Consider the following 144,179-nt stretch of genomic DNA (forward strand, 5'->3'; position numbering starts at 1 on the left):
AGATGCAATGGATACCTCAGAATGTATTTGGAAGGGAAGAATGATAAAGGAAGTTACGAAGATAACAGGGAATTAAATAAAAGGCTGTATTGGTTAACCAAGGGGAAATGGGAAATGAGGCCATGTCACTTGATAGAGTAACTGGTTTTCTGGGCAGAAAAATAAAATTCATTGAATCTACCTGGACATCCTCAAAATATTTTTTATTTGAGAAATGATTAATACCAGGGAATAAGAGAGAAGTTTGAGGTGAAAGGAGTTGGCTAAAGAGGAAGGGAAATGCCTGTTTCATTTGGGGGAGCACATTGGTGTGTGTATCAATAGATTAACCTATCAGGTATATGGAGTTTACTCAAGAAGTTTCTTAAAGTCTTGTGGACTAATCTTATTTCATTAATAACTGTGTTACAGTATTAAATTTGCTGATGACACAGTTATTAATACAGAGGGGAATTATGGTGTCAGGCACATTGAAAGGACCTCAAGGACCAGAATAATTGGATGAATTTACCCATACAAAGTGCAGCACCATTCAGCTAAGGCTAATACTGAGAATTTATACTATTAAGACGGGAGTTAATTAGTTTTAGATCACTGTGGATGAGAATGACCTCATGTATTAATTGATCACAAGATAACTGTGAGCTGCCAATGTAGTATATTTGGTAAACTAATTCCTGTACAGACATTCATTCTTCACAGGAGGCATTGCCTCCCTGAAATTTTTATTTGCAATACTATATTGTGATCACCTTAATTCAAGAGAGATGAAGTCAAACTGCAGCAGATGCCGAGAGAACTCTTAGGGTGATCATGGGAACAAAGAGCCTGTTTTAGGAGTGAAGACTAAATGCTGAGCTTAGCTTGTTTAACCCAGGATTAGAGCAGATATGGCTGCAGTCTTTAAATACCAGGAAAGGAAGAATAATTTAAAGGACAACACTGGCACAAGAAGAAACTCGGTGAACTGGCCAATGGTAATTTTAGGTAGAAAATCTGAAGTTTCTATGGCAACCAATGAGTGAAGAATACTTGAAGGCAAAAAGTTGTTAGTTTTAATACAAAGTTTGACATGCGTATGACAGATAGCGTTCATGGTTGTCATAGCAAGGAACTGGACTCATCAGCTACCTCTATGTTATGAACATTACTGTGCCGGTCTTTGGCTCTGAGGCAGACTGGTGGGGTTTGACCGTGAACATACTGGTACACTCTCTTAACCTTCGAGTTTGGGCGCTTGCATCCTCACTGCCTACGGGCAGGTGTCTGGGCGGGCACTAACGCCTGGCCTGAACCAGGGAACCATGTGGCAGCGTGCAGGGACCCCGCTGGCGATCCCACTGCGTGAAAGATTGAGCTCCAGCCCCTGTACCTTGCCCGGTACCTTTTAATCTGTTACTGGTTCCAGAGCTGTTTTCCCTTCCCTGCTTATTGTAAAGGGTTGAGAAAATCGCTGGTAGAATATGGTAGAGACCTGCCTAATGAAATACTGATGGCACTGAGATTTTTGCCGTTATTGTTCCTATTTCTAAAATGTAAATAAATTCTGCCTTACGTGGATATTTGAAAAAAACAGTAAACCTGGGCAAAAAAAAGTGTTCTTTTTTTAAAACAGAAAAGAATGCACTTAAACTTCGTAAAGTAGTTTGCTATTAGACCCTACTCTCAGGTCAAAAATCCTATAAATAGTTGGAAAATATGACAAAAAATGGCATTTTCTATTTGCTCTGTTGTTATTCTGTCTTTGGGCATGCGCTATTAACTACTTTTGGAGAGACGGTAGCAGATTAGGCACTGTAGGAGGAGAACATTACTAGTTCTTACAGAAAGACATGAAGAATGCAGTGATTGCAATCTTACAAATTTTATATATTACATAAAAAACAAATTTAAGGATCTTTTCTGTGCTCTTGTAAAATAATCTTTTTGGTTTTTTAGATCTTATTGGAGGGTACTAAGTTACAGGAGACAATATGGCAGAGCAGTTTACAGATGATGAAAGCGTGAGTATGTTCCAGTGTTTTTTCCGTTGTACCCCTTTTAATTATATGGCTGTTACATCGAGGTGACTGAAGTGGCAAAAGAACAATCAGAAATTTTCTGCAAATGACAATAGGAAAATGAAGCAACAGTTTCTTAGCAACAAACTGGAAAGTATGCTAAATAATATTTTTTCCTACTGAGGTTTGTGTATGCTATGTTCCAAGCGTTGTTCTGAAGTAGACTTAGATTTCTGTGCATGTTTCTTTTAGATTAATATTCTTACAGGGCTGCCTCGACATGGAGTTCTTCTGAAGAACCAGTGTTCGTAGAGACATTCTTACTTGGAGTATGAATGCAATCAAAAATCCTGTTTTGTAAGGCTAAGGCATTAGATGGCACATTGAAGCTGCATTTTTTTAAGGGTTTGGTGAACTGTAAAAAAAAAAAAAAAAAAGGCAAACCATTCCAGTCAGAGGTTGCTCATTTGGAAATGGTGAGTGACAATTGATACAGCTCTGGCTGTCTCTCAGTGGTGGTGAACAGACTGAACTGAACTTCTGGACAGCTTAGGTGCCAAGTCCTGAGAAGAATTGTGATTACACAGTGCATAATCTACATAGTGTACATTATGAAAGGCTATTTATTTTTTGTGGACCATTAAATTAACAGAAAAAAGGGGAAATGAAGAATGAAATGTTTGATTTAATTTTGGCCTTTATGGAAACTCTTCAGTAGTCTAAATTAAAAAAAAAAAAGCCAAAAAACTCACCCTGGAAAGAAATCATTACTTTCAAGTTGACCCAAAATGTATTGCTCCCCCCCCCCCCCCCAAATAATCCCAAAATATCCTGCTGAATTTTTCCTCCTTTTCTGATTTAGCCACTGGTCAAGAAATTCTGGTTTTTTATCTGGAGTGCACACATTTTGCCTGAAAGCATTTCTTGGCATGTCCTCCTATGTCCCCCAAACCAGTTCCTTCATATTCCAGCTGATGCAGGCATTGAAATAAATGCTGAGAATTCCTAAATTTTCAACTTCTCTGTGAATAATTTGTTGTACAGGTTAATTCTTTGGGAACGTGTAACAGGTAAAATAAGAATCGCAAACTTTTCAGAGCAATTTCCAGAAGGCAGACACCTAACTGCTGGGTAGCAAAGGAGAACTGTGCAGCTATGCAACATGACAAATCCCTTCACCCAAGAGTCCTTAAGTTGAGTCAGCGTACCTGAAGAATCCTTCAGGTACAAAGTCTTCCCATCTATTTTTGTCTTTTTTTTATCTTCGTCTGCATTGCCTTTAGAGTTTATTGCTTTAGAAGGTATGGATAAACACTATTTCTCTTCTTCCACTAGGTATGAGTGCCATTTTCCCAGATGCTCTGCAGTTGTCTCCATCAATGAAGGATTATTTAAAATCAGCCCTGTTTTGGCTTCGCAAGCTCACACAGCTCCTGTGTTAAAATGGAGGTTCTAATTCACTCTGGATTTCACAAAAGCAGTATGAAATAGCTCTTCATGCTATTAGAATAGCTATGACAAGGTTAGAATGAAGCTGAAAGTAGAGCTTTGTTTGGGAGAAGAGAGTCGTGGAAAAGGGAGGAGCTGAAAAGAGCAGCAGTGGAAGGGAAGTCATGCATGGCTTTCATCACAGATAAGAATGACAGACCACTTGGGGTGAATATGCCTGCGGATTTACTATCAGAGGGAATTAATTTTTATATATGTGGTTTTGGAACAAAATAGGCAAGCTTTTGTTTCTTTTTTTTTCTATCTGGCAAATGTGTGGGTCAAAAGGAGATATGTTTATATTGAATCTGGGCAAGCTAATTCCTTCTGTGATCTTTATTCTGGTCCAGTATTCAATTTAAAGGAAAAAAAAAAAAATCTTATTTTTATTCTGCTTTTCACATTTCCAGGATATTTGTAGATCTCTTTGACATATCTACTGATTTTAAAATTAATGGGAGTCATGTCTGCACAGTGTTTTCTGGACTGAGTTATAAGGACAGATTTTTAAAGGCATTAAGGGAGCTGTTTACATGTTCATAAAACCCCCTCTTCTTTAGTGGCTTATGAAATTTATGTAAAACATAATATGATAAATCAGCCTAATTGTATATCTAAACTCCACATTCTTCAGTCTTTAAAACTGAGTTATGAAATACCTGATTGGAAAACTGCAATGAGTTCCTAATTCAAGGCACACAAAAGAAAATGTCTTTGGTCTAATAAGATCTTTAAGATTCATGAGAACTATTTGCAAGGTGAAATAACCACAAATTCGCTGTGAAAGAACTTGCAAAAGGATTTTTTGTAACTAATTGAGATTGTGATTTCTGTGTTTTCCTCATACTTCTCATTGGCAGAAGCCTGCATGTCAGGGTTCTGAATCTGAGAAGAGAACAAACTTTTTTTTTTTTTTCCTTTGTGAAGCTAGGTAACTATTCTGAGAGGACTTGGGTTCAGTTATAACTATTATATTTGCTGTCTGATGATGTTCCCTTGTTAAAAGGATAATGCAAAGGAGATGTTCAAAATAGCATTTCTCATTTTAATTTGTCATCATGACTTGAAAACTCCAAATGGTTTTGGTTTTCTGTTACATAACAGTTTAATTATTTATATGTACTTTGGATTAGATTTTTCTGCTAGTAATTCTGTTGTACATTTGAAATTAATGGAGATGCTTTAATTTTTTTACTGTTCTACTGAGCACAGGATTTGGTCTAACTAGTACACAGAGAAGTTAACACACAAAGGACCACAGGGTGTTTTTGCTAAATAAAAGCTGAGGTACTTCCCAATCATAAAATAAAAGTCAGTCAAATTCTGGGCAATATACTACATAGTATTATCTAATCCTTACAATTTTGAGAATTATTTTTATACTCTACCAACAAAACTTACTGGGTCATGCAGGCACGTCACAGTAATAGCGAAATGTTGCAGCCACTCAAATAAGCTGATATAAAATATTTACAGGGTTTTTTTAACTTCTGGTGTGATTGTTTAGTTGTGTTCCATATAATCGTTGCAAAGGCCACTGTCTTGAGGCCTGGAGAATTACTTAGCTCAGCAAATGCTAAGCGCAACCGTGTGTGCCGATTCTTGTCCTGCATGCGTTTTGCATTACTAACCCACCCCAAAAGAAGCTGTCTTACTACATTTTTAAAAAGATAGCCTTTTCCCTGCTTATTTGTCCATCAGTCAGGGCTAAAAATGGCATACTTTTGTTCTGAAATAAATACTCTGCCTTGCACCCCCCATGTACTCATCTGTGAGGCAGAATGAGAAATCCTACAGCATCCAAGGCATAGCAGGAAGAATATTCATATTGAAGTCCGCCCTGCTCTGAGTGGTGTGTAACCTGAGTCAAGGAAAAGGACAGTAAAGGTGAAGAATAACATGTTATGAAGAGTGGAAGCGATGCCTTTGGTGCAGATGCACAACTAATTCACTGCCAAGGACGTCAAAGGTTTTTCTTTGTTGGGTTTTTTTTTTAATATAAAAGCATTCACTGGGGTACGAGTCGCACTTTTCATTAAAATCAGCGTGTTTAGAGGTTTCTTCCGTGTAATTCCCCTATGAAATAGCTGTGACAGCAGGGCAGGACACCGGTGAGGAGTCCTAGCGCAGCGGGAAAGGGACGCTACCCGAGCTGAGGGGACGGCAGCGGGGGACGAGGACCCCGCGGGGGAGGCCGCAGCAGCGGAAGAGGAGCTTCAGGGAGGCTGTAGCTGTGGGAGGGAAAGCCCATGGAAGCCACAGCTGTAGAAGAAGAGCCCCGCCGGCGGCCACAGCACTCCGGGCCGTCCCGCCGGGGCAGGCTGGGCTGTGGGAGGCGGCGGGCGGGCCACGGCCGCGGAGGGGGCGGCGCGCCCCGCGCGTTCGGCTATTGCCGCGCTCGGGAGCTGTTTTGCCCCGCGGAGGCCGCTGTAGCGCCGCGTTGCCCCGGCGACCGGCTCGGCGGTGCTGCGGCGGCCCCGCCGCGGGGCCCGGCGCCCTGCGGGGCTGCCCCGGCCCGGCCCGGGTGCCGTGGCGCTCGCCCCCGCGCTGCCGGGGAGGGCGCCTGAGGGGCTGCGCCGCGGGAGCGGGACGGGGGCGGGGAGCGTCACTGCACCACAGCGACCGTCCCTCCTCCCGGGGTGGGAGGGCAGAGGCGGCTCCCGGGCACGGCGGCGGGGTGCCGCTCCGCTCCGCGCCCTGCCCCGCCGGTGAGGAGCAGGCTCCGCAGCCCGGGCGCTGCGCGAAGACGTTCTGCCGTTATCCCTCCCCGCGCCCCCCCCCCCCCGCGGACGGGGGCGGCCCGCGAAGAGGGGAAACTTGGCTCGAAGCTGCCCCCCGCCGAGGTACCAGCGGCTGCGCCGGGCTGCCGGCGCCGGGATCTGCCGGCGCCGGGGTCTGCCGGCGCCGGCCCCGCTCCCCGCCCGCCCGGGCCAGGCGGAGAAAGTTTCCCGGCAGGAGGCCCGGCGGGGGCGAGCGGCGGCGGGCGGCCGCTGCCGCAGTGTGTGCGCTGAGGCGAGGCTGCTGGCGGCGGCGGCGGCCTCCCGGCGGCAGGAGGCAGGCGGCTGGCGCGCCGGGAGCGGGTGTTGCGCGGTGCCGGTCCTGCCTCCTTCAGTGCGATGTGAGACGCGGGGAGAGCATCGGTTGCCAAAGGCTTGAGTTGTTACATGCATCCAATAATCTTCTTCTCCAAAATGGATTTTAGTCAGAGCAACTTATTTGGATACATAGAAGACCTGCAGGAACTAACTATTATAGAGAGGCCAGTGCGCAGGAGCCTGAAGGTATATACTGGAAAATAGAACGATGCTCGAACATCCATTTGAAACCGTGTCTGTTTTATTTATGCACAGCTAACTGAATAGGCAGTTCATTTTTTACAGCACCAGGATGCTAAAAATTGTTTTCAGTCATTTTGGAATAAACAGTTTCGAATTCTGTATAGCAGGGTCTTGATATTTTCAGGATAAGAATATTAAGCTGGAAAAAACCAGACTAACTTAGGTCTTTAGATTAATTTGTATGTGACTTGTTTATACTTTTAAGTGATAAATAGTGATAGTGTCTGACATGGAACTGTACTTCTGTTACACTCATCTTTTCCTGGTGAAAGATTTATTTGATTGAATTTGAAATGTTGGCTAGAGATTTCAAGGATTAAATTCAAATTACTCGTGGAACTATCCCTGGATATGTGGGGAGGAAGGGGTTGTTTTAAGAAGATTAAAATGATGAAATAGTAAGGCATTGTAAACTCATAATCTCTATTTCACGCTTGACAGACACCAGAAGAAATAGAAAGATTGACAGTTGATGAAGAACTCAGTGATATTGAAAGGGCTGTTTATCTACTCAGGTATTTCCTAAAATATTACTGTGAAACATTGCTGACCATCATGCTTACGTACAGATTTTTTAGTGCTTCACTCTTCACTCCTTTTATTTTCTGTCTTTCAGTAGTAGTTTTTTTACTTTCTGCTACATTAAACATATAGGCAAGATAAAAATAGGTACTGTAATTTTTTAATAGGATGCCTGCGTACATGTATAAACATTTCTTTTCTGAGTTCCTAATATGGCCCTCACCAACACTGGGTTGTACTTAAATCTTCTTTTCCCCTGCAGTTGATTTTGCAAGATTCCCCAACTGTTAACATTAATAACACCAATCATTCAGTAACCTCATATTCGCTCCAAGGCATGAGCAGTTACCACAGACTGATAACAGAGCTGTTTGAGCATACTGTGCATGTCTGGGTTTTCAGAAGAGAAAACTTGAGAGATTAGTTTTATAGTCCTTAGGAAATACTGTAGAAGATACTATATTAATACTTCCCTGTGATCTGGTTTTTCATTTTACTTTCTTGTTCTTTAAAGTACTTGCAACTACTTGAATAACTTAAATTTTGATAGTTCAAAATACAGATCTTTCAAACGTTGTGTAAGTCATCTTTGAGAGTATAAATGTTCTGAAGGATTTTGATTTCAATATGCATTTTTAAACAATACCTAGTAATTGGAGAACCAGCTGCAGCTCCCTCTCAGTTTGCTTATTCTGCTAATTTAAGTGCTGTTCTAGTCTATGCCTGTCCTCAATGTTTAGCGTACATATTCTCAGTGCCTTAATTTTCTCTTTTTGGGGTGCATGGCATTATTTTTGGGTAAGCATTTTTGTCCACTGATACTACTTTTGATACTGAATTTTGTTTATGTTTCTTTTAATGTCGAACTTTGTTAAATAGTGGATTTTAAAACTTGCTTTGCTAATAGTGCCTGTGATCAAAAGCAGTCTGTTGACTCTAGGGAAATTCACAAGAAACAGTTTGCATGTGGTGCATATCATTCCAAAGGATGCATATCAATTTTGGTTTTTACCTCATAGCAATCAGCACAGTTGCCTCTTTTTTTTCTTTCCCTGTGTGGCAGCAAATTTCTTTGCTCTTTTCCCAATTAAAGATCATGCTTCCAGCAGTATGTCTTTACTGGATCATTGCCTCGTTAAAGGGTAAAAGGTTCCACTTCATATCTTTAATCTTACTAATTGCTTTTCAACGTGGCCTTGAACTTCTCCTGACATCTTCATCTGCTTTCTCTCTACTTGACAGCTGTTCTGGGGACATATTATTGTTTTCCTTGTGATGAAGTTTTCATTTTTGCCTCTGCATTGTCCTCATTGCTGAAAGGTAGCTTCATCTCTGCTTGATAAGCTTTTTGTAAGGCAATCACTTGCTGTGATTGTCCAGGTATGTTAATACAATAATCCACTGGAAGCTTTTGCTATTGAATAGTATATTGCCTTCGCTGTACTGAGTGGAGTATAAGCAAACAAAGGTGAAAAACTGCCTGTAACACAGGTAGTATCGTTTATATAATGTACAAAGGTATGAATTTTTGGCTTGTCTACCATTTTTAAATCTATTGCGATACAATACCCCTGCCTGTTCCTGTTTGACAATAACGACAGTCTGGTTTTCTCATGCCTCAGTTTCTCACACAGATGCATTATTTGCTGTCCTTCAGGTTGTCCCTTATGTGGGACTCCCCTTGATATTATCCGAAAAGACACTGCCTTTTCTGAAAACCCCACTATAAAAATTGCTTTGGTGAGATTGAAATGAATTGTTAATAATGTCTGTGTTGTGCTCCATTTGAAAAGGATGATGCTATCTCCATATACATTAAAAAATATGCAAGAACAATAATAGAGAGCATATTTCTTACCTTTAATATCTACAAATATTATCAAAATACTTAGTGTTGTGTCACATTGTCTTTTATATTGTCACTTATATATGTAACCCTAATCTTCAAGTTGGACGTTTTTAATTTAGTAAGGAGGGTATCTTTAGTGTTGCTTGTGTAGTACAATGGAGCTGACTAATACTGAGTGAAACCTTTGTATAATACAGCAAAGCTAATGTTTAGTAATTATTTTCTGTGAAAGTCCAAAAAGAGTCCTTGCATTTTAATGGCTTTCATTCAGAACAAAAAAGCCCAACCACTTTCTTTTCGCATTCTCCTTTCCCTCCAAAACCTGCCCCGACTTCTCCTCCCCACCCTTGAACTTGGATACTCTGGTCTGCTTATATGCAGAGTTGTTGTATGTTTAGCAGATTCTTGCTTTTTCTAGATTTCTGCTTCTGAAGTGTTTTACTATTGTAGTCTGAAAGCAGGTACATTGACATCCCAGTTGGAGAGAGTAGTACAGCCTTTTACTGTCTGAGGTTTTTGGTGCCTGAATAATGTATTTTGTTTGCTTTGGTGGTGGTTTTTTTTTTTCCCTCCTGTGACTGCTTCTTGCTATACTGTGTATATGAGGAGGTATTAATTTCCCAACTCTCATCAGTTTCATCAGTTCATTCCCCTTTTTTCATCTCTTGTATCATTTGCCAGTAATACTATGGAGTTTCTGGCATGCTGTTGTACTTCTTGATGTTGTAAAGTTATTTGTTTTGCTCATCTAGCATGTATTCATATCCATCTAATGATTATTTTGTATTTCTGCAATGTCGTCTGTCTATATTTAGCCATGATGTATTGTCATAGATTTTGTAAATTTCTATTCATTGTCTTCTCATATGTCATAAATATATGTCCACAAATGCTCTTAGCACATGGTGAGTACATTGACACGTTAATCCTGTTTGAAACCTCATTTTCACAGGCATGTGGCTTAATTTTAATTGGTTTCTATTGTTACCTATCATAGTTTGGTTTTACATTCTAAAGTGCTAATTGTAATTTTGATAATCCTAACGAGTGTTTATATATATTTAATTATTATTTTTAGGGGATGACTTTGCTTGCAGTCTCCCCTTTTCTGCCTGTACTGTTCTTCAGATAACTATATAATGATGTAGATTGACAAGATGATCTAGCTAAAGCTGATCATTTTTAGTCAGATTAGTTTTTGGCTAAATCAGCTTCTTGACTTGGCTCATCATGTGGATACAGAAACAGTTGTGCAAGCAAAAAGAAAGAACTTGGTAGATTTCCTGGTGGCCAGTGTCACTTTAATATGACACAAGCATGGTTGAACTTCAGCTTTAGATCATTGTTGCCCGAAGTACTCAGTTTTAATTAGGTAACACTCTGCAGTTAGACTGAGCAAGTTCTAATTTAATAAGAATGTTGTAGCAAATTGGACTGTCATTTTTTGTAATCTCAATTAACCTTGATTCTGGTTGAGGGACTGGGCTTCCTTAGACCATATTGTCAGGGATGTTTATGAACTTGCCATGGAAATCAAATGGGTTTAGGTGCCTAAAGAGGGAGAGGCATCCGAGTGTCTAGTATCTATGTTTTAGAACTTCAGCCTGAGTGCTTGGGGGTTTCCGGAGGGTCTAACTGGAATCACTGAAGGGTTGTATTCTGACTGTATTTTGGATGTTGCTGGCCCAACAGAAGAACAAGGAGAGCCAAATAGCTATGTGCATCTCAACCATGTTGGTGTCAAGATTGATAGCTTATCATAAAACCATCAGCAGATTAAGACAACTTGCCAGGCTTTACACCAAAGTGACTGAATAGTTTGCATTCCACTTCAGGGCGTTGTGACCTCTAGCAGGACAGTGGCAATAAGCAGCTCAGGGACAGTAATTTTTATTCCTGCTATGAACTTTTGCCTGTAGTCTTAGTTTCCATGTTTGCTGATGTTCAATTGAGGTTATTACTTATTTTTATTTGTCTTACTGTAGCTTACCCTTTTATGGCATGCAGCCAGTAGCAAAATACTTATTCTTTGCCCAATGTGAATCTGGTTTGGATACAAGGATGCTTACTGGCATGCACGCTGTAGCACGGTTTGTTTTCTGAGGACTCTTCTGATAGATTTCCCATGGGATTTTACATAGTTGTGTGTACTGTATTATTTTGTATTCAGCTACTTTTTGTTTATTAGTGTTAAAGCTTCCAGGCCTTGACATTTCTGTCATACTCAAAATAACAGGATAATAATGAGTTATCAAGGTGGAGGATTGGATTATTCACCCTTTTGGGAACATACCGTACTTTGGTTTTGGAGTGATCCTATCTCTCATTTTAGAAAACAACACAATCCCCCTCCATAACATTTAGTACACTTTTTGAAGACACAATAGAAACTTTATCTAGATTGGAAAGAATTCAATGCCAATAAACTTAGCAAGTCTCAAAAAAAACCCCCCGAAACCAAAAAGGCGTACTTTATTGTAGCCATCTTTGATTAGCTAGAGTATTCTCAAATTCTAAACAACTTTTTATACAGTATATGTTTAAAAGATTTTTTCTATTTGGCTTCTAGTTTTTAGTCTTCATCATGCTAGTTTTGGAGATCTTCTTTTCTCTGTAGGTGCAGGCAACTCACCCTTGAATTTAAATGAAAGCTTTCATTTAAATGTAACTTTAGGAGCTGATTTTCTAATATAAAGATTTTGTCAATTTTTTTGTGTTACATAATCATGAGAACTGTCTTCTCTATTCCAGTTACACAGCTTCTGAATTTATGGTCCTGATACATACGTAGTATACTGAAAGATCCAGCTGTCACGCTAAGCACATTGGAAAGTAATTCTTCCAACTACACTGGCAAGCTGTAAATACTAATGTAAAAAGTATTTCTTCAGTCTTTTTTTTTTTTTCTCCTTTTATTTTGTAAACTACAACTTAAATTTATAAAAGTTTCATTCCTGATTCACTTAGCTGGATGGATGAATTAGTTGCTTGACCTTGACAATGTTATGCAAATAAATTAATGTATATGAAATTGATTCTTTCACCTTAAAGTGAAAGGTGTACCTGTAGTCTTCTGAAATGATGCTAAGTCACATAGTTTTTATTAAAATTTAGATTTGTGCAAATATTTCTGTTGATCATATTTGCTCAGTTAAAACTACAGCTGAGGAACCAGCTGTAAATATACAGAGCAGAGATAATACAGTGCTCTGAGAAACCTCAAAAAAGAAAAAAAAAAAAAGAGGAGGAGGAGGGAGAAAAATCTTCATTTCAGTTTTCTTACTCAGGCCACAGTCAGTTCAGGAAGATGACGGCAGTGCCAGTCCTCTCCCCATGCTAGCGTTTGCACTATGTTTGCCCTTGTGCCTGCACAGCACATTGGGGAATTTTTCTGAGACAAACCATGAAAATAATGGTTAATTTTAAAACAGATCAACTGTGTGATCCAGGACTCTGTGCACCTGAAAAAAAACCCTGTGCCAACACAAAAGAATTGGGTAGCAGCATGGGAACAGTGCTTGGGAGTGGGTGAAATAGCTTTGAGACTTAGTGCTACATTTGGCTGGCTTATGGTTTTCATGGAGCTAAGGTTTCCTGGTGTATAGTTTCACAGTCAAGTTAAGCTGAATGAAGCTCTTCCTATATCAGAAAGAGTAGCTCTTCTCTCCTTTCCTTACATGACTGCATGTTAATGATAAATTTTGTGTGACAGCACTGATGCTATTGCAGCCATGCAGTCTCGGTCAGATAACAGAACTGATGCCAATTCTAACAAATTTTTCACGTACTTGCTTCCACAAAATGTGCAACTGCATGAGTGCTCACGCTACTGTAAGCAGGAGCATGAACAGAGAAGAAGTTACAGCTGGTGTATCACTCTCCCATCAAGAGCAGAACAGGTTTAGTTCAGGTTACACTAATCTTGAATCTACACTTTGAATCTGTGAAGTCAAGTACTGGTTGAAACGATTAGAGTATAAAGTATCAGCTCTACTGTATTTAATGAGCCTTTTGACATTAAATGGACTTCTATAAGTCTACATGAGAACTGCGATGTCTGAGATCAGTGGTAGCTCTTCCTTACGCATTGTCAGATTCTCCTCTGGAGATGTCAATTTATGTTTCAGAGCATCTTTGTGCATGACACAATAAGGAGAAACTAGGTAGCTGTATGGATGCCTTTTCTAATAGTAAACACAATTGAAAGAACTGCAGGTTTTCTTAACTTCTAAAAATTGTTCTGTTGCCCTGGGAAAACCTTATCATGCTCTCCTAGAAAAGATCTACATAGGAATATCCAGCTAAATATTTACAATGTTTCTTTCTACATGACAGATCCCATACAGGAATAGCATGTTGCCCAGCAGGAGACTGAGTTTGTTTTGTTTTTGTTTAGATGAGCACTGGCATTTAATAAATAACTTTAAGAGCTGCACGGTTCATTTTGAGATGGCACATAATTAATGTGTAAGTATAATAGTTCTTTATATCACCTTCCTTAGAAAGCTCCAAGTGTTTATAACAACATTTTGTACTTCTAAGGAGCTTTTATCCTCATGATTGTTCAATACTACTAACTTATGTTTGTATCCTTTGCCTGATTTGGCAAGAGATAATAGTATTGTACTAGTTTATGTCAGGACCTGGAGATGCATCCAGTGGAAACTGCATGAGGATGTAGATGGGAAAATACAGTGTTTTGTGTTAGAATATATCAAAGGTACAAACTCTTCAAAGAGTAGGTCAAGCTGTCCGTTTATGGCAAGTCTGAGAACACTTTCACATGATGGGTGCCCTGTAATATAATGACTGTTATATGCTAGTGACTGAAACAAGCACCTAGCAGATTTTCTTGCAAACTCCTTCTGGTGTTTTGAGGACTACTTTGTTGTAGGCATAGGGAGCCCTTCATATGTCATGGCGTGATGCTTCCATGGCCCTGCACTCTGCTCTACTTCATTTGTCGCTGACAGAGAGAAGCAGCAGTAGTTAGTACTGGCCCAGCTACTCTTCCCCTAAAAGCAGTAGCAGAAATTTCAGTTTTGTGAGTATCAGGATAGTAGCATGCACCATTACCTGTCCCAAAAATCTGAGTACTTTGAGGCTTTTCAGAACCGTGATTCTTATTGCTGATACCCCACATATTTTTTACATTCAGAGCTCTTTTAGAATCTCCACAAAGCGAGGCAGATAACACTCCATTATGTATTGGTTCACATTGCTGCACTTTGTAAACTTTGTGTGAAGGTAAGTTGTTCTACTGAGGTGAAATTCTGATTATAATTTAAGGACTTCAGGAACTAGGACTTCAGGAACTAGGACTGCAGGCTTGGGCCTGTGTCTGTGCCTCAGCTGATATGCTATGACAGGAATAATTTGGAATGAGTCAAGAAATAGCTTCATTGAGATTTAAAATGAATCCTGTTCTCTAGGGTATACTTGCAGAAGTGTTTTATTTAGCTATTTTTAGAGTTAACTTTAGTAATATTAATGTTTTTGTCTTTGTTCCACCAGCTGGTAGTCTAAATGCCAATACTGTGGTAATGTTACACTGGATCTTTGTCAAGCCTTAGAGCCCAAAGCTTTATGTCGCAGGAAAGAAACCAGGGTTGTTTCATCACTTAAACAGAAATTTTTACACTGGGAAAACAGAATGGGAATGTAGACAGTTCTTGAGACTAAATAGTTCAAGGAGGTCTCCATTATTCATTGAGAAGTTCTCCTACTTTGGTAGGGGTATCTTATTTAATCTTTCAGGGGCAGATTTTTGTGTAAGAAAAGTTCTCTTTAGGTCTTGAAGACAAACTGAAAAAGAAATTGGAAGTGAATTCAATAGCGGGGGTTTCTACAGACATAGTCTGGCAAAACCTGCTAAAGAACCAACTGTTTAAATTATACACAGTTATAGGACTCTGTGCCTGAAAAAGAAGGTTGCTTCAGATTCCAAAACTGATGCCACAAGTGGCATCTCTAGCCACGGACAGAGTTATGCCCTCAGGGAAAGATTTTTAAAGATAGGCTAGTGATGCAAAAGTAGCAAGAATGTTTTCATTTGAACATGATAGTGATGTAACTGAGTTGTTCTCGAAAGTCACGCTTTGAGAATTAACATCACTGGCATTCTTACATCTCGATTCCTCCCTCCTCCCCCCCTGCCCCCCGATGTATAATTACCTTCCTAGATCAGGTTGTGTATGGGTCTTTCTAGTCTGAACAATAACAGTATTCTTTGTAGGCTTTGAAAATAAGGGTTCTCTAACTTTTACGCCTCAGTCTGTTAAAACTAGTTTTACATGGCTATCACATTCACTGCAGTTCTTAAAATCACTCCTCTCTCCACGAATAACCTTGCTGGTCTCATGGAGACACATTTTGACAAGATGGAGTCTTTCCCATTGAATGTTAATTCCCTGTAGCCTATCAGATGAATGCCCCTGTCTACAGAAGAAAAATGTCTTTCTGCTTTATGAGTCATAATAAAACAGAATGAGAAAAGAGACAAAGAACCACTTGGAAACTTCTGCTAGATCTCTTAGATACATTTGTCTGAGGCATGCTTTATTGCCTCTGGCTGATACTTTTATACAAGCAGGAAAATGTAACAGATATTTCATATCCTTTTTATTATTTGAATGGACTCCTGATGATGCAGTTATTCTTATTTGAATTCTTCCTTTTAGCTTCTTTTGCATTCAGATAAATGTTTCTGCATGTTTCTTTTTGCGAAGCATTACCCTATGAGGGGTTAATGTTAAGGAATAAAAGTATCAGGCTCTGGATATATTCCTCTGTATCTTGGTAGTGGTTGTTTCAGGATCAGTTTTCTTTATTCCATGTTGTGTGGCTGTGGGTTCTGAGAATGTGCGCAGCTCTCGTGCAGATTAGCTGAGTCACTCCTTGTCAGTACTATCAATTCACAGCAGGACTGAGGGGAATTGCTATGCTTTCTTGAACTTGTTTCCAACAATAGTTAACATCTTGCCCATCTACCCCTTACATATTAATGGATTTTAGATACCTACACCTTTCCTAACAGACTCTATGGATAGACAATACTTCTTAGTCATTGTATAATTCCAAAATTACACTCTTTGTTTACAGAAACATGCTACAGTGTGATTTTAGTCCCAGTGTTTCTCTAATTCCTACTTTCCTGTTGTTCCACTGTTCCTAAATTTACTATAGCATAAGTAAGTCAGATTCAGACTGTGTGTAAGCAGAGATAGATGAACTGACATGAATGGAATTGCATCATTGTAAGTGTGTATGAATCCAAGCTGAGTATAATAACTAGGGGTCTTGTTTTATTGACTTTATCTACTTAGAGTAGCCAGGAAGGTATTTGTAGGTCTTCTGACATTTTTTTTAAATTTATGTTTTCTGTAAGATTATATAAATAAAGTTGACCAGCATCACTAAGTCAAAATAATGTATAATGATGAAGAAAGACTGAAGCCTCAAAGAGCATAGTCTTACATTCTTTCTAATGGAGGGGGAAAAAAGTAATTTATTCATTCTTGTCCTTATCTATTTTTCAATAATCATCCAGTTTAAGAGAATTCTGACTTTGCAAGTAGATCAGTACAGACATTTTTTTCCTAAAGCATTTTCCTCATAGGTTTTTAAACTTAAATCTTCCACTTGATTGTGAAAAAAAAGTAAGAATTTTTTTTCTTTCCCCAGTGTATCTTAAATCGGAATGATATAATTAATTTTTATTTTTTTTAAATGACAATGCACTGTAACTTTGAATAAAATTGCAAAAGTTGCCACAGTTTTCTGTGGCAGTCCAGGAGCATGAGGAAGGGTATAAGCAGAAAGTCCTGTAGCCTCTGTTTTTTTGCTAATGAGAATAGCTTTATGTACAAATTGTCAATTATGTGACTGGTTTTTTTGCTTATGAGAATAGCTTTGTGTACAAATTGTCAGTTATTCCCCTAGTAAAAGCTTTGAGTCCACATTTCTTGAAGTAAAATCAGTGAATTAGGGTAGGTATCAGTTAGCTTTTCCCCGCCGATGACTATTGTTGAACAACAAAGAACAACACTAAACACTGGAGCCATCAGTTTATGCTAAGATAGATAGAAGTTGTTCAAGGCTGCCTGTGTAACTCCAACACATTTGTCTTTACCAGTTGGAGAAGAACAGGAAAGTTGGATTCAAGCTGGGTGGAAGTATTGATAACTGATATAAACAGAGCTGTACAGTAGGAGAAGCGTTGTTGCACTCAGTAATACCAATACATTTTGCTTGCAAGGGGTTATGTCTGCAAAATGTGATGATTTACTGTTTGCCTGTGCTGCCTGAGAAGCGCAGCTGGCCAGCTTGTGGTCTGACTTTCCAAAGTAGTATAGACTTTCTTTTTTGTTGGTTTTTTTTTTTTTCCCCCTCCTTTCTTTTTTTCTTCCCCCACCCCTCCCAGTGAAATTGCTTGGTAACTTCTGTTACCAAGAGTATATTGAGAAGGCTAGACTAGGGACAGTAAGGAAATGCTTTAAAAATGCTAACTATGTTTTTGTTGCAAATATGAATTGATTGTATTGTCTCTGACAGAATAAACGTATGTAAAATAGAAATGTGAAGGGCATCTGCTTTAATATACATATTTACATGGTAATAGTACTTACATTGTTGTGCAGGCCTGGAGATAAAAATGCTGGCTTTAAAGGGAGAAACAGAAAAGATGCCATTTTCACTGCTGAAATTGTAACTGAGCTTTTTGAGGAGGAGGATTTATGTCCATATTAAATAGCAAAACATGAGTCACTGCTTCATTGCTGCTTGCACCAAAATTCTTCTATTATAAACAGTTAATCTCCTTTATGTAATTTCATTTAAAAGCTCAGGATTAGTATACCTATTTCTCTGCCACTTTGGGAGCTAGAAGTTATTTAGGGTATAGTCTTCAGGGCAAGATTTATTTTTATTTTTGCTTTTTACAACTGCATCAAGTGCTAACCACTAAATCAATGCAGAAAAGAATGATGACTACTTAAAATTAACCTGCTTCTTTAGTACAGGTTTTAGCCCAAGAGTATGTCTATTTCCTCTTATCACCATGTAAGGCCAACTGTAGGTGCATTTTGACAGTTACTTGTAACTTCTTTTGAACATTGCATGCCTGTTGTATTACACACAAAGAAAATACTTGCACCATGAGTTTGTAATAAATGATTAGGTGCATACTGGTATGGAAAAATCAACTCTTAAGGGCAGATAAATACACTTATGCTTTGATCACTTAAACTGTCCCACCTGTTTGAAAGTGATGTGTTAGAGAGTAGATAGATCAATAAAATTAATATCCAGATCTTTGTATCTTACTTATTTATTGCCAATTCTGAAGGCTTTGAGTACTTTCTTTTCCAGTGCCTCATCTTACTTCCTGATTAAGTGAAGACGATTTTTTTTTTTTTTAAATGAATAATTGCAAAGTGGCAGCTTTTGGATTTATTGTGTATAATGCCCCACATCTGTAAGACCCATGAACTGAAGAAGAATCTAAGTAGATTTTAGTACTTGTTAGGTCATTTGAGGTGTTCATGACTCACTTTACCTGCTTTTTGGTGAAGGATGCAAGAACTAGGTATTTTTTTTATTCTATTGCTCTCCCTTTTTGAGTCTTAACATGCAGAAGTCTGTTTTTATTTTTTCCCAAATGCTATTCCTTCCCTTGTAAGTGCATACATCTTATTTTCCCTTTCTTTGCCATCATCCCTATGACTGAGGGTTTGCCTTAAGCTCGTTGTCTTCAGGAGACTACACACTGAATACCAGTGGAGACGGTTTATGTGACACCTGTAAAGACTATGTTGGCCCTGTGGTACTTGTAAAAAAAAGTCTGGAGTTCTTGATGCACTGAAATAACATTGATATTCTAAGCACTGTATGCTGTTTTTAAGGTAAATTCTACCTGTAGATATCCATTTGCATGGATGCCATATCGGATACCTAATAAAAGTATTATTCATGCAAATTGTGTTAATATTGTGCAATGAGTTTAGACTAAAAATTTACTGTCTCACACTTTTTAGTGGTCTGTTAATTTTGTTCATTTTCAGTAACAAAGAAACCGGGGGGGGGAAGCCGTGTGCAAATGGTATTGTATCAATAGTTGCCTTTCACTGTAATTTTTCTTTTTCCATGTTACTTTTGCTTGATACTAACATAGTAAATAGATAAGCCAGATATTCTGGTGGTTAACGCTGGTATGCTGTGAAGGATCTATGCAGTTGAGCATATTTGACACGCATTTGAAGGAAAGAGATACTCTCTTCTTCCAGAGATGATTCTGAACTAATTTTAGTAAATGTGGGTGGAATTACTGGTAAATGCTTTATTTATTCTTTCCATTGCAGAATGTCAAACTCTTTTTGGGATAATTGTACCGTTAGAAATAATTCAAAATATGAGTATGTGAGGAAAAAATAGTCTTAACAAAAGGCTGTTTAAGATCATTGTAGTGATTTTGAAGGTAGGGAACGTTATTGGGATTATAATTACCTAAACCTAGTTGGGTAGGCAGGAGGATTCTGATGGTGTGCTCATAATGATTTTAACGGGAATGTAAATACAGATGAATTATCTGTATGTATAATACTCATTTTTATCTACTGTTTGAAATGATTCTGCCAGAGAACTGGAAATTTGCAAGACTTGTGTCATCACTTCTATTTGTTTGTTATGTTAATTGTATTATCCGGTTTGATTATCTGTCCACTCCAAGCTGTATGTCATCAATGGAACAAATCTCATATATTTCTGAGACATAGCTCTGACTCTTTCTTCATTTTAATTAAGTAGCCGAATTTCATCCTACTTTCCAAAGTGAACATGAATCAAGTAAAGCACTTTTTGTTTGACAGAATGTGAATCAGCAACAGCTTGGAATTGAAGTAATTTTTAGTTATTTGCATGTTTACCTCAGAAAGCTGCCTTTGATCTATGGTTGCTTCTGATGGGTGAGAATGCAACACTAGAGTTAGCTGTTTGACATTGTATTGCTGATGCATGTAACTGCTTCAGTCTGAAGTAGATGTCCGATACTACTTGAAAATATTTGAATAATGAACAGAAGGCGAACAAGCAAGGCTCTCCACTTCTGAGCTGTCTAAAAGCTAGCTTATATGAGGAGTAAGTTCACAGTTTTGTGTTTGTTTTCTAATTATTTTTTTCTTTTGAGTCACCAGGCCCTTTGCGTATGACAACAATAATTTGGTAGAAATTTAGTGTTAACTGTTTGAAGTCCTCCTGAGGTCACAGTCAGATTTCCTTGGTTGGGAAAAAAGAACTGCTTCTACAGCTAAAGCTTCAAAAGAGTTTCTAAAATTTCAGATGTATTTTTCAGTGCTCAATTTTACTCCCATATTTTTCAAATTGAAACAAGAGCTCAGCTTATGTTATTATATATCATAGAATCATAGAATGGTTTGGGTCAGAAGGGACCTTCAAGATCATCTAGTTCCAGCCCCCCTGCCATGGGCAGGGACACCTTCCACTAGACCAGGTTGCTCAAAGCCCCATCCAGCCTGGCCTTGAACACTTCCAGGGATGGGGCATCCACAGCTTCTCTGGGCAACCTGTTCCAGTGCCTCACCACCCTCACAGTGAAGAACTTCCTCCTTACATCTAATCTAAATCTACCCTCTTTCAGTTTAAAGCCATTACCCCTTGTCCTATCACTACGTGCCCTTATAAAAAGTCCGTCTCTGGCTTTCTTGTAGGCTCAACATGTATCCATCTACTTACAATATCTCTATAGATATATTTCTCTTGCGTATGAGGGAAAATGCTCTGAGCAATGGCTTCAAACCCTTGGATTCAATCTCTTTACTCTTTTTTATTTTTCTTTTCCTTGTGGCTTTTCATTCATTGTACTCATACACTGTACTTTCGTTCATTCCGTACTCAGTGTTCTTTACAACATCTCTACTGGTCTTTTACATTTGCATTTTCTTTTGATCCAGTCTGTGTGATTTTGAAAATGGGTGGTCAACTCATGTACAAAGTATGTTTTATATACCATTTGTCTATGTTATAGTGGTTGATGCAGCAACTTAGATTTTGTTGTTCTGGATCTTATAAGCCTATTCTAAAAAGTGTGAATTTTTTGGAAGATGGCTCAGAAGTCCTACTTGTACTTTTAAATCTTTAGAAGGTTATTGTTATTTCAGGCTTTTGCCATGGTCTTCAATATAAAACAAACTCTTGCTTATACAGAAAAGGCTTTTTTATGAAGCAATGCAGATAGAGACATATAGACCAGTAACAGTTGTGTTCCTAACCTTTAATGTGCTTTTCCTAATGGTATACAGTGGACTTCCTAATGGAATTAGTATAGCATAGTTCAGTTTTGAATAAATGATTCAAGAGTCTCATAACACAGGATGATGTGAAGGTAAGTGATATCTTCCATTGGACTAGTCAATGTGTCTTGAAAAAATAGGCAATTTTTTTAGACCTGCAAGTCCATCTTCTAAAGGAGAGGTTGAAGTGTTGAAGTGTACAGATACTGCTTTCTGGATCAAGAACCTTTAAATATTTCTGAGAAGATTCTCATCAACTTCGACAAGTATTAGTTGGTGTTGCTGTGAAAAAAACAAAAAACCCCATGAATTGATACAAGATGGAATATGTTGTGGTCAGGAAGGATGAGAATGCATGATAGAAAGAAACACAGGTAAGTAATGAAGTGTTTTGGATCTATTGTGTACAATGCCCCACACTTATAAGACCCATGAGTTGAAGAAGACTGTAAGTAGATTTTAGTAGTTCTTAGATCATTTGAAGTGTTCATCTCTGATGCCACAAATAGCTGACTCTGTGGATGAAATATACTGATGCAACAAATAAGACTGGAGAATGAAAAGAGATCCTGTGTCTAAATTAGACTATAAGATAAATTTAGGTCAGCAGAAGTAATTTACCCTTCTAGAATTTGGTTAGCATCTGTGATTTTTCTTTTTCTCACTTTCTGTGTAGAAAAATTACAGGCCTTGTACTTTTTCAGAAGACTTCTTATATCACATAATGCATGCTGTGAAATTACAAATCTTGTTGAAAATGAAAATTATAAATTGAGTCAGTGAATGAGGACTGGGTAGAGGGAAAAATAATATCAGCTACTAGCTTGTTTTTGTTATATCACCTAGGAATTGGAAATGGCATTATCTTGATCTTGGAGTGAAAAGACTGGTTTTACTTTTCAAATTTAGACTCAAAATAAAAAACACCAAGATTAATTCTACCCAGAGACCATACAAAATGCAATATGTGTTATAAGTCACCTAAGGAAGAGGAAACACTTATCTTCTCGGAGATAGTAATGTTGATACTAGGGTGATATTTGAGAGGAAAAATGTGTTCCTTTGAGGCACTTTTTATATTCTTGAAACTTTTCTTTAAATTCAAGTGAGAAAAGCTTAATGTTTCCTCATAGCAATTAGTGTCTAAACTCACAGAAACTGATGATATTAGGAAGAATGAAGTTATTGTGTCATTATAGTACATTTGTTTTGGCTCAGGCACAGAAGGGCGTATTTGTATAAATTATAAATCCATTCTCTCTTTGACAGTTGTTCAGCAAGCAAACAGAAATAAGAAACTTCAGTTGACCAAACTGATCCTGGTAAACAGTTACTATGAATACAAAACTACTGTGCAGCTGAATCTGGGTTTTCCATTCTTACTTTAATTGCACTAGGAGTTTCTTGTGTAGTGGTGCATGCTCAGATATGTACTAAGATCAGATTAATTTCTTCTTTTTTTAGTATATAGATCATGTAGATTCTATTCAGATGTGCTGTAAAATGACCATGATCGAACATACCTGAAGTAGAAGATCAGGATGAAAAAGTAGTTTTGCAAATGAGATTTTAATAGAAAAGGGTTACAGTGTCAGTTGCAAGGAGATGTTCATACTGTGATATTATCAGGACTTCTGACTTCTTGAAAATAGATGTTAACCAGGTGTTACTTTTTCAGATTCATTTTATTCTATCTTATTTTCAGCAAAATTTTAGAAGCCTGAAAATAAAGTTTCTTCTCTTTATTTGCTCTGGCTAGATGGGTAACAGAGGGAGGGAGGGAGGGAAGGGTTAAAGGACAAAGCTGGTTAATGCTTCTTTGGCCCCATCACAGTCTTGGACTTAGTGCAGTCTGGTTTATATCCCTATTCCAGAATCTTAGATATTATCATGAATTTTGTATATATGAAGGCTTACATACATAAATGTTATAGTGTATTAATACATACAGAAAAAGGCCACTGGCATCCAGGACAATTTAAATTAGTTTTGAGGTTGTTACATATGGTGCCTAGCTAACTGTGGTCTTCAAAAGGTGTTCTGACAGTGAAGAAAGTGCATCATACAGCTTAGGAGACCCAATATTGTATTTTAATACATAAGATTGATTATAATATATAAAATAGTTAATATGATGCATAGATCTGTAATTATGTATATGTGTGTGTCTAAATGAGTAATGTTTTTTAAATTCTTGTACTAGCTTTTTTTGAGAAGGAAGCCTCTTCTTTTAGCAGTTACTGTATAATGCCAGAAATGTAAGCAGTTTGATACATTAGATATCTGGTTTTAAAAATATATCCCAAATATCCTGTGTCTCTTTGCAGTTTCAAATCCTAGGGCAAATTAGCAGATAAAACATCACTTTGATTCCAGATACTTTTATTTGTCATTTGCAACATAGTAGAGGATAATGTACAAACAATTTTGTACAGCACTTATGGTCTATAAAATCTCCCTTGTAATATTTAGTTTCAAGACTGTGTTAATATTTGTGCAGCTCATGCTTCTCAGTCTTCGTTCAGCTGAGGCTCTTAAAGGAAGTTATTTTAATGAAATGACAGATCCTTCCATGGGACTGGGTCTGTTTATAATATACTTATTACAATATATGTCAAATAGATGTTCAGACACTCCTGTTATATAATTTATGTTTACAGAAGTATACTTAAAATGTAAGCATACATAACATAAATAAAAGGAAAATTACTGCTTTACACTGGTGTTAAGAAAGGACTGTACTTTTACAGAAGATACCAGATTGTATTTTATCAAAGGAGTATTCACCTTGAAATTAATTGAAAATTAGTGTTAAAATCTCTCAGCAATATTTGTGATTTCAAGACATTTTTCTACATTCTAGAATTTTTTCCCCTTTTTGTTACCAAAACCCTGAAATTCTACAAGCAAAGACAAAATTAAAAAATAACACTTGTAAAAGGGTTAGTCTTTACTTAGCAAGACTAGTACGTAGAAAGCAGTTTAATAAATTTTAAGTCAGTGTCTACCCATCTGCATAGGAAAGATTGCTATATAAAAATCTTCACAATAAAAGTAGAGAAGATTCTCTAAGGAAGTTGTATGCGCCAAGCCCTTTTATGTTATTGACAGAAATACTTATCTGGATTTCTAGTTTGTCTTGGGAACCAGTATATTGTACAGGAGAACAGAAATCCTGGAAGGACAATTGGTATTGAATCACTCTGAATAGGCTAAATCCGGTCAGATACTGAGCTTTTATACAAATAGGAAATTAAGTTTAGGATTTACAAATTGCAGTCACAGAATAGTTTAGGTGGTTGGGGTCCTCTGGAGGTCATTTGGTCCAATGCCCTTTTCAAAGCAGGGCCAACTTCCAAGTCTAGTGTAATTTGGTGTTAGATCAGGTTGCTCAAGACATAGTCCAGATAAGTTTTGAATGTCTCCAGGGATCCCCCAACCTGCAGGCACCCTTTTAAAATGTTTGACAATGTTCTCTGTGAATTTCTTTTTCCTAATACCTAATTAGTTATTGAATACTTTATTCATTTTTTATCATGTTATTCTAATCCCTCACTTATTGAGTTGGTAAATTTTTACTTCTGTGTTCAACAAATGAAGATTTAGACCAACACAGAACATTTTGGAATCTCGCACTGAAAATAATGTCACTTATCGGGTGTTGAGTTAACACTGTAATCCCCTGCAGCCATCCATCAAAACTTCTAGGTTTGTAAAATAAAGTTACACAAAGCATGGACTTCAGTGGTTGATTCAGCAGTGGCTATTTAGCAAATAATTTTTGCTGAACTGATACAGTTAGCCACAGTGGTAAAGTTGGTTCATAAACACAGTGCTTTAGTTAGAGCTTGGGTAAACATTGTACCTCAGTCTTCTTTACAATGCTGTATTCTGCTCCTGTCATCGTGCTTTGCAGGCTAGTGCAAATGAAGGAGAGAGAGAGATAAGTAAATCTATCTTCTCTTTTTCAAACTCTTTTGTGGTAATATTCTCTTGGGGAACACTCAGTGACTAATCTTCTTTCTTCATGCTGTAGAAGGAGCTGTAGTCCTTCATTCCCTTTCCCGATACAAGTGTTCCTAATTGAGTACCCAGGGACTTTTTAAACTTTTTTGTTCTTATTTTGCAGAATCTGTTTTTAAAAATGTTTTAAAAATTAAACTCGAATTTTTAAGCATCGATTTTTAAGTGGTTGGTTATTTTAAATACAAGAAATCATATTGTCTGCCCTGAGTTTGCTGAAAGTTTGCAAACCTGGAAACACCTACCCTGCATATAATCGTAGAATCATAGTATAGTTGTGGTGGGAGGGGACCTCTGGAAATCATCTAGTCCACCTCCCTGCTCAAACCAGTGTCAATTAGAGCAGTATATTCAGGGTCTTGTCCTGAACTCAGGATTTTGAATCCTAAGGATGGAGGCTCTACCACCTGTCTGGGCAACTCATTCCAATATTTGAGCACTCTGGAATAGAAGAACTTTTTTTTAAGGTTTAAGTGGAATTGCCTGTGTATTGAATTTGTCCCCATTGCCTCTTGTCCTGTCACTGGGCACCACTGGGAAGAATCTGCCTCTGTCTTCCCTACTGCCTCACATCAGATTTTATACATACTGAATAAGGTTCCCAAGCCTTCTCTTCTCAAGACTAAAAATCCCTGTTGTCTAAGCTTCTGCTCAAATATTAGATGCTCTAATCCCTTAATAATTTTAGTGACCCTTTGATGGACTCGCTGCTGTCTGTCTAGGAGTTTCTTGTGCTGAATAGAGAAGAATAATTGCCTCCCTTGAGCTGCTGGTGGTGCTTTTCCTAGTGCAGCCCAGGATGCTGTCAGCCGCCTTTGCCACAAGGACACATTGCTGGCTCCTGGTCAGCTTGGTGTCCACTGGGACCTCCAGGTCCTTCTCCTGCCAAGCTACTTTGCAGTTGGCTGGCCCCCAGCCTGTACTGGTGCACAGGGTTATTCCTCCACAGCTGCAGGACTTGCATTTCCCACAGTTGAACTTCGTAAGATCCCTGTTGGTTTGTTTCTCTAGCTTGTCGAGGCAGCACAGCCATCTGGTCTGTCAACCCCTCCTCTTGGTTTTGTGTCATCTGCATACTAGCTGAGGTTGCGCTCTGTCCCATCATCCAGGTCATTAATGAAAATGTTAAACAGTATTGCCCCCAGTGTAGACTCTTGAGGTAAACCACTCATGGCTGGTTTCCAGCTGGCTGCCTTGCCACTGATCACAACCCTTTAAGCTTGATAGTTCAGCCAGTTTTCAGTCCGCATCACTTTCTATTTATCGAGCTTGTACTTCATCAGTTTATCTATGAGGATATTATGGGAGATGATGTCAAAAGCCTTGCTAAAATAAGTTTAAACAACTTCCACCATCCAAGCCAGTCATCTCATTGTAGGAGGCTGTCAAGCTGGTTGGTCAGGCATGATTTCCCTTTCACAAATCCAGGCTGACTACTCCCAGTCACTTTTTTGTCCTTTGTATGTTTGTAAATAGTTTCTGGGAGGATTTGCTCCAGTCTCAAGGCAGTCCCAAATATAACGTAGACTTCATTTAATGAGGGTAATAAAAACAAGGAAAACCAAATGCAGGGGCTAGAGGGAGAGGCTTAGTGCTATGCTTGTGCTTGAGAAGTACCAGCTCTGGTACCGCCGGCTGGCAGCAAGCAGCTGGTGTTGCAGAGGCAGTAAGTATTAGGACAGAAGTGTTCAGGCATGAGAGCTTCCCTCCTGGTTGAGGACTCCCAGCATTGTAAAGTCATTGGGATCTCCTGTAGCATGAACTCAAAAGATGAGTCCTGAAGTTTTATATTTAAATTATATTATCTATGTGGATTTTGCTAGCACAAAAGAGGTTGAGCTAAATTGCTTCTAAGTATAGGGCTCTGTTGAGTTCTTCTATAGTTAGCACTATTAATAAAGCAATAGCACCTTGATTGCATTGAGCTTACTGTGACTCTGAAGGGAAGATTCAGCATTTATTTTAATATATTTATTAGTACAAAAATTTCTAAATTTGAGCATTTAGCAATAATTCACTATAATCCTGAAGTCTTTAAGATTTAAAGAAAATCTATGGTGCAGTGCCTTTGGTAGAAATAGAAGAAAAATATTCCACAGTTGGAAAATTACAGGCTGTGTAGGTGTTGAAATGCCTCCTGCTTCACATTCTTAATTGGCAGCAAGCCAGATACTAAGGATTTCTGGTTTAAAGGGAAACGCTCCCGTTTTCTTAAAATTTCTGATGGATAAAGGTTGCATTTTGGTTGCGTTTTTTAGCAGTTAGGATTTCTTCCATCTTGATACAAAATGAATAAAATTTTCAATTAAATAGCTTCTCCAAGTTACCCTGACCTTTTGCATTATTGCTGGATAATACAAAGCTATGCATCTTTTCCTTGCAAGTTGTATTGTAAGAAGTTGTGGGCCTTATCCATCCTGTGACCCTTTTCCACTTTGGGAGCTCTAGATTTCTCAGTTCCGCTTTAAAGCTTTGTTGGAATTAGTATGTCATACTTGGAGAAATCTGGCATAAACATGAAAGGTTTTAATATTCATGGCTTCAAATTAGATAATAAAATGGTTTTGAATAATGCAAAAATATTGCAAGCTGTCAATAAATTAAGGATTAATAACTGATCTAAGTCAATTTTCAGTAGCTGAGAGAATACTGTCCTTTCACTGAGTTTAGATGTTACTGGGAGATGTTTTTATTGAGAGAGCTCATGCATGTTTACCAAATAAGATTGCAGGGATGCTAATATTAAAATCAGTCTGAAAATCTGTACTCTCATCCATTCTTGCTGGTTTTGAATGGCATTAAAAAGGGCTTTGGTGTAGCTTTGCCCTGTTAAAACTTGTCAGCATTCTTGTGTTTACAGAGGGGTGTATATGGTAACTAGCCAGAGAATTGCCTCCTAATACTTTTTAAGAAAATCACATCAGCTTAATTTTACATCAGTAGTAGTCTTAACAGAGTATTAAAAAACTACAAAAATACTGATACATTTTCTCAGTTGGAATACACACTGTGTTTAAAAAAAATTAATATTGGTTTAGTAATTTTCTGTATTCCTGAAGTAAGGTATATACCAAGAGAAAAAGATAACCCATATTCAAAAAATACAGGAAATGGTGATTGTTTTTGTCCTCTGCCAAGTCTCTTCCTCTTGACCTTGAAATTATGTATCTTACATTTGTCTTGTTTTTAGCCTGTTGAGTTTTTTTTAATTAATATTTTTGTTATTACACTCTGATATTGTGAATTTCAGTGTATTTTTTTTACTTCTGTGTTGAGCTCCCTCCCCAGCTGTATTTCTGTTTGCTCTTTGTTGTTGTAAATGTATAGACACAATAAAGGTAAAGTCTCCACTCTGAGAATGATTCCCAGTTTTTGCTCAGCAGGTCAGAATGTTGCAGCCCTGATGACAGCAATGTGTGATAACCTCAGTACAGTGTTCACAGCTTTCTGCTCACCTGTTACTCATTGTAGAATTTATGATACTCTTCTATTTGGGTTCTTATCTTTCTAATATTTAAGGTGTATGTGGTTGTCCTGGTTTCAGCTGGGATAGAGTTAATTTTCTTTCTAGTAGCTGGTACAGTGTTATGTCTTGGATTCAGTATGAGAAGAATGTTGATAACACACTGATGTTTTCAGTTGTTGCTAAGTAGTCTTTAGACTAAGTCAAGGATTTTTCAGCTTCTCATGCCCAGCCAGCGAGAAGGCTGGAGGGGCACAAGGAGTTGGGAGGGGACACAGCCAGGACAGCTGACCCGAACTGGCCAAAGGGGTATTCCATACCGTGTGACGTCATACCCAGTATATAAACTGGGGGGAGTTGGCCTGGGGGGATCACTGCTCAGGAACTAACTGGGCATTGGTTGGTGAGTGGCGAGCAATTGCATTGTGCATCACTTGTATATTCCAATCCTTTTATTATTATCGTCATTTTATTATTGTTATTATTATAATTATTATTTTATTTCTTTCTGTTCTATTAAACTGTTCTTATCTCAACCTGTGAGTTTTACCTTTTTCCTTCCGATTCTCTCCCCCATCCCACTGGGGAAGTGAGTGAGTGGCTGTGTGGTGCTTAGTTGCTGGCTGGGGTTAAACCATGATCGTTAAAAAAAAAGACAAAAATACTGGTTCTTGGCATTCATGGTGTGTAGCACCTTTTTAGAACAGTTACTGCCATGACTGAATTTGTGATGGATCCTTCCTGATTGCTCTGGAACTCAGGGAAGTAGGAATGTTTTATTTTGCCCTGAATTAGTTATATTAGGTGCTATAATCACACAAGCATTTCTAAAGATGTTAATTCAAGTTCAGATTGGACAGTAGGAGAAGATTCTTCACTGAGAGGGTGGTTGGTCACTGGAAAAGGCTCCCCAGGGAAGTGGTCACGGCACCAAGCCTGTCAGTGTTCAAGGAGCATCTGGATGACACTCTTAGTCATACGGTTTAGTTTTAGGTAGTCCTGCAAGGAGTAGGGAGTTGGACTTGATGAACTTTTTGGGTCCCTTCCAACTTGAGATATTCTATGATTCTATAATTCTAATACATTACTATGTGAGAAATCAATGGGTCGACTTGCAATGGTGAAGTTAAGCATAAACATGAATGCCTGTAGGACTAAGGCTTGTAATGTGTTTCTGTGGGCAGGAGCCATCGTTTATTTACAATGCAGGTACATGCAGGAGAGCTGGTCTTTGTGTCTGCCTTCATAGGCGGTAGAGGGAAACAGGCACTTCAGGGGCAATGTCCATCTCATCTATTTAGGCTGAGATAAATTGCTCTTATTGAGTCCTATTTATCTCCATTGTTTTTAAAGGAAAACTATCTTAGAGGCAGACGCACACAATCTAAGATTAGGTTAATTCCATCATATATGCTTTAGACACATACTTTCAAATTACAGGCACTTTGTGTTATTCTGTACAAAAAAAATGAGACATATCTGCCATAGCAAGATTTACTCTTTCTGGAAGGGGAAGGTTTTGCTGGGGCAGAGGTTTTCCCATGCGTAAGACCCTTATACAGAGTGATAGTTTGTAGTTGGCGAGTTAGGTAATTACACCTGTCTGCAGAATGGAAACCTAACACAGAAGTGAACTGGAGTGCGTGTGACTCTTCACCTTGCAAAGAGGATTTGAATTCCTGAATTCCTGCCTTACAGCCTGTACTTAAATCTTCCAGAACGTACTGCCTTCTAACATGGAAAATTATCTTTGTGAGGATAGTGAAGAATACTTTCAAAAATACACTGAAATTGCAGTTTGCTAAACTTGATTAAGTTAATGTTGGTGATACCTAATTGTTTATTGGATATTTTCAGTGGGAGATTATTGAGTGCAAAGAAAAAAAAAAAATCTTTCCAGTAGGATATTACAATATTTCTGTTGGGATGTTTTAGTCTCTGTTGATTTTAAACAAAGCTTTTACTTTTGCCTCTTGCTTATTATACAAACATATCCTCATTTTTAAAAGCACATTGTATGCATTTAACAAAATAGATCTAAATTAGCCTGGTTGACTCTACCTATGGTTTCATTTGATTTTCTGAAAGACACGAATGTTGAGGATGATGTAGAGTGTTAATGGAATGTGTAAAGATATTTTCAGCAATAAATGGTGCAGAAAGGCTTTGCATCTTAACTGTGAATTCCCCAATATACTTCAGAGGCAGAACAAAACTGGAAGGTGGTTGTGCAAATCTACTGTCCTGTGAGCAATTTATGTACCTAGTCCCCTTCCTGAGCTCATATGTCTCACTAAGAAAACTTGGAATGACGACGGGATGGGGAGTGGTATATGAAAGTATTTAAAAGTAGTTTTACTATGAATTTCTTTTAAAATTATGTGTGTAATCATATTGTACATTTAATTGTAATGTCACACTAAAAAAAATGCTTGCATGTGTGCAGTAGGGCTTTGCGTGCTTATTTAAAAATGAGCTGCCTAGCTGTTGGAACAGATCTGAATTTGTTTAACAAAATGGATTTTATGCATTTAAACGGGAAAAAGGATGTGTTGATGTTTAGTTTTATTCTTAATTTTGGCATCCAGACCCTTTCTGTTTCTGATTCTGTTCTAGAAGTTTATCCACTTGGGTAGTTTTTGTTTCATCTCATGCCTTTTCTTCATTGCTGCCTACCATTTCCCGCCCATCCTGCCATTTTTTTTTTTTTTTTTCCCCTTTTTCAATTGTGGGATACCATTGAGAGAGACAGGATGAGCGGAAAGGTACAAGATCTGTAATCTAACCAAGTTTTTGCATCCTTCTTTAATCATGTTTGTCAATATACATCTGATTATAGTCTGAATTTTCCCTACAAAAAGGAAAAAATGGTAGACTTCTGTTAAAATTTTGTATGTTGAGTGTAGTTTTCATTTATATCTTTTATGTCCCTTTCCTATGTTTTATCACTTGTATTGTTATAATTTAAAAGCTTCCACAAAACCACTGCCTTGATCATCCAGTGTGAAAAGATGTTTCAAAAACTTTATATGTTTTTTCTAAAGCTATACTAAAAATGAGAACATTCCATATTAGAAATGATGCATAACAGCTTTTATGGTTGATATTTTTTTAATGTTGTTTTCTGCTACATATTATATAAAAAAAGTAATGCCTCTCTTGACTTATTAAATGAATGACCTGGGTAGTGTGGGTTTGGTTTTTTTTGTTTTTTTTAAATGAAAGCTGTGAGCTTATAACCATTGTAGAGAGTAATGCATTGTATGTATATATTTTTGTAAGTTCTGGCCAGGATATCCAAGGAACGAGTGTGGTGGCAAATCTTCCAGCCCTGATGCGACAGAATCCTGCAGAAACACTTCGTCGGGTTTTACCAAAAATCAGAGTAAGTTGTGTGTAATGAGGTTTGAATCTACGTTTTTCTGACAGTATAAGTATTTTAACAAAGGCAAAAAAATCACAGTTTTATTGCAAACTCACTCTCTAGGAGAGGTATGTCCAGTAGATCTTCCACATTAATTCACTGAATTTACGAAGTATTGCAGGTATTATATTTTTCGAAAAAAGTTACAACAGGAGAAGAAAGCAGAATTAATACTATTTATGTATTCTAAAGATTTACCAGTGCTTTGACAGCTTTTTGAGAAGTCTTTTTGAGGACCAGACAATCATAATGGTTCATTTTAATGTTCTCAGTCTCTTCCATCCAAACATTAAGATTTTCATGCTGCTATCCAGAAAAGTATACTTTGCTTTTAGCTGTCCGAAGTTTCACATGCTGCCCTCCATATTTTTAGTAAGCCACTGCTAACTGTGGTAGATGCATGCTGGCCATATAATGTTATACAGTAATTTTATATACAGATATGTTTGTATAAAGGATATTTGTGTTGTTTAACCTCGAGAAGAGGAGGCTTCAGGGAGACCTTATTGTGGCCTTTCAATACTTAAAGGGCGCTTATAAGAAAGATGGGGACAGGCTTTTTAGTAGGGCCTGTAGTGGTAAGACGAGGGGTAATAGTTTTAAACTAAAGGAGGGTAGATTCAGATTAGATATAAGGAAGACATTTTTTTATCATGAGGGTGGTGAACTGCTGGCAGAGGTTGCCCAGAGAGGTGGTAGATGCTCCATTCCTGGAATCATTCAAGGCCAGGTTGGACAGGGCTCTGAGCAACCTGATCTAGTTGAAGATGTTCCTGCTCATTGCAGGGGGGTTGGACTAGACAACCTTTAAAGGTCCCTTCCAACCCAAACCATTCTATGATTGTATGATTTTAAGGAAGATAAATATCTCTATATTTCCACTCTGCCCCTATGACCGCTTGCCTAGAAGAAATGAAAAAGTTCATTTAAGGTGTGGTTTAAGGAGCAGCTTCAGCCAAATAAGAACAACTGCATCACAAACGCAAATGCAAAGCCTAATAACTCTAAGCTAAATAACTCCAAAAAACTCTAATAACTCTATTTAAGGCTACAACAGAAATTAGGACTGATTATGTTAGCCTGCCTGTTCGAGTGGTTTTCAGTGATTTTAAAGGCTACCACCTGAGTGGAAAAATACGTTGGTTTTGGCTATCAAAATATCTGAAAGGTTATTTTGGTAACAGCAAATTTCTGAGGGTTTTTTCATCGGATCAGTGTATTGTCAGTCTTCTACTGATACCATTAACAGTTTTTATCTGATTAAATCAAAGTTTTGATTTAGAACCATCTCTGGCCTGGTCTCAGGCAATCAATCACTTTGATATAAACCTGGTTCTAATTTATACAAATTGTCAGCTAAAGGAACATTGTGTTTGTTAGTAGCCGTTTGGCTGCAGTAGCTGTTTGAATGTATGTGCTTTCTATGGTGAGAGAGGTAAAAATCACAAGGGTTTCTTGTAGAAATTTTATTTTCAAAGCATGGAGTTGTGTTCATAATTTTATGGACAGACTCAGTTTCCCCATACATTTTTAGAGATGTGTTTGATGTTTTCAGTAGTGTGATTCAGTTATGATTTTAGCAGGACACTTTGTAGAATTTAGGGTTTTTTTTCTCCATATAATTTAAAATTCTTTCCCTTTTTAACACAATTTGCCAACAGGAATGTTATTTTCTTGTTGTAAACAACTAGTGCTTAAGAAGAGTATTTAGATCACTTGCTTCAGAAAGACAGAGTTTAACTAGTTACTGACTCAAGCTAAATATGAGTTTGATGATCTAAAATACATTGAATTGAAAGTTTGAGTTATGTTAAGAATCTCTGTGGCTACATTGTCCTCTCTATCTCGAGCACTTTAGGGGTGAGAAGAAAAAAGTCTTCTGTAGTAGCTGCTGTGAATTTTCTTGCTGTATCTGTATCAGATTCTCATTGCTAGGTATAAGAAAGTATACAATTATGTTAGTAACAAAGGTGAGATGGCTGAGTCACATGCTTACATTTTACAGTTTTCTGTCTACTGAGGAGATGATTACTAAATAGCAAAGTGGGTCCATGCAAAAATGTTCTGGTAAATTCTCATTTATATTTAATTGTTTTCTTTAGTAAAATTTTGAAGAAATGAATTGCTTCTTTTATTGAAAAGCTGTGTGGGTATATATCTCTCAGCTTCTTTTTTTTAACTTTTAAGGCAGCTACCTTAACATTACATTAATAAAAGAATTCCATAAAAAATATCATGTTATGAAAAATTACTTGGTGTATTTCTTACTGCTTGTGGAATTGGTCTTAAACTGAATCCTCCCTCTGTCTCATCTTAAGAAAGGGACTGCTCAAGGGACAATTCAGTATTTGTGAAAAACTAATGTGTTGAGTTATATTCTGCTCATTTGTTATGAATTGATTGACTGAAAGATGAGGAACCAATATGTATGTAGTCCTCAACATGATTACTTAGCAAATATTCTTCTGTAGGATATTTAAATGCAAGTCGTACTGCAGAGGAGTCTTAGGTTCCATGCGGTAGATGTACTCAGTAATATTTCATGCACCGATATAAGCTGGGGGCCACCCAGCTGAAAAGCAGTTTTGCAGAAAAGGACGTGGAGGTCCTGGTCGACACCAAGTTGAACATGAGCCAGCAATGTGGCCCTGCCGCAAAGCATCCTGGACTGCATTAGACAAAACATTGCCAGCAATTTGAGGAAGGTGATCCTTCCCTTGTACTCCACCTTCTATTCTAGTAGACCTGGAGCGCTGTGTCCACTTCTGGGCTCCCCAGTATGAGAGACATGGACATACTGAAGAGAGTACAATGAAGGGCCGTGAAGAGGAAAGGCTGAGAGGGCTGAGTGTTCAATCTGCAGGAGAGAAGGCTTAGAGAGGATCTTATCAATGTATATAGATACTTGAAGGGAAGGTGGAAAGAGGACGGAGCCAGGCACTTTTCAGTGGTACCCAGTGACAGGGCAAGAGGCAGTGGGCACAAACTGAAACACCGGAGGTTCCCTCTGAACATCAGGAAACACTTTTTCACTGTAAGGGTGACTGAACACTGGCACAGGTTGCCCAGAGAGGTTGTTGTCTTGCTCCTTGGAGGTATTCAAAAGCTGTCTGGACATGTTCTGGCTGTAGGTGTCCCTGCTTGAGCAGGGGGATTGGACAAAATGACCTCCAGAGGACCATTCCAACCTCAACCATTCTGTGATTCTGTGAATATCAGATATCACCTTTCAACTTAATATTATCTCCTGAAACTTCTATGATCCCAGGAGACTCCTATTTCTTAAGAGCTGTTCCAACTTTTGTCTGATTATTTAAATTCCACAAATGGCCAAGAAATAGCTGTCCTCAGAACTGAGGACTAGTATAGATTGACCGATTGTTTAGAAAACATTGAAGTACTTCTAGTTATCATGTTTTGTGCTATAAGATGCAGGTCAATAGGCATTTTGTTTAAATATATATATGTGTATAAAAAAATGTTTTGAGAAAAAGAGTGATCTGAAGTTGCAAACTAATTGAAAACCCTTAAATTTTCACAAAGTTTCTGCAGTTACTACCACATGTTATTCTGACATCTGTAATGCATTCTTTTCTAAAGCAACCAACTGGCTTCAAGAAAAGTTTTGCTTTTTTTTTTTTTCATTATTTTCTGTTTAACAGACTGAATCCATTTTTGTCTCTGGTGTTTCTGCTTTGAGAGCAGTGTTCTTCCTGAAATGAAGGAGTAATAAGAAACAATGTGGTTTTTTCACCCTTATTTGTCAGGATGTGGAGAAATGGTAGTCTTTGCCTCTCTGTCTTTAATAAAAAGTCTAATATGGGAATAGAGTTTTTGATTCTAGGCTTAGGCATTTTATATAGGGATGGAGAAGAAAATTAAAAGGATGATCACGAGCGTGATCCGGGCCAAGGGCCTGGGAAATATTTGTGCAGTGGGAGTTGGAGCTCAGTGTGTTTAGATCAGGCAGTACTTAATTACTTTGTAAAAGTATCTTCCTGCATAATAGTAAAGGACGTTCAACTGAAAACAGTGTATGAAGAAAGAAGAGCTAGGAACTGAAGGCAGAAATACTAGAAATTAAGCAGACAGTTCTAATAATAAATCTGATCAATCTTTGAGCAAATAACCAAGAAACGTAGTGTGTTTTTCATCTTGCAGTGTCACTTAAATTCAAACTGAATGCCTTCCTAGATGATAAATTAAATGAAACTTAAGTTAATGGGCTCAAGGCAGAGGTAGAAGAGTGAAATTATAATGAGGTCAGTCTAAATCTCAGTGTTTCTTTCTCGTTTAAGCTTTATAAATTGAAACTTTCTGGAATGTATATGAATTAAATTTCTTTCTGTAGCTATACTCTTATAAAGCAGGTTCTTCAATGGTGCTCTGTTATCTAGTATTTATTTGATCTGTAATAGAAGAACAGTTCCGTTGTACCCATGTTCACTGCAAAACAGTATTTGGCATTGTCCTGGTTTCGGCTGGGATAGAGTTAACTGTCTTCCTAGTAGCTGGTTCGGTGCTATGTTTTGAGTTCAGTAGGCAAAGAATGTTGATAACACACTGATGTTTTCAGATGTTGCTAAGTAGTGTTTAGACTAAGTGAAGGATTTTTCAGCTTCTCATGCCCAGCCAGCAAGAAAGCTGGAGGGGCACAAGAAGTTGGGAGGGGACACAGCCAGGGCACCTGACCCAAACTGGCCAAAGGGGTATTCCATACCATGTGATGTCACATCTAGTATATAAACTGGGGGGAGTGGGGGTGGCAGGATCACTGCTCGGGGACTAACTGGGCATCGGTCAGTGGGTGGTGAGCAATTGCATTGTGCATCACTTGTATATTCCAATCCTTTATTACTATTGTTATTTTATTAGTGTTATCATTATCATTATTAGTTTCTCCTTTTCTGTTCTATTAAACCGTTTTTATCTCAACCCATGAGTTTTACTTCTTTTCCCAATTCTCTCCCCCATCCCACTGGGTGGGGGGGAGTGAGTGAGCGGCTGCGTGGTGCTTAGTTGCTGGCTGGGGTTAAACCACAACAGGCATCATTAACCGCTTGACCTATTCTTTTTTTCTTATCCTTGTTTTTACTGAAGGAATAGTCCTGACCATTAAATGGAAACTGTTATAGTCTATAAAGGCATAATTGAACTCAACTGAGATTAGAGTCTTGCAAATGTAGTCTGGCATTGCAGGGAAATAAACTGACTTAGATTACTGCACTTAGTTTCACTTCTGTAGGTTTGGAAAAATAATTTGTGAATTCAAATTTGCACATGAAAAATGAGTTGCATAATACTTTCATGGTGCTATTTATCTGAAAGTATTGTCACCACATAACTGGGTAGGTAAACTAGTGTACTTATTTAGCATACTTGCAGAAATCCAAAGCAAAAATAAATACTGTTTTTATTAGAGCTGAGGATAAAACAGATAGAGGAAGAAATAAATGCAAGGAATGTTCTGGCTGAATACATTACAAATTTTTATTTCACTTGTGAGAAATTGATAAAACTGGTTACTTTTATAAATAAATATAGAAATTGATTATCCAAATTGCTTATCATTGCTTAAAACCTAAATAAATTAAAATTGTATCAAAGACCCTTTATATATTTAACATACATGTTTTAGGTCTGAAGTGAGCAAAATCAAACATACAGTATGTCAATAAATATGCCAGATCTAAGTAATGATTAAATTTGGTGTCAGTATTTTGGTTATGCTAATAAAACAAATACATTGTATATCATTTAGATGTTAACGTAGGAATGAGATTATGAAATATTTTTTAAAATTCTACAGTTAAAATGAAGTGTCATCCTTGTATGGGTTCTGTTGCATAGAGATCCCCACTCTCTGGATTTCTGCATGCACCTCCTCGTGAACCTTGGAAGTCATTGAAATGCAGATTTAGTGAAAGCTTAGACATTCTTCTCAGCATTTCTTGTGCACCAAATGGCTCCCTTTAAATGATGTTAGTAGTATTTTCCTTGTTTTCCATCCTTCGGCACTGCCACCGTAAGCAGTGGAGGAAGATTGCAGGTGTCTAGCTGACATTTTTCCAAATGCTGTGATTGCAGAAAACTGTGGCTACTCTTGTTGAAGTGTATACATCAAGCCTTACTCAGTGCTGTCTGATTAGTTCCAAACTCATTTTCACAGTTACTTATTTTCCTAATATATCAGTCTCCCCTTGAAAGCTCTTCTTTTTCCCTAGTTGACTTTACAGTTTAAGAAGAGGTGGGTTGATTTTCACCCTGTCTTATACCTAACATTGATTTTAAGGTCTATCATCATTGTATCTGAGCTTCTGTAGTCTCCATTGTTTCTGTGTCTTTCTAGTCCTAGATGAAGATTTCTGTTATTTCAATGCAGTTACTAAAACGATTGTCAATGTTTCTGCTTGCAGCATTCTTCCAAGAGAATTCTTTTGCTGCAGGACATAAAGTGCATTAAACTAGAGGAGAATTTTCTGTTTTCCAATTAATGGAATAAGCCAGGCTTTCTAAATTTTGAAAGTTTTGATGCCTGAGTTTAACTTGTAGACATTAGGATAGTTCAAGAGCATGCTAATACCCTTAAATTCCTGAATAAGATAGACAGGAAAAGCTTTTTTCCTCCAGAGTAAGAATCTATGGAGGATCCATGTATAAAAAAAATACATTACTTTCTAAATAAATAAGTTTATATTAAGTAAATTTAAGTCACTCAACTTGAGTTTAGTGCAATTGGAATGAGGAGACGCATACATTTTCATATGTGGAACTGTACAGTTCTGAGTGCAAACATCAATGCCAGCAGGTGTGTAAGCAATCTAGAAATTTACATTTCAATGTCTCCCGAGGTCCATGAGGAGGCACATCCAGAGAATGTGTTCTCACACATGATTATCCAGAGTTGTGTGGATCTGTGGAAGAGACTATTTGGGAACTTTATTTGATGGTAAGTAACCCTGTTTGCATTGCGTACAAAGTGAATACGTACATAAAATTGAATTCGCCTCCATTATTTTCTGGTCTACAGTGGTGACTTAGCATCTACAGGGTGTAGATAGTTCTTTTGATTATTTTGGGGATGATTTTTTGAACAAGTGTAAGCCAGAATCCCAGAACAGTATCCACAGGTATTGTGATCCCAGAAACATTCGAGGTACAAAATTGGTAGGTGTCCTTATTCTTGGCTGTGGCTGTTGTAATAACAATGGAGGAACAAGGACAGAGGCAGGCTGTGGAGATAACAAGAGAGATGTTCCCATGGCTATTGAATGCAAATATTTTATCACACTTTGGTATACTGCGCAGTGCTGTTTGTTTTTTTTTTTCATTTGGGGGAGCAAGGGCACAGAGAATGCTTTTACAAATATACACGGCTGTAAACTGAGACAGCTGTTGAGAGATAAGTAATGGTTCTCTTTGAAATCAGATAAACTAAAATTTATGCATTTGCACACACAAACTGGTTGACATTTGTGTAATGAAAACTTCTTGTTGTTCTACTTTGAAGTAAGGGAGGTCTACTAAATAATTTCTCAGATGTCCTCTGCAAACTGTATTTTCCTAGCAAAATTCCTCTGCTATATAATATTTAGGTGTATAATAGATATTTTCTTAATCTGGTCTAGGCTGATTTTTTTTAAAAATAAAATATCAGCTTATTGTTGATTTTTGGTATGTGATCTGAGAAGACACTGTTCATCTCAAGCGCTTTAAAAAAAGAAACAAACCACATATATGAAGTGTTAAATAGGCTTTAAACTCTTACTGAGTTTGGAATCGCTTGTAAAATGAGTTTAATGCTTTAGTAGGACAATAATGCACTTTATTTTCTCATGAGATAGAGAGATACGCTTAGAGAGGTAAACAAATGGAATGTTCACCTAGCTGATAGATATGTACATACTTAGAATGAATGCTATGTCATAGATTGCATCCTGCAAGCTCTTTGGCCTGTGCATAAATGCGAAATTTAAATTGCCTTTTTGTTTCATTAAAAAAATTTAGTATATTTCATTCCCGTATTATCTTTGTTTAACTTTTGAATTGATGCTTTTAAAGACAGCCTAATTATTTATATTCTTATATGTTAAAGCTAGGGACTAGTAAACGCCGAGTTACCTAGATAAATACATCTTGCTTTATTCTTAAGACTATAAGTATATGCATTTTCATTTGTGCACAGTGTCAGTTGACAAGGGATGAAATTTAAATTGCCTTCTGTTATTTTAGTATCTCTCACTGGATGAATGAAATACTTCTTTTTAATTCATGTGCATGAACCACAGAAGTGCAATTATTGGCTGGTCTGTTTTTACCTCTCATTTTGTAAAGTAGAAAAATCCACACATATGCATTGATGAAACTGAAAGTCACAAAAAATGTTATAATTAACTTTTTCTTAAAAGGTTCATGCTATAATATAAGAGATTTGAATATCTCCAAGTAATTGCTGTTAAGAGAAAATAATTTTATAGCCAATTTTGTAGTTTACCCAGTTTGTTGCACATTCACTCTTAAAAGTGAATGTAAAAATTTGAATGTTCTTTCAGTACATTTCAGCCTCATGCTCTGAATTGATATTATTTGTAATTATACAGGAGGTGCTGCATGTTGCAGGAGTGGAAATGCAGTTAACAGCTGCTGTTTCATTTTTGACTGTTCTGCAAGAGGAGTCAGTGTCCATTCATACGTACTCCCACTCCTTCCTACACATCATTCTCCAGAACCTGGAACACAGAGATGCAGGTCAGGGCTGTGCAACTATACTGATGACTGATTACTTCTGTATGTTTTGTTTCCTTAGTGACTGTACAGTACTGTGTAAAGCAGTGAGTGCAATCACTGTGGCTTTGTATCTAGACTTGCATGAATGAAAAGATTTTTGCATGCTGTAGCATGCATGTAGCAGACAAAACCACTTTGTCTGAAGGACTAAATTCCAAAGTTGTTACTGAGTCTGAGCTTCTACTGAAGTACCAGAATTTAGTAGCTGAGAAAATGGAGGGAGGATGGTTGACGTTTCTTCTGCGATGAGTAGTTTTTCTTAACTTCTTTGACACTATTTTTAGGTTACAAAGAAATAAAAAAATGGCCTCTTGTAAAACTAGGAAGTTTCAGTGGGCATAAGAAAAGAATATGCTTCTAAATGAGGGAAATTATCTTTTCAAAACAAACAGGATCTTTATTATTTTTGTACAGGAATTGAAAAGGTAAAAGAAATGGGGACAGAATTTGCTTCTCACCTATCCTACTTCTTAGTTTGAAGTCTTGAATGTTAATTTAGTGGCTTTTAGATACATAGCTCCTTAAAGACGTGCTTGTAAAAAGTGAGAACTAATTTTGTAAAACTGATATGTGTTTTGTTATACTCAATATATGTACAACCTAAGATATAAGCCATTTCTTTCTAACAGGTGTCAGCAATGCATGGCTAGAAACTCTTCTTGCTGTAATAGAAGCTTTACCAAAAGAGACTATCAGACATGAGGTAATAATATTCTCCCACTTATGCTAACAAATTCATAATATTTTTAAGATTGTATTTCCCTGCAAGTCTGATTTACTCAAGTAAGATTTGTGGCAGTTCTATGCCTGTGAAAACAGTAATGCTTGTGGAACATACTGTAAGAGAGGAATGTGCTAAAAGGCGAGACAGGAAGGTCACCTTAAAAAATTTTAGTGTTCTTTAGCAAATAAAGACTACTTACTGTAACACTTCCACTGCAGTTAGTATTCTAAGTAACATGTTTTCATGTATCCTGTTTTGGTTTACAGCATAGTGTCTCATTCTGTGTCTTCATGAAGAAACTACATTCTCTTTGCTACTGGACTAAAATTCTGATTTCTGCTAAATGGGACTGCTAGAGATGCATTTCATTGTGTATTTCGGTTGTTCTTGATGTACCAAAAACATAATGGCTTGTAAACACTCTTAATTTTTCACTGTGTAGCTCAAGAAAGAGGAAGGAAATCTGTGATTAAGTCATAATGTCACTCACCTTTACTCAGCTAATTTATTCAGTTTTGTTTTAAGTATTCATATTTCATTGTTAAGTTTAAAAGCTTTGCAACAGGCATATTTTAGTGTGTTTATAATTTAAAACAATATGGAGATTTAAATATATGATTGTTTGCGTAGTATAAAAATACTCATTAAAATTAGTGGGTAATTGAAATCCAACACAGTTTAAAAATAAACTTCTAATGTGTGAAAAGTTATGTTGGGAAAAAAAAAAAAACCTGGGAAATTATTCTAGTCACCTCCAAAATCTAATTGTAATGGAATTTTAAAGGTGCCATCTAAACAAGATGGAGTTTCTCCCCTGATTTGTCTCTAGGAACACATCTGTAAGTTTCCACAAAAATTTTCTTTGGTAAGATCACAACTGATAAAGCAGTGTTGATGCAGCAGCTATACAGAAACCTGAATCTGAAAAGGGGCTTTTCGTGTTACTTGAAGGATCTTTGTATCAGAAAACTTGGAATATTCTAGCTATTAATTTTTTTTGTAAGTAAAAATCATAGGACGATCTCAGATTCCAAGGACATAAGGAAAGGTGTGTGTCTCAGACCAAAGGTCAGCCTAACCCAGTATCCCGTCTCTGGCAACAAGCCCCTTCATGGGGGAGACTGTGTCTGTATCAGTAATTCGAGTTAGTGTTACAAGACATGGTGTGTTTGCTGTCATAGTTCAAAGACCAAACAAGTAATACACAGTTCTGTAGATAACTAATGATATGTTTCTTTATGCAGTGTTATAGTTAGAAGCATACCTTATGTACTAATTCTAGTCTGGGTGATCTATTTGTCCTTACAGTGGTAAGATGCCCTCACCTCAATATTTCAGCTGGTAAGAGTAGGAGAAAAATGCTTTTAGAATATTGTTGGACTTCCCTGCCCTGTCTATTATCCTTTTGTGGAGCTCTGCAAAAGAGATTGAGTGAGGAACTGTGGCAGGCTACAGGAGATACCTCTCTGTAATGTTCATCTTAGCCTGGCACCTGGATTTCTGTGATTGTTCCTGGGCAAAAAATAAGATATCTAAATATGATGTTCTGCAGGCCTTTCTTAGTTTGTTTCTGGCACCATAGAGGTGATCCAACAAATGACATCAGAGCTCCAATAAAGATGCAGGTTTTCTGTGTCTGTATGGAAATGAAACCTCTTCCCTACAGATTCCCAAAGTATGCATAATCGAGAGGGATCGTTGCCTCAATACTTTACATCAGAAGAGGTGTTTCCTGGGAAAACTTATGAGAAAGAACCTCAGAGAGAATTCTTTTTCCTTTCTCTGCATATTTTTTTTTTCTTGTGCAGAAATGTATTTAACAACTTTTGTGAAAATTACCAGCTAATAGTTATAAATATTCATATACAACTTAGTCTCAAAATAAAGACACAAGTAGACAGATGTAAAACTGTGGCTGTGATGTGAATCATAAAATGCTATTTGGGCCAAGATATGGGTTTAATATGCTATAATTAGCACTGAATTTTAAATACAGGTTTCCAATAGACTATTAATGTACATAGGCATCATTATTGTTAGTACTGATTAATTTCATGAAAGGGGTAGATAACATTTGGGATATGTTTTTCTAGATTTTTTTTTTTAAGAAGAGAAATGCATTATTTACTGCTTACATTTCTTCTGTTCATATTTCTTCTTTTTTCTTTCATACAGATCCTGAATCCACTTGTTTCCAAAGCACAGCTTTCTCAAACACTTCAGTCCCGCTTAGTTAGTTGTAAAATCGTGGGAAAATTAGCTAACAAATTTGAAGCTCATATGTAAGTAGACTGTACATATATTTTCATTCCACAGTATACACCAGTATTTCTTTGTTAGTGGGCAAAATTACTGCAAGAAAAGTAGACTTTATTGCAAAAATTAAATGCTTTCTTTTTACAGATCCCTTTATCTGGATATTAATTAATAAAAAAATGTTCATTATATAACTAGCATATTCAGACTTGCTGATGTTCATCAGTTTATAACTTCAGTTTGTATGTTCTTCCACAGGTTGAAACGGGTACCATTTTCATGCTATTCTTCCATATTGTTTTTCCTACTAGGAAAAAAGCCAAACAGTGGATTTCTCTGCAATTTACAGAGACAAAACACATCATCTTAGAGTTTCTTGTCATAAAGAGAAGACTCCTGTTCCTAACTTTTTATTTGTCTAACCAAATTTAACATGTAGATATATTTTTTTCTATCCCTAATTATATGGACATGTATCAGGAGCCACTGTTGTTGCCTGATACTGTCCAGCTCTTAGATTCAGTGCCTGTGGGTTTGGACAGCAGTGCAGAAAAGGGAAGCAATGATGAAAGTAAATCTGAATAAATTATCTGCCCAAAGCCGTTGGTATGGTACATTCCTTGGACAGTTTACCCAGTCTTACAGTAGTATGACCATTTCACCAAATGTGTTTCCTAGCCAGACAATTGGCCACATGTGATTTTGCATTACAAAAGAAATCCACCGAGGGCTACTAAATGCACACAAACCACATCTAGCTAGGGAATTCCACTCTAGTAATGATTTTTATCTGCCCCAAAATGCAAGAATTCAGAAGTAAAGATGAACAACAGGACCGTGACAAGACATTTAGGAATAAATTTCTTTAAATTATGATTTTTTTCTTCATTAAAAAAGAACTAGAAGCAACCAAAAGGAAGCTATCTACACCTTCATTTGTTATGTAGACTACACTTCTTGGACGTGCAAAAGTTAATGAGCATGATAAAGTAGTATTTTTTGAGAATGTTACCAAAGCCTTCAAATCTTTATCTTCAAAATTTGTAGTTTTGGCAGAATCACAATTGGTTTTATTTATTTGATGTTACATTCTTATGAAAATAAAGTGACTTTCCAGATTACTTGGAATCTTATGAGAAATTATAATAGAATTAGCCATAATAAGTTAAATAATCATACCTTCTTTTGTTGGGTTTCTTTAATATGATTCCTTGCTGTTCAGAATTAGGAAACCCCTCATTTCAGTGAACAGATAGTAGCACCGTTTCTGTACAGAAGGTAGATGTTAAGAAGATGGCTGAGAATTTTCTGGGACATACTGATCCTCTAGTAGAGGGCTCTGAGTGCAGTTCAGAGGGCTGAAAACAGACCTGGATCCACAGGTTCAAAATGTGGCAGGCTGAGTAAGATTCATGACACACTCTCATTCCCCTTGCAGGAGTGGTCTTGGTGTAGGCTCAGGGGACGTATCTGGCCTCAGGAGTAGGCAATATATAAGCATATCTTCACATTCTTCTTCGGAATGGCACCATTTTTCTTGTAAAATTTATACTATAATTAAAAACTTTTCTTTTGTATTTCACATGACTCCCAGGTTATTTTATAGAGTACTGAAAAAGTCAGGACCTTGGAATAGAACATTACTTTTTCTACTCTCTGTTCCAACAGCTAGTTAAAAATAAGTCTTTTTTGGAAGTAGTCCCTACTTCAGAGTATTCTAAAATGCCAAACTCCCAAGACTTTGTACAATTTTTGAAACTTGAGGCCACATTTTTCTGTAAGAAGTAAATTAATTTTCACTGGAATGAGTGGAGGCTGTGCAAGCTGGCTTGAAAATTTTCTTGTCTATGTCTTCATATTATTTCTCTTGAGTTTTGCAACAACATAAGGATTTGGATATAGATATTTTATGAGTACTCATGACAGCATCTTGGGCAGTGAAAGGAAACACAATGGCTGATTCTGCCAAGTTGTAGTATGTGTTTTTACTTAAACAGAATTCAAAATAGTTATTTTGTATCTGCCATTGATTTAACATGAATACTTGGGTCTACTTGCATAAAGGCATTGCAGTACTGAAGCTTTTAATCTTAAATTATTTTTCTACTTTCTTCCCAAATACCTCTTTGGCAATACATGCATACCGAAGATTAGGTATTAGAGACATTTAATTGGGATTTGCACTTACATTTATATAATTCTTTGTATTCTTACAGTGGCTGTTCAAAAATTATACTGAAGATGGTTATTAAATGAGGACAGCATCTCTAAGCCTACCTACTATTTTTGTAGTTATAAAAAAAAAAAAGGTGAAATATGAACAAATTATAATGACTATAAATAATCCCTTTTCTATTTCTTTATAGCACATATTTGTGTCTGACATACAGTATTCTTTTATAATTGCAAATTCTCAGAACAATCATTTACCACGTGTGATAAATTAGTTTTAAAAAAATTGCCATTAGAAGTAATATATGTGTAAAATTTGAGTACTACAGAGTGGATTTTATATATTCTTGTTCTGTATATTAATAAAAAATGTTCACATTTTTAGCATTAAAAGAGAGATTCTTCCCTTGGTAAAATCACTGTGCCAGGATGTGGAATATGAAGTTAGAACTTGCATGTGTCGGCAACTGGAACATATAGCTAAAGGAGTAGGGTGAGTACAATTTGCCTAACTGCTTCTAAATGCAAGATCTGTCTCTAAATTATTTAATGGTAACCTAAAAACTGATTTTAAGATTTCTAACTTAATTCATTCATATTCAATAATGAATTTGGAGTGTACAGATGTGTTCTTAGGAATCGGCTGATGGCAGTTGGCTCTTTTCCATTTTCAGAGTTTTGTTTCTCTCTGATAGTAAAATTGCTGAACCACACAAACAACAGGGTTTTGTAAATAAGGAGTTCATCTATAGCTTCTTGAAATCATCTCAATTATCCATTGATGTCATTGGGCTTATTTAAAAATGGAAGAGGATTATGCAAGTATTAGCAGTTTCTAATAATTACTGTGCAGTTTTTTGCAAAAGGATGCTAAATGTGTTTCGTAAGCAAATTTCAGATCAGTATCAACTTTTAGTCTAAGCTTCAGTGTTGCACATATAGGAATAGAAAAAGTCTGGAACTTTTATTTTAATAAATAGAACATGTTAACTACCCACACAGGATTAGTCTCTGAGTGAACAAATATTTTAAAATTCCAGGTCTGTCTACCTGTTATTGTGTCAGGAAGACAAAAAAGCAGTAACTTCTCTTACAGACTTGAAGAAATTATCAAGTAAGGTTCCCTGCTCTGGGTTACACAGCAGGGATAGATTAGTTCTTAAGAGTCCCTCTGGCTTTTTAAAATTGTGAATTTATGAGTAAATTCAAGGATGAGGCTGAAACGGAAATGTAATTTGAAAGATACAGTAAATAAGCACTTCAGTTTGTTAGTACTGGTGTTTGCGGAAAAGATGCCTTCCTGTGGCTGTGGAACGATTTATTTTTTTTAATGGAGAATTATATTGTGGTTTAGATTCTGAGTTATTTAAAAAAAAAACAAACAAAACCAAAACACCAGAAATTCCTGAAGCAATGCTATTTACCTCTCAGCCATGGAATACTGGAAAAGTCTATGTTCAGGCAGTGTTTTAGCTTACTTGGATATAGGGAATGAATATTCACAGCAAGAACCAAGCATTACTGCCATGTAAGTAATCATATGAATTTGGCTTTGAAAATTATTTGTGACACATAATACAGCAAAATTTTTATTTTTTTTTTAAATTGTGTGTTATTCTGAGTAAAATAACTCTTATCTAGGATAGGCATATAGCTAGAGAATATTCCTTTCAGATATTACTGAAACATTTTTTTTATGTTTTAAAAATGTACAGCTGCACAGATTTCTTTGCCTTGTGGCTCAGTGAGAAGCAGAAAATGTTGTTGTTGGTAGCCACTAGGAAACACTCACAGTTTGTGTGAATCTGTGTGAATTTGCTTTCAGCAGTTTTATTTTACATTTAAGATAGGTATATGTACAGCCAGGTGTTAAAATAAGAACTAAATGTGTGCATTTGTGTTGTTTTCCTCACTCCTCCTCCAAATGCTTTTTCAGTTCAACATAGACCAAGTAGTGTGAAAGAAGAAGCGAAAAAGTTGTTTTCATTTGTAACAAGGTAGCAATATCTTATACTAACAAGTGACCATTTTGGAAAGGAAATAAAATTTTCTTCATGCTATTTAGTGTCTTTAAAATGAACTAAATTGCATTTATTATACCTGGGAGCTGAAAGTCTTAAAACAACATAGATATTATGCAGTGGCAAATGACAGTATTACTGGCAATTTACCCAGCCTTAGAATAGTGGTTTAATAGGGCTAAATACATAGTTATCAGTTAGTGGTCCATTCTGTGTATTTTCCTTTATTTACTTCCTCCCCAACTTTTATTTTTAGCATTAATGTATCCATATACACTGTTCTCTCTCTGAGGTGTTTGCCAGTCCCTTCCCAATGATTTAGATGCTTTAATCTCTTAAGAAATGGTGAACTGTCGGTATTTTCAGTATGTAAACTATTGCAGTGTTTCATGTTGAGGATGAATAGGTAGTAGGAAAATGAAGGCAATTAAATAAACAGAAATAAGCGCATTTTTAGGTAAATGTTGAAGGCATAATGTGACAACAGTCCCAATGCTTATTTTTACTATTTAGTGATGTTACCACTAAATGATATCATGTCATTTTCTCATAATTTTATATGAATGATTAATCATCTCTTTGGAAGAATACTGTTAAGCTACATCTTGATTTGCTGGTAACAATAATAAACTCTGTAAGGTGCAAATCACCGATGCTGATTATAAACCTTTGAAAGTATTATTTTTCATATTGATTTAAAAAAGGGACAGCTGTTACTTGTTTAGTCTGATTGGAAGGGGTATTTGGGCCATTTTTATTTCAGTAAAAATCTGGCATCCTGGAGGTTGTGATTGGTTCTGTATTAAAAACTGTGATTGAAATGACAGAGTCTAAACTCTTCATACACAGTCGCTCACAGTGTCGAACATAGTTTTGGTTTTGTCGTCTTGGTTAACGCTCATGTAGTGTAATTTTATCAGAGTGTTTCCCTGCAGCTTTATGTTTTGGGCAGTATAATTGTTGAGGGCCAGATCCCTGGCTATGATAAATTGCTGAGGTCCTGTTCTTGAGATATGGTGCTTACAACAGCTTTCACTACTTGACAAGCAGACCAAGAGGTTGTACATGAGAACAGGACAAAGTGGGCTTCTTCACTCAAATGCAGATAAATTAAAATACTAGAAACCTTGACTACTATAAATAAAAAAAATGAGCGTGACAGAAAAAATATTGTGGAAATACTGGGTATGTCTTCCCAGTTCTTGTTGATAGTAGGGCTGCAGGAAAGATCTTTTATCTCTTAAAGCAATCAAGAATCAGTTATACACTGGGACATGGGAAATTATGCTGGTTGGTACCTTCTACAGAAGCTATACTTTTGCTCCAGGAAGCGAATCTCGTTTTGTCTTATGCCAGTCACCTTACTGCGCAAATGTTCCTGTGTCAGGAGTATTTCATCCCTCCTTAGTCACCTCTCTGATTAAACTCTGATTTCTAAGTATGTCTCTAATACAGCAATCTGCTGCCAATGTATAGATTCAGGTTGTCAGGACTGTCACACATGCAGACAGTGCTAGTAATTACCAAGGCAAAAAGAGACAAGCAGAACCCTTTCTTTACTAGTTTAAAACAAGCCTAAAAGCTAGTGTTTGGACTAGTTGTGAAGCCATGTTTTCTCTGAGCAGTAGTTGCTTACCCTTTGTAAAGAAGTCTCATCTTTGAAGCATAAGATTTCCAGACACTTCAATCCAACATGACTCATATTTAATAATTTTTGGCTTTGGACCATCACATTGAGCATTTTCTGCATATTGATCAGAACAGTCTTCTTACTGACACAGTGAAGTAGCTGGGCTCCTTTGAGTTTTTTCAGACTGCATTTTCTCTGATTTATTTTGATCTAATTTGAATGCTTTTTTAGTGATGAAGTTCCACATTTTAAATGTGCATGGTTCTTTGGCTGACAAAGAAAAAAGGTCCTGAGATAGACTGGAGGTTTTAATTTAATTTTCATTTCCTTACAACTTTGTCAGTTTTTCCTTCTTCACTACCCCCAAAAAATCTAAATTAGTATTTCAAGGAAGAATTCTGTTTTGCTGTGGCAATATTGTTTCATTCTAAGTTTTCTCTTGACTGCTTGCCTCACTTTTCAGGACAGAACTAACAAAAACTGTGGTGCTTCCTGAGTTAGTAGAACTGGCAAGAGATGAGGGCAGCAGTGTACGCCTTGCAGCTTTTGAGACGTTAGTGAATCTGCTCGATATGTTTGATGCAGGTAAGAATTTAATTTAGGCTTACTAGCCCAGTTCTTAATGCTTTAATGCATCTTATAAATGTTTTTAAATGCTTTTTGTTCTGTCTGAAGAATGCAGACATTTCTGATTTTATGCGCTTATTGTTTTACCCTTTATGTATTTCATGTCTTGCAGTGCTTTATACATAGTAAGTTTTAGGGAAGGTGAACCAGTTGTCCACAAAATCAGTTTTCTTATTCGAAGTTTCTAATGTAATCTGGCTAAATGGAATGAGTAAAATTACTGTATAAATAATAGGAATATTGGGTTGTTAGTATTTACTTAATGCTATTAATACACAAAATACAAAATGTTAGCCTAATAGGTGCCATTGCTTACGCTTTTTTTGCTGTTAACTAGTTTTTGCCTCTTAACTGAAGTAAAGCTAGTCCTAACTCCAGACTGCAGCCTGCCTTCTGAACTGAAGAACCCAGACTGGGGCAATGATACAATATTTGTGTGGGTATCAGTAAACCTGGCAGGTTTTAACATCCAGTGTTATATGTCAAACACATTTGTAAATTTTGGAACAGAAAATATTTCTTCATGTCCCATAAACTGCAACATGCACAATTGATGGGTTTTAGAGGTGCTAAGCATCAGCAATTACTATTTAAATCCCTTTAAACTTGTGGCTCTATGGCCCTGAAAGCTTTCTTTGCAATGAGAAAGTGCGTGTATTTTATAAAGCTTTTCTGTATTTAAAACAGAAAATGCAGATTCTTGTATTCTTCTTAGCGCTCTATATCTTTCCTCTGATCAACATGCATATTTCATGCTTCTCCAGGTGTATGGGTGAGTGTCAGTGTCTTCATGTGAGGAAGGAGAAATTCTCTGTTGTATCTGGTTCTTTTGACATAGTCGTGGTGGGTTACCTACATGCATGGCTCTCAGGTTCTCATCACAAGTTCAGTTCAACACTAATTGGAGCAAACTTGAACGAGAGCTGCTGTGACTGCTCCAGTATAGGGCAACGTTCTGGGTAACTGCTGTGCCTTGTCCTCCAGTCAACTGCTCCATCTCAATTTTTTCAGGGGGATGTAGAAGACAGTAACAGCCAGATTTTCTGGCTCTGTATCAATTGTGCTCTCTGCTGGGTTTTTTTTGGTTTTTAGGTTTTTTTTTTACAACTGGAAAAGTACAAAGCAGCAAGGTACGTGATAGATCATGGCTATAGTGTATATGAAAAAAATATTTTATATTGTTCATCACTGCTCATTATTTGCCACTTTGCTCTTCGTACTGTCTTTTTCCAAGCTCTTCAGTTGTTTATCTTCATTAGCAACTCTGTATTTTGCACCACATTTCCCACTCCCACTCCCATCTTACTGACTCTACTACTCTTTCCTGATACATAAGTGAGGAGCAAATATTTACTGTTCAGGAACTTGGTGATGAATTACTAAAATACATGACTGCATATAAGCCATATGGAGGAGTACATAAATAAATAAGATAGTTTTGGGGAGAATACCATAAATGGACTTTTTAGCAGTTAGTGCTTATATCAGTAAGTATGATAGTAAGTTAAGTTTCAAACTATTGAGCCTTTGCATTGATGCTATCAAGTTTGTGTTTTTCTTTGCACCTCTCAGTCTTCACTCCTCCTCCCCCACCCCCCAATTGCTGTAAATACTGCTTTTAGCTATTGAAAAAAGCTTAGAGAAAGCAATCAGGGATTATTTACGGGTTTGTAAGGGGTGTGTTTCTAGAAATTTGGTTTGTGTAGTTTTTTGTTTCATGGCTGAACTAGAAAATGAACATTTTGAAGGTAGATGACCCAAAATTATATCCTAGGGTTTCTTTCCCACAATATCAGAATATTTCTTCGGGTCAACCTAAATATTTTGTTCAGCCATAATTATTTGCTGAATTTTGGTGTTGATCTACCATTAAAAAATCCTAATCCCTTTAAAACTTGAACATTTTAAAATACAATGGTTTTATTTAAAACAAGTCAAAACACACAGATTTCTTTGAACATTTACTCCTTTACTTTATAAGGAGGCAGAGTGCTTGGATTTGACTTTAATTTCTAAATTATTTCATTTCTTTCCTCTGCCCTTAATTATTTTGTTGCTCTGTGAATTTATTGTTTACCAAAAGATTTTCAACCTCTTCTTCTCAGTAAGTTGAAAAAATTCACTTACAGCATATCCAGATTTTTCTTTTTACCGTCATGGTCATGTTCGGTCCTGATCTCCCTGTATTCCTACTATTGTAGGAAATCTTATTGTAGGAGTACTGCAGTATTCTTTCTCTCCCTGTATTCTTGGTGAATGGAGAAGTTAGTGACTCTTCATTTATTCTCTGCCTCATCCTTTACTGGGGGATGCCTTGTCCCTAAAAACAAACAAACCAGGTAAGGTATTCAAATTAGGACCTGTATTATGGTAGTATGTTTGTCATTTTCTATACCGCTTGTTTTCTACCTCCAGTGAGTGCCTGCTAAAAATACTCCTGAGCATGTTAAATGAGATTTTTCATAACTTATTATGGAAGTCCACTCTCTATGCTCTTTTTAAAATGTTGACAAATGGCTAACTTTTAAAATTTCTTTTGTTTTTCAGATGATAGGAGTCAAACTGTGCTCCCCTTAGTGAAATCATTCTGTGAAAAACCCTTCAAAGCAGATGAATCTATCCTAGTTTCTTTATCTTTCCATTTAGGGAAACTGTGTAATGGATTATATGGTATGATTTAATGTTCTTTTTAAAAAAATCTTAAAAGTGAGGGAAGATTGGAGAATTTGAAGCCCTAGGAAAATATCCAGATTTGAATGTATCAAATGAAATGGTAGTTAGGAAAGGAAATATGGAAGTAAAAGTCCGAAATCATCGATTACATAAATATTGGATTTTGTGAATTTCCTCTTTGGGTGTCCATCTGTTTATTGGGGTTTTTATGTTTAGACAGGGACAGAGTTTTTTGTTCAGACAGGGTCAGAGATGGAAACATGGTGTTTATTGGTTTGACTGATTTATTTTGATTCCTTCTTGGATGTTCTGGAGCTTGTGAGTTGGATGACTGAATTTTTGAAACTAGAAACCTTTGAAAACACAGTATGATGTTAACTGTGTATGTTCACTTCTGTGCTTGATATTCTTGAGGCACAGTACAGAGTGTGGCCCGTAAGAACTACAGGGGAGAAAGGAGACCTAATGGCATGTGGATTCCTAGCTACGGCTGAGGCCAAATGTGCACCCGTAATTTTTGCGGTTTTCACTTGAGCACAGCAAATCTTTCCTTGATCATTCTGCCCACCATATACCTTCTACACAGAGCTTACCTGGGGAGGGACAGCACAGAATCATGGTTTTACATTATAGAGAATTTCCCCCTAGGCTCTTAAACCCTTTGATCTTTCTTACAGATCTTTAAAATGATCCTCTATGATCATGTTAGAGACTATTAAAGCGACCATTGCTTCACTACAAAGAACTCAAAAGGGCTGTTCCACAGTTTCAAGCCGTTATTTACAGAAACATAGAGTTAGGACAGTCCATCCTGTTCTTATCATGTCTTCCCAGTCATCTTCTTAATTGCTGATCTCTTCATCTCTGAACTCTGTCTGGCAGGTGCATATTTTTCTTGAAGTGTTACACCTTAGGAGAGCTGAACAAAGTGAAGGGGTTACTTCATCTGTCTTGCAAGCTATATTGCTGTTAACGTTTTTCAGTATCAAAAACTGTGGGTTTTTTTTTTTTTTTGCAACGGTTTGTGATAGTTTGACACTATTTGTTCAAGTGCAGCCTATGAAGCCTTTTTTTTTTTTTTTAATAAGTCTGACAGCTAGTTATTCTTTCTTTTTCCTGGCCTTGTGCAGGTGATACAGATATGGCTAAGCATAGTACCTTACCTCTGTCCTAATGGAATAATAGTCTAAAGTTTTAGGACTATATGTCCAGCTTTTGAAGATAATTTTAAACTGTTTTCTGAAGAATAAGCACTCTCCCTCCTAGGTTGATGTTATCAGAATATTGAATAAGGAAGTCTCTAATCCAACATCCAAAAAACCAGTGAAAATACTTAATAGTACCAGAACTAGGATAGGCCTTTCTTTATACAGTTGCTTATCTTGTCAGTGAACCATGGGTAACTTTCTCTTAACTGTTTTTCCAAGCAGTTTTGCAGCACCTTCATAGTTTTTAATCTCTCTTTCCTGATCCCTTATTTTGCTTATGAAAAACATGACCTTTACTGCCTCTTTTCTGTTCACAGGTCCTGTTATTCAGTACTAGAAGGAAATGGAATCAGTTTGACAAGTTTTGCTTTTGCCATGTTAGCTGCTACTTGTTTTGTTGTTTTCTTTTTGGTATTTACAAGTAGATTTTTTTTTGTTGTTGTTTGAATTTTTTCAAAAACATGAAAGTAATCTGACTTATCTGTAATTATATGGGTTGTCCTTCACCTCTCTAACTATTAAATATCAGTACGACTTAGCCCTTTTCCATTCTGATATCTCACTTATTTAAGATTTCAGCAGCTAGTACTTTAAATACTTCTGAATACTGGAGTGAAGCACATCTGACCCTGCATGGTTTGAAAACCTCTTATATTTAAGTATTCACTGACCTGTTCCTTCTCTACTTAAAATTTGAATCTTTGTCACAGTTATTAATTGTACTGACCCTGTTGATACTAGTGGAATTTGAGAAAGAAAGTAAAAGCATTAAGCATTTCAACCTTCTTGGTACCAATCACTGATAGCTTTCCTCTCTCTCGAGTAGAAAACTGAGCCTTTCCTTGATTGTTCTCTTATTACTAATGCACTTATAAAATGACTTGTAGTTTTTGAAGTCATCTTGCTAGTTGCATTCCAGTTTGTTCTGAGTTTTCTAATTTTATTCTTATACCTCTTTATTATCTGTAGCAACATGGCCTAATTTTTCACCTTTCTGCAAGCATGCATTCTTCATGTGACTGAGTTCCATAAAGATCTAAAAATTTAATCAAGAAGAAACCAGTATTAGTGGAACAAACAAATATATTCACAATCCTGCAGTTAAAGTCCTGAGTATTTCAAGAATTATGTAAACAGAAATTAAGATTCACTCTGTTATAGTTAGCTGTCATGTTTCTGTAATCACTTTTTCTGTATCGTGTACTGATGACACTCTGCTAGACAGAAGGCGGGGGGAAGGAGGGATAAAAATTGACATATTTGACACTTTTGTAAATGAGATTTGTTTTGGGACGTTATTAATAGCATATGTAATGAGGTAAGTAAACTCTTTTTTTAGGCATTTTTACTCCTGAACAGCACTTACGTTTTTTGGATTTTTATAAGAAGCTTTCCACACTGGGTTTACAGCAGGAAAATGGACACAATGATAATCAACTACAACTTCAAACTTTGGAACAGGAAAAGAAGTATATTTCAGTGAGGAAGAACTGTGCTTACAATTTTCCAGTAAGTAACATTAATTTAAGGTTAACTAATTTGTGTCGTGCATATAGTTCATTAAATAGGACTGCATGAGTGATAGAGAAGTTATTCTCAAATTGTACATTGTTAGCTAGATTCTAGCTCTCTCCTGGGAAGTTCAGGTTAGTGGCTTAAAGTAGAGGTTGTCCAAAAGAATTACCAGGAAAGATTCCTCTTTGCAGAGCCTCAGAAAATTATTGGCAAGTTTTGGCTGAGAGAATGCTGTTCTAAGGGGTTACTGGTCTCATTCTTTCCTGCACATTTTCTTCAAACCCTTAGCACAAAGGCTTTGAGAAAATGGCTGTGAAACAGAGTCCCCAGTTTCAAACCACTCAAAGCTAGGTTTTCGCATTTGCTGTGTCATGGCATTTTAGGGAGTTGAAGATTGAATCTGAATGGTTAGATTCATGTGTTAGTCATGTTCCTGCCTGAATACAGAAGTCTTTTCAAGTTTATGTGTGGTCTTTAAACTTACCACTTATGTTTCTGTAAATCTACTTTGTATTTTGGCATTCTGTATTTATATTTAAAGAAAATATATTTGCACCAAGAGCCAGTAGACAGTTGTTTTTATTCTACCTTTTAAACACAAGCACCCTGTATGTAGGTAGACATCTCTTGGTTTATTTGAGCAACAACAAAGTATGTACACACACAATTATGTTGAAATTCAGATTCTTTCTTTGCTGCTTGCTAAAATGTTCTTTGTTTTTGAAGTCTCCAGTTGCAGCTTCCGCTAGTGTACAGAAACATTAACCATATTTATAAAACTAAGGTTTTATATCTTGTGGCTTTAATCTATGTCTTCAGAAGAAGAGCCTGCAGCATGTCTAGAAGATACGTAAATCCAGTTTAGTTCTCAACTCCAGAATTTGTCTAGTGCCTGTGTTTTGACACGGCCATCAAGAATGCCGCACTTCCTCTTTAAAATCACAACCTGTTATCTCCCAAGTGTCTTGCTGGTTGTACTTCAGTGTTTTCATCTAATAATCTCTGATAGTGTAGTCCTTTAGCTATACAGTTAATAAAAGACTTATCTTTCCACAGGCTATGATTGTTTTTGTGGATCCAAAGAACTTCCATTTAGAACTGTATTCTATATTCTTCTGCCTTTGTCACGACCCTGAAGTTCCCGTCAGATATACTATGGCCATAAGCTTCTATGAAGTAAGTCTGCAATGGTTCTTTGTTAGTACTTACATGTTTTTATTTTACGTTGTTTTCTTCTTTAATCTTACATTTGTGACTGTTGAACCAAAATAAAAAGACTTGAGAAAACTTGTTGAAATTATTTAGTTTGTCAACAGTGTTCAGTCCCTTCTAACCTCTGTATATAGCCCATATACACACATTAGTCTATTTAAGTTGTGGGACATTTGGCTACAAGAGCCTACTGCTAGGTAAGCTTTTAAGGAGCAAAAGCTAGAAGAAACTTATAATGGTCTAGTACCACAAACATAAACAATTGTAGTAATTGCAATATCTGAAGGTTTTCAATGGTGTTAGAAAACAATGACAAAAATGGGAGAAAGGAACTTGCCACTTTCTGGTCCTGAAAACCTTCTTTAGAACTGTACAGTTTGCTGGTGTATGCTGGTGTTCTGTGGAGAACATTTATATGGATCAAATCTAAGTTAAATGCTCAATTTAACATGAAACTACTTGGAAATTCATGCAGATGTAAAAGCATATGTATTCTTATTATTCCATTCAGTTTACATAAGTTCCACTGTATTATTTTCATAAAAGTTAAAAAAAGTAGAACTGCATAGCTATTATTAGCTATGTGGAGTGAATTCCAGAAGTGAAAATATACTCTCTCCTGATTGTAGGAACCCATATAGGGAGATCTTCAAGGTTTTCATAGTGTTTTACTGAGAATCCTTGTGTTTCAGTCCTTGAACTAGCCTTTTATCCCATTTTGTTGCTGGGGAAATTGATAAGTTAGCAGCTTGCTGGAAGCATTTAAATCACTAGTAGAGGCATAAACGGCTTTATTTCCACCATTATAAGAAAGATGGGTGGATTTCCAGTTCTCGTTACCTATTGATGCCTTGTCTTAACGAATGATAATCCAAGGTAATTGTTGAAATTGTGAAATTAGCATCTAATTCTACATCACATTTTGTGTTAGATGTATGACACTTTTAAGGTACTGCCTGAATATAAGCAAAGTATTTTAGCTCATTTTAAAAAACCTGTAAAATTATACCTTGGTCTGAATGTACATTTAGTGCTGGTTGATTTAATTTTAACACCATAACTAGGCAACCATGTGACAGCCAAAAATGAGTAATTTATGGCATTCACTGCTAGGTGGATTTTTTTTATTTTTGTAAAATAAACTCCCTGTAGCAATTTCCTTAAAGCTTCATCTTGATTGGAAGTAAGGTCTTATTTTCACTTGGCTTATATAAATAAAGAAAACCATTAAAAAGCATAATCTAAATATTCCATATGGCAAAAATCTCATTCCTCAAGTTTTCCCATATTTGCTATAAAACCTTTTTAACTGTGTGGAGATGGACTGCTGGTGTTTTTTAGAAATTTGTATGTGACTTATGAATCACAGTCAAAAAAACTAAAGAAATAAGGAGTGAAAACTTCAGATGGAAAGGTTAGGGAAACTTAAGATCCAGCACAGGCTAAGGCAATTTAAATATTTTATCTTTTGTAAATTATATAGCAGACTGACTGTTAACTCTCCTAAGGAGCATGAAGTACAACATTTGAATATTCCAGAAGGAATTTTTCTAGCCTTGCAGTACAGTCTTAAAAATTTTTGGTAAATGTGAAACAGAGTTAATACTAAAAGCATATTTCATGGTTAGATAATAGGCCTGTTTCTTGACTTATGTTCTTTATATGAGCATATTTGTAATGTGATCAATTGGAAGGTACACAACTTTAGAAGGCTGATTTTAAACAATTCTGCATCCCTTCTTCATGCTTGCTGTAAAGTAAGCACATGCAGTATAGTTGTTGTAGTGCCATGGAACTAAAGAATGTTTCACCTTGCTATCTTACTGTCATTTTTTAGGTTGCTAAGCTTTTAAATTCTGGTGTGTATACAATACATAAAGAACTGGTTACACTATTACAGGATGAGTCACTGGAGGTAATATACTTTTATTGGAACTTTCTTTTGCTTGTTACATTGAGCAGGTTATCTTGATGTTTAATAACTCTGCAGTAAGACAGTAGAGTAACTGAAATGATCAACAGCTTTTACTTCTGTTTAACAGACACTTCATAAAGATGCCAGCCTTCTGTGAATAAAAAGGAGGAAAATAGGAAGGTGTTTGAATTTAGTAAACCCACACTGAATTTATTAGCTTTTAAAATACTCATTCTAAATTGTTTTAATTGCTATATTATTTATTACCTTACAAATTCTGTGAAAAGATTTAGTTTTGGTACTATATTAAAATAATCATTGATAGCGTTCAAGGTTTTTGCTTCGTTTTATTTTCATTTCCTCAATTGAAGAGGAGATGAAGAAGTTGTGTATTGTTCAAAGATCAAGATTTATAGAAAGAGATCTGGTACAGAATCTGTGAGTGTTTATGAGACAGTTTAGTTTAGTGTACCTCAGTTTCAACCTGCGTAAAACATATATCAGTTATATTACAGACAATACAGTGAGACTCTTCTGGATTTGAAAAAAAGACAAATATTTATGTTTGAGACAAAATCACCATTTCCTCTGATACCAGTTATTCCGATAGTTGATCTTTTTTGTTTTCTGTGTAGGATCTTTGGATATGGCATGGAAAAATGAGTTTAGCTTTCAGGTGCTCCTTTTTGTTTTGGTACCCTTTGTTAGACATTTTCAAGGAAATTAGAAGTGTTCATAGAACATCTACATATAGTTGATGAAATTCAGACCCATCTTAAAAGATTTCTCGGGTTGAACACCTGAAAGCTGAGACTCAGAAGCAGCTGGTGATTTTGAAAAATTCCTTGGTTTGATCCCTATACAGTTATCTAAATAATTAATAAAAAATATTTTGTGCTTTATCTTATATACCACCTCAGTCAGAATTGGTGCCAAAAATATTTAATTATGTACTTTTCTAATCTAGTTTCAAGTACTACAACATTTGAAAGTAGAGTTATTCTATTAATACAGGCTATATATTCTATTTTTAATTATCAACTGCAGTTTTTCTTAAAGCAGGAAAAATTGCTTTTGGGATTCAGCTGACAAATATAAAAACCCCATTTTTTTGTGTTTGTTGAGGCTTTTAACTGTCTATAAAATACAGATCTTTCTTAAGAATGAATGTTCATTTTAAAATATTGTATGCTCTGAGTAGTTTAGAAAGCATTGACTGTGGTATTCACATAAATCAAAACTGTAAGTTTGTTTTCCTAAACTGAAACCTATAATACTTATATTACTTACTGCATTAAAACATCAATTTAAAATCCCAGTCCTCCTCATCAATGCAAATAAATGCAAATATGTTGCTTCTCTTCTTTTTTTTGTTTTTTTTTTTTGTTTTGTTTTTACACGGATGTGACAGAACAGTAACATAAGAGATGTCAGAAAGTTAATTTACAGACCTCATTCATGCAGCCTTTCTTTAAATAGGTGTTAGATGCCCTGGTTGGTCACCTTCCTGAAATCCTTGAACTGATGACTAATGGAGGAGAAAACAGTGGATCAGAAAGCAAGGTGGGTATTCTCATGTTTTTTTTAATTTGCTTTCTAAATGAAGGTAGTGGCAAAGTTGTTCAGACCTACATTGTATGAAAAGGCTTTCGTGATTAGTTTCTGCTTTGGAGAGATACAAAGTTTCTGTGCTTTTTCGATTGTTTGTTGACTTTATAAACTTTAAAATAAAAAAAAGGTTTTGAAAGATCAGACTTAATATAAAAATGAACAGTTTATCCATGTTCTTTTTCTAATTAATTACAGATTTTCTGAAATAGATCAAAATTTGATATACACTCATTAAGTTAAAATAAATCTTGGTTTCATGCTAAAGGAGTGATAGCTAATACTTAATTTTTATTTTTTTTTTTGTAATATTGATGTGGCAGCTGCCTATGGTTGCCATTTTCAGACACAGCTTCTGCTAGAAGGAAGCCTATTTTCTGAAGTAAAGGCACTGAAATAGGATTTAGGAAATCTGTATTCAGCTCCCAACTTTGCTAATTTAATTGTATGTGGCTCTGGTTGATGGTTTATTCAGTGACTCCTCACCTGTAAAATGGAACATAAAAGATCATCTCCTGCTTCAAGATGCTGTTTTGAGCATATTTCCTAAATGTATAGAGAAATTGAGATATTCCAACAATATAAGAACTGAATAAATTTATTTTATTGTATGGACAAAAGTTGAGAGTGCAATTTAAAATGTGAATTTGTCAGATGTTTACAGCGTAAATGTATATAACATATAAAAAGTGCAATGTCAAGTGTGGCAGTCTGTTTCATTTTGCTTAGTGCTAAAGAGAATTTAGCTTGGCTACTATAGTCTTTCCCTCCTACTGAGAAAAGAAGTATAATTCCCACTAAAATTAATTAGGGAGCTGAGAAGAATAACTGCAAAGTTTAAGAGGCTAGAAAGAAAATAGGATTTATTTGGTTTGAGAAAGAGAAGACTGAGGAGGGTTGTCATAATCATAGAATCATAGAATGGTTTGGGTCAGAAGGGACCTTCAAGATCATCTAGTTCCAACCCCCCTGCCATGGGCAGGGACACCTTCCACTAGACCAGGTTGCTCAAAGCCCCATCCAACCTGGCCTTGAACATTTCCAGGGATGGGGCATCCACAGCTTCTCTGGGCAACCTGTTCCAGTGCCTCACCACCCTCACAGTGAAGAACTTCCTCCTTACATCTAATCTAAATCTACCCTCTTTCAGTTTAAAGTAATGGTCTTCATATCTGTAAAAGGGTATTACGAAGAGAACAGTGATTAGTTTTTCTTTGTCAGGAGGGGGGGTTGGAAATGAAAGTGTATTTAGTTAGGTACTGGAATAGCTCTTTGATTAGTTAAGGGGCATTTACTGCTTAGGGGAGATTTAATCCCCATTATTAAATTTTTTTAAGAAAAAGTTAGACTAATATCTACTGGAAATGGTCACAGTGTAGCTGATCCTGTCTGAGGAGAGGAATTAATTGACCCCTTAAAATCTCTTCCCTTCTTACATTGTTGTGATGTGCTTTTTAAGCATAGTAACATGATATACAGCTAGAAGATGTAAAATTATTTTGATGTTTATATTTTTATTTCTAGTTATTGTCTATTCCTGACTTGATTCCTGCATTAACAACAGCAGAACAGAGAGCAGCAACTTCTTTAAAATGGAGAACTCATGAGAAGTTACTACAAAAATATGCATGTCTCCCTCATATCATACCAAGTGATCAGATTTATTACCGTTTTCTTCACAGAATGTTGACAATCATTTTGACAAACGTGAGCCTGCCTCTTTCCCATTGTTTTTTATTTGTTTATGCTATTTAGAGCAATGACCGCCAGATATTTGCAATGCGTAGTACTTTATATTAATCTTAATGTGTGATTTCTCATTGCATATAGTATATCAGGCTGTGGTTTTTTATGTAAGACTGAGAAATTGCTCTGAGAACATCCCCCTATTTGAGGAGCAAAATCTGGATTGACAGATTATCATGTTTTTCCTCCCACTCAAGAATTCTTTCCTTTCCTTGTGCTCATTATCAGTTTGTTCCTAGGTAAATCAAAACTTTTTCTTCTGAGATATGCCTTCTTTTTCCTGATTCCATACATTACTTTGCATTGTGCTCCATTCTTTATGAAAGAACACTTTATTCTGAAAATAAATTACCATTTTGAGCTACTAGTCTGAAGTTTTATGGAATTAATTCAAGAGTAAAACTGTCTGTTGTAAGAGAAGATGTTGTAAGTTTATTTTCTAACACGTGCAATATAGAAGGTGCCTTCCAGACATGGACTGCTTTAAGGTGTTTATGAAATAGTTGAATAAACAAGTTAGATAGAAGCGATAAAGAAGTAGGTGTCTTATGAATTGGCTGAACTTCCTTATTCTCCCTTACATTATGCCAATTATTTAAAAATTTATAAAGTTAGGCTAAAGTTTAGCTATTTTTTCTACTTGTAGAATTTGTATACATTTTTAGTCATACTCCTTCAGCTATGTTTAATGGTGTTCCCCTTTATTTCTTTCAAGAACGTCCTGCCAGTCCAAAAAGCAGCTGCTCGAACTCTCTGCGTTTATTTGCGTTATAATCGCAAACAAGAACAGAGGCATGAGGTTATTCAGAAACTGATTGAACGTAAGATAATTTTTCCTTGATCACTTAGAGATGCAAGTTAGTTTTGACTGAAGATCTATTTATGGTTATATTTATTCAGTGTAACTTCCTGCCATCATTGGAGGGATTACGCTTAGAAGACATTCAGTTGCTCATATTATCACCAGGCAAAACATATTGTGCGTATGTGAGGAATATAGCTGAAGCTTATGCAAAGGAATTGGGAAAGAGGCAATATGGGAAATTGATAATATGCCAAGACCCCTCCAACCCTACTTCTCGAATCCAAAATTGCTTAGCTGTAGATGCGGCAATATACAAAGCGGAGTTCCTCTACAGAAGTAAAATTCTCTAGAGGCTTCAGCATAAGAAGTGCCGAATAAATCTTCTCAGAAATTAATTTATGAATGAGTTAGTCACCTAAGTTGACTTCCAGGTCTGCTATGTGTTTTAAAGATAGGTTAGAAGTTTGAATAGTTCCCATTAGCAATCCTTAATGTTTACACGGAAATTTTGATACATCAGTGACATGGTTTGAAAGGCATGGAGGGCTTTCTTTGTTCAACATAGTAGCTAGTTCACTTGCTATTTTTGCTTTTTCAAATGGTTAAAGGGACAGGTTGTAGTTCTGAAAAAAATGCTCACTGACAGAAATGGTCATTGAATTCAGAAGGTTAGGTTTTCACTGAAGGAAAGAATTGAGGTAGGCTGAGAAAGTGTGCCTTGTGATGAGTGTGATTATCTTTGAGTCAAAGGTTAACCTTTGAAATGTTTTCTATCTGACATTGAAAACTTAATGCCTGTGGATTGTTATTTTTCAGAACTGGGCCAAGGAAAAAGTTATTGGAACAGACTTCGTTTTTTAGATACTTGTGAATTCATTATGGAACTGTTTTCAAAATCATTCTTCTGTAAATACTTCTTTCTACCTGTACTTGAACTTACACATGATCCAGTGGCAAATGTGAGGTACTGTACGAAGAGTATGTAGCACTGTACAGGAAAAAAGCTTTAAATAATATATTAAGAAATATTGTTACAGGTTTTATGTCTTGTTTAAATAATGGGACTTGAGTAAAAAGGTACAGAGCCTTCAGGGTGACCAGTATTAAAGGTGTAGGGGACTATGGGAGTGATGTTAGAAAACCAGAGAAGCAGGTCAGTCTGGGTTTTTGGGAGACTGATCGAAAGTGTCGGATTTTGGGAGTGAAAGGAACACTGAGGCAGAGGAGCCAGCAGTAGTTAAGAAGAAAGTAACATGCTGTTTCATAGGTGTAGAGAAGCGTAACTTCACAGTCTCCATTAATTTCCATCCATTTCAACTTCACTATATCTAAAGTAAAACACACAAACAATTCTTTCAGTGGTCTGAGCTTAACCAGTTAGTGTAGGTTTCACCCTATGTAAAAGTTTTCTACTTCATTGTTAAAGTAAATTGAAAAAGAACAGAAAAATGTAAGGGAATTTGGTATGTTACTAATTTTTATAGTGTTTTTTCCATTATTTTTGTAGTCAATTCAGCAGGATCCCAAACCTAAAAACTGAGCCATTTGGTGCATATAGGTTAACATTCATGTCTCATTCCTTAAGTTAAGAGGATTATATTAAAACAATAAACTAAATTTGTATATAATCTGAAGTAGCTTATTGCTTTTAACAAACATTTTAATTAAAAGGTCTATTGATACAATATTAAAATTTAATGGAAACTTGAAATAACTTGCAATCCCTTAACTGACATTAAAATTAATTTTGTCATTGTTCTTTTCTGGATTCTTCCTTAACATGTTTTACAGAAGAATACCCTGTTCCGGGGTATTTAGGTACCTGATAGCTAGATGTGTAGATAATTTTGAAAATCTAGACCTTTTCTTATCTTTCTAGGTTAAACACTGTAGTCCTGATCTATGGAGCAGTTTTTGAAAATGTTACAGTATGTCTGGAAACAACACATAAGCAACAATCATTTCTGAAAAATAAGACCTAATAACTTAATTATTTTATGTCAAATGCTAGCATGCAATACAAAAATTAATAATGTTTATTAAACATCTGTATCAAAAGTTGAATATTTACTTCTTTTTTGTAGAATGAAGCTATGCTATTTGTTGCCAAAAGTTAAATCTACTCTGAAGATTCCCACGGATAAACATTTACTTCAGCAGTTGGAATTATGTATAAGGAAACTTCTGTGTCAAGAGAAAGACAAAGATGTCCTGACTATTGTAAAAAGAGTAAGAATTTTTCTTTTCCAGCAGTGTTTTGTCTTGGGGTTATCATTAAATGTTAAGATGATCAAAGTTAGGCTTTCTGTTGATTCTCTTAATGTAAGAACAGACGACTAAAGAATTCTCTTGTCTATTATGTAATTTTGAACAATTAAGAGAAGATGTAGTATAGTGCATTCTGTCAAATTTAAGAGAGTTGGTGTTTCCTTGGTTACTTAGATTGCAGTTATTTCCTAGTGACTGGGACTCAGGATTTTGGCTTGATGACCATTTGTGAAAAAATAGCAGATGACTGAAGATAGGATTAAACATTGACCCTAGTAAAAATGGTCAGGTCTTTGAGGTAGAGATATCTTGTTAATCTATATATTTTACCATATACAGGTAAAGGATTTGCAGGATTTTGACATGTTACAAATGTCTTTGCAATGGGAATATTCACAAAAAGTATATCCTTAAGGGATGCCCATGCTTAGTCTCAAAGAAGCCATGAAGTGAAATAGCTAAAGTATGTGGCTTCCTTATAGGGCCAGTCAGCAGGAGAGATTGAGAGAACACCTGCGTGGAGCATCCTGGCTTATTCACAGATTCCTGAGTTGTTTTTTCAGTCCTGGTTTCTAGGTCTGTGCTCCAGCCATTCACGCTTCTGTGCTTCCCTTGAGTGTATTTTGAGTTCCATATAGATAGTCTATAAGTCCTTCGTTAGGAGTCTCAGCAGGGCTCTGAGAACACTCTCTGACAGTCTTTAACTGCATTTGTAGCACAAAAATACAAGCATAGGCTTCAAATGTTTAGGAAGAAAAGGCATGTTTTGAATACCACTATTCTAAGCTTATCTGGACAGTTTTTTGGTTAGAAGTGTGGCATGCTGTTGAGTAATGATAAATAATGTTTGATTTTCTTTATAGACAGTGTTAGAATTGGACAGAATGGAGATCTCTGTAGATGCTGTAAGTACATACTAACTTTAATACTTATCAAGTGCTTTTAATTCCTGTTTTCATGTAGTGATTTTTTATTTTTATTGATTTTATTTTGAAGTTTCAGAAAAGATTTTATGAAAATGATTTATTGGATCAAGAAAAAGAGAGACAAGAACATCTTCTTTTGGAAATGGTATATTTTATCAGTACAATCTGTCCTTTTTTTAGTAGTTTGTAGCTAAATATTAATGAGGCAACAATTTTAAAGTAGGGGAAGTGCATATTAAGGAGAGACCTGGTAGGTTCATAATCTGTGTGTGGCTTCATTTTACACTTTACAATAGGGTTAAGTCCTTCATAGTAACATATAACTTCCTTTTCTTTACTACCTGAATTTTGCTGTATCAATTAGAAAGGCAAAATAGTATTTCTTGAAGAATACTCATGCTTGATGCCCCTATAGTTCTAAAATCCAAGCCCTTCAGCACATCTTTATGAAATCTTTTTGAGGGAGCTTAGCAATTTGTCAGGCATCTATAATGTAATAAATTGAATAATGAAACATCTCAGAATTCGCATAGGCAAAGAAAATGTCATAACTTCTTTGTTCCAAGTAACGTGAATGAGGCTCTGTGTGTTACAAGCTTTCCTGTTTAGCCAGAAAAAAAGCAAGAAAGAAAAGCCATTGATATCTGCAGCCTGGCAGGAGAAAGACATGGTGCAGGCTGTATAGAGCAAAAGGAGCTACAAGTTACTTAGGATTTGGAAGAGAAGTCTGCAGAATGCTTTTTAACTTACAAAACTATTTATCTTCACTCATGGCTGTAAGCAAAAGCTGCAGCACGCGCTTCACCACGTAGCCCACTACATCTTCACAAAGCCTAGATTAGATTACTGCAGTCCTCCGTTCTGCTGCCTCCTCTCCAGCCTGAGGTGGAAGAATCTCAGAAGCTGATAGGATTTAGAAGAGGCTGAATTTCATTAGCATGGTTCCTCTGACTTGTAGTAATTGAGCTCCTCTGTAGTGAACCAGAACAGATTCAAGACTATCCAAAAAAATGTCACTTTTTCCTCTTGGATTGCCACAGAGCCTACATTCGTGGCCCTCTTTGATGTCGATAGGTGCTGCAGGCCTTCTCTTGGGCAGCTAATTTTCTGAATTCATGATACCCATCCCATGTACTTCCTGCCACCTCCCATTAGCTCGAGCCGAAGGTTCAAGCTTTGTTCTCAGGATCTGCATGCACGCATTCAAAGACTTGAACTTAGCTTTAGGAGCTTTTAGGTAGATACAATTCATGTTTTTATAGTGAAAGCATTTGGGGCTGTGGTAAAATAGCCTCCAGTGCGCTCCGTTATCGTGTGTTGTATGATAACATTAATTTTTACCCTGTTTCTACAGCTAGACTTCAGAAGACCACCTGTATTTTTATGATATATCCCATTGATATGGGCATACCTTTTGTAGCACAAAGTTCTCATTAAGAATTGTCTTTGAGAGGCGTGCTTTTGAGGACGTGGAGATGTACACAATAAATTGTGACAAGTTGCAGTCTCAAATAGATGAAGAGTCATCGACCCCAGTTAAATGTTTCTGACTGCTACAGATTTTAATACTGCATATGTTAATAAGTTTCCTTAATTTTAGTAATTGACTTAGTAGAAACTATATTCCAGCAACCTTGACCTGAATTAATTACCTCTTTTTTTTTTTTTTTAAACTTGGGTAGTAATTAGAGTGAAATGAAGAAACAGAGTAGAACAGTTATGATTCACTTGGCACTTTTTATTATGAACATAGTACAGAAAATAAGCTAATATTATATAGCTTTTTCAAATTGGAGTGATATCTATTCACCAAGAATCCTGAAGCAAGTATTGGCTTTTGAAATTATTGATGTAGCTGTGTTAACACTGTCTTCTGTCTGTGGATGTGCTCTCAAAAACATTTTCATTGAATTGTATATTTGAATTTAAAATATTGCCAGTTTTATTATCAGAGTATCTGTGTAGCACAAAAGTTTCACATTGCAGGCTGCCAATTTCTGTATCTTTTTAATTAAAAAAAAAAAAAAAAGCCAGGCATAATTTTAATAATAAGTTATAAATGTGAACATCAATTCTGAGATTCCTTCATAATTAAAGTCAATATTTTTTGGTGTGATTTTTATATAGGATATGTACTCTGATTTCATTCTGTACTATTTAATTGATTCTCTGGATATTCACTAGGCATTGTAGTAATAATAGGAGAGAGTAGAAATTAACTCATTTTGGTGATTTGGAAGCAATCCATAGTTGAAACACAATTTATTTTTTTTTTCTGAGTAATACCTAAGAAAATTATTCATTTTTTTAGGAACAGTTAGAAAAAGAGAAGCAGCAAAATGAAGGAAGATCTACAAATATTAATGATAAAATGTTTGAAAAGAAGCGTAAGTTTGTTTGTTTGTTTACATATTGTTTGTGCATGCATTACTCTTCTACAAAGGTAGAATAGAAAGGACCAGAAAAGAGACACTTTATACAGTAAATGGCAGAGTTTTAGAAAGTGGCAATAAAACTTTTTTTTCTGTATATTTCTAAAGATATTTATGAAAACTGGCCTCATTCTATTAGAAGGAAGACTTTTGGCTTTATGAATAAAATACATGAGAGTTTTAGTTCTCTGGTATTTTTCATTTCAGGATGTAATGTAAGTACTTGTCTGTGGTATTTCTGAAGTGTTAGTAGCACTGGATTAGATATTATTACTGTTTACCTCAGGACTGTGATATGTTATGTGCTCTTTCTTTATTTAAAGTTAAGCTTTAAGAGAGAGGTATTTATACTGGACTTTTTTTTAGGTAGAGACAGTAAAACATCATCAGTGTTGGCAAAAAGTATCACTCTCTCTGTTCCTGGAAGCTCTTCTAGTACATCAGCAGGTAAGAACTCTTTAAAAACTCTTCTAGAATGCTTTGATCTCACATCAGAAGGTTAAAACCCAGCAAAAGTGCTGTTGGCATTTGTGGGCCAAAGTTTCACCTACTGCACATAGGAAAAGATTCCGCTCCTAGAACGGAATGTGTTTTCTATGGGTTTTAGTTTTATTTGATTCTTTAGTATATAAATAGGTTACATAAGGTTTATTTATTGTTATTGAAGTATTTAAATCAGTTCCTTCAGCTAGCTTATGTTGACAGAAAATTATATTAAAAAGTGTTCTTAATTACTGAGGAAATGCAATGATATCCATGTTAAAAATTTTTGCTACTTATAATTTTAGGCAAAGAAGACAAAAAATCCAAGTTGGTTCGAAGCCAGTCTTTCAGTACTCAAGCACTACATCCAAAATACAGCAACATAGACAAGTGTCCTAAGTATCTTTATTATCTTCATTGCTTACCTCATAGGCAACTGTTACCTAATAGACAACTGTTATGAAATTATATGCACATGAATCTATGAAAGTAGTGATGTGCTCACTGAATTGTGGCTTAAATTTTCAGCTTTCTGTTTGATTAGGGTATGCGGTTTTGAACTGAGGGAAGAAACACCATTTTAAGGCATGCTGAGGCCTACAAATTGTTATTAATTCATTTAAGTTAATATATGTCACCTTTTATCATATATTAAAAATATTTTTCAATATGAACTGCTAAACCTAAATTTGTACATTTCTTAAAGAAATTTCAGCATAACTTTCTCATTTGATTTTTTCATATAAACTCAGAAATAGCCTCCAATATTATTAAACAGCAGGATGACACAATTGAGAAGAACACTTTTCTGTAACAAGCAATTTGGTTTTGTTTTGTTTGTTTTTTAAGTAAAAGCTCTGCTACAGGATATACATCTTCAGTATCAGGAATGGGAAAGAGTTGTATGTTATCCTTTAGTGGTAAGTACGTTGTTATATTTTACGTTAGTTTTTTGTGGGTGTGCTGAATATGTGAGCCTCATTAAACAGGCTTACTGTAAGATATAATTCTTCTAAAGAACACAGAATAATAGAAATCCAATACATTTGAGCACATAAGTGCTAGTCTAGTTAGTGTATTTTTCAGATTTTTTTTTGTTATAAGTTCATTTAAAGTTACATTTAAAAGTAGTAAAAGTAAAATGAGTTTGGCATTTCTTGATTGGCATTTTGGATGTCATAAAAAGGTTGGTTCTGCAATGTGCCTCCACCCATTTTATGTGAGGAAAGGGATGATATGTGTAAATTCTACTGAAATAAGGGAGAGAAACTGCTGTTGGAAGAGTTTGGATGATTAAAGATTAGAATGAGATGAACCGCTTCCTAGAGGAACCTGTCTTTTTCCATTCACTACCAATACACACTAGACACTTAGCTTAGATGAAATAGCTAAATTTTAAGCAGCTAAAGATTGGCCAGTTAAATCCCACTATTTTCATATATTAAATGTATTAATCTTCTCTTCCAAAATGTGTCTTCTAATTATCTTTATTTAGCATTTTTTCATAAAAATATTTGAAGAAATGTTAAATTGAAACCATTCCCTTACAGAAAGTTAAACTTTTGGATTATTGCCATAGGAAATATGCAACTATTGCCACAGAAAAAACAGGTCATTCTGTTTACTCTCTGTGTCTTTTTTTTCAGACAAAGTTCTTTGTCTAAACTGCAACTCTTTGTTTCAGATGATTCATTCCGGACTCATTCTACTGGTAATAGTGGGAATGTTGCCTTCCCTTCCAGTTGTTCTTCTCGCAACTTATTTAACTCAGCTGACCAAAAGAACAATGGAAATAAGGAGAGTCAGTCCCGAAAGATGAGCATGTAAGTGGTTGACAAGAGGTTAAATCAAGCTTATGGGTAACATTTTCACAGGGAACTCAAAAGAGCTATGTCAAATTAAGCCTATATTTACGATACTTCTGCACCCAGATTTTTAAATACTAAAATAGCACAGTAGAAATGTGATGTCTGCAATTATAAATGTTTTTAAGATTGCATTCCCTTTTAATTAGTCTTTCACATTGTTTCTCCTGCACATGTTTGCATTCAGCTGGTACATTATGGGGAGGGTGGAATGGGACAAAGTGAAGGTTAGTGCATTTCATACGTAGTAACTACAGTCACAGTGATGTAGCTGCCTGTGGTTGGAGAAGTAGAATGTATGTATTATTAGATGATTTAATTTTTCCTTTTCCTTCTTTTTATGTGCTTCTATATGTTTATTTATTATTACGTAACAATTTCATGATGAATTCTGACAGTCATGATGAACTGGTACTGCTACTTGTTATTAAGGCTGCCTTCTTTGCTTTACCTTAACCATTTAGATAAAAAAAATTCAATGCTAGGTATCTCCCTCAGACTGGTTTTCTTTAAATATCAGCCTAAACTGTTCAGCATTTTGCAAGAACAAAATCAAAGATGAATTTGTTTGCTCCTGTGATAAAAGTGTAATAGTTTTAGAAAATCACTGTGATGTGTACTTACTCAGTCAAATCCTTATACACTCTAGCAGCTAATTCCCTGCAGATTCCTCTTACACTGTAAGTTGTAGTTCTAAATTACTATCGTTGGACTAGCTGTAATTTTAGGTGCTCAAACAGATTTTTCTTTGCTATCGGAGATTTGCTTTCTTAGCCAAGGCAGAACGCAGAAAGGAAAGGAGCCAGCTATAGCAGGAAAGGGAGGTTGTTTGGGAAAGTAGACTTAAGTGTAATAGAAACTAGAACTAGAAGCTGAAAAGTATGGGGAAATGCAAGCTGGGCCTTGGAAGTCTGAAGAGATTATGAAAGACCAAAAATGCAAGGAGAGTCCAGAATGTGAGGCTATGACTTGCTGGTCAAAGATAATGGAGCTGAGATATGCAGCTTGCACCAGACAGGAAAGACAAAACACCTTACACTGGTTTGCCAGGTATAAAGAGGAAACAATAGCGATAGTGATATCTCTTGAGTGGTCCTTTCTGGTGAATTAAGTATCTGTATAAACTCATATTTTTCCACTTCAGTATTTTCAGGTTCCTGAAAAAAAAACCAAAACAAAAACCAAAACACCCCCCCCAACTTTACTCACAGATTAAGTTAATATTCCTAAAGAAAACACTCAAAAGTTTAACAAATATAAAAAGAAGTTCTCTGAGCAGCTTGCATTCAGCTACTCATATATATTATGTTATGATATAGTCTCTTGCTGTGTGATCACATGGGATTTTTTCTGGTGGAATTTTACCACCTTCACTGTACAAGGTAAATTTGTTCTGGAATTAAATCAAGCTTGCGTAGTGACTTACTGTTTTTAAGAATGCATTTTCTTTGTAGAAAAGGTTGGAAGATACGTAGTGAATGAAGGTGGACTCTTTGTGTTGAGTCAGTGGTCTCACAGCAGAAGTACCTTAAGGTGCCAAGTCAAATTGCACTCTGTCCCTGTCTTTGCCAGAGTCTAATGCCTTTTCTTAAATATTACCCACAGTACTTACCTCAGACTTTTTATAGGTGATCATTAGGTGGTCACTTATTTCAAAGTGCATGATTTCGAACTCAACGGTTAGATTAGTAGACATGCTGACATTTTCAGCTATCTATAAAGTAAATGGGACATCTTGAGTATATAAAACAACATACAGTGCTAAATACTTTCAAAAATTAGGTGTACTCAAAAGCCATGTGCTTTTGCCCTGATCACTGTGTACCTCTGTTCCCTCTCTTTAAAACCAGAAACCTAGTTCAAATGTTGTAAATTTTTTTTAGCAACCATTGTAGAAATTCCAATTACTCATCTGTCTCACAAGGATTTGGGAAAAATAAATGGATTAATATTCATGAAACAGTTAGATGCAAAGATTAGTTAGACATATTTTTTATATCACATAAAACTTTTCCAATTTTCAAACATTTTTGTATCTGTCACTTAAAATAAAACTGATATCTTTTGTTTGAATACAAAGGGACAGAAAAAGACTCACACAGAGCAGTTTGTACCTTTTGTCTTCAGGCAGGAAAGTGGAATGTAAAAGACTCAGCTTCAAGTCTCAGTGTACCATTCCCAAGTGAATACCTTAACAACACACTATTTGAAAGTAGGTACCTGATCAAACACAATGATCTGGATGCTCTCCGTGGTTCAGAAAGTCCCTAAACTGCATAGTGTCAGAAGCCAAGAGGATATATTAGGGGAAGAGAAACATTTTTGGAGAAAGAAGAGCAGGCTTAGGATGATCTACCTTTAGTTCTGAATAAGAGTTTTAATGTTCTACGTTGGTATAATGTCTGCTGCACTGTAGATTCAATTTCTGTTTTGTAATCTGGCCCAATACTTAATTGTTTTCATAAGAAAATGGAGCAGCCCTATAAGGAGATATTAAGAGATACAGGTACAGGAATGGTTGATGGTAAACGTGTTCATCTGCATAACCTTGTTGGCCACAGATATGTTTAGGTGTACCTCTTTTATCTTTCTTTTGTTCAGAAAGTCAATCCCGGTGCTAAATATACACATACTAAAATACAAAAAAAAAGTTAGTTTCAAGGAAACATTATTTTCTAAGCTGAATGACAGAATAAATTGATACCCAAATATATAAGTTGTTGATGGAAATATCTCTTACTGAGAGAAGAATTTGAAAATTGTACAATGAGGGGTGCAACTGAATAGATGCTCATGAATGAGCGTCACCATCTGTGGACACACTAAAGCAGAAAACTTGTGAGAAAATAATAATTGAGTATATATTTAGACTACATCATCATGTAAATTTACACATGTGCTGGTTAAACATTGCACTGACAATCTTAGTTCTGGCAAGTCCTGACTTTTAGTTTATTGACTTTGCAACATGAATAAGGTAACTTCTAATATGTTTCTTTTCCTAAGTAATTATGTGTGTTTTTGAAGAATGGAAGATTGGGCAGTAATATGTTGTTTAATTATTAAAATATAAACCGATGTAATTAATGATTCTTAGTTCAAAGTGATGTATGTTTGGACAAAATATTATTTAATTGCTTAAGTGTAGTCTTTTCCATAAAACTGCTCTACTGAATATTGACATGTTCACTTTTGACAATATAGCGCAGTTTGCAGGGGTGAAGAATTTCTGATTTCATATATTCATGTTGTTACAGGAATTTTTCAAAAACCCAAAGTTACCTTGGTGGAGAACTGAGGTCTTCACTTACCATACTCATGAGTTCAAACATTTCGTTTGTCCCATTTCAGAGATGTGTGTGCCAATTAAAATATTCTTTCTTTTTGAAAAGAATGTAGATTCAAGAAAAAAATATCTCAGTAAATCCTGATCCAGTGCTCACAAGCAGGTGACAAGAAAATGACCTTTAGCTTCGGTGTCATTTGCTAGAACTTAGGTAATACTCAGGCAATAGAAAATGCAAGAATTATGCTAAAGATGCACCCATATAACTCAATGGAATCACAAAAGAGATTAATACCTGCTTTAAGCACCTTATGGAATAGGAAGGAATCACAAAGAGCACTGGTTGAGTATTTCATCCCACAAGAGACCTTACTTAAGTCAATTTGCAGAGCAAACGTGCTTTTCTGACTTACTGTTGAAGAGTTGCCAGTTAGATCATGAATCATCCTAGTGCAGAAATTGACATGATTCATAAACATTGCGTTCCATCAAATAGTCCCATCTTGTATTATTATGCTATGTAGTTTTATTATCTTCTTTTAAATGTTTTCATTTTTATAAGATTGTTATTTTCTTTTAGGATGAGAATTGCTGTTTTGCTTGAGTTTACTTTACTGTAATGTGACTGATTTCAATACACAATTGGTTAAAACTATGTTCCAGAATTTTATAGATTCATCAATAAAAATATCCAGCTTTATGGACAGCATTTAAGAATTTTGCATCTTGCCTATAGACAGAGAGATAGTGCCTGATTTTATTTCACTTTCAATTAAAACCTACTTCAAGAATGAGGGGTACAGGTTTTCCATCCTGTAAAAAGTGGGAGTAGATTTATTGTTGCATAGAAATCAATTTCTTATAAAATACTGATATCAAATTATTATTAAGATGTCCGCAACTGACCTTTAAGACATCCACATTGGTGTGTGACCATGTTGTAACAATTACGTACATAAGTATCTTAAAGTAGTATCTTTCATCCAGTCATAAAATTGCTTAGGAAGTTGAGCACAAGATGAAGTAGTTCTGCCACTGATCTACTACACTTTGAGTTGGTTACTTACAGCTTCTAATCATGTTTTCCTCTACCGTTTACTCTGGTGAGAGTTCTGAGGTCCAGTGGGACTGGCATGTGATTTAGGTGGTATTTCTAAGACGAAGCTAGTAGGTGTCCTAACACTGGTGTATGATCATGAAAGGTTTCATCAGCAATTTTAAAAGGGTAAAACAGAACAATATCTTGCTTTGTTTGTAAATGATATTGTAAAATGTTGATGCAGATATTTCCACAGAGTTCTAAAAGTTAAGCCCTGTTCTTCCAAAGATCTCCGACCGTTACAAACAGTTGTTAACTGACATAGCTACAACTCTGCAAAGTTGAAGAACAGTATGTTTAAAGATTAAAAAATTAAGGCTATTAAAAGTGCAGAAATTGCCCAAGTGACATGATCAACAGAAGACCTAGAAATAACACCATAAAGAGCTCTTAGCTTCTCCCCTTCCCCATCTCCACTTTCCCCAGATTTTATCATGGGTTAAGCTGAAGACCTCTGGCATTATTTGTAGCCATGAGTAGACTGCTTGTACTACCTTAACCATCTCACTTAGAGGGATCTTTACGTGACCTTCTGTAGAAAACTTAATGGAGTAATACACCCTTCCTGTGAAGAATGCCCTCAGAATGTGTCCTTTTGGCTTTTTCAGTGGGTGCAGTAGAGCCGCTAGTAAGTTTTAAAATACGTCAGCTAAGAATTATATTAAAATGTTGTACGCAATAGCAATTTATTATGTTATGTTATTTAATAATATAGCAACAACATATTATGTGTGTTTCTTCTTTTGTATGAAGAAAAAACAGAAAATCAAACTCTTAGAGCTTCTGACAGAAAAAGAAGGGAATCAGAGACTGGTGGAAGCAACATTCTGGTGTGATAAGGTGGGAGCAGCAGATGGGACTCTAATGCCTGGAGTGAATAAAATGCATCTTGCAATGTTAAAACTTTTTATCTTTTAAATAAAATCCCAATCTGTAAAATATGTTCCAATAAGTGACATAATGGTTGCAGAATTCTAACATTGTAGTGAAATGTTATGAAATACAACTTCAGCTATGTGCTCTTAACTGCTGCAGCGAAAGAGGGGATTTTGTTTTCTTCAATTATGCCTTTGTAGTTCAAATTCTTGGATTTAGAATGCACATATCCATTACTTAATTGGCTTATTTACAATTTTAGCAATTCTTAACACCCATGTTTTATGCAAGAAATAGAAGGAATTGTTCTGAATATGAAAAAGTAATCCCACATTTTAAAGAACCTTCAAACCTAATTTAAGACCAAAGTCCAGAATCATTGATCAGTCTATAAAAAAACGTAAACTTCAGTAGCATTGTGCTGTGAATTTGGAGGTAATGTTTTTACAAGTACTAAGTAAAGTTCATAAAAATCCTGTGTAAGTTTCAAAGCAATCTAAAAGCAGGTGTCTCCAGATGCTGTAAAAAAAAAAAGTTTTATTTCATAAGTTTCGTTGTATAAATACTTGTTTTAATTTTTAGTATTTCAGATTGTATTTTCACTTGAATAATTTATAATGATGAATCTAGTTTTTAATCAGCTGCTATTGCAAGCTATCATGCTTCAGTGATGTCATCTGCATTTGTTTGTATTAATGCTAATGTTTGTATCAAAATTTGTCTGTGGAAAAACATGCAATTCTATTTTAAAAAGTTCTATTTATGCCAATACTTGAGAGAGAGCCTATGAAGCTATTGTCAGCTTCTCTATTTCAAAATGGAAGCAGCATAAGTATGTTGGTATCAGAAACATGTGGTTTTTAAAATTTATTGGTGTATGATAAAGATGATCTGATCTGTGAATGCATATGCGTGTGTGGTTACTTTTTATAATGTAAAAATATGAATGATGATTTACTCAAAATAAAACCTAGGACAGTGCTGTACGTGCATGTTCTTGAAAAAAAATAATTCTCAGGGCATCTTTTATAATTAAAATAAATAAAAGCATTTACCTATAGAAGGTATTTATTTTAAATAGTTATAATGCTAGATGTGTGCTGTCATGTGTGAAGTACAAAATGTGTCTTGGATTTAGCAGTGTTCTACTGTCTGAATTCCTAAGCTGCTTACACTGCAGTTGGATTCAGGTGTGTTCTCTGTCTTTAGTCACAGACATCGTTTGGATTCTGTGGAAACACTCAGGTTTTCAGTTTGTTCTGCAGCCTAGTGTAGGACCTTGTAAATCACAGATTTCTTTAAAAGCTTCTTCAAGTAATGTGATGTTTAACATGCAATATTGATGCAGATATACAGATGACCTATGCTGGCTCCTCCTAGGTTCTGCTTTTGTCTCATTAGTGAAAGCAGATACTCCCAGTTCCCCAGGGACAACTAACTCAACGCGCCAGCTACAGCTGCTCACCCATGGGCCACAGGAGACTTCTCACTGTTCTCAGTCTGACTTCTGCCAGGGACCAAACTCAGATCAGCAGTACCCAGCTGCAGAACAGAACTCAAAACTGTGTTTGACCCTCAGATAACTTTACTAGAGCAATCCAGAAAAACCAGTAAGTTCAGAAATTTGAATCCAAGCTATTTCTCCCCTTAATAAGCATGTAATGAGTTCTGTATACAGTCTGTCATTTGTTTCTTATTGGCTGTCATTTGTCTGTCTTTTTTAACTGATTAATTTATTTAATGCTGATAACACGTGCTCCGCTCAATAACTCTACTATGTATTAAATTCCTGCTATGTAATCTTTAAATGCTCTGTTTAGACATTTTCTGGTCTGCACATCTTCCTTGTTCAGTATTCCTGGTGTCTCGTGTATACTTTCATCAGTCCTTCACACTACAGACCTTCAACCCAGCAATCTTTTGTGGGGGTGCTTACTCCTTGGGTTACTTCTGTTGGACAGCACCAATACTTTTGAACCCTTTGTAGCATTGTTTCTACCTGCAATTCAGAATAACAGCTGGAGGTCAACTGTACAGTGATAATTGGGTCATTCTCTATAGCAACATTCCTCCTATTAATCATTCGGAGGCAGGAAGGAGTGATTCTCTTTCTTTCTGGGTACATTCATACTGCAATGTGGAGTTAGGTTAGATGCATCTTTGTAGTCTAGTCAGATACCAGAGTCTGCCTGCTAAATCCTTTTGTTAGTGGCTTACACCAGTATCTGTGTTGCTGTGGGTAGACATCTAATGGTAACTGAAGTGTTTTTTTAGAGATGTTTACCAGCCTGTACCCTGTAAGGTACCTTTTGTGTCTTCTCTTGTGGATGCATCTGTCTGTGTGCATTTACTGATAGATACCTTTAAAGCTTCCATGCCAAATCATTTTGAAAACTCTTCTGCCCCCTTTTGGGCAGCTATTTTATGAAGGCTGCATGAGCAAGTAGAGTAATGCTTAGATCTGTTAGTTATAGATAGCTAGAAGTACCTTTTTTGCGTTGTTTGATACTTTATGTATAGGACTGCTGCTGACTGAAATTTACTAAATGTTCAAGATCTTGCTGTTCTGTTGGAATCGCTGCACTACTTGAATAAAGTGAATTGTATTTAGATCACGGAAATATTTTTCTGAAACATTTTGGCAATACCTTCTGGATTTTAGATCAACTCTGTGAATAGATTTATTCCACTTTTATGGAGGTATGGTTTTTTCCTACCAAAGTCTTTCTTACTTCAGGCATAGAGTCCTGTTACGTAGTTCACCCTGATATCTAGATGATAATGCATGCAGAAATTCTGGGTTTAGGAAAGGCCCAGCTTGATGTTATGAAGTAGTACAGATTCAGATTTTTCAGGTTCAGAATACCTGAGTTACTTTGCAGAATTATTTTGTCTTTAATAGAAGGAATATTTTAAAAGCAGGCATATCATGTACGCTGAGAGGAGGAGGTGATTTGATAATCTGAATAAATACTTTGAAAGAGGTCACACCAGATGATGCAGACTTCACGATAGACTCAGTGCATTTCTACAGTAATAAAATAAAGATCTCTAGACAAAGGCTGTAAATTCTCTTTTAGGGCTTGATCCTGCTTCTGTTTTTACAAGTGGCAAAATTCTGCTAACATTGAGGTCAGTAGGCTCTTAAGTCTCATTGCAACAGAAGATAACATTGAGGAATATCAAGCTGCAGTGTTTGGGAATGAAATTCCTTAATATTTTGGCATATGAATCTCTGGTTTTCACTCAGACTTATCACTAAAATGCTGAATTTTGAAAGTTCAGTTCTGTGTTGTTTTTTTTTTAATTTGCATGCTATGTTTTACAAGACACATTTTTGTCACTTTGTGCTTTAGTGAATTTAGCTTGTTACTTAGGCATTAATAAAGTATTACTAGAATGACCTACTGCTAGCTGGAGAGATAAAACAGGTTTTCATACTTTCATATTTCACTGTCTTTTTATTCTAATGTAAATTAATAAAATAGAAATAAAGACTCTTACATACCCCAGAATAGAAACTGATACCTTTATTCACATTTCTGTTGGATCAACCACCCTGCCAATGAAGAGTAATGTTTTAAAAGTTTCTTCAAAAATCATAAAAAGGAACGGTCGGTCCACTTTGATGACAGGAGGCACTGTGAATGCAGTTATTTCTGACCCAGTAGCTGCTGTGGCCTCAGTTCCTTCTTCATCCACTTCAATTACTGCCTTTTGGACAACCTGAAATGCAATGTAGAAATAAAATATGTGACAGAAATAAATATTAATGTGAAGAAGGTTTTTCAAAGCGCAAGGCATTCAGTTGAAGTAGGCTTCTATTAAGGGTTAAAATGAGTAGGTCTGTGCAATCTAGCTCTGTGTATTAGACTTGTAGACCCGTATGCTGTCTGCTTCAGCAGCAGAAGAGTTAGTACAGCCACTGCGACCATGATACTTACAGTGTGGATGCTAGTTCAGGTGGTGTTGTGCTTTTCCACATTTAGATTTCACTGGGAGATTTTGTTCTTGCAACTGGTAGCATGAAGCAACCATTGCATTTGTGTAGTGCTCCTCTTTGACACCTGATTGCACAAGGGAGAGTTTCTCAAAAGTGGAAGGTGTGTTTTCATCAGTCACGAACACTCACTGGCTGGATATGACATTCACAGCTGATTTTGTGAGAGCTTAGGCAAATGTACCGGTCTTGGCTTTTTTCTTATATATTTCTAATCTGTACGTTTGGTAGCACAGAGTAAATATGCACAGCTATGAGGTACAATCCTGGGTTGGGCTGAGGACCTTCCCTTCCCACGGAAATTGCAGCCTGGCAGGATCTGGTTCTGTTCTGGTTTTGTTCTTTCAGCCTGCACTTACCTCTCAGTACTTCCCCTGTATTTGGGTCTGTATTGGTAAACTGCCTAGTCAGGTAGTGCATTCCCAGACTCCTAATTCTAGGAATGATTTATGTGAAGACAGTTGAAGGACTTCAGCAGTGTTGAGCGCTCTGCTAAATATTCTTAAATAACGAAGCTAGCTATCATGATTCACAGGGACAGGATGCTCCTCTGGCACTTTATAGCTGATGCACATATTGCTTCTAATATCAGTTAGCAGCCACTATTCAAGGGTGATTTTTTCATGATAACACAACAGAGTTAACTGCTGAGAATCAGCATGGAATAGTTATATGATCAAGAGGAAGGGAGAAAAGTGCTGCAGGTTGCCATTGTACTTCCCAAAAGTGAAATAGTTTATACCAAACTGAAAATCACTGCAATTTTATCTGTTAAATATTTATTCTTAGTATGTTACGTTTTCCCAGAAAGGTTATTTTGTTAAGCCAGCACAATTTTGGAAAACTGTAGTTCAGGGCTTAGAGTTTTTGGAACTTGTATAGAAGTTTTTATCATACCACCTATTAACAGTTTTGGCAAATAACAAAGGCTTCTGTTCTGTAAGGATTTGGTGTAGGGAGACTTGTAACAGCAGCACCAGTAGCTTAGAAGGATTCTTTCTGATAGGGTACAAATACCAGAAGGGAGGGTGCAAAGAAGATGGAGCCAGGCTCTTTTCAGTGGTGCCCAGTGACAGGACCAGAGGCAGTGGGCACAGACTGAAACACAGGAGGTTCCCTCTGAACATTAGGAAACACTTTTTTACTGTGAGGGTGACTGAGCACTGGCACAGGTTGCCCAGAGAAGTTGTGGATTCTTCCTCCTTGGGGATACTCAAAAGCTGTCTGGACATGGTCCTCAGCATCCAGCTCTAGGTGACCCTGCTTGAGCAGGGGGGGTTGGACCAGATGACCTCCAGAGGTCTCTTCCAACCTCAACCATTCTGTGATTCTGTGGAGTCTCTCCTGGAGTTATGGTCCTAGTTCATCAATGCTATAGAACCCTGTACAGTCACAAGCAGTTGCATTATATAAATTCTGTACATAGGTTTATAAAGCTGTGTTTTTAAATCCTGTGTCAGATTGATCTCATTTGAGCCTTGTTTTCCTCAACTGTTTATAAATCCAGCTAGTTGCAGAAATTTTGTTACTTTAATGTATGAATTTGCATTCATCATTAATTGCATTTCATCTTGTTCCACACAGTCCAGTCCTTGAGGTCACCAGTTTCTCTTTGTGGTATGTCTTTTATCTTCTTTCTTTGACTGTACCTCTTAACTTTCTATCACCAGCAAATTGTCTTTTGTATAGACTAGCTGTTTCTTCTTAATGGGACATCTCTGGTCACATAGACCTGTTCCTTCCTGATATTGGTGTGACTGTAAAGTCCTTTCTCTTCCATTCTTTTCTGCTTCTCATTCTGCCTCTGTTTTCTGTCAGTCTTCTGAAATTAATTTTTGCTCTCTTAAATAGTGGTACTGAGTTATCCTCTCCTCCTCTTTTTCCATGGGGCTGTGTTCCTCCCTTCTTGGCCATTCACCACCCTTGCTTTTGCCTGTTTAAGTGATCTTTCAAAGTTTCAGCATATGAAGTGGAGCATCTGTATGGGTTGGAATACAACTGTGTTGTGCTGATGGTTTGCTGTGAGATTCTGTTTTTTCTCTGCCAAGGTATGCAGCAGGAGAGGCAGGACTGCTTCAGCTTCTCTTTCTCACTGTTACATTTTTGAGATTTTATTATTTGAGCTTTCTAAAGTTCCTTATTTGTTAAGAAAAATACCTGTCTCTGGACTGCGTATGAGGGGTTCCCTCTTTGGGTTTCCTTCCTTGCTCTGGCTTTTGCCATTTGACTGTCATTTACAATGTCTTTCTTGTTCACAGTTTTTGTTTCATTGTGCTCCTTCCCTGCCAACCATATTCTTGAGGCAGAGCTTTCCTCCTGTGGTGGGTGAGCTTTGGAAGGTGTTGAGCACATATGAAATGTAATCGCCCCTTATTTCTACACACCTCATACTTGAAGTGGGATCCCTACTGATTAAGGTGTGCAGATTGCATATACATGGCATATGAGGTCCTTTCCTATTAGTGTCCCTATAAGTGTATATGACATAGTCTCTTGGCCGGGCCATTTATATGCTATTATAATCCAAATAGGAAATAATTTTAGAAGGCTTACCTGTGAAACTGCTACATATCCTTGATCTGTGAGATGACTAAGATCTGCTGTACGTGTAAAGAGATTTTTAATTCCAAGAGCATGAAGCAATTTCTTCATTTTGTATTTTTGCTCTAGTTTGAACTTTGGAAATGAAATATCCACTTTTCTGCTTGAAAAAAAAAAGTTCAATGCAAACTTAGACTGTATAGTAGACCACTTGACTGCTGAAATGCACTCTACTCAGGAATTAAGCTTTACATAGAAAAAGAAGGGGCAAAAACTAAAGAGTCTCTGCTGGAATTTAGGTTAGCAGAATATCATCTCAGACCTGTTGATGGCCAAAGGTGCTAGAAATAATTTCCTTCTCTGTATAAAATACTTCCACCAGCACTTACAGTGCTCTGATACCAGGGTGACACACTAATTTATTGACCAGTGAAAAGAATTGTCACTTCAGGAATTACATTTCACAGGAAAATTTGGGTTTACATTTTCATATTCAAATTTATCCATTACTTTGCATTTCCACTGGTAGGAAAGGCTTAATCAATATACTGCATGTCTAGATTTATTGTGCACTTTGCCTGGTAGTGCTCTATTTAAGGAGACAGAAGGGCTAAGGAAGAATTTGGAAAGACTAGATTGACTATGCTCTCAGACGTTCCTGAGATGAGCCACAGACTTGTTACCTCAGAGCAGAAGCCTTCACATGCCACTTGGACTGTGGGTGGGCCATTAAAGGACCTCTACTCTGTAGATACCTAATGCCATAGAGACACCAGCATGTGAAAAGACTTAGGAAGACCAGCTAATCTTTGTTGTGCTTTGTTGCTTTGCTGCAATAGACATAAAAGACATTGAGGCCAATGGGTGTCAAAGCAATACCTGGTTTTCATGTTTCCAAGCCAGGATTCCACAAGCTCTGTAGTCAAATGGTCTTCAATTGAAATGTAATCTCCCTCTTTTTCTGGGATGACAATCAGCATGTGGGCTTTCCCTTTGTAGGGTAGCTTTATCACAGTGCATCTTAAATTCTCATCAAAAGTTGAATTAACTTTATCTGACTTGAACATCATGGGTACCTGTACGCTTCTGTATTTGTTTATGTGGAAAGTCTCAATTTCTGTGAATTCGGAATTAAATGGATAGACCCACTTGCCTGATGAAAGAAAGAAATTAAATAATTATGTGCATTCAGACTTGTTCAGAAGTTAACTTAAAAAAAGTATAGGATATTTTCTGTACCTAGTTGAAATGGATGTCAGTTGCGTCTGGGATAAGTGGATGACAACTGCAGTATATTTAGTGTATATGCTTTAAATTTTTTCCAGCAGGAAAAGGAAGCAATCCACAAAACAAACTCCTTTCATTTGCAGGGAAAGAAGGGAAATCTTTTTCTAAGGTTGATTAGTTCCCAGTCAAGTTCAGAACTGATACCCATTTTGTTTATTGAATGCCGTATGAGCATCTGTCTTTTATTAACGCGTCGCCTTCTCAGAAATTCTCTACCAGCTGTTCTATGTCCTGTTTTTAAATTAATTATACAATCTTTTGGATGGGGATTCAGCAGTGCACTGACTTGTAAGGTGCCACTGGTATGTGACCTCTTCTATACTAATGATTTTGATCTCTACCGTTGCTTTCAAACATAGCCACAGCCATTTATCTCTTTTCTCTGATTTTCTGCCAGGGAAGGTAACCTTGGCATTGGACAAACTGCACTTTTGTAAATACGAAAGAATAAGCTTAGTCCGTAGGGAGTCTGTATGGCCAAGGGGTAATTTTCTTTGTTCTCATGTGTGCATTTATTTTAGTGGGGTTGCCATGGATGGCATGTGCTGAGTGCTTTGGACTGGAGTAGTGGCTGTGACTGAGAGTTCTCCGCACAGCATTCCTCTTGTCCCCTTTGTCACCCTAGCTCTTCGTCTTTGCTTTTTACCTAACCAGGTGTCTCTGGCTTCTGTATGGCTGTTTCAGAGTAAAGGGTGGGCTATGGCTCCCTGTCATTGCCAGGACCTCCTTTTGGAGTCACTTTATCTATCTTCTAAGCCAGCAGTCAGAAGGACCCCAACAACAGGAAAAAGAGCATAAGATATTTGGCAATAGAGGACCTCTCCACAGAACAGTCTCTGCCCATCACAGCTATTTCTTTCCCTCACCCTATAAGGTAATATAATGGGGTACTCTGGTTCCTCCGGGGAAAAAGGTTCTTGACTGAAATAGAGAAATTATTTTTGTTTTCATGATTTTGTGCACTATGTAAAACCAGTCAATGATTTAATGCCCAATATCCAGCATTCAAAAGACTATAATGATTAAGGCTTTTTCATTTTAATTGGTAAATGAAAATTAAACATCCCCTTTAGTCATAAAGAGGATCATTCGGAGACAGATTGAGATAGTTTGATGCAGGGCTTTTTGTTCTCTTTGAGACTGTTGTGTGGAAGACAGCATAGAAGAATTGTGGTTCCCTATAATGAAAAATAATTTCCTATTTAATAAACCTAATAGAAGAAAGTAAATCTACATAGAGACATAAAGAAAACAGGACATCTGAATTAATTTAAACTTCCGCTAATGTAGCTGAAGTTAGAGTCCTGATTCTTCTAATAAATAATCATTTTGCAAAATAAAAACAACAGTTACCTTTAAAGACAATGTAGTCCACAAGTAGCAGTTTATTATGGCGGTCAAGCTCTTCAAAAAGGTCTGGAATTTTTCCTTTGGTCCTTTTGTTTATGTTTTGATTTATGACACGTTTTGCCTGTGTGAAGTTTTGAAAGTCCACTCTCAGGAATTCCATATCAAAGTACTGCTTAGATAAATTGAGGAAAGACTCCTTGAGTCTGAAGTCCTTTTGGATAAAAGAAAGAGTACCTTGCACAAGGAGAAGTTCTTCATTCATTGTGATGTTATCTTTCAGTTGTTTAAACAAAGCTGGTAAATGATGGCGATCCACTCTGTCCTTCAAAGCATGGAGGTCTAGACCTTTTACTATTTGTCTGTGTGTTTCCCCTTTGGCTGCCAGCATATATGCAGTCATGAGAGCTGATACAGAAAGGGGAGCAATGATTACATTATTATCATGTGTCATTGCAATTTTTCTGTAGAGGTTAAATCCAAAATTTGCAGTCTTTTCAGTAAAGTTGTGAAGTGTGAACTCTTCAAGACCTTGGTCTTCAATAGGCTTAGAGATATTTTTACGATAATGCCACTCTTCAGAAATATTGACATTTTTATTTCTTTCCAAGAAATTACTCTCTTTTTCCTTCTTTGGAATTTTAGGTTTGATGCCAGCCTTGATGATTTCAACACACATTTCACTTAAGAGAAGTAGGTAAATTCCTGTTTTCATGTTGACATCCAGTAATGAGCTCTTTTTTTTTTTCTAGTAAAGAAAATGGAGAAAGAAAAAAAAAAGGCAACACAATGACTTTTTAGTTTGTTCTTCTATTCACAACGCAAGAGGTCAGAGATGTAGCAAAGTGGTCTCTCTGCGTCTTCAGTGTATATACTCTAAACCTAAGATCTGGTTCCTATCTGAAAGGTCAAATTTAGATCAGTGGAAGAGAGAAGTTTCAAACATCATTAAGTGAATCCAGAAGAAATACCATGATCTTCTGGTATTGGTGGTTCACGTCAGAAGTATTTCACTGATTTTCCCTTGCTAACTTGTAATTCCTTTACAAAATGAAACGCAGGTTTCAAGTACAATGTGCAGCTCAAAGATGAAAAATCGGCTTGTTGGACCTGTGTCACAGCTTTCGCTCCTGTGAAATTGATGTCATCTATAAGCACAAGAATTCTAGGCAGCATGTGGTGGAAATGACATGCTTGCCTTTCATCATTTCATTTTTCACCCTTCTCCTATAGGTTGTTTATTACTCCATTCAGATCACATTCTCCTGATCGAATGCCATAGGATTCCCTGTTCTTTTATACTTCACTGTCCAGCAAATGCTGAAGCAGGTTTGTCAGTACTGTCTCCTCCCTGAAAATACCATGTTTCAATGTCAAACAGCGCAAGGATGAAACGGTTATTCTGTGCTTAAAAATACAGTATTTTACTCAAGTTGTGACTTCTGAGCAAAGTTAATACAGGGTCTCTCATCTGTCCAACAAAATGTTTGGAGAGAACTGGACACATCTTACAGAAGGCCTCAGGCAAACTTTAGCATCAGACATGGCTTGTGTAAATTCGCACATGCAAACACACTTTTTAGGTATAAAATGCAAATATGCTTATCATTCATCTTTCCCCTCAAAGCAATATATGAATTTCTCTCCCATACAGCAGTGTTGAATTGTGCCTTATGGAAAAATTTTGAATGGCCATAATCTTTGGAGATGCATTTTTTTTTTCCCATTGTAAATTAAACAGGATGTTCAAAACCACCAAGCCTGTACAGAATCCTTTTGTATAGCAGTGGCAGGCAAATGGATAAATGAGATGAAAAGATGTATTATATGGCCCATCATTAAAGTAGTAAGTGATTCAACAATCTAGAAAACACATGGCAACTATTAACTACTCCTTTTAACTTAAGGATCTGTAACAGCAAATTACGGTCATTGTATAATTTGTGATTTTGGCATATGGGAAAGCTGGTATTATTTGATTGTCATTTATTCAGAGTTCAGCTGAATTTCACAGTTGCCTGATTCAGGCTGTGGGAGTTAGTCCTGAAAAGGTATGTTGATGTGAGTACTGAGACATTTGGGTGCCAAGTCACAGGGTGCTTTTGGCAGTCAGGTGGTGTGCTATTTTCTTTTGAGATAATAGGTCACGTTCTGTACTTGGTGCAACACAGATGGGCTGTAATGACTTAATCGGGATGCAGTGAAATCCCTGAATGTTATGCCTCCTCTTGAGTGCATGGCAGCCAGGGAACAGAGTAAAACATGCAGCGTACTGTGGTTGTGAATATTTTTTCTTTATTTTTCTTTCCCATTAACACTTGCTTTATTTTCAATGAGATTCCCAGTGTCTGGGTTCTGCAGGACTGGAATAGGGAAGGGGATGACTTGACTTCAGCTGCTGCCTTGCTGGCCAAATGGTGCATGCGTCTTCTGCAGGGTTGGAGTACTTGCTCTCCCCTGACGGACTGCAAGCAATGCTCTTAAGAGTTATTACAGTAACTGCAAGGCATTTCTGCTCCTTATGTAGTGACCCACTTCTATGGAAAGTAACACCACACCGAGGTACTGTTCCTGCCACAATGCTATGCTTGCCCTGGCAGCAAAGGAGGTCCTTTCCCCTGGGAGTCATCCCTACTTCAAAGAGGTATCCTTGGACACTGCAGAATCAGCTCTAGCAAAGAGGCAGGGATTGGAAAATTTTGCTTTTGATCATGTTCGGTCACAGAGGAAGGGCTTTCTGCAACAGCAACAGTCCCTCTAAAAGAGCATTAGGCCCAACTGGTCACTGGATGTTGCAGAGCACCAGCTCTTCTTCCCCATCTTTTCTGGGGATAGTGCAATTCCTGTGCAACATCTGACAGCGTTGAGTTTGGCAGATGTCACTGTTGCGTCTCTCTCTGAGAGGTCTGGGACAGTACTTGGCTCAGGCGGGCCACCAGATTGCCCCCCAGGAGATGTGAAGGGACTGAATGGGGAAGGCAGTGAGCTGCCTTCCAAAGGGCTCTGCCTTCCTAACACAGATAGGTTTCAGACTGAAAAGATGGGGCAAATGCAGAAGCCCTTGTTTACAAGCACATCCCAGACCATTCAACACTCAAGAAAAGAGTCCTGCATCCTCAGGCATACGCAAATGCTACTGATCCGGGCGTTGTGAACATCAGAGGAATAAGAACCTCACAATTGCACTAAGCATTCACTGCAAATTTGAGATTGCAAAAATTTAAAATTAACATTACAGCAGCTTTATCGTTCACCTTTAGTAACAGAAATAAAGCATCTCCTCTAGGACTAGGAAAAACAGTTCCGGAAACAATAAAGTGATATTTTTGCACATTATAGACTTGTATTTTTAGACCTGAGTGAAGCTTATTGCTAATTTTAGAGAACTTGCTTTATGCATAGACAGTTCATTAATAAACATGTAAGTGTTAGAGCAAAGTTAACATTCTTTCCATTTTAAGAAATATTTGTTTCTAGTAGTCTCAGATATCAAAGAAGTTTCTTGCTCAAAATGCATTTTTCTTCTGAAGGCATTAGAGCAAAAGGAAAACATATTAGAATGCTGATTAAGATCTAGAACCATTTAAAACATCACATCTAGAGAATAGCTGATAAATATATAAAATTATGTATATACGTAAAAAATATAATAATCCTTCCCTTTACAATTTAAATGTTTCATATAAATCTTTTCTTACCTATTAGGTAGCTCCTCTGTTACTTTTCTCGATCAACTATGTTTAAAAATGAGATGAAAATGTCTGTCCCATATAGAAGTTTTTCAACAAATATTTGCTCTTCCGAAGAGTGATAATCTGGTTTTGTCTGTTATAAATTAACTGCTTTATAAACACTGAGTATTTTGTTTCCCATAAATGGCATAATGAGGGAGGGTTATATTCCAGTAAATATATTTTATCTTTCATGAGAAACAAGAGAACAGTAAACTCTTTGCATCCAGCCCTTTGGTATCCCTGCAGGATTTGGCCCTGCACATCCAATCACTCATGAAAATTATTTTATAGGCAGGCTCTGAGCTACTTGGTGGTGGAAGCAGTATCCAGTCCTGCTTAACATAGCCCCTTTCGTGGAAGAATAGGTCACTATTCACGAAAGCAGGGGGGAACACAAGGGAGGGAGGGAGAAGGTACAGAACATTTGTAGGGGTGTTGTCAGCTCCCTCGCCCTGAAATTTGGCCATTCCTTTTAGAGGAGAGACCAGGGCTCCACTCCCTGTTTCAGGAGCATGCCAGCTATTCAGTAACATATCAGTATGCCAAAATTAACCAACTGATAAGCACCGAGTGATGTTTCTCCTATTAAAGACAAAATGGGGGAAGCTGATATTCCTGCAAAAGTTGTACAGAGCTATGGGAAGTAAGAATAAACTTTTTGAATTTCCAATTGGTCTTGCTTGGACAGATTTGACAGGCCAGTTTTGGGTCTTGAATATTATTAGTTGGGCAAGGCACGTTCTTTAAGACAGATAGTTTACTCATCAATTTCTGTAGTGTGGTTATGATGTAAACTCTTCACTATTTTGATCAGTGGCCTAATTCCAAATAAAATATAAACATGGAACTCCCTATCTTCCCCTCATGCTCCTAAATTACTTTTTAAAATACTGCCAAATGAAACACAACATTTCATTCTGATTTGGATTGTAGAAGAAACAGAATTTGGTCTTACAATTTGAGATAAGGGGACAAGTCTCTATTTTTCAACTGAACTGAAAAAAAAATTATTATATGCAGTTTAAGTGGAAGCATTGTCAGAGGAAAGGGTGAAAGTTTAGAAAGCCTGTAAAGGACTTGGGCATCCAGGACTCAATGCAAAAAGGCTTTTGTTTGTTGCTGATGAGTATTACTTCTATGAAAGTGACAACAGTGTTTGCTTACAAAGTGCAAGATTTGATTAGGAAGTACTTAAGACCTGAACGTAGCCCCACCATGGAGGGCATTTGTGGGTTTTATGCTCTTAAGAAGTTCAACAGAGGGGTCATGAAGGGTCACAGGCTCTAGGTACCTAAATTCTTCTTGGGTTTAAATTCTTATAAAATGTTCTTTTTAGAAACAATCCAGGTCATAATAGGCCCTGAGTATAGGCATTGTATTAAAGAACATGGGAGCATAGGACGGGGTTACTGAGCGAAGGCCCTGCCCTAACATCATGCCGTCTATTCCCTAAACGTAAAAAGCTCCACTGTGAATGCCTCAGTGACTCCAGAAATTCAATTCTCTGTCCAGATGACCGGACATTTTTTTTCTGCTTCCTAGTCTATATTTATTTGTGGCTAATTCAGCTGGATTTGAAATTCAAATGTCTTCTCATTACGTGGAAGAAATGTTGCATCTGATGTGGCCGAGCAAAGTTGCATTACTGCCATGTGCTTCTGAATCTGTGCATCTTCTGGAGACTGTGGTACTGTGGTTGTGGCCCAAGAGGACAATACAAGGAAAACCTGATGCACACAAAACCATACCCAGCTTTTGTGCTCAGCAAAATTGGCAATGTTATTTGCAATGACAGTAGCAACCAAGCCTCTTCCTAGCCCTCGCCCCAGGACCTTGACACGCATGGTCACCACTGGAAGCCCTGCTGGAGTTAAGATACGATATTGATATTTAATATTCAAAAGCTGAAGTCTTGTTTATAGATGGTAGTGAAAAGAAGGTTTTGAAGAAATCTTGAAGTCTTTGAATCTCTCAGTTAAATCTTTTCTGGACTACAAAACCCACATCAACCCTATTTTATCTGGAAGAAAAGGGAGGCTGCTGTGAGATGTATTGGCTGTGTACAGAGATCTGAGGGTATTGTCTTCCTCTCTAGTTACTCACAAAGCCCTTGCTACTTTTTCCTGCTGGGTAACACCTTGCTTAGAGTATCCTACTCACACTATTGGGAGTAACGTATTCCTCCCACCAGCTACTATTTGTATTGTCAGTCACCCCTTGGATTCAACAGAGTTTTCTGATCAGTAAAACACCACGCAGCATATGGGCAACACTCTGCCAAACTATACATATTCACAGAGTGATTTACTGCAAGAGGATTGCCGGTGTGTCACACCGCCAAATGGCACTTTTCCGCAGTTTAAGACAAAACCACCCCTGAGACCAGAACAAGCAAGGGCAGTACACGTGTATTGCTGCCCAGTTGCGTCTCTCCTGGGAGCCTGTGCCAGCACAGTGCTGAGGCTGGGCAATAGGCAACTGATCTGTCAGCGGTTGAGCTGAAGACCTTCTGTTCTCTAATAGACAAGTGTTATTGGATGCATATACAACTCTGAAAAACTTGGCAGTGGTTATGTAGTCCAAGTTCTCACCAATCTGTTTGTCAAAGGCCCTGTGACTCTCGAGTACCTGGGGGTAGATACTGCAGAGGCAGGCTCAGCTGCTTGTTCCAAATATTCAGAGGATTTCTGTTACAAGCCCCTTTCATGCTTTTACAGTTCTTTTTGTGGGGCTGGCAACACCTCTGCTTCAGTGGCTGCTTTTCCTCTTACTTACTTTCCCCCTCTGGTTTAGGAAGCCTTCAGTGACTGGAGCAACCAGTCATCTTAGTATTTGGTTTGTTTCGGACTTAGGTTCCCTGTGCTAACTATGGTTCCTTCCAATTACAAGCTCCTTGGTACACCAATAGTGCTTGCTTAGGTAGTGCTTCTGTTTCACACGCCGTGCCCCATTTTAGCAATGTTTGTAACAACTTGACCACAGCTCACCTTCAGAGTGGGCTATGAGATATGATGGGCATGATTGCAGTACCAAGAGATCAGGTTCCAGGAAGGAAACTGGTGATTTAATTAAGTGTTTCAGTACCAGGTTCCCAGTAAGACATTTTGTGGAACTGAGTTTCTTGCCTTGCTCAAACAAGGTAGTAACCAAATAGGTAAGTTTCACTCAAGGCCCTGCGAATTTCTGTCCCCAGCTAGTGGCTACCTATTTGGTTTCTCAAGAGCAGACACACCTGTCTTGATGGAGCTAGTTAAGATCGGTCAGAAATACTGTGCAGGCTGGAGTCTGATGAGAAGAATTAAGGTAAAAAGTGTTAATTTAGGAAAATATTTGGGCTGACTGTGGTCTAAACTCTTACTCGTTTCTTAGACTAAACAGAATACCAGTGTACCAGGAGTAGTGCAGGAGATAGAGATGCACAAGGATCTGTATTTTTTCTGAAGTCTCACTATGAAATTACTCATAACATATAAACTAACATGCTCTAACAGTTATAAAAAGGCTCTTTACACAGTCTCTTGAACATACTTAGTTTGTCAACAAGATGATTCATCAAGGCTGCTACTTCTCCCACTCAAAGAGTGCACATTATAATTGAAATGAGCGGGATGCAAACGCCCTGGTGGCTCCACACCTACACTGTTTATAAGCGCGACCCTTTTCGTAGTGAACTAGGCCTATGCAATTATTTATACAGGAGGATTTCTGTAGTGAAAGCCTCTTTGGAAGGTATGTATTCCTGCATCTCACCTGGGGTTACTGTACAAGATGGACAAAGCAGTAAAGCTGTAGTATTTCATAACATAGGGCTGAAGTATCTCATATTTTCAACTTCACAGTCAAGTGCTGTCTAATTGTCCTTGAACAAACAAATAAAATTATAATCATCTGTTAATAGCACATCTTACTATGGAAACTTTTATAGGGAATGCAAAAATGATGAAACACTGTGTGTCCAGAGAAGTACTATCAATTTTCAGTAACAGGTAAAACAATCATCCATGAGGCATGATGATAGTAGCATGAATCCTGCTTTATTCCAGGGGATGGAGTAAATGACGTTTTAAAGTCTCCCAGCCTTGTTTCCTGTGATTCTCTGACTCACAGCAGGAACATTTTCATTCTCAATAATTTATTTGGCCTGTGCTTTTACATACAAGAATTCAAGAGCTGCAGCAGGGGTGGTTGGTGTTGCCTAGTCCCTGTGGAGCCAGCAGGTGTCATCCGAACCTTTATTTCTCTGATGGGAAGAAGGATAATTTTGTGTATTTCGACATGTGCCATTCTCTGTGCCTTACTAAGTTTGTATCATGAGGCAGGACTTAAGCAGGCAGGAGACACAAACTTAAAAAACTGGCACAGGAAGATATTTCTGTTCTCCTGGGAGGGTATCTCAAATTTTCTCTAGTAGATGTGAAATGCAAGTGCATTTCTGTTTTAAATTTCTGAAAAAAATCAACTTCAAAGGTAGGAATTGCAAAGTGTCTAAGAGATTGGTATGTCTAAGGGGAAAAAAACCTCATTACTGCATCTTCAAAGTGGCAGAAAATATTGACATCAATGACTTCTGATCACCTGAACTTGGAATATGATGTATTTTCCCACTATTCCTTATCTAAATTCCATGTTTACATGCACTGCACATGCATCTTGTTATTGCTGTGATAATCAAGTTGAGTTCCAGACTATCTTTGACTGCCTGGCCTGAAGCAATTACCTGAAGTAATGAAGAAATCTCTGCACTTTGGCCTCTGTAAAAGACAACCAAAACATGCCCTCCTGCACTTGTGAAATGTGCTGAGGCTTAGTAAGTACCAAATGAGTGCAAGAGTGTTATCCACATTGCCCAGAGTGGCTGGCAAAGAGCTCTGCGTTGTGGGGTTGGGGTTTTTTGTTTGTTTGTTTTTTTCACTTTAAACATGGATATCAATACAGTAACCTGCTACAGGTCTGGTACTAGTTCTCATGGCTTGAGTGTGGGCTTCCTGTAGGCTGCATGTGGTGGGTATTCAAAAGCAATTCTTCTTCCTAGAGAAAGTATGTATCTACCGAGCTGTGCTTTCACAAAGTATTTAAACGGGTTAGTTTTCATACAGGACTTGCTGTCTTTATTTAAACTGCTTCAGCACTTTACCTAGTCTTCAATGAGACAAGTCAGTATCTGTATGATTCTATTCATTTCTGCATGCTGGTCTTGGGATTCTTGAGATTTTTGAAGACGATATCTGAGTTTACCTGAAAATAATAAAACTAAAGTGGAGAAGCCAAGGCAGATAAACAAATCTTTAAGAAGACACGAACATTTTCTTCAAATACCATATGAAGCGGACATATGGCAACGGCATATTTCTTGTGAGTTTGAGTTAAAAGGCTAATAAATTACATGCCGCTACATACAAGAGACATCCATAACGATCAGTCTCAAATGTAAGGCCAGAGACATTGGATACTTGTGTCTATCACTCAATCATATATATAATATTAATTTTCAAGAAACAGACATATTATACTAAAAATCCACTATTAGTTGAAAATTTGTAACTAATATTTCCATTGTTTCTTTCCCATAAGGAAAAACATTTAGTGAAATAGTTAAATGGACAGCAACCCCTGTCTATGAGATGTGTGGGGACTCAGATATGGTTTTCTTTATGTTTCATAAGAACATCGCATTTAATATGTGGGCAGTGCCAGATGTGAGGTGTTAATTATTCATTTCCTTGATTTAAGCACTAATGTCACTTAGCAACCTTACTCATCTTTGAAATGGAACTTTTTAAGGATGCACATACATTGCTAGTGAGAATAACATTTATATTAGAAAAATTATTTGGGAAACGGAGAAAATGCATGAATCTCACTCCTGATAGGAACCAGGTGAAAAGTTTATAGTTCTTTTGAGAGGTTTCCTTTAGACCACGGCAGCATTTGTTTGCTCTTCACAGTTCCTGATATTTTCTGGCTGAAGTGCCATCCAACTTTGCTGAGCTGCAACTCAGTGAATTTTCAGCTTGGTTTTCTTAAGGAAATCCAGGTTATATTGTCTCTGTCTCTTGCCTTCTCTCCATTCTATTTTATATATTTTGAAAGTATGCTCTTTTTGCATCCAATCTGACAAAATGATAAAGGTCTGAAACATACCAAATTCATACAAATTTCATGAAGTTGAATGACCTGATCTAGGACAGAGACACTTTTACAGCCTGCACTGTGGGAGGAGCTGATAAGCTTGTCTTTGCTAGACATCAGAGAATCCACACCAGAGCAGTTATGGAAACCAGGTTCCACTGAATCTGTAGGCCAGATAACTATTTACATATACAAAAAAAAAGTGCATAGGTTTGCTTTTGGATATTTGTTTTTATGCTGGTAAGTTAGGCCCATCAGTGTGTTGGAGGTAAATGAAACCTTAATATTCACTTGCTGGATAACAAAGAGTAGCGAGGTATGTTCATGCTGAGCAGTTTTTATATAAGTGTCCACACCTAGAGAGAGGGTGATAGGACAGCTGAAAGGAGGGGAGAAGAAAAGGAAGACAATCAAGGTAGCAGGAAACTGAGACTTTATTGAACAGTGCTCAGAAATAGTAACCATCCTTGGAGACGCTCAAAACCTGGCCCAAGATTCATCAATCCATGAAGCATAACTGGCCATTCAAGGTCTGTTACTTGGCTAGTGACAGCATTTTGCCATGTGGTTGGCACTGGCAATGCAGTCTCTTTGGACTCTGACTCACTTGGAGTAGAAAGTTGTGTTCCCACAGGACATGGACCATGGGCCAGCTTAAAGCACCTTCACCGCCAGGGCCTCTGTGAAGATTCAGCTGTAGGTTAGTCTTCCTTTTCTGTGCTACAGCCATAAGCACAGTATCAGCACTGCTCTATATGCCTTTTCTTGGAAAGATTCCCGGTCTCCTACAGTCAGGATTTTGTGCCAAATTGAAGCATTTAAAAGCCTGTAATACACTGTATTATATATTCCTTTAAAGAGAGTGGTGTCTCCAGCGTGGGAGCAGTCTTACTTCAGATACTTCCTGGGTCTGTGGCCAGATCAGAATAAGTCCCTGAACACACTGAAGACATCCATCCTACCTCCCAGAAGGCCTCATCTAGCATCTTCAGTTGTTGCTTCTTAGTCATTTTTGATCGAAAGCACCTATTTTGCTCCCTGTATAATGAAACAATTTTTGGATCCCACTGAAGTCACTCCATACTGAATGATAGTAACCTTGGTCAGCAGCTGATTATAGAACGAATGTGAGATTTCTGCATCATATAATTTGCCTTTGATGGAGGTATTCATTTTTCTTTTTGGCATTGTAATAAGCATGGAAGCATTTGCATTGACAGGAGGTTTAAATTACAATTCACCACCCATTCTTCTTCAGTGAGCAGTGGTGTCTTCAAGTTCCAGTCATTGTCCTTCTAAAGGACAGCCAGTCCTGTGGTCAGACTTCTTGTCAGCCAACATTTCTATTTAGCAGAAGGTAAAAGTAGGGTGAATATGGTATTTCAACTACATTTTATTGAGCAAGTGGCTATATTTAACAAGACTTTGCTCTCTCTGACCAACAGGAAAACAAGTGCTCTTGTGAACACCAGTGCAGTAATAGCATGAAACTGGGGACTCTGTATCAAGAGGGCACTGTAGCATCATGGTTCATACACTTGACACCCAAACTCGTATCTTCAGCTTGACCTTAGTTATCTTATAGCTTAGGCACATCATATCCATAATACGCATTGGAATATCTAAGCTTGGACACAAATATCTTCTGCAGTCCCTTTCTATAGTAAGAATATAGTCATTGGACCTACCTTGATACTTGTGGTAGGTCAGACTCAGTGATAATCCACCTTGCCTGTACTCCATACAGGTTGTACTGTGTAGGCAAATGTCTTTGCTTCTAACATGCTCCAGACATCAGGTCTCAATTCCTTCTTAGACTTGTATATGAGTAATGTGGACTGTATATGACAATGTGCTCAGATGCTCAGACTCCTGCTATTGTGTACCAGATCGAATTGTTCTTCCCAGGTAATGTGTAACATGATGGGCTACAGAAGAGGGACATCTGCTAGCAGACACATCGGAAGCACTAAAGAGAACATGAAAAGTAGAGACCTGATGTTTTTCATCTGAAGAAAGAAAACTGTAAGATGCAGACCATTACAGTATTAAAAAGAGGAAAATTAACAGTCTTTTCAGTGTGGGTATGTTTTACCATTGTATCAGTAAAATTTAACAGAAGTAGGGCTGTCTACATGAGGAAATAATGCAGTGGAACTGTGATGGGAAAATGTTACTAACCTAAATCCTTGTGTGGACTTTCATTCCAGTGTAAGAGTGACTTCTTGGTTAAGCTTAAACTCTTTGCCAGGTGACAAATTTAAAAGGATGTCTTAGGCCAGAAAAAAAGTTTCTGTATAGAACATTTTCACTCTAGAACTATATTGCTTTAGCCTAATCCTTTAGATCATAGCAGAACCTTGTTCTTGTGTGCATACAATCTTCATGTGAAGGTGGAATTATTCATCAGATGATACAATTTTGGAAATCAGTGCAACTGTTTCTGCCTTTTTGACCAAAATTCAACACGGGAAGACTTGCAAAAAACTCACAGCTTCCACTGCTAGCTAGCACCACAGGAGTAGATACATTGCCCACCCTGTGTCTGTGTGACTCCCATGCTTACTTGACTTACACAGCACCTCTTACCCTAGGCGTGCCCAAACTGGCCATGGTGTGATGGGTTTTGAGTTCTCACCGTGAGCTGAGCCGGTGAGAGACACCCTGTAGGAGCAATTATACTGGTACGGCTGTGCATATAGCAGTACAGCTCGTGTTGCTCAGGCGAAGTGGCATAAACAGTCTCCGTATGAAGCAGTCGTATAATGGCATAACAGTATTACTTCACTGAGCAGGCGGTGGGTTTAACTGTCCTTGCTCAGGCAAGGACCAATTTAGTAATTAATTATGCACATGCTGCAGTTTATGCTGGTAACAGCACATGTAGTTCAAGTAGATGTGATAGATGCAGGTGTTGAGGCCAGTCTGTAGCATGATACTGAAAGCCTGCAAGTAAACAAGCTCTAACAGATGAGGTTGCAAAAGCAAAAGTTGAAGCCAGGCTGGAAATTTGGCCCTAAGCACTCATGAAATGTAAATGCCTTTTCTCTTTTTTAGTTCTGCTGAAAAGAAAAATAAGCCATGCAATGGAGTCTTTGCCCAGAGTTTTATCTCCTAGTTTAAAATCAAGCTAATAGGGCATGGGGGTGGAAGAAGTATGCAAAGTCAGCATGCTCGCTGCAATGCAAACATGAAGGTTATCTTAAATATACCCTGAGAGACTGGAAAACAGAGATATAAGCTAGCTTCTCATAGAATCTCCACTGTGCATTGAGAGTGTCTTAGCCGCAGTATCCTATAGTCATTTGGTTTAACTACAACAGCGGCTAACACTTTTGTGACCCCAAACATACAACAAAGATGAGTGTATGTGCATGTGCATCTGTAGGAAAGAAATACAATGACACTGAACATAGCTAAATGCCAGGACATCAAGCAAACAGGTGCAGAGCTGGCAGGACCTGGGCTGTGTCCCTTTGCCCATTCGCAAGGGTTTGCTCAGCAATGGTTGCAAATTGCTGTCAGCCCAAGAGCTGATCCGGGGAAGGAAGCTGAGAAGAAAGCGTGCCTTGGTGGAGCACAGTCCACCCATGGGAGCCCTGCTGGCTTATCAAGCAGCACCAGCACTGCTCAGCGGTGGGGGGAAGCAGGCAGGAGGGAGCAGAGTCTTAAACCCCACCGTTCCTTCTGTAATCTCAACAGTAATGCATTTGAGCTGGGGAGAACCCTCTGTTATAAGTGCTGTCATCACAGTCTCCCAGTAATCTCAAAAATGTCCAGATTTTGTGCTACCTTGTCGTACGGTCTTGGTCACTTCCCCATCTGCATAGTGTGTGAGACTTGCCTCTTCTTGAAATGCTTAACAAGCCATTGAGATATGCCGTGTGTTGGTAAACATAACCAGCATTGGTTACAGTATGATATGTGTGGTAGGCAGAACTAAGCTGAAACAAAATGTACTGGCTGTCTTGAAGTGTCTATTTTTGATTCTGCAATGATATGGTGATCCCATTTGTCAGATCCTAAAAATGTGCGGTTTGCTCGCATCAGGTTAAAGGGGACATTTGGAAGTTGGTATTTCTTCTGCAGGGGAGATTGTGCCTCCGAATGTGGCAGCAAGCACACACTCCTGACTTCAGACTTCCAGCTTCATGGAAGTCTGTCCTTTCCCCTGCCATCCCTGTCTGTGCTACCCGGGGAAGGACAGCACAGGCAGGGGCACGGGGTGGATGACACCAGGGCTCTTGCATCACCGTCAGTGGCTCTCCACTTGGCAGTGAGGCTGGGAGCTGCAACCCCGTGGCTCCTTCCACCTAAGCTCAGCCCTCACCGTAGGGATACCCCCAGTTTCCCAACACAAGTGGCCTCGCACATAGCCAGGCTCGGCCCCAGCACCACCAGTCCTGGTGGCCATGGTCAGAAGCAGACCGAGCTAACCTCCTGTGCTAACCAGGGTGGCTTTTCTGCAGCCGCCAGATTAAACACACCCTTTGTTTCTTGAACTTTGCATTTGTATTTCACTAAAATCTGGAATCATTAGCAAGTTTTCCTTCTGTGACCAGAGGAAGCCAACTTCACAAAGAAAAATGCATCCAAGATCTGCCTGTTTGGGAAGACTGCTGAGTCAGCCAGGCTTCTCTGACCAGTGCTGGTGGGCTACATGGGACAGCATCGCCCTCGCCGCCCAGCGTGACAGGCTGAGCTCATTTCCACTGCAAAGCCACTCCAGAAGTGTATACTTTCTCCACTACTGTATGAGGAACTCAGGATGTATTTTGAGAATATATGACAAATAAATCCCTCTAGTATATATTGCTAAAGCTTTTGTTAAAGTGTTGGATATTATACAAATATTAAGTCACACTAGACTTTTACCTGTGGCCAAACATGTTACGTTAGTTAAACAGTTATCTCCCTCACTTTGAAGCCAGCTATTGCAACACACTAGGTAGTCTGATAATCTCTCAGCTGCATCATTTAGCAGGCAAATAGCTTCTCTGTGTAAAAAACCATAGCAAACCTAGGGATATAAAATAGTGGATCGAACTGGATCAAGCTGTAACACGAGTGCTTCAAATTCATATGCTCAGATTGCCTAGAGAGCCATCATAAACACAACCAGATTCTCACACTGGTCTCCTACAACCAATAACGCGCACAACCACGTTTCCATCTGGCCTGCAACAAGCTGTCCTTAAAAATGCTGGCTGTCATCAGTGCCCCAACACCAACAAAACTATGTTGCAACATCAGTTCTGGTTAGAGGCTGGGCACTCTGGGAGCAGTGATTTTGACACACATGAATGAGCACACAGGGATTTTGCCACAGTAACTTCTGTGTAGCTGTCACAGAAGAACAGCCACAGTCATTCACAGCTGGGAAGATTTGTTTTTAAGTAGTTTTTCCATGTAACGGTGAAGAAAGCAACCTACTAGAATTTTTAGCTGTGATTTCACCTTGACAGTGAGTAGAGGCATGCTGATGCCTTCAACTAATCTGTAGCTGACTGGCTCAGTTACTGAAGATAAGACAGAATAAATAATGATGAAATCTTACTTCTTATGACTATCCAGGTAAAAAAGAAAAAGGTGGTTTTGGTCAAGTTGCTAAATATCTAGTGACTGAATAACAGAGTATCAGTATATCAGATAAGATAAGGAGGCAAAGAAAAAGGAGTCATACTGATGCCCGTTGTATTGCCTTCCTTGGTTTCCAGACTAAGGAAGCTGTTTGAAATGCTGTCCATGGGGCAGGTCTCCTCTGACCACCTCAGCAGAGTGGAGGGGAGCCTCTTAGCCCCAGAGTGGTCACCCAGAAGGTCCCTGGGCTATGGGTCACAGCCTCCTGCCTGGGGGTGTCCCCTTGCACCCAGAGGGAGTGGGGGCTGTCAGGGTCTCCTCTCTGCGGCCGCCCAGATCTCGTCCCTCTGTGATGTGGCCGGCCCTGTGCCAGCCTTCCACTAGTCTTGCTGCCCAGCTGTGGGGAAGAGCTGGAAGTCCTGTGGTCCGCCACGTGGCAGGGGGCTTGATGGGAGGGCAGGCCAGGCAAAGGTCCTTGGGGGAGGATGGGGACCTGGCTGGCACCCAGGGCTGTCTCTTTGCCTTGAATCCCTCTTCCTCCTCCTGCACCAACTTTTGCCTTTTTTCTCATATTGGTCCACAAGGTTTTAAGTGCTCAGCAGCTGGTAGAGCTCACTGACTGACTGCAAAAGGGTGTTTGAGGGGGGTATGTTTTCCTTCCAAACCATCAGTTCTTTATGTGCCATCGCCTAGGCACTGGGAGAAGGGACCTCTGGGACACTGGTATCACTCTGTGAAGCTGATCTTGTGCTAAAACACTGCCTTTTGGCTAAACCCATGATGTACTCCTGCTCCAAATACCACAAAAGCTGGCATCCAGGGCAGCTTTACCACTCCCTTTCTGGACCCAGTGTGGCCACATGTGAGCCTCTTGCATATTTCATGGGCTTCTGCTGCCCCTCCCTTCTCAGTGACCTCCAGGATCATCCTCCCATGGCTGGGGCACTGTGTGCACCACGTTCTCTGCTTCCCTGTGGGTGCTGGCATCCTCTGACTCACTGCTGGAAGGGGGATTTTGGTGCTGCAGCCTCGGTGCACCCTGGGGCTGCTCACCTGCTGCTGCCTTCTTTTGCCAAAGACAGGAGTTGGACAGGTCTGGTGTCAATACTTCAGTACTGATACTTCATTGCAAGTGGTATGTCAGCTCTTGAGGTGTCGCTTGGCAGAGGGAAGAGAAGCTGTAGACAGTTGTGGGGTAGCAAGTGCTGGTGCCTCCGCGTTGAAAGCTCCCATTTCCGCAGCCCTTGGGGTCTTGCTCGGCCTCTCTGACATCCTGCAGTAATTACGAAGACAGAGAGCGAGTGAGGTATTAGTCATGCTTGTTCACATCTGTGGTCTGCAACAGCCCCCACCTTGAGTCTCAGTCAGGGGAGCACTATGTTTTCTGGCAGCACTGTCCCTTCTCAAAAGGCCGGGGCTCTGGTCATGCTCCTGCTCCAGATCCACTCATTTCAGAGATCACCTTGCACTATATGGGGTATTTTCATGTTGCATATAGGAAGCAAGAAAGCAATAGGGCTCTTCTGTCCTTTGGCAGGGGATTCACTTGCTGATATTACCAATTTTTTTGCACACAAGTAACAGAGTAGGTGGCTTGAATTCCCACCAACTTCTTATACTCAAAATCCTGTTACGGTGAAAAAAAACATGCCTTGTATGGAAAGATGAGAATTTATCAGTAGTATATTTGAAATCTTAACAGTCTTACCCAAGAATTATTAGTCTGTTTACAATACTAAGAATTCCAGTTCAGATTATGTATAGTTAAAATAAATACACACAAACTTCTATGATCTTTCCCCATTCTCTGGTGTTATGCTCACCCTTTCTCTGCCCCACTGGTTCCTTCAGTCAATGGCTTCAGCCCTAAGGGAAGGGGACTGCAGGACGGCCGCATCCTGCATCCTTGCTAGGAGGAGTACGAGGGTGGTGGGTGCAACCTCTGTGCTTTGGGGTCTGCTTGGGGTCATTTTTATACATTTGCTCGCATGCTCTACCCCTTGCTCTTCCTTCATTGGTTCACAGGTCCACATTACACCTGAGTTTGCTACCTGTGCTGTGTTTTACATACACTGGGTACTCAATCTCTGTTCTCCTAGTTATCCCCCACACTGGATTTACCTGGCTCCCAAGGCTGCAATCCTTTGATGACCAGTAACTGAACACTGCTGAGCTGTTTATAGCCCTGAGGCCTCCAGTATCATCCTGTGCCTGTACTCTCAAGTCCCCTGTTATCATCCTGCCATGCCTGTACTCCCTCATTTTTCATTTTAGGGCCATAGACACTTCGCTCTATGCAGAATAACTACTTGTTCTTAGTATCTCCTAGTCACAGAAATAGCTACATTTGTAACAATATGCAAATGTTCTACCATACAATCATATAAAGCTAAGGAAAAATTTAAACAACTTAGGTAATAGCACCTGATTGCTGGATAATTACTGTCACAAAGAAAGAAGCTAAAACAAAACACCAGGCAGGCCAGGACAAGTCCAAGCAAAGCCTGACAAGTGCAGAGACCCGAGGCCTGTGCTGTTAGTTTAACACAAAGCAAGTAGCTGTGTTAAAAGCAACAGAACTGGTGTATTTGCAAGGCTAAATGTTATGCTGACCCATGTCTGTCTTCATGCTGAACATGAGCTATCAGACTACATCTGTCTGAAGTGTAAATGGGGAGTTTCTCCCTTGACTCCTCTTTGTAGGGGGGCTGAAGGATGTGGGGTGGGAAGCAAGGGGAGTTTTGGCTCCCCTCCTCCAGGTACAGCCTTGGACGATGGTGAGAAAAGAGCAAAACATACCCCAAATGTCTCCTTCCAGAAACGGTGTGTGAGCTGGGGAGGCTGTTGCAGTCTTGGGACGTGGTACCTGGAGCACTTGAAGGCTGTCGGGCTACAGCTGATGGCACGGCCCTGGTGCAGTCAATGAAACGGGGCTTTCCGCCTGGCCAGGGGACAACCAGGTCACCCAAACCTGGGATCACCACAAGCGCAGCTGTGAGTCCCATCCCCACGCTCATTAGCTGCGTCAACGGCTAATGAACCTGGTCGTTAATTGCTCCCGAGGTGTGCCTCTGGCTCGTTTGCATCCGCACATTGCCCATTCCACCGAATGGGAGTAGCTCAGTGGCCTGAAGCCCTGCCTTTCTGCCCAGCCCTCCCCGCTCTGCTGTGAGTGCCCTTGAGGTGGTCTGCAGGAGGCAAGGAGTCCCATTGCCCTCCCGCCCTCCATTTCTTGGGAAGGAGGAGGGCAGGACCTGCTGGTGGGGCAGGTGCTACAGCTGAGCTGGCAGCGTCCACCTCCCGCATGAACAAATGGCACCGGCGGGTGGGAGGGATAAAATGTTAGTCTGCAGGAGGAAGAGTGGGAGGCTGTGAAAAAGATCTGGTGCGGAGAGGAAACGCGAAGAGCGAGCATAATAGGGAAAATCTGTTTGGTGTTGCTTGCGGCGGCGAGAGCAGGATTAGGAGAGTGGGACTTGGTGGATGGGGGGGAGAGATGAGAACGGGCCACATAACAAATGGTGCAGCGCAGCACGGATGTAGGCAGGGAGCAAGCTGTCTGCTGCTCTTTTGTGCTAAGTGTGGTGCCTGCCTCTTCTTCAACACTGTCTCTGGCAAATCCTGCAGTGGAAAATCAGAGCACGATGTCAATACACCAGGAGCTGCTGCCTGATGAAGCAAGTCTGGCAGACGGCTGCCGGACGCCGATCTTGACATTGGCAGGAAATCCCCTGTGAGAACACCAGACACCCCTCGTCACCACCGCTCTGTCTTCCCATGGCCAGCACAGAGGTACCGCGTCACTCACGGTCCCTGCAACCTCTCCCAACGCGTTTTACAAACGCCGAGAGATCATGTAGGAGATGCAGTGAGAGGAGAAGCACAAGCTGTGGAGTGCCAGTTCTGCGTGGCAGCATGCCTGCCCCTGCACCTCCCTCCTACAGCCCTGTGGGCTCATTTTATTGGAATATGGGAGGAAAACAATTCCCGCATCCTGCTTCTGAAGGGAGCATGTGTCTGTGAGAGCACCAAGATACCGAGGGCAGGAAAGAAAGGAGTCCCCTTCCCAAAATATGGATTAACAGCCTGCAAAAGCTGATTTAGCTGATGTGAGGGATTCTCTTGATCTTCAAATCTCTCCCAGAACCACATGGGGACAACTTTCCTCCTACTGTGCTGTATTTCTATGTATATGTCTCCATCCACTCCAAAATGGTTTACAAGGGAGTGAGCAATATTTAGTCTTGCAGCTGCCACAGGTAACTGTGCATCTGGGACCTCTGTTTCTTCTGCATTTCTTGCTGTAAACTGAGGATTACTCTACTAAAATCAATTATGTCAGTTTTTCAACGGGTGCAAATTGGTGCGACTCTAGGGAATTCAATACATAGCTAAGGATCTCTCTTTGAGCTTTCTCATCCCTGAAGGTTTTACTGTTGCTTTGCTGAATGCCTGTTCTTTAACAGCAGTTAACAATAGGGGTGATAACGGCTAAGACTGACCCTATGAATGCTGCACTGTGCAGTCGTATTTCAGGAAGACAAGAAACCTGCACAGTCAGATAGGGTGCCTTATAAATTATTGCTGTGTGGATGTCAGGCCACAAAGCCACACAAACAGATGGAGGTGAGTGCAGGAAGGAGCCAGGAAGATGATGTAGTGCACATGTATCTCTTTCACTGGGAGTCCTGCCATCGATGCGAGTTGATCATACACTTGTCTATATAGAGACTGTCTACTCAAAAAACGCTGTCAAGCACCATGTATGAGAGCTAACAGGAGCTTTTTACCAGGAACACAGAGCAGAAAGGGGGCTTTCCTTTTGACTGTGAAAGGGGAGACCATGCTTTGCACCAGACTGACAAAATTACATTTGCTTTTAATTTCACAGAGGGCACAAAAGACCTTGCTGAGGCTGTGTTAGCTTCCCAAGCCGTTTGACTGCTCCCAACATGATTCCTGATACCGTGACACCATTTCATCTCCTTCCAAAAAACACAACTGTAGGGAAGAAAGGGGCAACTGTGCTCCTTCTGGTACCTGTTGCCAAGGCAGGTCTATTGAAAGCAGTTACTGGCCAGTCCTCAAGCTGTCCTACCTGGGTGCCTGCCACCACTCCCTAGGTCAGGTGATCTGCTTATTGGGTGCTCCCTACCTACTTTTTTGGCCATAAAAGGACAGCACTTGAAATATCTACAATTTTCTAGACCTTCATTATAAGTTTTCCACAAATCTCAGCTGACAGTATGCTTGTGTAATTGCCATCCAAATACCTCACCTGCCCATCCAGCTACATCTTCCTTCTGACCACTGATGGATACATGTGTGAGGAGTCAGCTACTCGCACGGGCTATCTAAGTCCATCGAATTGGCAATACGTGGTTGAAAGTCTTCAGGTTCAAGAGCAGATTTGATCCTCCTGCCCTGTTTTGAGCTGCAAGAAACTCAGGAAGATTTGCTGCTAGATTAATACTGAAAATGGTAAAAGGTTTCTGGTAGATAAAAGGTTCTATGTTGAAGACAGCTTTTCACATTCCCAGTGCTGCCTCCATTAGAAGCTTCAGTTTTCCGTGACCCTGCATTGTTGATCCAACTCTTCCCATCTCTTGTTTACTTACTTATGGTAAATTACAACTACTTCTGCTTTGTTTACAAGAGCGTTAATCATTTTATCTGCTATTCTGGCTGACAACTACATATTAAGCAGGAGTCTTCCATTGTAATACAAATGTCTCTCTCTGAATGCTGGCAAATCTTAGGTCTTTCCTTGGCTTTCAGTCAAGTAAAAAAAGGCATTCTTTGCTAGCTGAATTTAAAACATTTTCTTTGCTTCCTCTTAAGCAAGTGTCATGGTCAATACCAACAGTTTTTGATAATGGCATGGAATGAAAACTTTTGCTAAAAAAGAACCATATACTAAGCTGGTACAAATGGAAATAAATCATGTCATGCAGTTTCACATCTTCTTTAATCAGTAATAGCAAGCAGAATTCATATGTCAATTCAGCTAGTGATAGTTGGGTTAACTATTTTTCCTATGAAGAGTGTACTGTTTGTATCTCTATCAAAAATCAGCATGAGGAAGGGACGGTTGAATTCAATGGTTGGAGGAAGAGACACTGTCATTATTTCAGCAGCAGTTGCTGCTGCCGCCTCAGTACCTCTCTCATCAACATCCAGAGCAGCTTTATGTACAACCTAGGAAGAAAGAAAACAGACAGTCATTCTGGGCAGACAACAGCCACCTGAGAGATGAATCAGACCCATTTTAAAGCAGCCCTGCTTTGGAGGATCCACTGAGAAGTGAGTAGAGGCAGCAGAGATGTGAGTTGTGGTGTTGTAGTCATGGCTGCTTTAAATGAGGACCAGGACAGAGCTACAGAAATCTCCTAAAAAAAAAAAAAAAAGTCCCATACTATTTTTCCTCTGTCCCAAAGATTGGATGAAGGATGGAGGCTCCACTTGTAAGAGTTTGTCTGCACCTCTGAAACTCAGTCTCCAGGGTGGGAGGATAGGCTGTGGTGTGCCCAGGAGCATTAGCATCTCCCCTTGAGGAGCCAGGGGTTGATGTTCCTCTCATGCTCCAGATACTGCCCAAGAAATCTTGGCTGATACCAGTCTTGCAAAAAACAGATGTGCAGCAAACTAATCTGATTTCCACTGTCACCAAGGGCCAAACTCCTCTTGTAAGCTTGCAGGCTGAGGCCAGAGTGAGCCCAGCAGCTGGGAGCTGTGTTTAGCTGGTGTTTCTGGTTGGTACTACAGAGGGGTTTTCCTGCATGTTCGTGAAAGAAAGGAGAGGGCCAATAGCCATGGACTTACTTTAGAAACCTTCAGATCTGGGGTGCCGGTGATGCCAGAGAGATCTGCCTGGTCAGTGAACACATCAACAATTCCCATCTTGCTAAGGGTGTTCATTATTTCATAGCTCCCAGAAATAGAAAATTTGGGGAAGTAGAGGCTCAGCAGGCTGTTAGGTAGAAGAGAAACACAGAAGGTGGTGAGAAGGATTTTTCACTGAGGTAACTGATGGTGAGAAAGCTGTGTAATTCCCATGAGTGTCAAACCCCAGGGGGTTGGACCCTGAGTGTACAATGAGCACTAATTCAATTGCTGGTGCTTCTCATTGTAATACAGGCACTGTCATTCTTCTTCTTCATCATTGTTGTCGTCATCGTCATCAATATCTATCTGGTGTTTTGCTTCAGCAAATATGAGAGCACTCTGCAAAGGAGGACAGTAATGAGAGCCCCTCTTTACAGCCAGAGAAGATGAGGTGCAGAGGTGACAGCCCATGTTGCTCAAGCAGGTAGAGACCTGAAGTGGGGCACAGACAGAGTCTACATGGGGATAATTGTGGCAAACCCCAGCACTTTAAAGCAAAGCAGTGTTTTTGGCATAACTGTGGCATTTGGCATGGCTCCAGGGAAGGTCTGTGCCCTGTTGCCTGCACCTTTGGACAACCTATTCTTTAACCGCCTTCCTCCCCTGGGCTGGCCATGATCAAGTTTGCCTTTGACTGTGAGCTATCTGTAGGCAGTTCCTGCTTAGTACGCTTTCTGTTGGATTTCTTTTCATGCACTGTCTAGGGATCCTCGGAGCCTCCAAGTCACCTACTGCAGTGATTACCCTTTAGGTACCTCAAGTCTTTTGCTGTCTTCCCCAAGGACAGCTTGGGTTGAATAGCAAAACAGACAGGATCCAAACCCCACTGCTGTAGCCTTTATGTGATACTGCCCAGTGCACTAGAAGATGATGGGACCAAGTGTATTAGCACTGGCATCAACATAATAGTAGAACTGAAATTGCCATTTGGTTCTCACAGCCTCTCCCATGAAGAACTTATTCCGATGTTGATCCTGAAGGAACTTGCACCAAGAAGTCATTTAGACAAGGCTTTTCCTGATTTTGCAGCTGAGAATTATACATTTTTATTTTTCATATTTGAGGTATCTAGCTCATATCCAATTTGCCACTCATTATGTTTTTATTAACTGTGCTGGCATTTCTATAATGATGCACCAAGAATCATGGGTGTGAACTGCACAGCCTTATTAGTTCTGAATCAGGGCAGAGCTTGGTAAATTAGGCACGTATTAACTTGGTATTACTCATCTACTGGTGCTAAGATCTCTTCCCTCCCAGACAAACAAGGTTGTAAAACGTGTTAGCTGATGTTAGTGTCAATGGTAGGAGCTAACAGAACCTCATTAGATTTTTATAGTTTCAAAACCAAAATGCCAGAAAATCAGGACACCCACAATTAATCACTAGCCTGTTCTAACAATCACTGAGTGCTGGACTGGTTCTTGTAAGGAAGATATTTGTGTAGAACATATTACGTATGTATGCATTACCACAAACTGTTTAAGTGATGGTTTATTTAAGGTTTAGACATATGTCTGAGTCATGGTGTGTCGATGACATATGAGAGGTAAAACACATTAGCTGAAACCTCAGTATAGGAGATTTGCCTTAGAATTGCCACCTTCCCACTCAGTCAATGGACTGTTTTAGAAATGCCAGTCTAGGCTTGCCATTCAGGACTCCTGGGAGCCCATCAGGATGGTCTCCAGTCTCGTGGGGGGAGCAGCAAGTCGCTCAGGCATCAACAAGAGAACAGTTAAATACCAATCAGCTGCAAGATTTTTACAGCTAAAGCACATAAGCCAAAAATAACCCACTCAGTTCCCAGAATCAGCAAGTTCATAGTGTTTGCATTCCCAAAAAAGAAAAAAGACTATAAATCCAAGTGCTGCTGCAGCTGACTGGCAGAAGATTACCTCTGGAACAGATGGTCTGACCATTTCCGGACAGTTTCCTTGACCAGAGTTTGCTCTAACTGCTTCATTTTCCCTTTTGGTGGCAGAACCAGAAATGCAGTAGCACTCCCATTATAATGAAGCCGTACCACAGTGCATGACAGCTCTTCATCAAAATAGAAGTCAAATCTGCCCGTCTGGTGCATCATAGGGACTTTCACAGTAGTTTCAGCGTCCACAAAGAACTCCCTTTCTTCGGTATGCTCTGGTTTAAAAGGCTTTTCCCAGTTGCCTGATACAGAGAAGGAGAATGCAACTGAATATCCATGTCCCATCCCATCATAAATTGAATTTTATATAACTAGTAATAATATTCACCTATTCCTCCATTTGTTAAATTCAGAATTTTCAAACATAACGTTTTAAAATGTGTATTACAGTAAGGCAAGAATCTTTTACCTGGTCAAAAGAGTGCATCTGATTCCAATTTCACTTTATTTTTCACATGCCAGTAATGAACTAATTAGGCATTTTCTTTGTGCCTACCACTACTTTTCTGTTCAGGTCATCTACGTGGCCTTTCTGTAAGTTGTCATTTAAGGGCTTTCCTGACATCATCTGTGTACTCCTATACTGTCTGCATTTCATGTCTATTGACTTTAATCATAAGCCTCAATTTGTAGATAAAATTAATGTAGGATCTCATATCTGAGTGCTGTTATGTCAGGCTTAAGAGCACATCATCTAACCCACATCAGAAGTGCACTGTTTCCACTTTGTTCCTTAAAATGTCCTCCCCTGTTCATCACTAGCTTCTTCCGTATATAAATATGTTAGTGTGAATACATAAAGGACCCTGATAGGAAAAAAAAAGGAGGATTTAGTAAATTAGGCCATTGAATCATGCATACTTTTAAAGACAGGCATTAAAAGGATTAGGTCATACATGCGTCTCAGTGCCTTCACTGAAAATTAGAAGAACACAGAGCAATCAGATTTATGGCTAAACCCATGAAAGCAAGCTCAGGCTGCATGAGGGGCTGTGGCTTGAAGCAGGGCTCCCACGGCTGCCACAAAGAGAACGAAGCCTGTGTGGTGCCTGAGTGCCTCCCCATGCTGAGTGGTGTCCTACCACCTCTCCACCACCTCCAGTGTGCCATTAGGGGCTCTTCTGGCCCAGTAAAGAGCATTTGAATTTTCCTCCAGAGCAACTTCCAAATGTAGTAGCTGACATTAGATCCATTGATAAGAATGAATAACGTGAATGCAAATCCTAGAGGACTTACCTTTAAAGAAAACAAAGCTAGCCAGAAGCATTACAGTCTGTGGATCCATGTCCTTGACCAAATCATTAATTTTCCCATGTGTTTTCCTCTCTATATAATCATTGATCTGCTTCTCAGCCTCCGTGGGATTGTAAAAGTCAGTGGTGAAAGCCTCCAGCTGATACAGAGCTTTGGCATCATCTAAAAACTTTTTTACAGGTTTCAGCTTCTCTGTTAGAAAGATGGCATTCCCCATGTTAAGCTGGACCCCGCTCTCAGGATGGTTCAGCATGTGGATGAGGTTGTGGAAGCCTTCATGTATCTCTTTCTCCTGAATCTCTGTAAGATTGAAGGCGAGTCCTTCCAAGATCTGAGTCTGAGTGGTTGATCTAGCCCCTAAGGCCAGCATTGCAAATGCAGTGGAGATGCTTACAGGAGAGAAGAAAATGTTCTTATTAGGAGCCTCCAGTGTAACCTCTTTAAAAAATTGAAATGCAAAGTCAGCATTGTTTGGCACTAGTTTAAGGCAAGCAATTGCTTCACCTCTGTGATGCATGTGGTGTTTAGGTTCATTTGGATCATGTCCATTGTGGTGGTTGGGTGGGAGCTGACCATGGGCAACAGCATGAAGCCCAGCCAGTAGCAAACTCATGTAGAATGTGGTCTTCATCTTCTTGTATTAAAATCCTATGGAAAAAAGGAGAAGCTGTTACTAAGGTAAGTAAATTAATGAAGTAGAAATAGTTATTCTGTCATTCCCACTGAATAAGAAATCTTGTCTCTTTCTTTTGTCCTCAGTATCCATGTTCTCCAACTCTTGCCAGACTTTTTTTTATTTTCCCAGGCCTCCTGGCAAGCCTCCCCACAACTGTTTCTGCCACCCCCACCCTAAATACCTGCAAAGGCAAAATTCATCATGGATTAGCTGAATACACAGCACCCTCAGCAGGCCAGAGAATGGAGCATATTCCATCAGGAAACACACCATGGCTAATCACTGGAGGACTGTGATACCACTGTGCTTTTGACACTAATGGTCTAAGATAATTCCTGGAAAGCGCATCATAGAAGAAGTCTGGATGTTTTGTGAGTAAAGGGAGAAAGGGGAAATTCATGCAAGTGGGCAGCCATCAGTAGCTACATACAAACAGAATTTGAGCAAACAGGCATGAAGGAGATCTTTAAATAAGTTTTGGTCAGATTGATAAGGCACCCTATTTCAAGAGAGGACAAATGGCGGCAGCTGTTTTTCAGTAGCAAACTGAATATAAAGCCCTATGTCTCTAAAGAATAGATGCTCTTTCTTTCTGAATAAAAATGATATAATTCTTTAAATAAGAACCTGAAGTAATGTGTTGTCTCTTAATAGACAAACCAAACCATTGGAGTGGGTTCATTTTCAGCATAGCAGAAGGAGTCAATGTCATTAAAAACAAGGCCTTCTTTTTATCAGATGCTCTGCTGGTCAAGGGGAGATACCTTTATCAACCTGTTTCGCTTGGCTGTGGTAGCTACATTCCTTTGCAACGCTGACACCTGCACTGTATAAGCTCTTACAAAGGGACCTTGGAAATGTGGATATGAATGTCCCAGTGGGCCTCATTTCTGAGAGGGAATCCAGGGCAAAGAAATGGTGAGAGAGTTGCAAAGTATTTGGGGAGATAACGAGCCAGATTTGCTAAAACTTGTGCAAGGAGAGACACATTAAACCCATTGCACCTTTCTGCTCTGGCATGATTCAACTTGAGGGACTGTCGTCAGAAAGTGCTATGGTCACAGTTCTGCTTTCTCCGTAACATCAGAGGGAGCAATTTTGAATATCCAGTTACAGTTAGACCTGTGTAAGAACAACAAAACATTTTCAAGCTATAATCAACTATTCAAACATTTACGTGTTTGATATAAGTATTTCTAAAAAGCAGGCCTATTTGCAAAAACACCTACTGTGTTACTGACAAATGGAAGATCTATAAGGGATCTTGGTAACTACATTTTCAATTACTGTGCACAGTAGTTTTAAATTATAGTTTGGCCTCCTCTGATTTTGACATTGAAATAATACTTCTCAATATATCTAGCTACTTGTAACTCAGTGTAAGAGCTCTGGGTCTGAATGTTTAAAACTGCTATCAGTGAGCCAATGTATTCGTTAGACTTTGAAAAGAAATCAACTCACAGACAAAAGCATCAGAGCTAAGCCTAATCTATTTCCACGTATCCAGCAGGCTGATTCAGAAGCTGCCTCTGGATAAATTATTCACTGTGAACTATTTACTCAGCTGTAGTCATAATTTATTAAGAATAACATGAATACCAAAGAATGAAACATTTCATTTTAAACATAAATCACCACAGGTTCCCAGTCTCATCACATTTAATATTTATTACAAAACACAGAAGATAGCTGGACTTTTCTATATACACATTGAACTGCCAATTTCTATTTATTTGGAATGCAAAGTAGACATGGAATTTAACTGACCTGGCCTCAAAATTATGGCTAATGGATATAGCATGGTTTTGCTGTAAGGGTTCTGTAAAATATTGGTTACAGTTTTCTGAAGGTTTTTTCCTATCCTGATATTTTTGCTCTATGTAGTTATGACATGTTTGCATTTTGTGGTTAATTTATGTAGTTTCATGGAATTAATTTCATTTTATTACAGCTCTGATTTCACAGATAATTAAATACAATCTCAATCTGAATCATCCATCTGTTACTCAGTACTGGCCAATCACAAACAGTGAAGTCTCATGAGTCAGCCCTTACAAAAATCTTGATGATGGTTGACTTTAAAATCATAAGATTATAAAAGACTCAGCAGCTGCAGTTTGTAGAGGCCTTTTTTGTTGTTTAAGTCTTGAAGATACAAGTGGCCCACTCTATTAGGCCCTTCTTTGAAACTTAAAGGTACTTTTATAATAGGATTTGCATCCTGTAAGCCTTTAGAATATGATTGGGGATTGTTACTTCATACTTGATATTTACTATTCCATTTGATATTATTGTGGCTTCTAGGTTAGCAAGTGATCAGCCAGTGATAAATTTACAATAGAGACCCTTTCAGTAGGAAGCAGAAGATGCAGATTCTCCTGTGGTCTTAATGATTGAGGGATTTTTCAACCAAGCATACTTGCTAAAAATTTATTAACAAGCAAAGAGCTGAGAACCTGTGCTAAAAAGCCCTTAGGTAATTCCCTATCTGAGGGAGCTAATTTTGCAGGAAGCTTCCTATCTTAAGACCTTTACTCATATAATCTCCAGAAAAACAGTTTCTCCATAAACATGGGAGTAGAAGTGAAAAGCTCTTCAATTCTAACTCCAAATCTACACTGACTTGTTAGCCTGGAAGGAAACCTGTTTACCTCTCTGCCTCTTTTCTTCTCTTTGTCTATGTTACACAATGACAATATATTTGTGGCATTCAAGAAAAGGTTGCTTCCATGAAGAGCTCTCAATCAAACCAGACAATGACACAAGAGCATGCCAACACCTGGAGGATAGTGTTCCTTTAAGCAATTTATCTGTAATAGACTTGCTGATAACAATTTTTGAATATGTTACTTCTTCCCTATCACACAATCTTCCCTACCATGCAATCCAGAATGGCAGTACTTATTTTGGGCAGTATATCCTAGAAAGAAAATGGAGAAAACTGGGATTAGCTGAAGTTACCCTAGAATAGTTCCACCTGGAAGTGAGCTGGACTAAGTTTTCTGACTGACAGAACTTGCTGCTTTGTGGATATAGCTGATTTGCACACTTTAGGGCTGATTTTTATCTCTATGATTTGGAGAGACAATTCTGAAGACAATTTTCTGCCTTTGGAGTGCCATGTAATAGTCTAGGAGATGAATATTCACCCCATGCTACTCCCATAAGGGGTCCTCACCAATAATCTCATTTCAGACAACATGAAAATTTGCACTGCTCAAAAACATATGCAGGCAGCAATAGAAAAGCTGTTTGCTCACCAGATGGTGCTGCTTCCCTCCTGATTGCTTCTAAATGAGGAAATCTGAGAAATCTGTTTCCTGAAAGCTGCACCGTGAGGGCACCAGGCACATCAAGACATGGCCCGCCACCACCAGTGGTGTCTGCTAAACTAATCTCAGCTACTCAGGGCCACATCCAAAAAAAATCACCCAAGTACACAAAAAGAGTCACAAAAGAAAGGCTTGACTAGTCACATCTGTGCGTGAGAAAATTACCTCAGAAGCCTACTGTCCAGGACTGCCTACTCGCAGGAGCACTACAAACTCACATGGCTTTCCTGACTGGGCAGAAAGCTCTTTGTGTACCTCATTTTATGCACCTGGACATGCTCAGGGGCCTTTCCAGACTGATCAGCTAGACATTTACTTTCTTGTGATTCAGAGTTTTGATGCCTCTGTGCTTGAGGCCCCTGAGAAGATTGCAAGGACAAGCCAAGGGCATTGGATTCTGCAGAGAATCCAACCACTGTGACTATTTCATTAAAAGCAATTGCTTTTGCAGCAGAAACATGGAAGCCAAGTTTACACTATCCTTTAGAAATCTGTGTGACTGTTCACAGAGCTGTTCACAGTGTTATCCGTCTTCTGTAAGACAGCTTAGCATTGGAGAGCTCACCCGGGAAGCGCACCCTCCGAGAGTGGCATCACTCACTTCTAGGCCTCCTTTTACCTGGAAACAGGTGAACACGAGCTCTCAGTCTTCTACCAGGCCACCATCAGTATTTGGTGTTGAACCTGAGATACTGCACATACTCAGGGATGAAGCATCACTGAGGCCAGAGGATAAAAAAGAAGGTAAGAAAGAACCAGTGCAGTGGTTAAGGCAGTCAGGTGGGACAGAGGAGATTTTCTTCTCTCTACAAAGCAGCAGCAGCCCCAAGAACAGATCAGACCAGGTTCCCAGTTTCTAGTTTCCAGTGTGCACCTGACCACTGCCCAGTCTCTGGCTCCATGAACAGGTTGGCCTCAGCTTTGATCTTAGCTCCCCTGAGCATGTGGAGAACACCATTTTCTCTCCTTCCTGCTCAATGATCCTGTAATCTGATGATGAGAGCAATAAGGAGATGTCTGATCTAAAAGGGAAGCAGACCTTAGATATCCCATTCCCTAGGCAATGATATTTCTTGTAGACCTTGAATTACTTAAAAAGAATCACCAATACATTAAAAAAAAAGCTCTAAGCACCCATTCTCAGGCTTTTAATGGAGCAGAGCCTGTTTCTTCTAGCAGGAGGTACATCTGGGAAAGAACCATTTTTAGGTGCTTAGGATTTGCTGGCTCCAGAGATCACCTTGCTTCACTGCAAGGCAACTAGACACCCTACTCTGGCCTTTAGATTCTTACTCCTCCTGCCAGCCACCTGACAATGTGCAGGCAACTCCATGCCTAAATTGTGATGACTTTATATCCAGCTGACCCAATAAAAGCCTCTTTATCACTGGAACAATTGCTAAGACAGATTTCAATATAAGATACAATCCTAGGAAAGACTTAAAATCAATTGCATGCAACAAGAGGATAAACTTTTGAAGTCTTTGTAGGAAATAAAAAAATCACAACTTACAGCAGCTTCCAAGGATCCTGGTGTCTTCGCTAGGACTACTCTGCAGCTCCCTCTCTTATTTATACTGTTAAATAGCATTATGAAACAAAGCGTCCTCTAGAAAACATTAACCAGGACAGACAAGTGTTATTACTTTAGGAATGGTGCAGAGTAAACAGTGAAGACAATTCTGGGGGGGAGGCACCTGATTTTTGCTGTACATGCATGGCCAAACCCTGCCTTTGCTTACAACAGTCATAAGAGTCCTCCTGCATTTCTGCAGATCCTCCTGCTGGGAGTCCAGCCCCTCACTCTATCAAATACTTCACGTGCATCATTAACTTCTGTAAACTGCATGAATTCATACAGTAGAAGTAGTGAAATGAGTAAAATTAAACAACACATACATTACTAGACAAGAGCCCGAGGAAAAGACAGCTGGATGCATGCTGCAGCCAGCTCTCATCTTAGTATTTTGCACTGAGATATTTTTGCTGCTTCTGCACCAGACTTTTAATAGCGTTTATTTGGCATATTTGTTTTAAATGATCCACTGTTTCTCAATTATCTACATTGCCATTAATAAGGGCCAATTTCTAGGGACATTGCTAGTAAACTTAAAATTAAAGCAGTAGTATTGATGTTCGTAGTGGCTGAGGGTTGCTATAGGGATGGCGACATGATGGCAGAGATGGGCACTCAGGAGCCCATGGTACCCAGCACACCCCAGCCAGATTGGTGTCACCTAGTACCTCATGCAGCAATAGATTGAAGGACAAACTGTTGCCCTGTGCTCCACAAGTGTGGGCTGGCACAAGGTGCAGGCACTGCTGAAATGCAGGCAAGGAAGTGTCAGGCTGGTACACCAGAGCATGCTTTCACCCAGAGGTGGACCCATATGGTCAGGCCACCTGTGCTTTACATGATCCCTCCTTAAAGCCAAACTCCATGCAGGAGGCTGTGCTCCTGCAGCACCCATGGAGGGGCAACTACAGGGGCTGTGCTAATGTGGGTATAACTGAGGGACTGAAAAAAGCTCACAGGTCAATGCCCAGCTGAACACCTTCCAACCAGGTGGAGCATCCCCTTGGGAGGTAGGGGATTGCAGGAGAAAAGGTGCTATACTTCACAGACTCATAGAATCGTAGAATTGTTTAGGTTGGAAAAGACCTTTAAGATCATCCAGTCCAACCATAAACCTCACACTACCAAGTCCACCACTAAACCATGTCCCTAAGCACCACATCTACACATCTTTTAAATACCTCCAGGGATGGTGACTCAACCACTTCCCTGGGCAGCCTGTTCCAATGCTGGAAAACCCTTTCAGTGAAGAAATGTCTCCTAATATCCAACCTAAACCTCCTCTGGCACAACTTGAGGCTGTTTCCTCCCGTCCTATCACTTGTTACTTAGGAGAAGAGACTGACACACACCTTGCTACAACCTGCTTTCAGGTAGTTGTAGAGAGCGATAAGGTCTCCCCTCAGCCTCCTTTTCTCCAGGCTAAACAGCCCCAGTTCCCTCAGCCGCTCATTGTAAGACACGTGCTCTAGACCCTCCACCAGCTTCGTTGCCCTTCTTTGGATGTGCTCCAGCACCTCAATGTCTTTCTTGTAGTGAAAATGTCTTTTCTTGTAGTGTACTTTAAGGGAAGAATCTTTCAGAAAGAAAAGCTTTGCAATAATGGGATAACTGGTTTTGGTGGGCTCTTCCTCTGGGCCATTCCTCAGGGGTTAGGGGCAAATGGAAGCATTTATTTTCCTCCGTTTGCCAGCATGTACCCTTACACATGTGAAACTACCAGCAAGTGCAGCAGGGAGGGTTCCATGCACACAGAGCTGTCAGAGCTGCTGCAAATCCTTTCTTTCCTGGCTTCTCCTCTCTTTCTCCTCTGTGGGTGCCTTTCACCCATGCAAAGGTAAGTAGAGCAGTTCAGTATGAGTTTTGACCCAGGCTGCTAGAACATGTGTTTGAATTGTTTACCAGCTGGTAAAACAGCAGCTGGGCACCTGCAGCCTGTTTCTCTTTAAAGTAACAAATGAAAACAGCCTCTGAAGTTACAGAGCCTTACCTAGAACATGTGCAGACTGAAGATGAGTAATACATGCACCAAGAGACAAATGAGAACACAATTAGAAAAAAAGTGCAGCTATGAGTAAACTTGCTGAGAGAAGTGAAGAAAAACACAATTGACTTAACATGACTGTTTACAAGCAGTTTAGTCTTGCAATTGAAAGTGCCCTTTACCTGCTGACATTTCTATAGGAGTGCAAGAGGGAAACCGAATGAAATAAAATCTAATCCATATCAATATCCAATGTTATATGCAATGTGATAGCCAATTTTTTTCCTCTCATGTATACAACAGTTTCATCCAATCATAAAAATTATCCTGAAATTTGCAGGGACTCTCTTTCAATATTTGATGGCAGAATATGTTGCATATGAACTTGCAGCTCTCTTTTTGTGCAGGCAGCGGGATTATGTAGGCACTTCTCTGATATTTTGAAAGACAGCTCGTTAGGAATCCTTCCACTTGCTCATCTTGTCTGGAACATCAGGTGTCTTATTAGTTTGAAACACAAGTTACTTTGGGTTTTTTTTAATTATTATTATTATTGCAGGATCTTAATAATACTATTTCATTTTCAGTAAACTGGCAAATTAACAAGAGTCATCCAGCATGAATTCCCTTGGAAACAGGCTGACTGTAGTCCAAAAAGAATTAATTATTTAAATTAGAAGAACTGTATGCTTGCTTCTCTGGCAGAGAAGTACTTTCAACTTTTTAAAATATTTAACTAATTACCCTGAAAGCCATTTTAAAACATGATGGGTTGCTGTTCCGGTGATGCCCTCTGGAGTACAGAGAGCACACGCGTCCCTCCTACAATAGTACTGAGATTAAATGTCAGTGCAGAGCTGGTGAAGGCTGTATCTTTCCGCTGCCAGGCTATGTTTAATTTGTGGAGCTCTGTTTCTTGGTGTGTTTCAAGGGGAAATGGACTCATGGTTACATAAGTAGTTCAGCAGTGACCTGCTGGAACAAGTTACCCACAGTGCCCATACAGATCAGGTACAACTGTGTCAAGTGTCTGCTCCAGTCCTTCTAAGCAAAGATAGGGCAGACCTTCACTTTTAAGTTGCTCCTTCCTTGATTTCATTGTGTACACTGGTCTTGCCCCCTGCCAGTCCCACACAGTATGTCTGGGCTCACTCCAAGGGGGAGTGTCTCGCTCAGATGTTAATTCCAGCTCCAATAAGGGAACACACACATAGCATTGTCCCCCAAGCCACCGCAGTGAGTCCCTACCCTTGCTTTCACTCTAGCATCAGTTTCTTTCTGCAATGTAGTAAAGACCCTCCGGGTCCCAAGGAGACTCTTACTTTCCACCACTTCTGAAATTTGGCTTCGAGTTCACTTCCTCCTCTTCTCAGGATGTGGTTTCACAATTGCTTTAACCTGACCAAAGTGCAGGATGCCGCTGCCAGAGGCGTCTCACCTTCCCGCATCCCTGCCATCTCTCCAGGATGGTCAGGGGGCTGGAGCCCAGGACAAGTGGGGAGAGGCTGGGGGCCCTGGGCTTATTCAGCCTGGAGAAGAGAAGGCGAAGGGGGAGGCTATACCTGCTATCTGTCCTCCCCTATGTAATGGGCTACATTAGGGAGAATATAGACCCAGAGGTGCACAGTGGTAGTGTGCAAGGCAGGGGACGCAAGCTGCAGCAAGGTAAATGCAAATGAGATATAAGGAAAACAATGTTCACAGGGAGGTGAAACACAAGGTCAGGTCACCCTGTGAGGATGTGAAATTGCCATCCTTGGAGACATCCAAAACCTGGCTGGACATGGCCCTGAGCAACCTGAGCTAGATTCCAGGCTGGTGCTGCTGTGAGCAGGTGGTGGGATTGGATGACCTCCAGAGGCGCCTTCCAACCCAAATTATTCTACTTTTCTAATAAAAATGACTGTGAAACCATGCTCTCAGGAATCCCTGTCTCCACTCGCACTGCAGGTTTGCACCTCACCCTGCAGAGAAACCTCCCTCTGCTTCTCACCGCATGACTCCAGAGGCTTTTCCCTGAAACACTCAGCCCCCCCAGGAAGGTGTCATCTCCCTCATCCTCTGGCATGCCCCAGCAGAGTCAGCACAAGGCAAGCAGACAGCCTCCCTCCCCGCTGCCGAGACACAGGTTCTGCCAGAGTGCAGCACACAGTATGCACACTGGGAACAAACAAATCTGGTGGACCATCTGCCGTGCTCCTAGCACACCACAGCCGTGGCAGGCGGCGTGCACCCCTCTGTGATGCTGCCTGGGCTCAGGCTTGCAGCACTGCACAGGACTGACTGTGCTTTTCTCCTCGGAGACTTCGAAAATTTCTGGCACTGATCATGATCTCAGTAGGGATCCATGTAGTTGCCTTGATTTCTCTAGAGCTGCCTGTAATTAAGACCTGCTAATGATATGCTTTTTAAAATCCTGTGTGGGAGGGGAGAAGGAAAATGGTGAACCTTGGAACAGGCAAACTTGAATGGGCTATTTCAAAATTAGAAGTAAGTTGCTGCCACAGAATCACTTGATACTGTCATTTTCCTTCATATGTCTCATTAAGATGGTAATTTTTCAGATGTGTCCTTAGTGGGGCATTCAAGCAGTTGAGATTTAACTCCATTTGTTTCCTTAGAGATGCAGGAAGCATGACTGTGGGTGTCTCAACTGGTCTGATTCTTTGCTGTCTAGCCTCAGGACAAGATAAAGCATCTCCAAAGATGAACTTGTGTGATTGTGGTGGGAAGAGCTGTCTCTGATTATTGACAAAATCTGGTAGCACAGAGGAACAGAGTTTGGAAAATGTTCAAATGCATGCTAATTTGTTTTGTATATTTACATTTTTTTGTTATCTGAGTAGACAGGTTCTGCTCTCTTGTGCCATAAATAAACAATATAGGAGTGGGTCTGAGAACAAACGTTGACAGTTCTCTATCTTTCATCTGGGCAAATTTCATTCCTCCCTGTGTCTGTTTGCAATTGTTGCCTCTGGAGAACCATGGGGAAGAGGAAGATACAGTGAACCTGTTGCTTCTGTGCTCTAAAATTATATGATCCGAACATACTCGGTGTTAGATCTTTATTTTGATAATGATCAATTCTTTCACCAAAGAAAAGCCCTAGGTTTCTGCAGGTTTAAAATGTCTGCACACCTCTTGCCCTGCGCTGTGAGATGGATGATCCATAAGAGATTTAAACCCTGAAAGCTGCCCAGAAGGTACCAACTTCTGCACATGCCCTGTGGATACACTTTCTTCTTTCAAATCCCTCCTTAAAAAGCACATTACCTCTGCCAAGATGCCTTTAGATCTCTCTGAATTGGCTAGGAAATTGGAGACTGGCCACTTACAGAAATACCCAGCAGACTGAAAACTAGCTTATTATTTAGCTTGATTTTAAACCAAGTCTACCATCACCTGTGTGTTAGGCTGATTGCGCCAGCATTTGCATTGTCTTCTCTTCCCCCAGAATCTCATTTTTTGTCCCACCCACCATCTATAGTGATTGTCACGTACTTAGACACCACAGAAATGGGTAGTACGGGATACTGCAGGTGATAAAATCTGGGACTCTTGGACGGGCTGTCACATGCCAGGCGCCTTGGCAGGACACATTAACTGCAAACTCCTACAGTTAGGAAATGCCAGGACGAAGGTGGCCACGATGTGCTTTTTGGCCAGAGATGGGACTGCTGGAGTCCTGCTCTGCTGACACTGATTTGACGTTACATTTCTCCAGAAGCAAAACTGGAGCCCCCCAGTTTCTGTACCTGGCTGCTGCACCCTGCCCCTGGGCTGCACTCTGCCTCCCCCTCCTGTCATACCTGGTGTCTTTATACCAGTGATAATGAAAATATTGAATCACCCTATGCCCAGTACAGCCCCCAGGAAGCCCAATTTCTCCTTAATGCTGGGTCACTAAAACCTTTGAAAATGGTTTCCAATCTTGCACCAATCTTGCAGCACATATTTCTGTACCTTATGTAAGAATATGTCATGTAAGTCAATAACGCCTTACTAAACCTAAATATAACCTAGCTATTGCTTAGCTAAGCTGTACTTTAGCTCAACTATTTCCTAATGACAAGGCTTGTTACTCTGCCACTGGAGGGGATTAGGTTGGTCTGATGTGGTTTGTTTTTGACAAAACCATTTTCGTTTTGTCATCCTGCTTTTTTTCTTGCTATTTATAATCTTGTTATTTTCTAGATGCTTTACTAATATTTCCAGCATTTTTCCAAGAACTGGAGTTGGGCGGAGTGGCCTATAATTCCCTAACTCTTTTCTCTCTCTCTTTTTTTTTTTTAAAGAAAGATACTTTTTATGCTTTTCCAGTGCTCTGAAAATTCATTGCTCTTTTTTTAAGGTTGGCTTATTTTCACTTAGAAGCATGCAGTCTCCTCTGCCCCTTTGCAGAGGCTGGGAGGGACCTGTGGAGCTCAGAGGGGCTACGGGGTGGGGAGCTGGGGAAAGCTGGGGAAGGCTGTAAATGGAGGGAGATGTGTGTGAGGGTGACTCCCACGTACATACTTTTTCTCTCCACTTCCCCAAAGTACTGCTTGAGTAGGAATTACACATAACAGTAAAGACGAAGTTGTGTCTGTGTATGTAGAACTCATTATAATCAATGCTGGCAGTGTTAACTTCTCCAGCTGAAGGTTTTTAATTAGTAACAGATTAACCACCATGGAAATACACCTTAATAGCCACCTTCTGTTGTTGATGTGAACACACTTCACTGCCCCACTGTAATCAATGAATCAAAGGTAAACAGTATGTATTGCCAAGTACAGAGTTTTCCCGAAGGATTTACTGTTTCCCCCAGATCAAGAGTGCTGCTGGTTGGCCTATCAACAAATAAAGGGAGGCAAAGGGTGATCATCCGTATCGAAGGGGGAACCGATCCTGCTCCTGCATGTATGTGAGGATCTCCTGCAGCAATTGTCATCTCTCCCGTGTGGAGCACAGCCTTAGGAACAGCTTGCAGTGAAAGAATGAGAAGTAATCCTCACCTTTTGAATGTGAGAGATGAGTTCATCAAGAACTACTTGTAGATATGAACTCTTTGTAAGAGCGTTGTCCCCTGAACAGACAAATCATGGATGCTTTTCACTGAGCAAACAAACAGGGTTGTTCTTGCACTCTTGGCATAAGAAAATGTCTCCCAGTACTGTCGCAGGAAGATGGTGGAAAGACCACGCACCATCAGGAGGTCCAAGCAGACTGGCAGGCCAGTCCTGTGCATCGCTGTCCCAACAGCCAGATAACTGAGGCATAGCAGTTCGCTCTTATCTTTAATTTAAAAAAAGCCAAATAAAATAAATCTTGTTCTGGCAGACGTCTGTCCTTGGTCTAATCCAAGCAAGCCATGAGATGGCGCTGTGGATTGCGTGGGCACAGCAGAGCAGGAATTGCCTTGTTGAGCTGAACTAAGGCTGGGGTGGGCGCCGGTGGTGACGCTCACACCAAGGAGGCACAGAGAGAGTGGTCGCAGTTGTCCCTAGAGTGTATGAAGGTTCTTAGCTAGGCATGATGCATTATTAACTTATTTTTCATCAAACCCAAAGAGAATTGCCTGGGTCTGGGCTGATGAAATGTAGGTAGGCAGACCCTTCCTAAAGTATGTATGGGACTTACCCAGAGGTATGTCCAGGCATTGCTCACCTGCTTGGAACAGCAGTTTCACTTCCCAGTAATTCCCAACAAGCATGGGCTGCTTTGATGAATACTTTGGTCCCATTCATTTTCCTGAGCAGGTCCATTAGCTCATGCTAATTGAACAATCTTGGGCTACACAAACATTTGCCGCTACTCAGAAAAAGAAACCTGTAATAAAGATTAAAGCATTTAAGTGACTATATTGTTTTAAATATTATAGAATACTTTGCATGCATGTAGACAAAGTCTTTATTCATGACCACTAAAAGTTGCTGTTTGTATTGATAAGGAGACTGGTGGCAATATCTGGCACTTACATGCATTAATTAGGGTAACTGAGTGAAGATTTTGGCACAAGTTTAGTTTCACTTCCTTGTATTTATGACATGCTTAAACCAGTATCAGCTTACACACACTACATAATTGCCCATATGCTCTAGAAATGCTGTGCAGTGAAAGTTATTAGTTCCCTGCCCTCAACTTCAAGCTTAAAATACGCTGTGGTGATCTGTTAAACCCACAGAAAAGTATGGAAGTACACATGGGAGAGAACGGGGAGAAACATAGCAAGGTTCAGCCTGAAAGATGTGTGAATAGTTTCAGTGAAATGTAGTATGGAAAAGATTCAGTATGAACTTTTACTGAAAACATAAATAAGAATGCTTGATGACTGAATATCAGTATCTATTCCATTTCCCCACAGTGCGTAAGAATTTTCCCAGTACATAAGTGGTAAATAAAAAAGAGAAATCTCTCTGAGGAGGCAGCAAACCGGGTGATCTATAGCATTCAACAAGGGGAAACAGATTTTTAAAACTGGTTTTGCCAGATAATTTAGTCTTATTACATCTTTTTTCTTTAGTAAGCACATCATGAATACAGAGCTATTTTACTGCTGGGCAGCAAACCAGTTGGTGCCTAGGACCCACTATCTACACTAGACTTGTTTTAGGGGAGCTTGCCTTTGGACTGGGTGTCTCCCAGCACTAAGCAGGCATGCTGGGAGCTCCTGGAAGGCATCACCCCATCCAGCTTCACCCAGAGGAGAGCCAGCTCCCACCCCGGGGCTCTGGTGTCCACGGAGCCTGTTATTCCTGCCCTAAGGGCATCCCATATTTCTGACTCTTTTGTTTTCTTTGTTGCTTAGTCCTCCAGTCAAGGGAAAAGTAAGCTATGGTGCATAATTCAGTGCTTTATCCCCATCTAAAATATCCACGGAGAAAGGAGCAGCTGCAGGTTTACTTGTGCAACTGTTTTTCCCCATGGCTCAGAATTTCTTCTGGATGGTTATCTTCTGTCCCCTCTCTTCGTTTGTGCTTTATCAGGTGGGGTGAAAATCCCACTGACATTTCCCAGGGAAGATAACCACAGAGGAAGACCCAGCAGCCAATCACCCTCGCCCAGGGCGTTCCTAATACATTGTCCTCCTGGAGGTAATGCATTTGTTTGGTGATCTGCAGAAAAATCCTCTTCCTCAGGGAGTTCAGCAATGCTTTTCTCCAGTTGGCTTCTAGCAATTGAAGACAGAAGAGAAAACCTTATGTTTTCAGTGTTTAGATGTTTGTCTTAATCTCCAAAGAGAAGAAAATGTCAGCTTTTCACACTTTCTCTCTAGAATGAAAACTGAAAGAAGAGTCAGAAAATGTTGGGTTTTTTTTTCAACAGTGTATACTGAAAAAAGCCATTTAATCTTTCCCAGAATAGGAAATTGAGCTTTGCTTTGCACAGACCAAGCAAGTCTTCATTTCAGTGTGAGCTGTTCATGGCTCACTAGGGAGCCCTTACTCCCCATCCATGTTTCGGCTAGTCTGCAGTGCATCCTTATGCCTGGAGATAGCCCAGCCTCAGGAAGGGTCAAGGGAAGCCACTCTGCCCTGGCAGCAGAGTGCAAGGGGTGTGAGAGCTCATCTGGGTACCACAGCTCACAGGATGCACTATGCTTGGTCAAATGGATGCAGAAACATGCTGCTAGCTGATACCAGAGAAAACATTCTGGTTTGCTTTTCCTGAGTGAAGTCTTTGCCAGCTTATACCCATAGCCATTAAAAATATACATTTTGATGTAATTATATTGGTTTTGCTGAAAAGAATGGTTCAACTTAAATCTTTTTCACTTGTCCCCTGGTATTTTTATCAGCATCTGGACTACATTTGGAGACTGCACTGTTGTAGTTGGGAGGATTACACAAGCTTGAATGCTATTTTTCTCTTGGGGTTTCTTCACTGTGGTATGTTTTCTGCAGAATCAGAAGTACTGGCACACTCTGAAAAAAATGAAGCAGCTACAGTTTATAATGATCTTTATTATATTTAAATACTATTTTGCTATTACCTTTGTATTTTTTCTACCTTATTCCTTCTGACCAGTAGTACTATCTGGAACATTTGTAGGTATTTGTAGAATCATCGAATGGTTTGGGTTGGAAGGGACCTTTAAAGGCCATGTAGTCCAACCCCCCTGCAATGAGCAGGGACATCTTCAACTAGATAGGTTGCTCAGAGCCCCGTCCAACCTGGCCTTGAATGTTTCCAGGGTTGAGGCAACTACAACCTCTCTGGGCAACCTGTTCCAGTGTCTCAAGACCTTGCATCTGCAGGACCTTGCATCTCATAAGGTTCACATGAGACAACTTCTCGAGCTCGTCCAGGTCCCTCTGAATGGCATCCCATCCCTCAGGCTTGTCAATGACACCACTCAGCTTGGAGTCATCTGCAAATTTGCTGAGGGTGCATTTGATCCCACTGTCTATGTCACTGATGAAGATATTAAACAGTACTAGTCCCAATATGGACCCCTGAGGGACACGCCTCATCACTGATGTCCATCTGGACATCGAGTCATTGACCACTACTCTCTGGAGGCAACCATCCAGCCTATTCCTTATCCACAGAATAGTCCATCCATCAAATCTGTGTCTCTCCAATTTAGAGAGAAGGATGTTGTGGGGGACTGTGTCACAAGCCTTACAGAAGTCCAGATAGATGACATCCATATCTCTTCCCTTGTCCACTGATGTAGTCACTCCATCATAGAAGGCCACTAAGGCAGGACTTGCTCTTGGTGAAGCCATGCTGGCTGTCTCGAATCGCCTCCCTGTCCTCCATGTGCCTTAGCATAGCTTCTAGGAGGATCTGTTCCATGATCTTCCCGGGCACAGAGGTGAGGCTGACAGGTCAGTAGTTCCCAGGGTCCTCCTTTCTACTCTTTTTAAAAATGAGTGCAATGTTTTCCTTTTTCCAGTCACCAGGGACTTCACCTGACTGGCATGAGTTTTCAAATATCATGGAGAGTAGCTTGGCAACTACATCAGCCAATTCCCTCAGGACTCTGGGATGCATCTCATCAGGTCCCATAGACTTATGTATGTTCAGGTTGCTCAGGTGGTCATGAACCTGATCTTCTCTTACAGCGGGAGGGACTTTGCTCCCACAGTCCCTGCCTTGAGGTCCATCTACTTGAGAGGTGTGGGAAGAGAGATTGCTAGTGAAGACTGAGGCAAAAAATGTTGCCGAGTACCTCAGTCTTCTCCTCGTCTGTTGTTACCAGTCTGCCAGTCGTGTTCATCAGGGCGGGGTACACTTTCTTTGACCTTCCTTTTCTGCCTGACATACCTATAGAAGGCCTTATTATTATTCTTTGTGTCCCTTGCCAAATTCAGCTCCAGCTGTGCCTTGGCCTTTGTGACCCCATCCCTACACAACTGGGCAATGTCCCTATAGTCTTCCCAGGATACCTGTCCCTGCTTCCACTGCCAGTGAATTTCCTTCTTGCCCTTTAGTTTGATCAGCAGGTCTTGATAGTACATGTTAAATACTGTATACAACTATATATGTAGTATATAACATTACAATTCTACTTCTATCAGATGTATGCAATACAGCTCTAAAATCTCCATGGTGACCGTGCATTATGAATTCTCTTGGGAAGTCCCTGGTGATAATACTGTGCTGGGTCTCGTTGTACAAGTACCTGAAAGTGAAATACCTGTGCATTCTTCAATAGCTCTTCAATGAATTTCTCAACATTTTTAAACAGTGTAATCATGTCTTTAAAAGTTACTTGTAACATTGTTTGCACTAAATTGCTTTTAAACAGGTGATCAGCCACTAGAACTCCAGATACTCTTCCCTAGGAAAAATTTTCCTGCTTCAAGCATCTTTAGGCAAATGTGAAAACTTTTAGAGTTGAGACTACAGGTAGCATTAGAAATTTGACACTCTTTAGACTTTGCCAAAGCTTTTAGGTGGATTGCTGGTATTTCTAGCATCAGTAGAGCTCAGAACCATATAACCATTGAATTTATACTTGTATGTTTGCAAATTAAGATCTTTTAGAAGTACCCTTAACACTATTGTTGCTGCAAATGATAAAATTGGCCAAGGTATCTAATTTTTATATGCTTTCTTACAAACATGTGCTATAGATCCACGCTTCTCAGAGAAAGAGTTACTGCACTCGTGTTCATAAATGCTCATCAGTATTCACTACGTTGCAGCTAAAACCTGCATGTTCCCTCTATCTGAAAAGCCTCAGGATTATGTCTCTGGAGTTTATATCTCATCCAACTTCCTAATTTAGAGAGCTCTCAGCATTTTTCTGGCTTTATGTAAGAGGCTCCAAGTGCTGGGTCAGGCAGGGCCACAAGCTCCTAGAAGAAGGTACTTTCCTCCAAGGTGTCCCTCAGCTGGAGTCCTTGCTCACAGCATGTGCTCCTGAGTGCGGAGGCAGCATCATACAGTGTCCCCAAGACCTTCTTGGCACCTCCAGCCTGGGAGAGCTGGGTGACATCAGTGAGTGAGACCTGGCAGGACTGCACCTACTATTCTTGCATTGTGCTTCCTACAATTGAGAAAGAAGTTGTTAACAAGAATTATTGCCTTTTCTGCAGGATTAAAACTTTGGCTTCACCAGTGATTTTCTCATGTGTTTTCTGCTTTTTATAGTTACTGATTTGCTGCTTGGTTTTGGTGAAATGCCAAAGGTCACTAGAAAAAGCTGCTTCTTCATAAACATCTTTCACATCTGTAGCAGCTGCAGCCACTTATCAATGAACATGATATTTCCCATATTTAATTTTATGAGGACATTTTATGAATAATTTAGCATCTTAATGAGATGACACAAGCTTGTGCCTATATTCTTTTCCTCAGCTCTCTGGCAAATTAAAGAAAAAGTCTTCTGGTGTTCAGCTCAGCGTGGCAGATCTCTTACCCAATGCTAATGCTGCAAAAGCAGTAGAAGTGTTGATACGGAGAAGAAAATGTTTCCGAAATTATTGTTGTTTGACTTACACAGTGTGTGTCATCAGGCTGGTATCTTTGTGATGATCATCCGTGGCTGAGGTACTGAGCAGGAGGGATGGTAGCAGTGACAGATCCCAGGAAGCCAGAAAGCATTACAGACACACAGGAGTTTCTGAACTCACACTTTGCTGCTGGTCAGGGAGGTCAGGCAGAGGAATGGGTTTGCTACCGACATGAGGTTGCTTTCCTGTATTTCCTCTGGTCCTGTAGTGGGATAAAAGGAATTCACACCCTCTAGAAAAGGGTATGCTTTTCACTATGTGCCTTCCTAGACCTGAGGAAAAAAGCTTCTTATGTTTCTGTTCAGCTCATCCTGCCATCTGTATATTCCTCTGCCATGTTATCAGCTGCCTGAGCAACCCATGAATTTTGTTTTCCAGCATGACTCTAAGTTGTGACTCTCAGTTGTATGGATACAAGCTGGAAAAAACCCCACTCTGAGAACTCAGTCTCACTTCCAACCACAGATATTCATATACTTGAGATAAGCAATATCCAGCATTTTTTTCAAAATAAAGACAAGATGCCTCCCCAAAAGCAAATGTAAATATAGTAACACAGAATATCCCCACAGGGGGTCTGTCATGGTTTAACCCCAGCCAGCAACTAAGGGCCATGCAGCCGCTCACTCACTTCCCCCCTACCCAGTGGGATGGGGGAGAGAATTGGGAAAAGAAGTAAAACTCGTGGATTGAGACAAAACCAGTTTAATAGAACAGAAAAGGAGAAACTAATAATGATAATGATAACACTAATAAAATAACAATAGTAATAATAAAAGGATTGGAATATACAAGTGATGCACAATGCAATTGCTCACCACCCGCCGACCGATGCCCAGTTAGTCCCCGAGCAGTGATCCTGCCACCCCCACTCCCCCCAGTTTATATACTAGATGTGACGTCACATGGTATGGAATACCCCTTTGGCCAGTTTGGGTCAGGTGCCCTGGCTGTGTCCCCTCCCAACTCCTTGTGCCCCTGCAGCTTTGTTGCTGGCTGCCATGAGAAGCTGAAAAATCCTTTACTTAGTCTAAACACTACTTAGCAACATCTGAAAACATCAGTGTGTTATCAACGTTCTTCTCATACTGAATCCAAAACATAGCACTATACCAGCTACTAGAAAGAAAATTAACTCTATCCCAGCTGAAACCAAGACAGGGTCTTGAGACATGTTTGTCAGTGCTACATTAACTTCTGTATTTCCTAATGCCTAAACAGACAGTTGTGGAAATTCAGCATTGATTTAGCTCCATTTTTAGCTGACATTGATTGTATGTTGTTTGCTGCTATTTGCAAGATGGTGATCACAGACATGTAGCAAATAGACCCAGCTGGTCTTGACCACCACCACAAGTAACCTGGGCATACACAGATACATCTAGCACAATCTGGCCAATGAATGACGAGTGTGCACTGATACTAGCAGGCAAGAGTTAGCTTATGTCTTCTGGTGAAGAGGAATGGCCTGAAATATCTCTTATTTAGCAAAAATGTGTTTTCATGCCTACTTTAATTGTTAACCTTGTTTTTCTTATATTGAGAAGACTTGTGTGGTTTTATTCAGCCTCCTGGCTTTATACTTTCTACCTTTCTTTGTCACAGCTCAGAAACTCACCCAGCTGTTGGGGGTGGTGGCCAGGGAGGTGTCTGGAGATGGCAAACTAGAAGGAACAGCTGGGCATCGCTACCAGTGGTCCCTTTGGGCCCCTGAAGGTTTCAGTTTGTGGAAGTTTGTGTTTGCTCAGTAGCTGTTTCTAAATCTGGCCATTTGTTGCAGACATTTATTCCTGCTCTAGTCAATTATTTCCAATGCACAGGGAGAAGGTCAGACCAGCAGAGCTCTTTGAGTCTGTCCTGTTCTTCATATTCCTTCTGCTGTTGAACAGGGTTATAAACCCAGACTATATCATAAACATTAACCAGACCGAAGACAGATAAAAATTCCTGAGGAACAGTAAATAATGTAGATATTGCCTGCATTTCTTTTTTCACAAATGCCAAGGGACTTTCCACTTAGAGGGAGGTCAGCTGCATGGTGAAGAGAGAAGAGCATCTGACCAGGTGAAATCCTCCTGTCAAAACTTGTCTTCATCCAGACATGTTGTGTCAGGTTGCCCAGAGCAATTCCTGAAGCTTTTGCTGAATCTACTGAATAGTTTATTCCCAAATAATTTTTAGATGAAAATTTAAAGCATTTAGTTTTGACAGTTTCTGAACTGGAAAAGTATTTAAAAAAGCTTCTTTCAAATTTTGTCTGACTCTTACAGTACCTCCCCCAGCTCAGTAATGTGCAGCTTTTCAGCTGGGGTCAGACAAAACATGCACATTGCTTGGAGAACATTTCAGCTCATTTACTGAGAAAATGAAAAGTGGTTTTATGATGATATTTTTCATTCAAAGGGCAAATTTGAGACTGGTTGTTAGCACTGCTCTGGCATGGAGTTTCATTCATTTGGGGGCGGATCTGGGGATGAGACTGGTGGGGATTAGGGAAGGGTGTGGAGGACTATGAACAGGCACCAACCTGCTACCAAGGGGAAAGGCTCCCATCCCACACACACTCACTTTAGCAGCAGCTGAATCCTGCTTCTGGTGACTGAAACTCCTGAATGCCAGGAAAGCACAAGGAATAGATGACAGAAATTATGCGTGGAAAATTCTGGTAATCAATTGCTATGAAATATTATTAATAGCATTGCTCTTAAGAAACCTGTTTTAGTTTTGCTTTTTTTCTACTTTCTTCAGGTGTGTTTGAGGAGAACAATATTGATGGGTGTGAGAAAGCAGCTGGTCCCAAGTCTGAGATGGAAATCAATCACCTCAGTCAGTCAGAGGAGGCCCTGCATCTTTTGGACTCAGGTAGTATAAGCAGAGGAGGGTGACCTAGCAAGGCAAAATGTGCAGTTATTTGCTCAATAAATTGAATTCACATTTGCAAAAACAGTGCAGGAAGAAGGCTGTGTTCTGGTCAGGATCAAGAAGGGAAATTTCCAGTAAAATAGAAGTGGAAGAAAACCAACAAGAAACCATGGATAGCCCATGAGAACTACAATGTGAAATCTGCAGGTGTCTAAAGCATGTCATTTATAGCCTCTTTTGTCCTTAGACCTGAAACATAGCACTTTGTTAAAGATCCCAACTACCCCCTGGTAATGACCAGCTGGTAGCGTTCCTGCAGTTGGTGAGTTGTGAGCAATAGAGAGAGGGAAGGACCAATGGGACTGTAGCTCATGCAGCGCTCCCTAGCCCTTGTAGGAAAAGCATGTTGGACCCCGGTGCCTTCTCACCTGGCAACCCAATAGCCAAAGAAAATGAAAAGTGGCCAGGCATTTATCACCATCAGTACAGATAGCAGCATGGATGTCTATTGGTGATGCTATTTAGCCATTCTATACTGTTTTCTATTTTTGCCTATGCATAAAGCAAACCATGAGGGGCAGGGACTGAGTTACAGACCGTAATGTTGTCTAGCGCACCTCAGTGGATGAACACCTGAAGTGGCTGCTGCGCATCCCTATTCCCCATTCTGCTGTGCCTGTCAGTCCATGCAGCAGCAGGGAGGAAGATGAGGGGAAGTAATGGGCAGTGGCTGGTAGATCTTTTGCACTGAAAGGAAATGGGCAAATCCAATTTTAGTAGCACAGACAGTGCAGAGAAAGGCTGAACACAGCACGTCTTTTTTTTTTTTGCATCTTAAATCACAAGGGCGGTGGGCCACAAGGGTTTCAGAAGTGAAAGAAGGTGCTTTTACTGAGCTGTTCAGAGTGGCAACTCATCAACACTGGGCAGGGATGTCCTTCATTGCCTCTGAAGTGATTGTTATCTGAAATGATTAATAACAAGCATTTGGAATAAGGAAATGAACTGTCCCTTCTTAGGTCTCTGGTCCTCAGGATTTCCCCAGAAAGACTTCTGGAAACCTGCACTAGAATCTGTTGGGAGGACCTAATTTCCTTTTCATTTCTGGTTCTGTCTAAAAGAAGAGCTTGTTTCCCTGAGGAGTTTCATAATTCTTGGACTCACTTCCAGCCATCCTAGGGTGGCCACATTGCACTGGATTGAGGTCACAGGGCTGCCTCTGTCACAAAACCCTCTTCCTCCTGTAGGTGCTGTTTACTCACCGTGACTCTATCCCCTGAGAGAAGCTCAAGATGTAAGGAAGTGCGACATCCTAGTACCATTTACAAGTATTGAGGATACCACAAAGTCAACCTTTCCACCTTGAACTCCAGCAGGAATTTCCATGTGTTTGTTCCAGCACATTGTGACACCAATGAGGGCGCTCTCTGTTCTTTCCTATTTTCTGTCTGTTCTTTAGTATTTGCAGATCAGCTGCCTGGATCAGATCTTCCATGCATGTTTTGACCAGTCAGCACACCATTGCACAGGTATCGGGAATAGGAGCTGCTTTAAGCAAAGGTGATCATCTTGGAGTGAAGACCCTGGGTCCAAATGCAGGTAATTATTATTGCAGTAGAAGTGTTATATGGGGACACCCAGAGTGAAAGCTACTTATAGACGATCAGTTAACAATAGTAAAGGAAGAAGCTACCGGTAGTGTCCCCATGCACAATCACAGAATCTCTTGAGACTTTTTTTCTTGGTAGTGTCCAGTATGTATCATGAGTATATATACAGTCAAGTATGCCATATGCTCTGAATTCCTCTCAGCTAGTGATCCCAAATTCAGATGATATATGAAGAAAGAAATTGAGATAGTGGAAAGTGAATGTATATATGTAAAATTCTTCCAGAAAAGTGCAATTATGGCTAAGCAGCTTTCCTTTTTCATCCTGAAGAGGAAAGGGCTTTAGGATAGATACTTCTGAGCTAGACATGAGAAAGAAGGGAGCTGAGAGATGTGGTCAGAAGGAAGATTGATTTGGCTGGTGGGTCTGAACAGAAGAAAAATGTAAAAAGGTGGAAGTATTAAGAACAACAATGTGTGCATCAGTGTGTGTTTAGGCAGGTGGGCAATGGGTGAAAGCTGGACTGTGGCAGGAGTCCTTAGCTGTAGCAAGAACCTTAGGAAGGTGTCCTAGGGGGTGAAACTCTCTCCTCCCTTTCCTGACCTGTGCCTGCAGTGTCAGATGGTCTTCCTGGGAAGGGTTACATGTTCTCAGAGGTGGCAAAGCATCCCTTTCCCTTAAATGTTTCTATCTCAGTTCTCTTTAGCAATTTTGCCTTTTTTTTAATCTCTAGGTAATCATGTATTTGATTTTCAGCCTCTGAAGTTTTCTGGAAGTTTCTAGAAATAGTGTTAGCATCATGCAACCTCTGGGCATCATCCTGAAGCTTGTGGAGCAGTGACTCTTGGTCATCAACTGCTGTCACAGTCAAGCAGTAGCTGGAGGAGACAGTGAAAACCCTCATAGATCTCTTGCTCCTCCAACCTTTCTGTAGCTGACTCCATGTGGCCATTTTGATCCCTCGGAGAGCATTCCAAAAACCATGGAGAGGCTCAAAGTAGAGAAGAAAATGATCTTGTCACCTGCCTCTGCAGAGGCCTGCTTTTAGAATATAATGCAAAGTCAGCGTTCCTGGGGGCTACTTGGGATGAGCCAGGTTTTTATGCCGGCCCCAACTCCATTTGGGGAATGTTGCTCTTTCCAATCACTGTGGTGGTCAGATAGGGGCTGACATGGGGCTGCGGCATGGGGACCAGTCAGCAGCAGACCCCAAAAGGGGATTGTGCTCACTTTCTTCTGGGACCATTTGCTTCTCTGGATAATGCAAGTAACATTGGATATGAGAATCTGCCTGTGTATTTTCTGAATGGTCAAGTCCTGCTGTTGCCCCATGTTGTTATCCTCAACATGCTTTCATCACTGCTTCTTTCTTATCTTCTTTTTGGTCTGTTTACCCTATCCTCTCTCTTCCTCCCAGTCCCTCCCCACCTCTCAGTCACCTGCACAGAAAAGGCCCTGAGATTCCTTCTCCACATTGGCACCAATCCTTTCATGACACTCAGATCCCTCCTCTCTGACCCCATCAACCACCAGAGGTAGGATGTCTGCTTTGGGGTCTGTGCATATGAAGCTGCAGATTTGCTTTTGAGTTTCCTGATTCTCTCTGCAGGTTTTCTCCTATGAGACCCCCTGGATCTGTTCCTTGCTACAAGGCCTCTGCTCGGACAGTATGTGCTGAAGTACACGGAGCCATCGTCTCTGTACCAAAGAAATAGATACCCTAGTTATCTACTAATGATAAGAACTAGTCCTTCCTAAAAATCCTGCAGCTTTCTATAATTTGTGCCTAGTGATCTATGTTTGCTGCATTTCTGTTTCTTTAAAAGTTTCATTCAAAAATAATTTTCACAACAGTGAAAACCTCATCTGCCGCCTTAGTTGGCTAAAGAGGAGCTGCTTTGTACAGGGCAGATGATTGTCATTGCCCTAGTGAGCTGCATCAGCTGTACATGAATGAATTAATCTATTGAAAGAGTTAATCTACGATGCAGATAGCTACTGTGAGTTTAATGTCCCTAGCTACTAAAATCTAAGAGTATCCACAACACTTTCAGAAGGACCCCATCATATTCATCTGACCTTTACTGCTTTTTGCACTGTTTTTATATTGTTTGAATGGGCTTAAACAGTGATCACACTGTTATACATTAAACAGAACAAATACAATTACTGCAGCAGCTGTAGAGCAAACACTGACAACATTGCTCTCCTGGACACAGATAAATACGTGATGCATGCCAGCACAAGAGCAGAAACAGCATTTACTGAGCAATCCTGGGTCCAAATGGCTCTGCTGTTTCTTGCCGTGTCCTAAGGTTCATGCCAGAAATGAACAGTGATGGGATTTTCACACAGCTTCTCTTGGACAGAGACTGACATGCTGTAGCAAATACTTTCTTTCCCCTGCTTTTCTGATTCAAAGTCTTCAGAGGAAAGCCAACAGCAGCATGGCTCCACATTCAGACATACCAAGTAAAGCTGTTTTCTTCATAAATCCTGGAAATCATGGCAAGCTGTAGTGTTAGTTGCATACGACAAATGCAACATTTCTTCCTGAAACATCTTTTCTAAACTGCATCTCATGCTTGAAAAATCAGCCTCTTCCTTTGAAGCTGTGTCACTTTTATTCTCTTTCCCATGTCTGGTTGCTAGAAAGAGATAATATTTCAGTCAGAGAATGTAAAATGATTCACCTCCAAAACAGTTGCATTTCAAAATCTAGAGAATTTTTAAGATGAATTAAAATCATAATTACAGTCAAAATAGAAGTCAACTATATTTTATGTGGTTCTTTGAATAAACTTAATGACAGACACTAAGCTGGTCACAAATATCAAACCATGCCTATTTTAGTTTCTTTCCTATCTGAGTGTTTTAACAACTTTTCCTAGTTTACGGCTTTAGGATTAATTAAGACTGTAGACCAAAGTTAGGAGCATGGTGTCATGATGAGATGTCCTTCAGTTAAGGCTAATTAGGAAGCCTTTAAGTGGTAAATTGACAAATGAAGATGATTAGTACCCTGGATATTGCTAGAATTACTTAGTCTGATTGTGCCCTCTCTAAAACTTCCCTAAGAATTTTGATCCCCATATCACATAGGGCTCAGCGTGATGAAGAGTTCAAGGAAATAGCCCAGAGTTCACAGAAACTAAAACTATGTGCAAGGTTTAGTAAAAAGTCTTGGAGCCCAGCCCAGGAAGACCAGCCTAGAGGAGCAGGCATGTTAACTGTTAGCCAGGATGGTACTTACTGGTTAAGAACACAGGTCATTGTAACGAACTTTAAATCAGATACTCAGAGGAAAATAGTGTTGTTAATTACAGTGAACTCAGTATGTGATTGGGAAATCTCGGTGGTCATGTGCATGAATAATTGTGAATTCAGTTGGATTAAAAATGTGACCTAAATCATGCTTGGGTTAGTGTCTACCCTTGCACAGCCTTTGTGGTTTCCAAGTCTGACCACATGTTAATACACTTGTTGGTTTGATACCCTCTGTGTGCCTGTGTTAACCCAGTTGGAGCCTGAGCTGGCATTGTCGCTTGGAGCCAGCAGCCAGGCTGTTGTGAAAATGAATATATCAACAGAACACGAGGGGCACATATATTTCTCTGGGCTTCACAAATACATATTTGCCCCACTCAGACCCATGGCTTTGAACCTTTGAAGATTTCACTGGCTTTTCTTTGTTATTACTGCATTGGTAATTGCTTCTATTTTGTTTCCAAGCTCTTTGCAAACTTTCTGCACCTTTTCTATCATCTCCCATTCAGTATGAAGAGGTCAACTCCCATTTCTGATTCGCCCTTTATGATAATTTCCATTTGTACTGCCAGGCAAATACTTTATTTTTCACTGCCTCTCCACTGATCCACAAACCTATTTTAAGATAATCTCTCTGATCACTCCTTAAAAGTCTCCCTTGAACATAGAACCCCCAAACACTACTATTTCACCAATAGACTACTCCTTATAGTGTTGAAGGAGCTAAATACAGGGATTTATAGTTTTCCATACTGGAGTAGGAGTACGCAGGCTCTGATCCAGTATGAAGAGAGGGAAATGGTCTTATTTTAGTTGGGGTATGATGGCTCCTTCAGCATGACTGCTCTGGGGAAAATGCCAAAGGAATGACTCTCCCTGTCCCTTCCCACCAGCTGTGGAAGATCCTGAAGTTATCACCTGTGAGGGAGTTGCAAACCTTGACGTCGCAGCCCATGGGGAGAAATATCCTGGGAAGAAAAAGCCTCCATACCATATATGCCATCCAGCTCCAAGTAAAACTAGGGAAGGAGCACTTCTCCCTTGCAGAATAGACCTTTAGAGGCAAAAGGGCTTTTTCCAAGGACAGTGAGAAATGCATTGCCCCCTTAGTATTGTATGAAAAGCAAGAGACCAGACTACAGTTGTATTGTCAAGGCATAAGTTTCTGGCCTGTTCTGGCCTCAAGTGTATGTAAACATAGCAACTGATAAAGATTTGTATTCTGGTGAATTTTTTTTCTGTGTTTATATAGCATTTCATTCCAATGGGCGTTCTATGCCTCCTTTCTGTAAAATAAACAACAGGAGATTTACTGTGTCTATGGGATTTCACCACCCAGGCAGGCAGCCACTCAGTCTTCATGAGGCTCACATTAATTTTTACTCAGTTTGGTCCTCATTTGGGCTTTAACTGATATTTTGCTATCAGGAAAAACCAGACATGATCCTGGGTAATTTCATAATGAAATTCTTTGTTCATAAGGCTTTTGAGAAACAGTGGAAAATGAAGCTAAAAGAAGCAAAAGAGAAATCATTAGGAAATATCTAATAACTCTCTGTTTAGATAGTTATTTAATTTCTTTTTGACCACAGAAATTTTATTTCTGCAATGGCATATCTATCCTGTAACCAAATGTCTAGATTCACCAACGAGTACCCATAATTACTGGTGCTCTGAAAGTTTTATTAGCTAGTAATATTTCTGGTGAAAGGCAAACATGTGAAATGAATGGAAACTGATTTTCTTTAAATCTGCAGTTTTAGGAAAGCTAGTTTTCTAAATTGTTTTTCTAAGTTGTTTCTGTTGTTATGCTGAGGCCCTTGCATGTGTTTCAGATCAGTTCCAGATCAAACTGTTTCATTTTTAGAAATGTATAGAAATGAATAACCCTCTATTTCCTTGGTGCAGCTGGAATTCTTCCACTGAACCCTTACAACATGTGGTTCAATGGCTGAGCCAGAGAGCTGTCTCATGTTTAGCTTACATCTAATTTACTTTCCTTCTGTAATAGCACAGGGAATGCAAGAGATAGGAACCTAGATGGGAAAGCAACAGGCATTCTTTTTTTTTTTTTAAATACCTTTGTTTTTAATTTAGAATTGTTGATGTCATCCAACTAATTTACAAGTTATGAGAGGACTTTCACACAACTGACCTCCCACCTACAACCCTTATGGGCTACCAAACACGCTTACACCAAGCAGCCTGCAAGATGGGAAATTAAATTGTTCAAAATTGATCCTGCCAGGGAGAACGAATCCCGATGCTGCTTTCTCCCTTTCCCATCCATGTGCACATGTGGGCCTCAGAAGGGCTGTAGGTGGGGAAGCAGGGGCATTTGGGGAACCAGCAACTCAAGCCTTGGTCTAATGCCATCTGCTGTTTTGGGGAGGGACCTGTTTCTTCCATGTGAACTGCTTCATCAGGGTGAGCTTGATGATTTTCTGAAGAGTCACAACACTTCAGCTATTGATTTTTTAGGTCTTAAGGTGAATGTCCAGGGTTGCAGACTGTCCCTCACAGAGCAGCATAGATAGTGCTCAGTTTTGGGCACTTTGTTCTTGAATAAGAGTTGAACAAAGAGCAGTGCAAAGGCAGTGTGTGTGCAGTGAACGTCACAGACCCAGCAGAGGTTTGGAAAGAATGGCTGTATTCCTAAATTAGACAGAAGTTGTGGATGTCTGGTTCCTTTTTCAGTTTCTTCTTTAAATGCTAAAATCAATCCTACCTGCAGTACAGACAGTCAATATGTATCTACAGCTCCCATTGACTTCCACATAGCATGAAGGCATGCAAAATTTGGATGTAAATGTGATGTACTTGCCTAAAGACTCACAGATTTACAAATGAGAACTAACAAGTTTCATGGAAAACATAAACAGAGCTAGCAATAGTTAGAGTTTTAAAAGACTAAAAACCTGATGGTGCCACTTTGTTACAAGCTGCCCCAGCATTGCCTGTATTGCCACATCTTTAAAGAAATATAGCCAGCAAGAAAATCCACTTGACTGTGCATATAACAGCTATTGGCTAAGCCAGCAGTTTTCCCAAGGGCTCATGAGAAATTCTTTCTCGAATTCTCAACCACCAAGGAGCTCCTGGTGTTGCTAGAAATAACTCATGCCAAGTGGGCTCCTAGTGCCTGATTCTCCAAGTAAGGAAGTTGAGTTCATTGGCCTTCTCCACGGTCTTATGGAATTCCTTTAACCCACATGGACCTGAGATGCCCAGATGCATTCCCTTCCTTGCAAGGCAGTTGTAAAGGTGATACCTTAGTAAACTGAGAGGTACTGTCACCCTATGGAAAAGGGGACTTGAAAAGACCTACAACAGAAAAAGACTCCAACATAACAAGCTGTTGTAGTACATTTTTAATATACAATTTTATGTTAGCCAAGGGCAAATCATGGGGGCTTTTTTTGACCCTTTCTGTTTGGTGGCTATTTATGGTTATTATTTCAATAGGTGTATTTCAGAGAAATCAGGAGAGTTCACAGTAACTTTGAAGTGCAATATGTTACTTTTCAAATATGCCAGTTTACCACCCACAACATTCCCTATTGCTGCTCATAAACCTTAATTTTGCTGGATGCCAGGTCAGACTGTTTGGAAATACAAAACATAGCCACTGCTCAGATAATCTCCATCCCCACTTACGGCTGACTGTAGGCAGTGGCAGGTCAGGCTCCCTGTGACTCCGGCAATGGCATTGCTGTCTCTGAGTACTTCAGTAATGCCTGTTTTCTCAAATAAGGCCTTGACACCAAAAGTAGCAGAGACAGGTGATTAATGAAGGCACAGAGAGACCTGTCTGTTAAAATCTATGCAAAATGGAGGTAAAACATTGTAAAGTTAATGCAGTCTAGTTCTACCCCCTATTGTGCTTACAGTTCCTTTGCATGTTCAATACTCCTGTAGGGTAAGGGGAGATGCTACTCTTTCAGTTGACAAGGGAAGCCATCAAGGATCAAAATCCATATCCTTGTTTTTTAGCTAATTACCTGCACATACTGCGCTGGTGGAGGACAAGGCAAGGCTAGTTATCCCCTGATAACGCAGGGGCACAGTACATTGGCAGTCTATTCCATGTGCTGGCTCCAAGTTTTCTCTCCCTTGGGTCAGTATGCCTTAAGTGTGAGGAGCATCAGGATGTTGAAATGCAGCCAAGGGTTCTTTGTCCTCTTCATAGAGATTTTACTCTCCTACCCCTCTTCTTTCCATGTTACTCCCCAAAATGTGAAGGCTCTGCAGTTTACTAGTGTTATCTTGGCCTGGGGTGATATGTTTTCCTTTTGGTAGAATTTCAGTTGCAGCCAGAGCTGATTCAGGGTATCTAAAGCTGGGCCACTGCGTTGCCTTTGGTTTTATGGCAGGCTTTCCAAACATCTGTAAAGTTTTCACTTTTTTCTTTTAAATCATCATGTTCTTGCTATACTCCCCCTAGTTCCACTATGGAGCTAAAATTCCTGAGCAAATCAGCTCAACACTCCTGCTCTCTTCCAACTCTTTAAGCCCCTTTCCAGAACCCATATAAATCTTCAACAAAGTCTTTGAACCTAACTGCTTATTTGAGAAATCACTGGCCTGCCTTTTAAAATTTTTTTGAGTGGTTGTTCTTATTGCCGTTGTAGGGAAGTTACAAAAGCATTGCTGGGAACTATCCTCTCAGCTGAAATAATTTTTCCACCCTCAAATAACTGCTTTTAACCCATAGGGCACCAAGTGGACTTGCAATATTTTCCATAAGAAAATATCACAGTTCTGTTAAGAAGAGAATCATGAATTTTTACAAAGGTTTCTATTTCAGATATCTAATAGTTACAGCTAAACAAAAAGACTGAGGTTGTTCCTTGTTTTCATTTTCCAGAATTGGGCAGAGAGGGAGAGAAGAAATGAGGTAATATGAACAGTTTTCTATTTACTCTTATTCTTGTCCTCCTTCTAACGTGTCCCAAATAGCGCACCTAAACCTCACCACTTCCCAAAGCAGGGGATCAATGACTGTGCAGCTGTATTAGTAGCTATGGATAAAGAGACTTGTAGTTTGGCAGCTCTGTGCAGAGCTGAAATCCTTGGTTTGGCTCCAGCAGCAGAGGTTTGCCCCTTCAAGCACTGCTAAACCAATTGATTTTATTTTCCTGAGAGACAAAATGAGTCAACAGGTATAGCTGACTAAGATTTTCCATAGATCATTTTTCAAGCATTGCTGGTTTTCTTTCTTTAAAATCTGGAGACAAGGGGATGATTATAGAGAAAATATTTTGCATTAAGCAAATCTTTAGGTCTGTGTGAATAGGTTGACTAGAGGTTGGGTTTTTTTGCCCATAGGTCTGTGAAAAGGTCTGTGCTTGCCTACGTGAAAGGCCCTATTATCTCTCACTGCAAATATGCACACTCTGGTTTTCTCCCATCTGTATGACCTGTCAGGGCTTTCCCAAACCAAACCACAACAGCAGAAGCATTTAGCATTTCTGACCCAGCCTAGCCATAAGCCAAACCCCTCCAGCAGCAGCAGGGAGCCTGAGGCCCACTCAGGTAAAGTTTTAACTCCTGCCCCTCCTCAGGAGGAAAGCAGAACTGAGACTGGAAAAGCCGGGAGGAGGTGTTGTCACTTAGCTCAGGCTGCATTTGTGAGGTGCGTGGAGGCCCACCAGCTCTTGATGCTGCGATGACACTGTGAAGGGATCCTAACGGCACCTCCTGACAGTTCATTAGTGCCATCAAAGTGTTCTACCCATCCATTAAATGTCCTTTACCCTTAGTGAACTTAATGTTATCTTACTTAGCATTGTGTTTCTGTGTATTGGATGTCCGTGTCCAGGTGCTGGCAGCGGGGGGCTGCAGGGCAGCCTCTGTGAGGACAGGCCAGGGCTGCTCCATGCCGGACACAGCCGGTTCCAGCTGGTTCCAACCGACCCACTACAGGACACAGCGAAGTCCCTCAGCCAAGATGGTGGTGCCTCTAGGAAAGCATGTTTAAGAAACGGTGAAAACTGTGCAACAGCTGTGAGAGGGAGGAGTAAAAAAATGTGAGAGAAGCAGCCCCGCAGGTCAGTGAAGAAGGAGGGGGAGGAGGTGCTCCAGGCACCCGAGCAGAGATTCCCCTGCGGCCCCTGGAGAAGACCATGGTGAGGCGGGCTGTCCCCCTGCAGCCCATGCAGGACCGCGGTGGAGCAGATATCCACCTGCAGCCTGGGGAGGACCCCACGCCGGAGCAGGTGCATGTGCCCTGAAGGAAGCTGCAGCCCCTGGAGAGCCCCTGCTGGAGAAGGGTCCTGGCAAGACCTGTGGCCCATGGGGTACCCACACTGAGCCAGTCTGTTCCTGATAGACTGTGCCCCATCGGAAAGACCCGTGCTGGAGCAGTTTGTGAAGGACTGTCTCCTGTGGGAGGGACACCACGCTGGAGCAGGGGAAGAGCGTGAGGAGGAAAGAGTGGCAGAGACAAAGCATTACGAACTGACTGCAATCCCCATTCCTCATTTCCCATTCCCCTGCGCCGCTCAGGGGGAGGAGGTAGAAGAGTGAGGAGTGAAATTGAGCCTGGGAAGAAGGGAGGGATGTGGGGAAGGTGTTTTTAATTATATCTTTGTTTCTTGCTATCCTACTCTATTTTTAATTGGCAATAAATTATATTAATCTGCCACAGAGCAGCTCTCCACATTGTGCTGCTGGTAACACCAGTTTCTGCCT

At 39.1% G+C, this 144,179-nt stretch overlaps 3 protein-coding genes across 10 annotated transcripts; 1 reads left to right on the top strand and 2 right to left on the bottom strand.

Moving 5' to 3' along the window:
- The first annotated feature begins 6,376 nt into the window (after window positions 1-6,376).
- Window positions 6,377-78,354, top strand: PPP4R4 (protein phosphatase 4 regulatory subunit 4). 6 transcript variants are annotated; one of them, XM_052783054.1, is made up of 25 exons: window positions 6,377-6,769; window positions 7,268-7,341; window positions 32,271-32,373; window positions 41,013-41,160; window positions 41,829-41,902; window positions 44,099-44,205; window positions 46,737-46,844; window positions 50,466-50,587; window positions 53,177-53,299; window positions 55,850-56,019; window positions 57,082-57,201; window positions 59,075-59,152; window positions 60,632-60,715; window positions 62,285-62,467; window positions 63,222-63,327; window positions 64,128-64,275; window positions 65,396-65,540; window positions 66,443-66,484; window positions 66,576-66,650; window positions 68,817-68,892; window positions 69,304-69,384; window positions 69,726-69,819; window positions 70,270-70,340; window positions 71,105-71,243; window positions 76,424-78,354. In XM_052783054.1, the coding sequence occupies exons 1-25, from the start codon at window positions 6,653-6,655 to the stop codon at window positions 76,446-76,448; spliced, it is 2,613 nt and encodes an 870-aa protein (XP_052639014.1). In that variant the 5' UTR covers window positions 6,377-6,652; the 3' UTR covers window positions 76,449-78,354. The 6 variants fall into 6 exon arrangements, 4 of the variants coding, with proteins under 4 accessions (XP_052639014.1, XP_052639015.1, XP_052639017.1 ...); XR_008234554.1 differs by lacking the exon at window positions 76,424-78,354 and having other exon boundaries at window positions 69,308-69,384; XM_052783055.1 differs by lacking the exon at window positions 66,576-66,650.
- Window positions 78,355-80,061: 1,707 nt separating this feature from the next.
- Window positions 80,062-86,501, bottom strand: SERPINA10 (serpin family A member 10). 2 transcript variants are annotated; one of them, XM_052783058.1, is made up of 4 exons: window positions 85,728-86,501; window positions 83,967-84,240; window positions 83,100-83,250; window positions 80,062-80,272 (listed from the first exon to the last, which is right to left on the bottom strand). In XM_052783058.1, exons 1-4 carry the CDS (start codon window positions 86,434-86,436, stop codon window positions 80,081-80,083), a joined length of 1,326 nt encoding a protein of 441 aa, XP_052639018.1. In that variant the 5' UTR covers window positions 86,437-86,501; the 3' UTR covers window positions 80,062-80,080. The 2 variants fall into 2 exon arrangements, with proteins under 2 accessions (XP_052639018.1, XP_052639019.1); XM_052783059.1 differs by having other exon boundaries at window positions 83,100-83,247; window positions 85,728-86,500.
- A 20,612-nt stretch (window positions 86,502-107,113) lies between these two features.
- LOC128139923 (alpha-1-antiproteinase 2-like) lies at window positions 107,114-116,802 on the bottom strand. 2 transcript variants are annotated; one of them, XM_052783061.1, is made up of 5 exons: window positions 116,752-116,802; window positions 111,213-111,878; window positions 109,948-110,218; window positions 107,987-108,134; window positions 107,114-107,362 (listed from the first exon to the last, which is right to left on the bottom strand). In XM_052783061.1, the coding sequence occupies exons 2-5, from the start codon at window positions 111,859-111,861 to the stop codon at window positions 107,168-107,170; spliced, it is 1,263 nt and encodes a 420-aa protein (XP_052639021.1). In that variant the 5' UTR covers window positions 111,862-111,878; window positions 116,752-116,802; the 3' UTR covers window positions 107,114-107,167. The 2 variants fall into 2 exon arrangements, with proteins under 2 accessions (XP_052639021.1, XP_052639020.1); XM_052783060.1 differs by lacking the exon at window positions 116,752-116,802 and adding an exon at window positions 112,911-112,999.
- Between the last annotated feature and the right edge of the window lie 27,377 nt (window positions 116,803-144,179).

This window comes from Harpia harpyja, chromosome 3, assembly GCF_026419915.1.
Source record: "Harpia harpyja isolate bHarHar1 chromosome 3, bHarHar1 primary haplotype, whole genome shotgun sequence".
Lineage (NCBI taxonomy): Eukaryota > Metazoa > Chordata > Aves > Accipitriformes > Accipitridae > Harpia > Harpia harpyja.

Bases quoted from the DNA above. Each gene is read 5' to 3' on its own strand.
- SERPINA10 (XM_052783058.1), bottom strand. From the start codon at position 86,436: ATGAAAACAGGAATTTACCTACTTCTCTTAAGTGAAATGTGTGTTGAA. The intron at 83,251-83,966 runs GTATTGCTTTGA...TTTTTTTTCAAG, and splicing joins CTTGGAAACATGAAAACCAG to CAGAAAAGTGGATATTTCAT. The intron at 80,273-83,099 runs GTAAGCCTTCTA...ATTGCATTTCAG, and splicing joins GATATGTAGCAGTTTCACAG to GTTGTCCAAAAGGCAGTAAT.
- LOC128139923 (XM_052783061.1), bottom strand. From the start codon at position 111,861: ATGAAGACCACATTCTACATGAGTTTGCTACTGGCTGGGCTTCATGCT. The intron at 108,135-109,947 runs GTAATCTTCTGC...TCTACCTAACAG, and splicing joins TCAGACCATCTGTTCCAGAG to CCTGCTGAGCCTCTACTTCC. The intron at 107,363-107,986 runs GTAAGTCCATGG...CTTTCTTCCTAG, and splicing joins CAGATCTGAAGGTTTCTAAA to GTTGTACATAAAGCTGCTCT.
- PPP4R4 (XM_052783054.1), top strand. From the start codon at position 6,653: ATGCATCCAATAATCTTCTTCTCCAAAATGGATTTTAGTCAGAGCAAC. The intron at 32,374-41,012 runs GTAAGTTGTGTG...GTAATTATACAG, and splicing joins GGGTTTTACCAAAAATCAGA to GAGGTGCTGCATGTTGCAGG. The intron at 65,541-66,442 runs GTAAGAATTTTT...TTTTCTTTATAG, and splicing joins TCCTGACTATTGTAAAAAGA to ACAGTGTTAGAATTGGACAG.